Genomic DNA, 124,168 nt, shown 5'->3' on the forward strand with positions numbered 1-124,168 from the left:
TGTTGTTTTATCTAAATGTATACACAATTTTGAAATGGCCAGCTGATAATTTGAATGAAATTAAGCTCCACCCTGAGTCTAGGTATGGGTAATTTTAGGGGATTCTTTATTTTCTTTGAAGCAATCAACAATGATTTTGGAGTCAATTGTGAGTTTTCGAGCTTGATGAATGTAGAGCGCATCATGAAGAATAGAATTAGATTTCGTCTGAGGTTGACCTAGTCTAAAATTTTCAACTCACTACTCCGAAAGTTATCTTAAATTCTTTTATCACCGATTTACCCATAACCACCGTAAGGGTCTTTACATACTAGTTCCTTACCTTCCATACATATGATCTATGAGAGTTATACCACTCTAACAAACAAAGGCATAAGCTATGTAGGATCTATAAAACTTATTCTTTTCACAATGTAAGCGCAAACCCTTTTTTTAACACGAGCTTAATGAATATCTGATGCAAGCACACACATTTTTGGAACATTTTTCAGATAAATATGTCTTTGGTGAGAACACACAATATATACGCAATAATATAGGTAGAAGGAATCTCATGGACATGCGATTCACATTTTCTCATGCTTTAAGAAGTAATTCTTGAATTAATTTTCAGAAAGTTTGTGTGTTCTAGCATAAACATATGTGCTGCCTGTTATTCATGTAAGCAACATTTTGATATATTTCCGCTGTACATATAGTTTTTCAACAAAAAGTAGCATCCAAGTAAGTAGTTCTTAAGTGACACATGACATGAAATTAGTGAGCTATGAAGACCCATATCCTAAAAGCATATAAATTGTAACTCTCAAAACAGATACATTTCTGTCTTACAGGTAATTAATAACACATTATAAAAGTGATTAAACTTAGACTGCCAAATCACATAAACTTTGGAAAATATGTGTCACTTAAATAATGACCTACAAGGTCTGTGTCATATAAACAAGTAACTTATAAGGTCTAAAACTTGCGAACAAATAACCTACGACATACGGGTGTATAGTTTCTAAAAGGGATGTAATATATAAGCAAGTGATTTGTGAGCCATGTAGCATTCAAGACTTTTTTTTATAAAATACATAACACATAAACATGTCCTTTATAAACCATATAACCTATAAACATGGATTCCTTTGGCATGCAATCTATAAGCATGTGATCTAAAATAGTAGCATACAACAAATTAATTGGTGATGCACATAAGTACGTGGACTCCTTATATGGACATGAGCAATCCTCCCCTAATGAGCTAGCTTTTGAGGTTGAGTTAGGCCTAGGTGTCATATCTTTACATGGTACCAAAGTCAGGTCTATCCCCGTTTGGGCTCCCGGTCCACGCTCCAGTCGAGCCTGGGCGTCAAAGGGGGGGGGGGGTTAGAGCGGGTAAAAGTCCCACATTGGTTCGGAAATGATGTACTGACGGAATCCTTACATGGACTTGAACAATCCTCTCCTCATGAACTAGCTTTTGGGGTTGAGTTAGGCCTAGGTGTCATATCTTTACGAGTCCTACTCAATAATTGAGTAATAGTACTATATATGTTATCAACTTTGTGCCAATACACCAACAATCAAATTCTTAACAGATCAATAAATAAGCCTTAATATGAATATTCTAAGTTCTAACTAAGAGCCCGTTTGGATTGACTTATTGTTTTTTGCTTATTAGTCAAAGTTTATTAAGTTAGGATTTCTAACTTGTGTTTTTAACTTATTTTTGCTATTTTGATTTATAACCAAGTGCTTAAAGTATTTTTTTAATTTTATCCAAACACTGTAAAAGTGCTTAAAGTCCCTAAAATAAGCCAATCAAATAAGCTCTAAGACTGGGTGAAAACTGACTTAAAATACATTACTATTTTTCCAACCTTCGGTATAGCAAAGATCTTTGCTTTGGCAAAGGTCACTATAGTAAATAATTCATTTGTTAGGGTGACCCTAGGTTAGGCCAATGGGGAAACAAATGGGTTTTGAGTAGGCCAATGGGAAAACAAATGGGTCAGAAAATTACTTTTTGGTCACGACTTAAAACTTCTAGGTTAGGCCATTCTCAGGTGGAATGTGAGCAAGGCGAGGTCTAGGGAAATTTTGAAATGGGTTGGGTAATATGTGTCACACCCCTTTTTCTTATCACCCTACACTTACGGGTTTGAAAAAAAGTGTTTCCAATTAAAGTGATTATTTCCTCCTTAAACATTGCACTATGCTCTCAAATATTATTTTTTTCATTTTCACATTTGAACTTTGTTTGCTTGAAAGCTTCTCATTTATTTTCTTCTCTCTTTTTTTTTTTGTCCTTTTCACTCCTTTTTGTCGGAGGTTTTTTTCATATATATATATATATTTTTTTATTATTTTTTTAATTTTTATTATTATTATTATTATTATTATTTTTTTTTTTTTGAAGATTTTCTTTGTGTGTATTTCTTTTTGGGCATTCACATATTTCACCTTTTCACTTTGTCAACCAACTTAGATCTTTGACAGTGAGTAGATTTTGGATATTGCGTTCAAGAAGGTGGGACCAAGGGAAAGTGCATTTATGCACTCAAAAAGATATATGTGAAGATGTGATTGTTCAAATAAAAAGATTTTAGGCTCAAAACGAGAGTTCTATGGATAACATGATATTTGGTAGTCTTCAAAGGCAAAATCGGATCAAAGAAATCCTAAAAATCATTTTCCAAGTCAAGTGTTGCTCAAAATTTCAGCTCAACAAATTTTCCGACCAAGTTCTAGATCAGTAATGCAATGTCATTGAATTTTAGATGTAAAGTGCACCACACAATACACATGAAATAGGTTTGATTTATTTCTACCGTGACTTTAAGCAAAAGAATTTCTCAGTGTCACATAAGATAATTAAGAGGCATCATGAAAATTTATTTGTCACAACAAAGAAGGTTCCCTTTATAATGCCAAATAGTTTAACACATTTCTTTTTCTCATGCACACTCCTAAGTATGTTGGTACCAAGCAAATCAAGAAACACTTCTTTTTATTCTTTAGTAAGACAAAAAAGAAAATCCTTTTTATTAAGGAATACCATACCCATAGGGGATTGACTATGTATTTCATCGAGGTGATGAGAATCAAGTGTGCATAGTTCGCCAAGCTTGAAACATAAAGTAAAAAACTTATTTTAAAAAAAAAGAATAAAAACTTTTGTTTTCTTTTAATGAGAATGCACAAACTTTTTTCATTTTTTTTGGATCTTAAAATGAGGATGAAAAACTGTTTTTTTACAACTTAGATCGTCGAATCCGATGAGAAATGCCCACATATCTCATCAACGTGAGAATAAAGTGCACATAAATCGTGAAGATTTCAAACAAATTTCTACATTTTTCCATTTTTGATTTTCAATAAATAATAGAAAACTTCTTTTGATTGATTTTTTTTCTGAACAAGGGTCAACTTTTTTTTCGAACTTAGATCACCGAACCCGAGGTCACTGAATCCGAGGAAGGGTTGCCTACATATCTCGTCGATATGAGAATCAAATGTGTGTAGCTCTTGAAACTTGAAATATGAAGTGAATAACTTTTTTTTTGAATTTGGAAAATTTTGGTGAAGGAAAATAAAATTATTTTGATTTTTGAATAAAGATCACCAAATTCGAGGAGGGATGCCTACGTATCTCATCAAAGTGAGAATCAGGTGCGCGTAATTCGAAATGCTTAAAATATGATTGACCTATAAATGGAAAAATTGTTTCGTGTTGGAATATATTATTGCAAAACGATAAGAACCGTACTATTTGAGATTTATCTAAAATAGGTGTAATTAGTAAAAAAACATAGAAAGATTCTATGTATTTATTTAACATAATCTATCTTAAAGACAATCAGCATTCAAACCAAGCTTTCCAAACGATATAACAAATAGCACATAGTCATGAACATGTTGGTCTAAAAGACGATTTCTGTTTTAGATATCCCCGTCCCTTGTGTTGAGCAAGACTAAATTGAATGCACGTGATGCAAACAACGGGGAACCAACTAGGGATACATGTTTGCATTGTAGTTCTACGAGGATTAAACTTGATAGAGAAAGGTATCTAGACTTATTGTAAAACAAGCAAACAACTCGATTCAGGGAGTAACAACGTACCTATAGCAATGTTTTTCAGCTTTGTGTGTGGGAGCTCTCCATCCTAAACATGTGTGAATAATAATCATTTACCATTGATCAAAGACCCACTGGCTATATCTTGACAGAAGTGGGGGTGCACACAATTGCAATTCTGAGATTCTATTATTGAAAACTCAGATAGGTGCACGAGGGAAAACATTTATATCACAGTTCAATAATATTAAAACAATTAATGAGCAAACATGTAGCACATTAGGCCTATACATATAACATATTGAATAATATAATAAGAGTCTTGTACAAGTCAATATACCAAAACTCAAATTTCAGTGACGACTTTGTAAATAAATAATCTCTTATCAAAACATCACTTTAATTGAGTTTTTTTTAAAGCCGTGTAAGTGTGGTAAAAAAGGGGTGTGATAGATGACGACTTTGTAAATAAATAATCCCTTATCAAAACTTCATTTTAATTGGAAATACTTGTTTTAAATCGTGTAAGTGTGGTAAAAAAGGAGTATGACAATATTGCTAAGTTTGATTTATTTTTTCTAGTATCTAAGACATTAAGAAACTCATAGGGCTTTTCAGAATCGAATTAGGGTGAGTAAAACTCTCAGAATTGATCTTGACATGAAAGGGTTTGTGTGGGAAGTAAAGGGTCGAAGGTATATTGCGAAATGGGGGCATTTTGGGAGGTTTCCGAGCCTCTAATTTTGTGCAATCCGCTATAGCGGGCATCACAACGCTATAGCAAGATGTCTGTGCAGGCGCTATAGAGGTTGTACATGCACTATAGAGGGGGAAACTACTATGGTGATGTCATACGTTATAGTGGATCAGGCCGCTATAGCGGGGTAAGTGTAACACCTCACAACTCTATTCTTAGAATCTGAATAGTTTGTTGTAAGTATATGTGAACCAGGCGATGTCCTACTTGCTCATATGTTTTAAGGTCTTTTATCAAGTGTAGCAAGGGTATTAGAAGTTATTTAGGACCATAAGAGTCCTCTTACACCAAGTCAAGTTCAAAGCATTTCTATCAGCTAAGTTGTCGAATTAGTCCATATACGGGTCAACTTCAAATGACCATATCTCATATAATATGAAGAGTTAGGTGGCCCATAACCTATCAAATTAAAAATCCATGAGTCTTTTTTCCAACGCTGCCAAGTTTGCGTCAATCCAAGTTCGGGATAAAAAGTTATGAGTGATTTACTAGAAATACTTTAACCTGGTATAAGCTCTATGATGGCTCCGTGACACGAAGTGAATACGGACCTCACTGTCTACTAAAATAAAATTTCAACTTCCAACTCTTATAATTTATTTTCTTGAGGGTATTTTTATCATAAAAACCTTTGGAAAGTTATTTAAATGGCCTAAAATGTGTATTAATCAGTTTTTCATAATTAAATCCTTTCATTCACTGCTAAAATTCTACTCTCAACAACTTCAAGAAACACCAAGGCCAAGATTCATCTTTCAAGATTCTCCATCAATCTTCCTTACTAAGTGCGTCACAACCCGAGTCTACACCCTAATCGAGACACGGTACTCAGAACCATGTTTGACCCAAGTTAACCCTTTGTATAACATATCAAATCATATCATATGAAAACTGAAGCAGAAGCTATAAACTAAAAACATAACTAAATTAAAGTTTAAGAATAAGTCTATTACAACTAATACTAATGTTGTAACACCCCGTATTCAAAACAGACCAAAAATGCAGATTTTGAGAAATTGCAGGTGCAACTTACGGTCACCATCCACGGACCGTAGGTCAGACCACGGCCCGTGCTGGTGGTCCGTGGTTCACCACTGCAACCCCTCCCCAAACCAGATCAGAAATTTGGCTAAGTGTTGACCCACGGCCGGACTTACGGTCCGTAGGTCAGGTCACGGACCGTAGTTCGTGTCCGTGGATCGATGCCCCAAAAGCCCAGCTTCAGTCCCAAACTACGGTTGACCAGCACGGACCGTCGTTCGATCCACGGTCCGTAGGTCTAACCGTAGATCGAAGGATAGCAGCCAGTTAGCTGAAAATTCTGATGGGTCAACTTCAGATGGTCATAACTTTTAGCACAAAATGAATTATGTGTCCCATGACCTATGGTTAGATAGATAATTGAATTATCTTTCCAACGCCACCTAGTTTGCTAAATTCCGACCTCCGAGTAAAAAGTTATGCCCGTTTTAGTGAAGACCTGTCGGGCAGACTCGAACTACGGACCCAATCTACGGACCGTAGATTGACCTACGGACCGTAGGTCCAAACCGTCGATCACTCCGACAGCAGTTAATTCAGGGGTCTTTTGGTCTTTTCCTATTTCGTTTAACCCCTAAGATACGTCGTTTAAACCCTAAATCATGAGGTTTTAATTAGTTTAAGCCTAGAAACATAACTAGAACTTACCTAAGTCAAATTCATTAATCAAAACTTAGAAAATTAGAAGCAAGAGAGGAGAAAAAGGTCAAGAACCCTAGTTCAAGAACGCAGCGAGGTTTCTTCAGTTCCAGCCCCGAAATCGAAAGATTTCTCCGTGGAATTCGTCACCAGGTATGTGGGATTTCACTAGTGGGTTCCTTTCGCCCATTAGGTCCCTAGAATTCAGTCAGATTCTTGATTCCATGATTATGAACAGACCTAGGGTTTCTAGAATTTCAACAGATCATCATGAATTAGTTATTTAAATGTTCCAAATCAGATTATCATGTTATTGCTCAGTTTATCGCATGAATTTCAGAACCCTAGCTATGTATTTCTTTAGTTCTTGAATTACACATGCTAGGTCAGATATTTCAGTATTCAGTTATACATGCCTCAGTTTATGAATGCATCATTATCAGATTAATTGTTGCATTCTCAGTTTGCATGTTCAGTTTCGAGCTATCCAGTATTTACAGAAATTCAGTCATAACCAGTTAACCACTTAATTCATTGGGAGTAGCATAATACCGAGTTGGACTAGGGTTTCAGCGTACCCATATAGTCCCAGAACTACGAGCCACGTAGGTGTAAGTCCCCTCTGTGGGCAACATCAGTTTAGTGATCACGCCAGCATGCCTCTATACCTCTGGCAGGGTATATTGGGTCCTCTCGATGGGGCGTATACATCGGACTCCACATTTAGCTCATGTGGTTTTATGTCGGTTATTAGTAGCTCCCACAGCTCAGTCAGACTCTATTGCATTGACCATTTATCAGTATATTCAGTACTCAGTCTCAGCATGTTATAAATTGGTCATTGCATCAGTTAGCTCAGTATTCAGTATTTTCAGTATCTATATCTTGTTCAGATTATTTCATTGCTTTATTGCTTTGTTCAGTTATATGTTCTTTCAGCTTTACTCTATCCTGCATGCTCAGTACCTTCCAAGTACTGACGCATACGTGCGCTACATCTTCTCGTGATGTAGGTTCAGGTTCTCAGTATCCAGATCACGCTTAGATCGGTTCTCGATCTCCAGTTCAGCAGAAATCAGTGGTGAGTCCTCATTCTCCGAGGACAATAGTCATGAGTTTCTTTTCAGTATTTTAAGTCTTTAGTTTCAGTTTTTGCTAGATCTAGTTGGGGCATGTCCCAACATTTCTAGTCAGTTTAGAGGCTTATTTCAGACATAGCTAGATTCAGCTTAGTGTTTTGAGTTTGATATTTCTTTTGTATTAAACTCTCAGATTTCATATATTCAGTTACAGTATATGGGTATTCCCATCTTTTCCAATTTATTTATGATTTAGCTTCCGCATCAGTTTATTTTCGTTAGTATGCTCATGATCATGCCAGCAGGGTTAGCTTGGGATCACTTGTGGTCCTAGGTCCCGTGTCCGCGTCTCGGGGGTAGCTCGGGGCGTGACAAATGTTCGGGAGCCTCTAAACGAAATAAAATAATTTATCGGGACAAGACCCTGAATTGCCTGAAAGCTAACACAACTGAAGTGAATAAAATCTAGCATCTCATAACTAAAGTCCTTAGAATGCGAGGAGGACTCACCACAAAACTGAAAGTATAGGAACTTAGTGGAACGTCTACCCGCAAATCTAAATCTGAGTGCTGAAATCTACATCATAAAATAATGTTGCATAAATTAGTGTCAATACATGAAATGTATTGGTATGCAAGGTAAGGACTGGGATAAACAATTATACAAGCAAAAAGCACTATAAATCTGAGCATGAGTTATACACAAACAATAACAGAAGATCTGGGAGTCAAAATTGTGACATATGACATAATATTACAGAAATAATTTTTTTTTATCTGAGACCATATTTTTTGAAATCATATCTGAAGATCATGCAATCTGAAAGTCTTATACTGATATTATCAAGAAAATATAAAAAAAATGTAGTAAATCTTTTAAGTGGGAGTTTCTCATAACCAATATATATATATATATCGTGTGAGCTCATGATGCACCAACATACCATCCTCGTTAGGAGGGCTGCCCTATACCTTGCCAGGGTGTAGAACCTGCATGTCTAATGTGGATCCACTAATCTGAGTCTCGCAGGGTTAAATGATTAACTGTCAAAGCGGTGAAACATAATTCTACTATGGCACGTAGTTTTGAAACTCTGGCTATCTAGAACCCTCGTTCACTCGGTGCTAAATACTACTCCCAAAACATACTATTCATATGGCTCAAAACATATCTATTAAGCTTATCTAGAAGCTTATAATGAGTCTTACTAAAAAATCTTTTTCTAAAATATATACTGTTGTGAGTATGCTCAAATCCTTCTTTCTAAAATCATATGATGAAATCTCTTTCTAAAACATATCTTTCAACTCATGAGAAAGTTCTCTAGAACATGCATAACTTGTAGATTCTCAAAATAGCTTTCATAATAACATAAACGCTCTAAAATCATGCTTTGAAGATAAGATTAAGGAATCATAAATAAAATTCATTGCAAGAACTAATAAGGATGACCATGGAAAACCTTGTTAAACATAAAAAGGAAGTACAATAGTCAAAATTCATAATTATGAGTAAGTAAATTCAAGAAATCATGTAATTGGATCATAAAATTGGTGAATTTGAAAGTAGGCTTATAAACCCTAACCATAGAATTGAATTCATGAAAACTGAGAAATTTTAGACATGAGGATGAAAAGAATTCCTCATTAGAGTCCTACATACCTTGAATCACTCCAATTGAAACTCTAACTTTGAAGCAGAACCTCAACAGTCCCTTCTTAAACTTTAGGATGAGTCTTGGTTTTTCTAGATATGCGAGAAAGATTTGATGTTAGAATCTCATGAAGAATTTGTGATTAGAGAATGAGATTGCTTAGAAATACTATAGATACATGAGAGGAACACACCTTGATGTTGGAGATGGAGAAGAGGAGAGAATTTGAGAGAAAATAATCCCTAAGTTGTCCAAGAAGAATTTTCTAGTGAACCCTCAAGTTAAATTACTAAATAGAGCAGCTAAAAAATCGTGGACACTGAAAAATTGGTTTGGCACGATGCACCCATGCTACTGGCCGCACCGAGCCCATGGTCAATTTGGTAATACGGTGGCTACTGGAAAAAATGGCCTGGCGCGGTGCGCCCACGTTACCAGGTGCGCGGAGCGAATGACTAATTTGACGCCCCTCTAGTTCAATGGGAATAACATTTTACTCAATAGTCGGATTGACAAGTGGTCTGTGACGTTGGAAAGAATATTTGTAGACTTTTAATTTGATAGTTGATGGGTTACCTAACTCTTACTGTTTCAAGAGATATGGTCATTTGAAGTTGGCCCTTGTATTAACTCATGTGGAACCTTAGCCGATAGAAAAGCTTCGAACTTGACTAAGTGTTTGAGGTACCTCACGACCCTACACAACCTTCGACACACTTAGTAAACTTAGTAAAGGACCTTATAATATATGTAAAACATATAAATCATCAAGGTCGGGCCTATACAAATACTGAGGATAGTTCGATTCTTTTCTTAGAAGTTTCGGGACGTTACAATATGTAAGGCTTCAATGAGAGTATCCCTTCACTCTCATGCCTAAAGTATTTTTATTCTCCATAATTTCACAAGATTGTTAGAAGTAAAGCTAGGGTTTTTATGAAATTATGATCTTTCTTCAATAAGCTACATTTTCATTGTTTCACTTTGGTTTTAAAACCTTATAGTACCGATTTAGCATAATTTCTATGGTTCCTTAAATATTTATGACTTTTAAACATGAAAGAAAACATGATTTGATTTACAACCTAACTACATGTTGTTTTAAGGTATGACTTTTGATCATAGTGTGACATGTAATATGAATGATAAAAAGTTTATATACCCACTAGCATTATATGTATACTGTATACATGTTGTTTTGGGAGGACTATTTAGTATCAAGAGGACGCGATTTTAGAAACCCAAGTTCCATAACTACACGCCAACATAGTATTAAGTTTCACCGCTTTGATGGTTGACCTTTAGCCCTCTGAGGCTCATGTTAGTGGATCCACATAAGATAGAATAAGGTTCTATACCCCCGAAAAGTATAGGACAATCCATCCAACTGAGATTATAAGTTGGGCATTATGAGCTCAAATGACATATGTTGGTTATAAGAAACTTTTAATTTATGTGTCTTTTATGATATGTCCTTAACTCTATTTGAGGTATATTAATTATGCTAGTTTATGTTATGATTATGCAGGACTATTGCTTAGACTCAAAGATGTATATGAATTATGAAAGAAGGTCTTAAAACTGATATTTATGCATGCATTTCAAATGTTTCATTTTAGCCCCTCTATCGCGATTATGACTTTACATTTTAGAAACTTTATTCCATCGTTTCATCCATATGTAACTTTATATGAGTATGCTGGTGCTCTTACATGCGCAGTACATTCCACATATAGAAGCGTATCTTTTCTCTACATTGCATCCTTTAATGATGTAGATTTCAGCGTTCATTCTCAGACTTGTGGCTAGTAAGGTTGCAGTATTTCCAGTTAACACCTCTCCTCACTTGGGGACTCCATTAATTTAGGTCACTAGAATTTTTTTTCATGTTGTCTTTGGTTAGGTAGTTGGGAGATATGTCCCTGCAGACTTATATTTTCAATTTAACTAGTAGAGACTTATTCGAATAGTAGAAATATAGTTTCAATTTTTTTATTAATTATATTATTTAGTTATGTAATTCAACTTCCTCTTAGTTTCTTTATGTCATGCTTTGATATATACATCAAGGATTAACTTGAGATCACTCATGGTTCTAGGCACTGTCTCTTGGCTGGCGTATAGAATTGGGCCGTGACAGTAAGTCAAGGTTTTATGCAGAAAAGTCCCTAGAACTTCTTATTTTCTACAATATTGTTCTTGGGAGCAAGAAAGGCGATTTAGGGTAGTTTTCACCCATTTTTCCACCAAATTCTTTTATAAAGATAAGTTCATTACTCTCGTATCTTGTAATTTATTTCTTAAGCCTTAGAATCTAGGGTATTACTCTTGAAGGAGGGTTTTGACTAGATTTAATGTTGGTAAAAACATTGGTTTGGGTTGAATAATCATGAATTGGCCCGGTGTTTAAGATTTGGTTATAATCGAGGTATTGTTAAGCTAATATTGATTTATTATTGTGTTTCCATTATTGTTTAGTCGAAGAACAAGTCAAAGTACTTCAAAAAGGGAAAGCTCAAGTTCTTTAGAGTTTTCAAGTCTTGACTCAAGGTAGGTGATGGTTATTATTTTTCAAAGTATGTAATGTGTGCATATTAAATGCTTATTGGTATTATTATGCAATGCATATGGAGGAAAATGAAAGGTTAATGCAAAATGATCTTGTGTAGTAATATGATGCAACAAACCTATTTACTTACTTGTAGTTACAAACATGTTATTCATTGTGATTATGATTGTGATTACACATTTTGTTTATGATTGATGGTTGGCTCGGGTACCACGTCGATAAAGGAATACTATTAGTTGGGTCGAGTACCATGCCTGGCCATGAACACTAACATTGGTTAGCTCAGATACCACACTAGTACACTTATAGTTTGTGTGTGGGTTCCTTGGGAGAGCCGGAAATGTGCATTTGTCATCATATGGCCCATGTTTCATGCATTGACAATACAAGGATTGTAATTGGTAATTTGTAACATGTTGTGACTTTTGATATATATGCACGTGTTGGCCTATAGTACTATGTTGCAGTTACTTGTTTACATTCCTGTTTTGGAATTGGCCGTATTATCCTACCATTATACAATATTTGTGTATTGAAACTACACTTGCTCTTTCCTGGTTGAGTATATGACATATTCAGGCGGCTGCTTCAAGATGTTAGTTGAGAGACACTTGAATGTTCGAATCCAAGCGTAACCTATTCTTCCAGGCTACCATGGGTTCATCTCTGTTTCTTTGGCCATCTTTTCAGACACAAACACTTTAGACTATTATATTTATGCATTATAATTTTGGTACGATGACTTTCAGATTCTAAGGGATTTTTAATTCCAAAATGATTTTGACAAGACATTGAGTTTATGGAAACTTGATCCTTTATTTATATTAAACTCCTTCTTAGTTGTTTTACTTAATGATTTGGCTTCTTAAAATGGTTTGATGGGTTAGATATTAGTTCTTCCACTGGAGAATTTAGTGTGGGTGCCACTCACGACGATATGGGTCATGACCAGGGGCGGATCTATGAAGAGGTGTGGGGGTGCCACGCCACCCCCGAACTTCGACGGAAACTCTATATATACATAGGTAAATATATATAATATTTATATAAATATAAAGCGTGCCACCCACAAAACAAAACTGGCTTGTGGTGCCACGGTAGGAGAGCAACTTTAGAAGGCTGATATTGCGGGTTCAAATCCCATTTGTACCTATTTTTTTGAGAAATTTGCTGTTTATTTTTGTAATTGTTATTGACTTAAATTAAATTAATTGCATTATTACTCCTTTGACTTTTCTTTTATTTGATTAAATACTCAATAAAAGTGTAGTATCTTATTGTTTATATTTTATTGAATGATTTATGATATATATCGAAAAGACGAATAATTTAATCATAAAATTAATTTAATCGATAAGTCTATTTGGCACCCACGGACTCTAAATCCTGGATCCGCCACTGGTCATGACACTCTGTGACTCGAGACCCTTCGCCATGGCGAACCATTTGTTAGCTATGATAAACCTCGCAAACTTGGAATCCTTTGCAATAGCGAAGCCCTGTCAAGATTTCATAACTCTTTCTAATTTTAGATTTTCACCTACTCTTAATCCACGAAAACCTATATGAAGGTATATGGTCCTAAACACCCATAACAACAAGATAAGTTGTTACATGATTAAAAGGAATAATAAATAATTAAAACTAATGCATGTATACCATTTCATTTCTCAATGCATACGTCGTTTTTCAAGGTCTTAATTGACATCTATTCTTAAAATTAATTTACAAATCCTTTTAAGGAAATAGCACTAAGCTTGCTGATATTGATAGAAGGTTAGTGAATAACGTAGTGTTATGCTTGTTCTATGAGATAAGTAGGGGGCTATCCTCCTCCTCTCTTCTCCATTTACTGATATTAGTTAGTTATTGCATAGTTTCTCATCATTAATTATATGTGTATTACTATGATAAATTAATTATTAGTTTTGTATATTGCTATTTTAATTATTTATTTTCTTTAATCCTTCATTGAATACTCATATTTTAAGCAGAGATTTTTTTTTTGAAAATGGTCTTGTTACCCTATAAAGGTAAGGATAAAGCATGTGTACTTTCTACTCTCTCAAGATCACTAGTGGATTACACTTGCTATGTTATTGTTGTTGTAACCTCTAATGTGAATGCAATTTTAATTTTCATAACATAATACTACAATATTAATTATTTATCTTTGTTTATGACATTTATGATGTACAATTTATCTATTTCTCAATATTTTTAGGTAATAACAATTAGTTGTATAAAAATGAAAAAAATAAAGTAAGAATAATATAATGAAAGGGACATCAAGACAAAATCAAGGGGTAAAACTGGTAATCCAACGCATCTGGAGACATATATACATACTAAGCTGACAAGATTGGGAACTGAAAGTCGAAATAATCCAAATTAATATTTTCACAAAGCCTCTAGGAGAACTATACATCAAGCAGTCGGGACAAGGTCTCGTGCCGATACACTAACAGTTTGTGTGTGATTCCATGAGAGGACCGGATATGTGCATTTGTGATCATGTGGGACATGCATGTTTCATGCATTGGTAATTCAAGGATTGTAATTGGTAATCTGCAACATTTTGTGAATGTTGATATATATGCATGCATGTGTTGGCATACAGTACTACGTTGTAGTTACTTGTTCACATTTGTGTTTTGGAGTTGACTGTATGGTTCTACCGATACAGGATGTATATGTAACGAATTTGCACTTATTCTTTCCTTGTTGAGTACAAGACATATCAAGGCAGCTTGTTCGAGGCCTCAGTTGATAGACACTTGAATGTTCGAATTCAAGGGTGAGCTACTCTTGTGCGCTACCATGGATTCATCTTTGTTTGTCTGTCAAACTTTCCAGACACATACACTTTAGACTATTAGATTTATGCTTAATATTTTTTAGGGTTTCATCTCCATTAATGATTGTTTAAAGTTTTGGTACAATGACTTTCAGATTCTAGGGGGTTTTAATTCTGAAATATCTTTTGATAAGAGATTGAGTTTATGAGTACTCGATCCAATATTTATTTTAAACCGCTTCTTAGTTGTTTTACTTTATGATTTGTCTTCTTAAAATAGTATGGTGGGTTAAGTTGGGTTAATAATTGGTTCTCCAACCGGAGGGTAACTATGGGTGCCACTTATGATGATCTGGGTCATGACACTCTTTAACTTATGACCCTACGTCATAGCAAACCATTTGTTTGCTATGGTAAACCCCACAAACTCAGAATCCTTTGCTATAGTGAAGCCCTAACAAGATTTCAGAACTGTATTCCCAATTTTAGATTTTGACCAACTCTTAAACCACGATAACCTATATAAGGGTACTATGGTCCTAAACAACCATTACGACAAAATAGGTTGTTATAGGATTAAAGGGAGTAATAATTAATTAAAACTAACGAATGCATATCATTTCATTTCTCAATGCATACAACGGTTTTCAAGGTTTTAATTGAAATATATTCTAATAAATAATTTATAAATCCTTTTGAGGGAATAAAACTTGTCCACTAATTGACTAAAAAATTACCAATTAACCCTTTATGTGAATGAAGCTTGATGATATGGACAGAAGGTTAGTGAATAATATACTCTTATGCTCGTTCTATGAGAGAAGTAGGGGGCTAGCCTACTCCTCTCTTCTTCTCCATTTTGGTGATATTAGTTAGTTTATCATCACTATATGTGTATTACTATGATTAATTGTGTATTTTGCTATTTTATTGATTTATTTTCTTTAATCCTACATTGAATACCTATATTTTGAGCCGAGTTTTTTAGAAAATGACCTCTTTACCCCATAAAGGTAAAGATAAAGCATGAATACTTGACTACTTTTTACTCTCTCAAGATCTCACTTGTGAATTACACTTGGTATGTTACTGTTGTTGTAACCTCTAATGTGAATGCAATTTTAATTTTTATAAAACAATACTACAATATTAATTATTTATATTGCTTACAACACTTATGATATACAATTTATCTCTTTCTCAATATTTTTTAGGTACTAACAACTAGTTGTATAAAACTGGGAAAAAAAATAATTTTTTAAGATTGACAAATCATCAATTCATTTAAGTTGGATCTTCTAATCAGTTTAGGAAAAATATATATACATTTTTCATATTATTCTAACATATTATTTATAGAACATATATATGATTCTGAATTAGAATATAATAATTATGTTACCTTATAAGTTTTCAAAGATCTCATCCTAGTCAAACATTTGAACAATTATCCATAACTTTTCAACAAGGAAACAAATTATAAATGGACAAAAAATAAATGAGTTTGATTTTACTCTCCATTTTTATTTATCAAAATCTGGCAAAAACACACTATAAATAGTCTTTTTCACATTGCACCAAAGTATAACATTGAAATTAACTTGAGATTAATTTTGATTAAGAATGACCAAGTTTTTGAACTTTGCTGTTTGTTTCCTTCTCATTATTTCAGATTTGTCTTTTATATTCTTTAGTTTTTTTAAAAAAAAAATTGAGATTTAGCATGTTCATTTTTGTGACATATATGCTATTTAAACATCTGAGGTATATATTTTATATACTGATAATGTGAGGAATATTTCATGATATATATGTATAATTTCATCGGTTGTAATAGGTTGTTTCTTTGTTTTTCAAGTAACCATCTTTGAGTTTATATAGAGAGTTAATTACCTAATATTATAGGTTAACTTCACCTGAATATATAAAAATTCTATATGTTCACAAAAGGCACAATCAATAGGTTACTACTTTGACCGACTATGTATATGTCCCTCAGTTAATTTTCATGAAAGTGCACATATAGATAGTAGTGTCATAAACTTATGATGGAAAAAATCAATTCCCGTCTTTCTTTTTTTGCATGTATGTAGAGCCGTCAAAATGGGCTTGGCCCGCGAGGCCGGCCCAACCCAGCCCTTGAATTAAGTGGGGTTGGGCTTAATTTTTTGGCCCATTTAGGAACGAGGCTTTTTAGCCCAGCCTCGTTTGGCCCGTACCCTCGTAGGGCCAACCCGCAAGCCTAAGAGGCCAGCCCGTGGGCTATTAATTTTTTAAAATATTTTTTATATATATTTTTAGTAAAGATTTTATCAATAAATATTTTTAAAATATCAATATAAAATCAAGACTATATTTTTTTTATATATCTTTTACATTTTAGGGTCATTAGCCCACTAAATTTTCTTATTAACCCAAGTTCATTGCTCCATTATAACTATGAATCTTTGACCTCCTTTACTTTTGTTTTATGCCTAATTTTTCACTTCTCCTTTATTGTCTTGTTTATGAAAATAATGATCATGTAATGTTTTTTTTGTTCGGATGAATCTTATGAATGTTGTATCTTGGCTATTATGTATTTGTTTTGCAAATATTCACTGAAGTACGTGTAATTCATGAATGAATTTATGTATGTATTGATGTCGTGTCCATCGAACATCGACGTTTGTATCCTTTCTAAGAGGAAAATGTTGTCCGTTTTTTGGTTGAAGGGTCAACCCGTCCCAACCCGTAGCCCGCTTAGGGCTGGGTTGGGCTGCTATTTTACAGGCCCTTTAATTAAAAAGGCCAGCCCGTCCCAACCCATTTAACTCTCTAGCCCGTTAGGGTTGGGTTGGGTTGGGCCAACCCATTTTGACAGCTCTACATGTATGTAGTGAAATGTGTTTTTCATGAATTTGATTGCAGCTGCATTGGATATTAGTCAAGTGAATGCACAACACAGATGTACCAAAATTCTAAATCCAAAAGGCTGTGTTCTTTATGATTGCAAAAAAGAATGCTTTGAGAAATACAATGGAAATGGTCTTTGCTCAAGTGGTGGTACTATTGGACAATATGTTTGTACTTGTGTTTACAATTGTAACCTTGATGAATTAGATTCTCTAAAATAATTTTTATTTCAAACACATAAATTATTTACAAGTGGTCTATTTGAAGGTTATTCTTTATATAAGAGAATTATTTTTTTAATCCTTTTCTAACAATTATTTTCCTATGTTTTTATTTAACCATCTGAATATGAAACCTAATAATGCAACCAAACTGAATTCATACGATGTAGAATCATCAAAGGAGCAAATCATGTACTTTCCACATAAAGAATCTTCATTTCAAAGGGAGACCTAGTACATTAGTTGCGGATTTATTCGAACTTAAGTAACTTTGGTTCAAATTTTATAAGTGTGGTACTATGATGTATTGTCTAATCTATGGGGATCAAGTTTTTCTCCTTTCTTAAACCCTTATATTAATGTAGACCCTCGACTATTGTGAGACACATTTCCTTCAAACTTTGTGAATCTCCTCAGGATGTATCTGACTTTGAAAATACTATTAAATTCCAAGTTTTCATCTAAAGTCTCTGATGAGTGTGTATGAAAGTTCACTAAATTTCTATATAAAATTATTTTCGAAACCTAAAATTGGCTTGTAGTCTTTTTCACCAACCCATGCCTAAGAGAAATATCTAAATGTGTCCTTATTTAAAATAAAAATAAAAATATATTTTACATATATAAATTTATTTGGTATGTTTTGATATTTTTTATATTTATTTTTGTAAAATTTAAAATGTACCAAATAATTCGGTGTAGTTATAACTTGTCACTCACTAATCAAGGGGACCCGCAATTGACACTCGATATCTTATTCAACAGAGCTAGCCATTGAAACATAACTAAAAGGAAACAACGAGGGCCGACAAGGACATATAGGATAACAACTAAAATATTATGTTTGGAGCGACGAGGTCATAACCAAAGTAAAAATAATATAATGAAAGGGAGATCAAGACAAAATCAATTGGTAAAACTTGCAATCCAAAGCATCTAGAGACATATACACATACTAAGCTGACAAGAAATAATCCAAAATAATATTTCCACAAAGCCTCTAAGAGTACTATACATCAAGTAGTCGGGACAAGGTCCCGCACCGGTACGCTAACAGTTTGTGTGTGAGTTCCATGAGAGAACTGGGTATGTACATTTGTGATCAAGTGGGACATGTTTCATGCATTTGTAATTCAAGGATTGTAATTTGTAACTTGTAACATGTTGTGCTTGTTGATGTATATTATATATATGCATGTCTTGGCCTGTAGTACTATGTTGTAGTTACTTGTTTACATTCGCGTATTGAAATTGACCATATGCTTCTATTAGTACACGGTGTGTGTGTACTAATATTGCACTTGTTCTTTCCTTGTCCACTACAAGATATATTCAAGCCGCTTCTTCGAGATCTCAGTTGAGAAACACACTTGAATGTTTGAATCCAAGGAGGAGCTACTCTTCCGGGTAGCCATGGATTTATCTTTGTTTTTGTGTTCATCTTTTCGAATACAAACCCTTTAGACTAATGGATTTCTGCTTTCTAACTAATACCCATAACGACAGAATTGGTTGTTACAAGATTAAAATGAGTGATAATTAATTAAAACTAATGCATGCATACCATTTCATTTCTAAATGCATACGGCGTTTTTCAAGGTCTTAATTGACATCTATTCTAGTAAATAATTTATAAATCCTTTTCAGGGAATAAAACATATCCACTAATTGGCTCCAAAATTATCAATTAACCCTTTATGTGAATGAAGCTTGATGATTGGAAAAGGTTAGTGAATAATATAGAGGTATATGCTCGTTCTATGATAGAAGTTGGGGGATAGCCTCCTCCTCTCTTACTCGCCATTTAGTGATATTAGTAAGTTATTGCATAATTTATCATCATTATATGTATACTAATTCTGGGAACGTGTGTTGTGCCCCTACTATTATATAAAATTTATAAATCAAACTCATGTTGATAACACACTAGTACTTTTATCTTATTGTGTCCATCAAATTCATCTCTCGAGTTGGTATAGGTCAATCAACAATTGGACAATACAATAAGAATCTCCATCCACCATTACATGTTCTTTATATGTATTATTTTATCATAATTACAAACTAAAAACAAATTATGAAAAGAAAATGTATAGAATGAAAGTTAAAGAAAAAATATTTGCTATATCAAATCAATTAACATGAAAAGTAATAAAATTTACATGTCATCATATCATACAAAATGAAAAAAAGTTAAACCAATGAATATATTAATAAAATAAATAATAAATTAAAAAATTACATAAATATTATAAGATGATGAAATGCAAAAAAAAAAAAAATTACCAACAAGGAACCCAAATATACATTACACATACACAACACATCAAATGTTGTTCTAGAGAGGGAAAATAATGATTACAATTTCAATCCATTCTAATTTATTTGGAGAATCTTATAATATTTTTTAATTTTTAATATTATAAATCTATTAATAAACTTGTATTAAAAATAGTTTAGCAGAAAAACGACCATACCTATTTCATTTTCATTGTTCCTCTATTATATTTTTCAGTGATGATCATATTCTTGACGTATAAGTCCATTTATATAAGAAAATTATGGAGCATCATTAAATTAAATGTATCAGATAAGATAATTTATTGTCTATTTAATTTGATAATTTAATAAAAACCAAAAAAATTGCAAAGTCTACCGGAAGTGAAAAGGCATAAGAACTGTTTACTTCAACATTTATTTAGCATTTAATAAGAACTCCATTAAATTTGATACACTAGTCTATTGATATTCGCCATTCAATATCTATAATTCATCTGAAAGCAAATAGTCTAATTTTGCAACGTAGAATTTAATATGCCTTTCAAGTAACTCATCATTAGTACAACCATTTATTTGACATTTTAATAGAAATTCATTAACTCAATATCCACAACCATTAAAATGCTTTCCTAAGCACAAATTTTTTCTTAATCAATTCATCCGGAGAAAATATGTAGAAATTTTACTTTAAAATAAAGGATAGTTTTGTTGTTCAACTTTTCAAGGGTATTTTGTAGTAACAGTAAAGCTCATTGAGAAATGGAAAATGGTAAGTTGTAACATCTAATCATGTATTAAGTGTAGTTTAATTATATTTATTGATTTAATTTTAGAAGTTAGTAAAAGGCATTTTTTAATTAAAACTATTAGTGAAGGACATTTTCGTTATCAAACTTTAAACCTAAAATCTTCCCACCTTTAATATAATTTGATATGTTGATAATATGATATGATGATTACTATGATCAATTATTCATTTATTTTGTATCTTGCTATTTTAATTATTTATTTGCCTTAATCCTTCGTTGAATACTTTTTTTTAAGCTGAGTTTTCTTTTAAAATGACCTATTTACCCCATTAAGGTAAGAATAAAGAATGCGTACTTTCTAGTCTCTCAAGATCTCACTTGTGGATTACACTTGGTATGTTATTGTTGTTGTAACCTCTAATGTGAATGCAATTTTAATTTCAGAAAATAATACAACAGTATTAATTATTTATCTTTGTTTACAACACTTATGATATACTCCCTCCGTTTTAAAAAGAGTGGTTTAGTTTGACTTGACATGGAGTGTTAGAAAATAAAGAAGAATTTTAAATCTTGTGATCATAAATTAAATTTATGTCAAATGTACTAAATTACCCTTTAATCTTGTGGTCTTAAGCATGCCCCGTGGAAAGCTGAAATTAAAATGTTACCAAAAAAGGAAAGATGTCATTCTTTTTTAAACAAACTAAAAATGAAAGGAGATCATTCTTTTTTAAACGAAGGGAGTACACTTTATCTCTTTCTCAATAATTTTTATGTACTAACTACTAGTTGTATAAAAATGAAAAAATAATAATTTAAGATTGAAAAATCATTAATTCTTTTATGTTTGATTTTTTAATCAGTTTAGGAAAAATATATATACATTAACCATATTATTCTAACATATTATATATAAAACATATATATGATTCTGAATTAGAATATAATAATTATGTTACCTTATAAATTTTTAAAGATCTCATCCTAGTCAAACTTTTGAACAACTTTTCAACAAGGAAAACAGTTATAAATGGACAAAAAATAAATGAGTTTGATTTTACGCTCTATTTTAATTCATCAAAATCTGGCAAAAACACACTATAAATAGCCTTTTACACTTTACACCAAAGGATACCATTTGTCACGACCCAAAAATGGACGTGATGACACTCGTCTTAACCCACCAAGACAAGTCAGCCTAAAACTCAACCATTACAATAAAGTGCGGATTTTTTTTTATAATTATAAACTCAAATATACCCCAAAATCTGGTTGTCACGTGTACAAGCCTCTAAAGTATTACAATTGAATCAAAAGAAAAATACAAGTCTCATATGACATTGTTTCTAGAGTAGAACAAGATCATAAATAAGAGTAAGAGGGATCGCTGAGAAGACAAACAACTACCTCACAAATCTCCCAGAAGCCTTGGAAAAGAAGAGAATGACAAGTACCACAAAAATCCAGGCTCGTAACCTACAAAAATTTGTAGAAGCAAGGGGTGAGTGTCAAACCACACGGTACTCAGCAAGTAAACCTCTAAACACGAGCTAAGGGGATAGAATACAAGTACTCCTTACACCCCAACCGAACCTTCACAACTACAATCTGTATAAAACCAGCCCAACCTAACAGTTCACAATTTACAAGCACATATCTCAATAACAACATTCTAACAATCATATATTCTCAACAACAAACTCAATATTTATCAATTACCACATCCACAACTACAACCTGCTTAGTACCAGCCCAACATAACAGTTCACAGTTTACAAAGCACATAGCTCAACACAACACTCTAACAATTTCATATCCTCAACAACAACACTCTAACAATTGCATATCTTCAACAATAAGCCCAATATTCATCAGTCACAAGTTTCATAGAAAGGCACTCACAAGATCAGCAACATACAAAATCAAGTTCACCAATAATAAAGAAGTGCAATGCAATGAAATGCAATGTCAAGTATAATGATGCATGTCTGACCTAATGATACATACCCGTTGTCTCAGTTCGGGACCCATGGGGGACATATTTGTCCATGCATCCATCGTGGCGCACGATACGACCCTCGATAATAGTAACCATCGCGGCGCGCGATACGTCCCTCGAAATATAGTATCCATTGCGGCGCGCAACACGTCCTTCGAAATATAGTATCCATCGCGGCGCGCGATACATCCCTCGAAATGGTACATCCTCTTTATTTTCTTATTCTTTATCAATGCACATAACACTTGTCACAACCATGTCTCAGAACAATGCAAATCACATGTTCACAAAAATAATGAAGAGATGACCATTTTCATAACATTGCACAATTCACAACAACACAATCAGGATACAACATCAACAATGATTCAACAAGCCTTTCAAACAATTCTCAACACATCACACAAACAATTGATCACATTGCCTTTTATTATCCCTTTCTCATCATTAGAATTAATCAATGTGGACAGGTCAACCCATCACCAAGCCTCATTACCCTAAACACATATTACATGGAAGTACATGAATTCCATACACTTAACAAGGGTTTAGAAATCCACTTGCCTCAAATAATCGAACAATCACTCTGGAACTTGAGCCTTCCCTTTTCGTTGTACTTCCCACTCAAAGCAATCTATTCACATTAATAATCACGATAAGATTTCGAAAGTAACAATACCCATATTACTATAGGTCTAGCCTAGACCCAAAAACTCATCCGAATTTATAATCAATTTCCTAAATCTTGATGTCAACTGTCAATTAACATGTCAACTCTCATATTTTCCAAGTTTCAAGCTTAGAGTTAAGTTTCAATTTCTCCAATATCATAAATCTAATGATATTCATATAATACCATACATTTAATATTTAACTACCTATCTCAATATGTTAAAACTTGAATTATAACCTGATAATCTATAAGAAAATCATGAAACCCAACTAAACCCATAACTTATATTCTCACTTACGGGCCACTGACCATAACCTCAATTAATTTACTTAACAATTATTTTGCCATACCATTTGAAAACAGTAAACAATATGCTTGCTTTCTTTGTCGGTTAATTAATATACCTGCACCTTATACTTCCATATCTTGATTTGAGTAATTAATGGAATCTATTTTCTTTGAATATAATATGTAAATGTAAGGTATAAAAGCATAGATATATTTATATATTATATATACAGTGATCTATTCAACACATCTATTATGAAAATTAACATCATTTTTTACTAGAGTAGGAAGAGACAAGGAACATGGAGCCATTGCTAATTATTACCTGAACGTAAGGTAGTCGTTTCTACTCCGGCCGCCGCTTGCGCAGGTAAGTCCCAACTCTTTTTCTTTTCTTAATTATGATCCAAAAATTTTCAACCCTAATAATTTATTTTCCTGTATGATTAACTGGTATATGGTATTAAACAAATTATAAAGTTAATCCATTTAAGCATTAACTAAAATTAGTTATTTAATAATTAATCGTCAATTAATTAACTCTAGTTAAGTGAATTCAAAATTTCCAAAAATGACCTTCCGGATTATTACACCATTGAAATTAACTTGAGATTAATTTTGATTAAGAATAACCAAGTTCTTGAACTTTGCTCCTTGTTTTCTTCTCATTATTTCAGGTTTGTCTTTTATATTATTTAGTAATTTTTAATTTTGAGATTTAGCCTATTCATTTTTATGACATGTATGATATTTAAACTTTTGAGTTATAAATTTTATATATTGATACTGTGAGGAATGTTTTATGATATATATATGTAATTTCATTGGTTGTAATAGGTTGTTTCTTTGTTTTTTCAAGTAACCATCTTTGAGTTAATATAGAGAGTTAATTACTTAATATCATAGGTCAACTTCACCTGAATATATAAAAATTCTCTATGTAGAAGACACAATCAATAGGTTACTACTCTGACCGACTATGTATATGTCCCTCAGTTAATTTGCATGAAAATGCACATATAGATAGTAGTGTCATAAACTTATGATGGAAAAAACAATTCCAGTCTTTCTTATTTTGCATGTATGTAATGAAATGTTGTTTTTCATGAATTTGATTGCAGCTGCATTGGATATTAGTCAAGTGAATGCACAACATAGATGTACCAAAATTCTAAATCCAAAAGGATGTGTTCTTTATGATTGCAAAAAAGAATGCTTTGAGAAATACAATGAAAATGGTATTTGCTCAAGTGGTGGTACTATTGGAAAATATGTATGTACTTGTGTTTACAACTGTAACCTTGATGAATTAAATTCTCAAAATTAATTTTTATTTCAAACACATAAATGATTTACAAGTGGCCTATTTGAAGGTTGTTCTTTACATAAGAGAATTATTTTTTTAATCCTTTTCTAACAATTATTTTCTTATGTTTTTAGTTAACCATCTGAATATGAAACCTAATAATGCAACCAAACTAAATTCATACCATGTAGACTCATCAAAGGAGCAAAACATGTACTTTCCACATAAAGAATCTTCATTTCAAAGGGAGATCTAGTACATTAGTTGCAGATTTATTCGAACTTTAGTAACTTTGGCTCAAATTTTATAAGTGTGGTACTACGATGTATTGTCTAATCTATGAGGATCAAATTTTTCTCCTTTGTTAAACCCTTATACGAATGTAGACCCTCGACTATTGTGAGACACATTTCCTTCAAACTTTGTGAATCTCCTCAAGATGTATCCGACTTTGAAAATACTATCAAATTCCAAGTTTTCATTTAAAGTCTATGATGAGTGTGTATGCAAGTTCACTAAATTTCTATATAAAATTATTTTTGAAACCTAATATTGGCTTGTAATCTTTTTCATCAACCCATGCCTAAGAGAAATATCTAAATGTGTCCTTATTTAAAATAAAAATAAAAATATATTTTACATATATAAATTTATTTGGTATGTTTTGATATTTTTTATATTCATTTTTGTAAAATTTAAAGCGTACCAAATAATTCGGTGTAGTTATAACTTGTCACGCACTAATTGAGGGGACCCACAACTAACACTCGATACCTTATTCAATAGAGCTAGCCATTGAAACATAACTAAAAGGAAACAACGAGGACCGACAAAGTACATGAAGGAATTTAACCTTTTGTCTCTACGATGTGGAGTGAAGGAGGAGGACAAAAGGCAATATTCGAGCTGACAAGGACATATAGCATAATGACTAAAATACTATGTTTGGAGTGGCGAGATCATAACCAAAGTAAGAATAATATAATGAAAGGGACATTAAGACAAAATCAATTGGTAAAACTGGCAATCCAACATATCTAGAGACATATATACATACTAAGCTGACAAGGTTGGGAATTGAAAGTTAAAATAATCCAAACAATATTTTCACAAAGCATCTAGGTGTACTACACATAAAGTAGTCCGGACAAGGTCCCGCTCCGGTACACTAATAATTTGTGTGTGAGTTATATGAGAGAATTGGGTAAGTGTATTTGTGATCATATGGGACATGTTTAATGCATTTGTAATTCAATGATGGTAATTGTTAACCTGTAGGTTGTAACATGTTGTGCCTCTTGATATATATATATATATATGCATGTGTTGGCCTGTAGTACTATGTTGTAGTTACTTGTTTACATTCGCGTTTTGGAATTGACCGTATGATTCTATAGTACACGGTGTTTGTGTACAAATAATGCACTTGTTCTTTCCTTGTCCTTTAATCCAAGGAGGAGCTACTCTTCCGGACAGGCACGCATTTTTCTCTTTTTCTTTGTCCATCTTTTCGAACACAAACACTTTAGACTAATAGATTTCTGCTTTCTAGTTTTTAGGGTTGCATCCCATTCATGACTATTTAGAGTTATGGTACAATGACTTTCACATTCTAATAAGTTTTAATTTCAAAATGATTTTTGACAAGAGATTGAGTTTATGGGAACTCGATCCTTTTTTTATTTTAAAATCCTTAGTAGTTTTATTTATTATTTGCCTTCTTAAAATGGTTTGATCATTTATGTTAGGTTAGTAATTGATTTTCCCATCGAAGGGTTAGTGCGGGTGCCACTCATGATGAAATGTGTCGTGACATTCTGTGACTTGAGACCCTTTTCTATGGAGAACCAATTGTTTACTATGGTAAACATCATGATATAGGTTTTTGTGGGTTAAGAGTTGGTGAAAATCTAAAATTGGGAATGGAGTTGTGAAATCTAGTCATGGATTCGTTATAGCATGGGATTCCAAGTTTGTGAGGTTTACCATAGTAATCAAATGGCTCTCCATGTAGAAGGGTCTCAAGTATGGTCCTAAATACCCATAACGATGGAATAGGTTGTTACAAGATTAAAATGAGTGATAATTAATTAAAACTAATGCATGCATACCATATCATTTATCAATGCATATGGCGTTTTTTAAGGTCTTAATTGACATCAATTCTAGTAAATAATTTATAAATCCTTTTGAGGGAATAAAACCTATCCACTAATTGACTCCAAAATTACCAATTAACCCTTTATGTTAATGAAGCTTGATGATTGGGATAGAAGGTTAGTGAATAATATAGAGTTGTATGCTCGTTCTATGATAGAAGTTGGGGGCTAGCCTCCTCCTCTCTTCTTCTCTATTTAGTTATATTAGTTAGTTATTGCATAGTTTCTCATCATTATATGTATACTAGTTATGGAAACGTGCATTGCACGTTTTGCCCCTACTATTATATAAAATTTATAAATCAAACTCATGTTGATACTACGCTAGTACTTTTTTCTTATTGTGTCCATCAAATTGATCTGTCGAATTGGTATGGCCAATCAACAATTGGACAATACAATAAGAATCTCCATCCACCATTACATGCTATTTATATGTATTATTTTATCAGAATTACAAACTAAAAACAAATTATAAAAAGAAAATGTATAGAATGAAAGTTAAAGAAAAAATATTTGTTATATCAAATCAATTAACATGAAAAGTAATAAAATTTACATGTCATCATATGATACGAAATGAAAAAAAATTAAACAAATCAATATATTAATTTAAAAAAATGATAAATAAAACAAAATTACATAATTTTATAAGATGATGAAACGCAAAATAAAAACTTACCAATAAGGAACGTAACCCAGATATACATTACACATACACAACACATCAAAAGTTGTTCCAGAGAGGGAAACGAATGATTATAATTTCAATCCATTCTAATGTATTTGGAGATCTTATAATATATTTTAAATTTTTAATATTATAAATCTATTAATAAACTTGTATTAAAAATAGTTTAGCAGAAAAATGAACATGCCTTGTTCATTTTCATTGTTCCTCTATTATATTTTCTAGTGATGATCATATTTTTGGCGTATAAGTCCATTTATATAAGATAATTATGGTGCATCACTAAATTAAATGTATCAATTAAGATAATTTATTGTCTATTTAATTTTATAATTTAACAAAAACCAAAAAAATTGCATAGTCCACAGGAAGTAAAAAGGCATAATTGTTTACATCAACAATTATTTAGCATTTAATAAGAACTCCATTAAATTTGGTACACTATTGATATTCAATATGCAGTATCTATAATTCATCTGAAAGCAAATAGTCTAATTTTGCAACATAGAATTTTAAAAGCCTTTCAATTAACTCATCATTAGTACAACCATTTATTTGATATTTTAATAGAAATTCATCAACTCAATATATATCCACAACCATTGAAATATTTTCCTAAGAACAAATTTAAAGTGACCGTGGTAGTCTACACTAAGAAAAGATTCTTTCTTAATTCATCCAGGGAAAATATGTAGAAATTTTACTTTAAAATAAAGGACAATTTTGTTGTTCAACTTTTAAAGGGTTTTTTGGATTAACAATAAAGCTCATTGAGAAATGGAAAATGGTAAGTTGTAACATCTAATCATGTATTAAGTGTAGTTTAATTATATTTATTGATTTAATTTTAAAAGTTAGTAAAAGGCATTTTTGAATTAAAAATATTAGTGAAGGGAATTTTCCTTATCTAACTCTCTCACCTTTAATAAAATATGATATGCTGATTAATATGATCAATTGCTTATTTATTTTGTAGCTTGATATTTTAAATATTTATTTACCTTAATCCTTCATCAAATACTTTTATTTTAAGCTGAGGTGTCTAAAAAATGACCTTTTTACCCCATTAAGGTAAGAATAAAGAATGTGCACTGTATACTCTCTCAAGATCGCACTTGTGGATTACATTTGGTATGTTATTGTTGTTGTAACCTCTAATGTGAATGCAATTTAGATTTCAGAAAATAATACTACAATATTAATTATTTATCTTTGTTTACAATACTTATGATATACAATTTATCTATTTCTCAATATTTTTTTAGGTACTAACTACTAGTTGTATAAAAATGGAAAAATAATAATTTTAAGATTGAAAAATCATCAATTCTTTTGATCTTTTAATCAGTTTAGGAAAAATATATATACATTTACCTTATTATTCTAACATATTATATATAGAACATATATATGATTCTGAATTAGAATATAATAATTATGTTACCTTATAAATTTTCAAAGATCTCATCCTAGTCAAACTTTTGAATAACTTTTCAACAAGGAAACAAATTATAAATGGACAAAAAATAAATGAGTTTGACTTTACTCTCCATTTAATTTATCAAAATCTGGCAAAAACACACTATATATAGCCTCTTGCACTTTGCACCAAAGTATACCATTGAAATTAACTTGAGGCTAATTTTGATTAAGAATGACCAAGTTCTTGAACTTTGCTCTTTGTTTCCTTCTCATTATTTCAGGTTTGTCTTTTATATTCTTTAGTAATTTTTAGATTTGAGATTTAGCCTCTTCATTTTTTATGACATATATGATATTTAAATAACTTTTGATATAAATTTTATGTACTGATAATGTGAGGAATGTTTTATGATATATATGTGTAATTTTATTAGTTGTAATTAATTGGTTGTTTCTTTGTTTTCCAAGTAACCATCTTTGAGTTTATATAGAGAGGTAATTACCTAATATTATAGGTCAACTTCACTTGAATATATAAAAATTATCTATGTTGCTACTTTGACCGACTATGTATATGTCCCTCAGTTAATTTTGCATGAAAATGCACATATAGATAGCAGTGTCATAAACTTATGATGGAAAAAACAATTCCAATCTTTCTTATTTTGCATGTATGTAATGAAATGTTGTTTTTTATGAATTTGATTGCAGCTGCATTGGATATTAGTCAAGTGAATGCACAACACAGATGTACCAAAATTCTAAATCCAAAAGGATGTGTTCTTTATGATTGCAAAAAAGAATGCTTTGAGAAATACAATGAAAATGGTCTTTGCTCAAGTGGTGGTACTATTGGACAATATGTTTGTACTTGTGTTTACAATTGTAACCTAGATGAATTAAATTCTCAAAATTAATTTCTATTTCAAACACATAAATGATTTACAAGTGGTCTATTTGAAGGTTGTTCTTTATATAAGAGAATTATTTTTTTAATCCTTTTCTAACAATTATTTTCTTATGTTTTTATTTAACCATCTGAATATGAAACCTAATAATGCAACCAAACTGAATTCATACCATGTAGAATTATCAAAGGAGCAAAACATGTACTTTCCACATAAAGAATCTTCAAATCAAAGGCAAATCTAATACATTAGTTGTAGATTTATTCGAACTTAAGTAACTTTTGTTCAAATTGTGTAAGTGTTTTATGTCGAAGTGTTGTCTAATATATGAGGATCAAGTTTTTTCCTTTCCTAAATCATTATTCGAAAATAGAATCTTGACTATTGTGAGACACATTTCCATCAAACTTTGTGAGACTCCTCAAGATGTATCCTTCTTTGAAAAGACTATCGAACTCCAACTTTTCTTCTAAAGTTTGTGATGAGTGTATATGAAAGTTCACTAAATTGTTATATAAAATTAGTTTCGAAATCTAAAATTGGCTTGTTGTCTTTTTCACGAACCCAAGCCAAAGAGAAATATCTAAATGTATCTTTATTTAAACTTAATATTATACTACATAAATGTCACGACCCAGACCGTCGTGATTGGCACTCACACTAATCCTCCGGTGGGAGAACCACTACTACAACCCAAACCAAACAGCTAAACCAAAAACTAAAGCATTTAAGTTACGGAAGCAAGTTAAATAGCTAAAGACTAAATTTCCCATAAACTTCCAAAAGATCTAACAACTAAACAACGCGAAAAATACACCTAGAACCTGAAAGTCAATGTACCAAAACAGCTAAAGTTCAACCATAAGTCTAAACAAGAAGACTCACAAGCCCATACTAAACATAAGAAATCCTAATGCAATAGTCTAAGTATGAAATGGTGGACATAGACGAAAGAGAACTCATGGCAGCCTGGAAGAACTGGCTCACCCTTGAATTCGAAACGACGTTCACTGATCTTCTAAGCGAGGTCTGTCAATAGCCACTTGAAGATGCCTTGTACTCAACAAAGAAAGAGCAAGTGCAGTATCAATACACAACCACAATGTACATGTAGGATCACGCGGCTATCCCACTAAGTGTAACATGCATATATCAAACATATATAATATTATCAACATTTACGAACAACGAACAACTTCACATTTCTCAAGATACACAATTATATCAAATCATTGGTTCTTTCATGAAACCCAAACCCAAACAGTTAACATACCAAAATGGGGTACCCGATCAAATGTTTATGCCGGAACGTGGCAACCGATCCAATAACTATGCCGGAACATGGCAACCAATCCAAGTTAGTGTGTCGAAACGCAACACCCCATCCATTCAACAAGCCACAATCACAATCACAAGTACATTCTCATAATCATAGAATCAAGTCATGATTTCATGGCATTCATCAATCATATATCCTCATTTACAACAAGTGTGATCAATAACGTAACATCTTCATACATACATGTATCATAATGAAGCAAGACAAACATACATCACACAATCATAGAATCACAACCATCACCTACCTCGAAACAAGCTTGAAACCCTAAGAAACTTGATCCTTCCCTTTTGGAATTTGTTCTGCTTGTTCTTGGTCTACAAACAATCAATATAATCAATCAATATAATACAGGAATCAATAAACAATCACTAATTACCCGGATTACTAACATTTCTAACAACCTTAGATCATACCCATGATCCCAAGTGTCCAAATTAGGGATTTTTCCACCATAGTTTCTAGATCAAAACCTTTCCCAATCGATAATTACCCATTAAATTACGTTCTACGGATCGAAAAATGGATTCGGGGAGTTAAAACCTTACATTTAGCCTTAAGAATGGTGGAAACTGTCAAGAATCGCTTGGGGTTCGTTCCTTAGCTCTAAAAATAGAAAAGTACAGAATAAAGACATTTTAGGGTTTATTTACGACGTTAAGTCGCGTTTGACCCGCCACAACGGCACCACCCCGCTACAGCGGCCCCGCCATGACGAACAAAACCACCACCAAAGCAGCTTGCACGAAATAGTGAGCAAATCAAAGAATTCCAAAACCCTCATTTCACAACACGTCTTCAACCAATGACATTCAGAAACTACTCGTTCATGTTAAGATCAATTTCGTGAGTTCTACTCACCCGAATTCAGTTTCGTAAAGTCGTACGGATTCCTTAATGACTTATCTAACTACTCATGAAATCAAAATTATAATTAAATCAACCAATTGCTACTAGATTTCCTTAGACTTTAATGACTCTGATTTCTTCCAAATCTGGACTAGATTGAGAAATTCCAAGTTACTACGAAAAAGTTTTTCTGACCCAAAATTTTTTCCCGTTGGCTTTTCTATAATGACGGAACCCGGTCGTTACAATAGATACTAATTTACTTTCACTCGTCCCCGAGTGACAAACTTATGAGAAATAGGCTAAAGAAGGAATAATGTAGTACCTGAATCGACAAACAATTGAGGATATTTATCTTGCATGTCCCTCTCGGTCTCCCAAGTAGCTTCTTCAATTGGACGATGCTTCCATTAAACTTTCACGGACTTAATCTCTTTGGTCCTCAACTTACGCACATCACAATCATGAATTACAATCGGTTTCTCCTCATATTGGAGGTCTTTGTCTAACACAATTGAGTCTCACTTAATGATGTAATCCCCGTCACCATGATATCTATTCAACATGGACACATAAAATACCAGATGAACACCCGATATATTAGGAGGCAGAGCCAACCTATACTCTACCAGTCCTACATATTCAAGAACCTCAAAGGGACCAATGTAATGAGGACTAAGCTTGCCCTTCTTGCCAAATCTGATCACCTCTTTCATGGGTGATACCTTAAGAAGAACATTCTCATCGGTTTGAAACGCCATGTCCCTTACTTTATGATCCACATACTTCTTTTGTCTACTATGGGCTACTATAAGCTTAGCTTGAGTACTCCTCACCTTATCTTGAGCATCCTTCACCAAATCAACCCCCAATGGTTTCACAACTCCAGCCTCGAACCATCCTATGGGTGATCTACATCCCCTCCCATAGAGTGCCTCAAATGGTGTCATATCTATGCTGGAGTGATAACTATAATTATAAAATAATTCACACAAAGGTAAAAACTTATCCCAATTCCCTCCAAAATCAATCACACATGCCCTCAACATGTCTTCTAAAACTTGAATAGTCCTCTCTGACTGCCCGTCTATCTGTGGATGGAAGGTTGTACTAAAAGTGAGTTGCGTGCCCAATTCATCATGTAATTTCTTCCAAAACTTGGATGTGAATTACGTACCACGGTCTGAGATGACAGAAAGGGGCACCTCATGCAACCTCGCTATCTCTTTCACATAAATCTTAGTCAATTGTTCAGCATTATAATCTATTCTTATCAGAATAAAATGGGTTGAGTTAGTCAATCTATCAACCACTACCCAAATAAAATCAAACTTCCCCAAAGTCTTGGGAAGACCAACCACAAAATCAATGGCTATCATTTCCCACTTCCATTTCGGAATTAACATTCTTTGAAGCAAACCTCCAGACCTTTGATGTTCATACTTCACTTGTTGGTACTTTTAACACTTGGCCACAAACTCTGCTATATCCTTCTTCATGCCCGGCCACCAATAAATTCACTTCAAGTCTCGGTACATTTTCATCACACCCGCATGAATAGAATATCGTGAAAAATGAGATTCTGCCAACAATTTCTGAATCAAGTCATCAACTCGAGGAACATAAATTCTTCCTTTAAAACAGAGCACAACTTCCGCATCAAGAGTGGTCTCTTGTGCCTTACTAATCGCAGTCTTCTTTCTAAGCTCCTCCAAATTTTCATCTTTAAATTGTTTGGCCTTGATCTCCTCAATGAGCATTGCCCTCACTTCAATACTAGCTAACACACCACCTCTCTCTGAGATGCCCACATGCATGAACTTAGACTCTAAGGTCTGAATTTCCTTAGTCAAAGGTCGCTTGGTTACACTTAAGCAAGTTAAACTACCCATACTCACCGTTTTCCGACTCAAAGCATCTGCCACTACATTAGCCTTACCCGAATGGTATTGAATGGTCATATCATAATCCTTGAGTAATTCCATCCACCTTCGTTGTCTCAAATTCATATCCTTTTGAGTAAACACGTGCTGCAAACTACGATGGTCAGTAAATACCTCACACTTAACATCATAAAGGTAATGCTGCTAGATCTTAAGAGCAAACACTACCGCTGCCAACTCCAAATCATGTGTTGGATAATTCCCTCATACACCTTCAATTGACGCGAGGCATAAGCTATAACATTTTTATCATGTATCAACACAGCACCCAAGCCAGAATGTGAACCATCACAATAAACAATAAAATCTTTACCTTCAGCCAGTAACGCTAGAATAGGCGCGGTGGTCAAGAAAGTCTTGATCTTTTGGAATCTCTCCTCGCATTTTTTAGTCCATTCAAATGGTATCTCCTTTTTGGTCAAATTGGTCAAGTGAGTGGCAATAGAAGCAAAGTTCTTCACAAATCGACGATAATAACTAGTGAGCCCAACAAAACTCCTAACTTCCGTCACAGAGTTAGGCCGAACTCAATTCTTAACCGCCTCAATCTTTTGGGATCTACCATTACCCATTCTTTTGAAACTACATATCCCAAAAATGCAACAGAAGTCAACCAAAATTCACACTTAGAAAATTTAGCATACAACCTTTGTTTCCCAAAAACATCAAGAGCAATACGAAGATGGTCGACATGCTCTTCCTCACTTTTCGAATAGACAAAAATATCATCAATAAAGACTATGATGAAAGAATCAAAAAACGCCTTGAACACCCCATTCATCAAACTCATAAAAAATGCAAACGCAATAGTCAAACCCAAAAGACATAAATAGGAACTCATAGTGCCCATAGCGGGTTCTAAACGTCATCTTAGACACATTCTCAGGCCTAATTTTCAACTGATGGTAACCAGACCTTAAATCAATCTTAGAGAAAATTGATGCACCTTACAATTGGTCAAAAAGATCATTTATTCGAGGCAAAGGATACTTGTTTTGAATAGTGACCCTATTCAATTGCCGATAATCTATACACATTCTCATACTACTATACTTTTTCTTAACAAATAAAACTGGGGCACCCCATGGGGAAGCACTAGGACGAATAAATCCCTTATCAAAAAGCTCTTGGATTTGAGATTTAAGCTCTCTTAATTCTGTTGGAGCCATGTGATAGGAGGGATATAAACGAGACGCGTACTAGGTTCTAAATCAATAAAGAAGTCTATATCTCTATCCGGAGGCATACCAAACAAGTTATTTGGAAACACTTCTCTAAATTCTGACACCACAGAAATAAACTCAATAAATGGAGTCTCAACCTCAACATCCCTAATATGAGCCAAATAAGTCAAACAACCCCGCCCTACCAATTTACTAGCCCGAATAGAGGATATGATCTTAGCTTGCTTATGATTGTATACCCCTTCCCACTCTAATTTTTTCATTTCCAAAATTTCTAGAGTTACAGACTTAGTATTACAATTAAGCACATCATAATAGAGGGACAACCAAGTCATGCCTAAGATTATATCAAAATCAATCATATCTAAAATCACCAAATCAACCCAAGTCTGAAAATCGATAAACAAAATAGGACAAGCACGATAGACATGGGTGACTATGACTGACTTTCCAACTGGGGTAGAAACATGGATAGGGGCTTCAAGTATATCACAAATCATAGCAAATTATGAGGCAAATCACACAGATACATATGAATAAGTAGAACCCGGATTAAATAGAACATTAGTCATTCGATCACAAACAAGAATAGTATATGTGATCATTGCGCCTGCCTCATTATTTCCCGAAAAGACATAACACTGAGCCTTATCATTTTGACGAACCATTTCTCTGCCTGGTTGCACGTTACCCCTGCTTGCATTGCCATTTCCTCTACCTCCACCGCCTCAATGATTACCTCATCGCCCACCTTATGGACGCCCTCGACCATAATTACTATTTCCCGCAGATACCACTGCTCTAGTCTGCTGCTGCGTGGAATCCAACACACGTGGGTGGGGAAAATCTCTCCTCATATGCCCAGGTTTTCCACAGTTGTAACATGCACGATCAAAAGACGGCCTGCTACCCGCTGAAGGCGCGACTCCTTGGCTATTCTGAATCAAATTATGAGGTGGAGTTCCCAAGTAATTACCTGTAGAGGTAGGCATAGCGGACTGAATTGGCTTGGCTGCAAGCGTTGGCCTTCCGGACCCCCTAGAATAAGAACCTTGAAAGTTACCTGAGTTCTTGGCCCTTTTTGCCAATGCCTTAGCCTAACCGTCTCGCCTCACCCCCTTCACTTTCTTTACAAAGTCTGTTACCTCATTAAAGCTTCTCTTTGCAAAGGTCATATGAACAAATAATACCTGCAACTCAGAGTTTAATCCCCTAATAATTAAACAGATCCTCTCATCCTCAGTAGTCACCAATTGAGTAGCATATCTAGACAAAGTATGGAACTTGGCCTCATAAGCAGCCACAGACATACCACCTTTCTCCAAAGTCATGAACTCATTCGCTGCAGATTTCTCAGTTAGAGCATTGACGGGAGCTACGGGCATGACGCCGTTGAATCTAGTATTAACCATCTACGGACAAAAGAGTGAAAGAGGTTAGATAACAATTTGAATCACCAGATATCAATTGGAATAAAGTTATAGCACGAAAAGAGACAAGAGAAAATAGAGAGATTTCCTAAAGTCCTACAGTCTCTCGTAAAAATTAAAGGCGTCCCCATACCAATCCGCAAAACTCTACTAGACTCGTTTGGTACATCGAGATCAACAAACCTAGGCTATGATACCAATTTTGTCACGACCCAAACCGTCGTGATTGGCACCCACACTAACCCTCCGGTGGGAGAACCACTACTAAAACCCAAACCAAGCAACTAAACCAAAAACTAAAGTATTTAAGTTACGGAATCAAGTTAAATAGCTAAAGACTGAATTTCCTATAAACTTCCAAAATATCTAACAACTAAACATTGCGAAAAATACACCTAGAACATGAAAATCAATGTACCAAAACAGCTAAAGTTCAACCATAAGTCTAAACAAGAAGACTCGCAAGCCCATACTAAACATAAGAAATCCTAATGCAATAGTCTAAGTCTGAAATAGTGGACATAGATGAAAGAGAACTCATGGCAGCCTGGAAGAACTGACTCACCCTTAAATTCGAAACAACAATCACTGATCTTCTAAGTAAGGTCTGTTAATAGTCGCTTGAAGATGCCCGGTACTCAACAAAGAAAGAGCAAGTGCAGTATCAGTACACAACCACAGTGTACTGGTAGGATCACGCGGTTATCCCACTAAGTGTAACATACATAAGTCAATACAACAATATAATCACATACATATATCGAACATAAACAATATTATCAATATTTATGAACAACGAATGTTTTACTCGAAAAAATAAAAGAAAAATGACTTGTTTCGAAAAATCGACCAAACTCATTATTGGAAGAGAAATCGATTTCCCAAAAGAAACAGAGTCACCACTTAATTTTTTTTAAAGAAATTAAGAAAACTTACTTAAGGTTTTCAAAAGACTTTAACAGATAAAATCAATTGAAATAAAAAGGGTTCGAATTCAATGTACATTCCGAAAAGGTGTTAGACCCTCGAAATGTCCGCTAACTTACGGTTGATTGGCGATTTGACTAAAATGACTTTTCAACTAACTTTCCAAATTTTAACTAAGTAAAAAAAAAAGATTCATTTTTTATTATTATTATTAAAAGGGGAAAAACTAAAGGGAACTTCCTCAGGAAAATAAATCAAATGCTGCAAGACAAGTTAGTAAGATAAGAGTAAGTAAAAATTAAATGTTTAATTTGAATATAAAGAGAAATGACTATCTTTGGGAATTAATTAAGCAAAAACCAATTCACATAAAGGGTTAGTCAATACAATAACAAATAATATAAAAGGGAAGAAAATATCAAATTTGAGCCCTTGGCCCAAATTCCAAACCTTGATAACCTATCCTAAGTCTAAAATTGCCAAAATAATGGGTTTTGGCCCACTTGTCTCCTTAAATTTCCTGATTTGTCTCATTGGGTTTTGGCCCATTTTCCTGCCACTTAAGCCTGCTGGAAAAATTGTTTAAGGTTTTGTGCCTATTTTTCAAATTTAAGCAAACTATATACATTAAGTGTATATCAGTGTATACAAAATGATTTTCAATCCGAATCTCTACATTTATTCATGTATATTCATCTTTAGACCTATACGCATGTATTTTGTTTGCATATTCTAGCCTGCAATTACGATTTTACACCTGTATATCACTGTATACAACAAATATATCAGCTCCTTTTCCAATTTTTCAGAACATAAAAACTCGATTTCCAGCCCATATTTACACTCCGGGAACCTGTATTTCAATTTCTTGTCGGCTGACTCGATGAAGAGAGGATATTGGGCCTTTATGGCCCAATCAACGGGATGCAAGGAGAAAGAATCTTCAAAGACTCGGGAAAAGCCGGTTTATACGTAGAAAATAACAAAACAAAGATATAAATTAGAAATAGAGCGCGCCTTAAATCTATATAATACAACTAAGACACAAAAAAATGAAATAAGGCAAATTATGCATGCGATTAGTTCACTGCCCATGTTAATGCAAGATGACAAAGAAATGCATACAGTACTTAATGAACTTTCACTTAACATTAAACTAATTCCCATATGCTGAATTAAGACACCAAATAGCAGTGGTAGCTAAACTATTAAACTAGCAGTGATCAAGCGGAATTGATTTAAGCATAATCACTTAGGCAAAGATGAGGACAAGGAAAACAATTATCAATAACAAATGGGGCAGACCATTGAAGTTGATGTCATTAAAAATGCAATATGAAACTTAGCAAAGGGAATAATAAATCCATATATGGAATAAACTTAAGCATGTTTAATAGGAGCAAAACAGTAGACAAAATCAATAAAAGATGCTATTGTTTTTTATGAAATTTTAGGCATGAATAAGAAAGGGATTTTTACACTTACAACTTCACTAGAGGGAGGAAGGGAAAGATAAACATGCTTCATTTAACAAACAAGATCAAATGTTTAATACATAATTATCAAAACTATGACCAGCTTGACATCAAATTGAAAGAAGGCAAAGAATGATAATATGCAAGTAATCGAGAGCTAAGACAAACGAAACGATATTTGTTACTAAGAGGGGCAGAGAGATAACGAACAGTGTTTAACATATTCCCATCTTGAAGATTCTGAGCGAAGAGGAAAAACAAGATTAAATGGTCAGACATGAGCTTTGAAACAAGAAGCACAAGTGAAAAACAAGCACGAAATCATTGAATCAAAACTAGATGGCTACTACACCCAACAAACTTTAGCCGATACAACATATAATCCATATTAGCTAATTTTCCTGAGATGCTGCCTTCATTTAGGAAGAAGGTCAGACCTTAAAAAAAAAAAAAAACTGAATATAATGAGATATTAACAAACAAAGGAAATAAAGACATACATGTTCAATGACATTCAAGCAAATAGACTCAGGAAGGGATATAACAGAACAGAACTCCAATGAAGAAACATAGAAACGTCAATACTGAATACAAACCTACAAAGCATTGGCTCCATACTATGACCAACTCATGAAAACAAACAAAAATATAAACCTCATGTTAAAACAACATCAACGCATTGGTAACTCAAAAACAAACAGCCATGAGATAAAGGTTTCCTAACATCGAAAATATCACTTTGAAATAGAAGAAGAGACGAAAAGGATATTATAAGGAGGAGGACGTTACCTTTCAAAGTGCAACAAATAGGGACAACAATCTAACAGCTACGATCCTTCCACCACGAAAGCGAAACAAAGAACCAGAATCTGAGCAGAATTTCAAACTCAAACGAACGGCTACCCTTCTCGAAAAAATGGGAATCGAAGAACCTTTTTGTTTTCTTTGAATGGATTTTGTAGGTATGTTATAGCCATTTTTTTGTAAGTTGTTCTATATCTTATCGCTAGAAATTTTTCAACCCCCAAACAATGAAGAAGGAAGGGATATTTATAGGAGGAGATTAGGGTTCCAAGCTTTGGGGTTGGGGGAGGGGCGAAATGGATGAAATTCGGATAGGAATTGGGCCCATTCGAAATTCAAACTCGAAAAATCTTTCACCATTAAAGGGAAACACCTTTTTCCTGCAATTTCAACCCATTCCGGAAGAGGAAAGGGGAGACGGATGCCTCGGATTAGTTCACTCATCCTTGGGTGCAACGTGGATCGATCTCACAGCCCCAAGGACGATCATGCGCTGCTACAATAAATACTTTTGCTGAAAATCACGGCTAGAACAGTACTATCAGAGAGGGACGAAGAGAACGATGTGAGCGTGAACTTTACGCGTAGACTTCGTGTTGCTTTCTGTGTATCGCGATTTGGAATCACTATTGAGGACGTCGTTTGCTCGTTGTTTAGATTGTCATTTCGAGTGAATCAAGAAAATGATGCTTTTGAGTTTAACGTTTGAGAACGTTGGCGTTGAAAGAGACGTCTGCACCGTTATTTGTTAATGTTGAGAAGCTGGGTTTCTTTTATTGATGGGAATCGGGCCGGGTCGGGTGTATTAAAAGTGGGTTGGAATTAGAGTGGGAAATTGGTGGGCTGAAATGTGTCATTGCCAGGGGTTATTGAAAATGTTTTTAGGTTGAGTTTTCTAATTGTAGAAATGGTGGGCCGTTCGAAATTCGAAGAGAAGAGGCCCAACTCGGATCTTTGGATATAACTAAGTGAATTACTAATTTAGCCAAATTGAATTGTAATTGGCCAATTGAGATTACAAACTTAACCAAATTGAATTTTATTTGCAAATTCGGTTAAAATCTAAATAAGAAGAATTAATATAATTAATTTAGGAGCTTCTCAATCTTAACAAAATAAAATAATTAATTCAACTATAAACTAATTAATTTTTTAAACATTAACCATAATTTAAACCAAACTAAATTAATAAATTATTCAATTAAAAATGTAAAATCTTTTGAGGTGATTTTCGAATATTCACAAATATACTAACTATATACAAAACTATATAAAACATATTTATCATTTAAAATTTATAAAATGACTAAAATTACATTAAAATAAACTTGAAAAGTATTTGGATTTTTATAAAATTAGTTATTCTAAATCATTTGAGAATTGAGAAGCTCGAAAATTAATTATTATCGGAGAGAGTCAAAATTGGGTGTCAACAACGAACAACTTCTAATTTCTCAAGATACACAATTATGTCAAATCATTGGTTCTCTCATGGAACCCAAACCGAAACAGTTAGCATACCGGAACGTGGTATCCAATCCAATGTTTATGTCGAAACGTGGCAATCGATCCCATAATTATGTCGGAACGTGGAAACCGATCCAAGTTAATGTGTCGAAACGCAACACCCGATCCATTCAACAAGTCACAATCACAATCACAAGTACATTCTCATAATCATACAATCAAGTCATGATTTCATGGCATTCATCAATTATATATCCTCATTTACAACAAGTGTATCAATAATGCAACATCTGCATACATACATGTATCATAATGAAGAATGACAAACATACATCACACAATCATAGAATCACAACCATCACCTACCTCGAAACAAGCTTGAAACCCTAAGAAACTTGATCATTCCCTTTCCGAATTCGTTCCGCTTGTTCTTGGGCTACAAACAATCAATATAATACGAGAATCACGGATACTTGGGCTTATTCCACCATAGTTTCTAGATCAAAACCTTTCCCCATCGATAATTACCCATTAGTTACGTTCTACGAATCGAAAAACGGATTCTAGGAGTTAAAACCTTCCCTTTAGCCTTAAGAATAGTGGAAAACTGTCAAGAATCGTCTAGGGTTCGTTCCTTAGCTCTAAAAACCAAAAAGTGCAGAATAAAGATGTTTTGGGGTTTATTTACGACTTTAAGTCACGTCTGGCCCGCCACAGCGGCACCACCCTGCTACAGCGGCCCCGCCTTAGCGACCAAACCCACCGCCAAAGCAGCTTGCATGAAACAGTGAGCAAATTAAAGAATTCCAAAACACCCATTTCAAAACACGTCTTCAACCAACGACATTCAGAAACTACCCGTTCTCGCTAAGATCAATTTTGAGAGTTCTACTCACCCGAATTCAATTTCGTAAAGTCGTACGGATTCCTTAACGACTTATCTAACTACTCATGAAATCAAAACCATAATTAGATCACCCAATTGCTACCAGATTTTCCTAGACTTTAATGACTTCAATTTCGTCCAAATCTGGACTAGGTTGAGAAATTCCAAGTTACTACGAAAAAGTTTTTCCGACCCAAAAAAATTTTCCGTTGGCGTTTCTATAATGAAGGAACCCAGTCATTACAATAAATAAATTTCTTTGGTATGGGGTGATTATCTTTATTCATTTTTGTAAAACTTAAAACTTACGAAATAATTCGGTGTAGTTATAAACTTGTCACGTCCCAATCTAGGGGATGCACAATTGGCACTCGATAACCTATTCAACAGAGCTAGTCGTAGAAACATAAGTAAAATGAGACAATGAGGGCCGACCTCTAGGCCATGTAGCATAATGATTAAAATACTATGTTTGGAACAGCGAGGTCACAACCAAAGTAGGAACTATATAATGAAAGGGACAATAAGAAAAATCAATTGGTAAAACTGGCAATCCAACGCATCTAGAGAAATATATACATACTAAGCTGACAAAGTTGGAAGTTAAAAATCGAAAATAATCTAAAATAATATTTCTGTAAAGCCTCCAGGAGCTAGTACTATACACTAAGTAAGAAAAATCATTGGTTTATAGTCTTTTTAACGAATCCAGGCCTAAGAGAAATATCTAAATGTGTCATCATTTAAACTTAATATTAAAATATATTTTCTATATATAAATTTCTTTGGTATGGTTTGATTTTTTTTTTTATTCATTTTTGTAAAATTTAAAACCTACCAAATAATTCGGTGTAGTTATAAACTTGTCACGTTCCAATCTATGGGATGTGCAATTGGCACTTAATAACTTATTCAACAGAGCTAGCTATCCATTGAAACATAACTAAAAGGAGACAACGAGGACCAATAAGGCCATATAACTTAACGACTAAAATACTATGTTCGGAATGGCAATGTCACAACCAAAGTAAGAATAATACAATGAAAGGGCTAGCAAGACAAAAATCAATTGGTAAAACTGGCAATCCAACGCATTAGGAGACACATATACATACTAAGCTGACAAGGTTTGAAACCAGAAGTCATAAAATAATCCAAAATAATATTTCCACAAAGCCTCTATGAGTACTATACATCAAGTAGTTGGGACAAGGCCCCAACAAAACCAAAAAAAATTGTACAAATAGAACTCAAGTATCGAACATATAGACGACCAATAGCTCAGAAACAGTGGAGCTTATCAACCCTTAGCTAAACAACAAACCTGGCATAAAGGTGTATCCATACCCATGTGTGAACCTTCACACACGAAATGCAGTGTCCCTAATTGACGGTATGTCAATACGAATAAAATGTATTGATATGTAATGCAGAAAGTAAAAGTATTCGTAGTTACGGTAAAATGGATAATAGAGATACTATCTTAAACTAAAATCCTGCTAGCCACAACGGGCAAACAACTAAACTCAAAACACTCAACGTTGTATAGGTGCATATGCATAAATGCTAATCCAACCAACTGCTAGCAATAGTATATGTATATATTTCCAGATAGGACTCATTCATTTTGATTATAGCTCCAAGTGGATGCAAATAATATGTCATTATATGAACTTTGGATGCATATAGTATACGATAGTAAAAACTTTGCTTAAAATCTCCTCGTGAATTCATTTTAACTTTCATGTGATCATTTAGGCCTATAAAACTCTTAATAGAGTCGATGTTTTTCACTCGACTTCAACTTAGCAAATTAATTAGTTAGAAACTCAAAAGGAGAGTGTGACATGCTTAACTTGATTTATTCTAATTGATTCTGAGTTGGTAATAGTATGATCCTTAAGTCGATCTAGAAATCATTGACACCTCTACATATTGGTTTTAAGGATATCGAATTAAAGATTGGTGAACATATTAAAATTTTATAGTTAGTAGTCTATCGGTGTGGGGACAAATTACTTAATTTTCTAAAATGAAAAAATTAACACAAAACATTTATTGTAAACCCTAAGGATAAATCTCCATTCAATACTCTTAGAAAAACTACTAATCACATCGAAGCGCAATCACTTTCTAAAATTTGTCGAAGAAAAACAAATCTCTCTCTAATTGATATATGAGAAGAATTACAACTTATTATATTTTTCTATAATTTTTCATTAACTAAATTACAATTTTAAAATATTAAATTAATGGCATGACCCAACCTACCGGGTCGTGCGGGCACCTACTCTAACACATATATAGCTGGAGAACCCTTATCACCCAAATTTAAAACGGATAATACGGAAATTAAATAATGCATAGGAAAAACTCTTTAATGTTTTAAAATCACCATGAAACTCGATCATCTTTTACAAACGACTGAAAAACCCTCCTAAGAAACTAGTATAAAACAAATACAAGAGCAACTAAGGAGATACAAGCTACTAAAGAAAATATGTCGTAGCTCCACAATAAGGAAAGATGAGTAGAAGCTTTCGGAGATCATCATTGCCTTCACCTATGAAACATCATTGAATCCTGCAACCAAACTATGCCAAGTGACATAGCAAGAGTAGTATCTATACAAACAACATGTACTGGTAGGCATCATCAGTCAACCCGTACCATATAATATCATATAGAATAATCAAAGAAACATGCAATTTGAGGGTTAGATTAAGACCCCTTATACTCTAGCCCAAGTCACATCGCCTCTTTTTGTTGCCTATTGTAAGATTCAAACATTCAACCCTCTTGTCACTCTCATACTAATCATAGTCTAGCCCTTCTATCACATAAAGATTTCCCCCAAATACAAGACTACTAACCCTTGCCACTCCTTGCCTTACACACCTCCATTATATACGACATGTAAACAAGTAGCCCCAAACTTCCAGAAAATTCCAATCACCACCCACAACATTTAGCATGTCTTCCTGGTCCATACAAGAAGCCACCCCGGCCTTTAAACATACCAACGTGGTCCTTTAGAGACTAACACACACAACTACACTTGTAACGACATGGTACCCGATTCAATAAATTATATAACTTTGTGTAGGCGTGCAAGCTCGCCATCATGGAATCTGATCCAATAATAATATATATATCATGTGCTGGTGTGGCACATAATCCCCTAATACTACATACACAAGGCAACACAACTACAAAGAATCGTAATCACACATGTACATTCATGAAACACACACATTGCATGTAGATTGACAATATCTTATCCGTAGTGGTATGAATTTTCAACTTCTTTAATCATGTATCACGCATGCATTATCAACGAAGCAGTTAACAAACATATATATCATACATGGTAAAAACCACATTTGTCACCTACCCGAGAGACTTCCTCCCCCAAATCTTGATCACATACTGATTACCCTCAAGTATCCTCCCATAATGACACCTAGAAATATCATAAGCCAACCATAATTAATTAGTTACAGCATCAACCTAACCACAACTAAACATAAGAATCATCCAAACTTTGTGTCCTAAGACGTATGCATGAAATCACCCGACAACCTACAAGACAGTACATGGATAAATACGAGTCTAACTATTCAGTTCAGAAATTCTAGCCTACTTGGGCACCAAGCAGCTGCTTAAGAATTCTAAATGTGAGTTTTCGGCTCCTTGGGGTGAATCCTGACAAGTGTTAGTCGGGAATCAGCGAGACTTACTCTTGCTCACATGAAAATCCCTCCCTCCATTAACTTCAAGCTTAAAGTAGCTTGGAGGGATTTTTAGAGTAACCCTAGCCTATTTTGTCCCATAAAAGTGGGAAGAAAATCAAAAGACTTCATTTTATCTTGGGTCTATATTCGTCAGCCTCGTTATAGCGGCTCTGCGGTGCTATAGCGGTGTCACCATAGCGCGAGACATCCCGTTATAATAGACTGACGTCAGCTCGGATCAGTTCAAATTTAAGTAATTCCATTGTGTGCCCAAAATTTCAATTGGGCACCAAAATTTGAAAATCTTTGAGACTCCGCACGAATGCATTTAAATGATGACAGGTTATTACAATTTATCTTTTCAAAAATCTCATAAAGCAAAATATGACAATTAATATAAAACGGAGGAAGTAATAATTTCCTTTTGAGGGAATAAAATGTAACACCTCAAAAAAAAGGAGATTGCATAGTTGACTACAGGTCCAAGTCTACGTATCTTATTTACGGATCGTAGAAGGTTATACAGTCCATAGAAGGGAGTCGTAGAAATTGGCCTTAAGGATTTCTTGATTTTTGGGTCTCTGAAGTTTTCCTACGAACCACTAGGACGGTCCGTTGGAAGTGACCGTAGAAGAGGTTCCAAACTTAGTTGGAAATTTTGACTTTTGGGCCTAAAGAGGTTTTGACGGGCTATGAAAATGTTGACAGGTCGTATAGTGGTCCGTGGAAGTGGTCTCAGACTTGGAGAGGATTTTTGGTTCGTGGGTTCTACAGTTGCGTCTATGGTCTGTAGAATGTTAGACGAACCGTAAAGTTCTCTCGTGGAAATCGATTCAGAAATTTGATCCCCAGTAACCAGTTCTACGGATGACCAGTATGGTCCATACAAGTTTATACGGACAGTAGGACCCCTGCGGCAGTTATTTTTAAAGGGTATTTGGGTCTTTTCCTATACATTTAATACATATACTACGTCGTTTTGACCCAAATTCTAAGCCCTATAACCACCGTATACCCTTGGAAAATTCTCCAACTCCCTCATTCAATAAAATTCCTAAATTTTCTCCAAGGTATGCATATATCCTATTTGTTCCAAATCTAATTTCTTTGTAAGACTACACTGAATATGTTATAGTTATTGCTGACCATGTATTACTGCTTGGTAATACTTAATACCATATTTATTTCAGTTAGAATGTTTCAAGTCATGTTTAAAGTTAATTGTAATAATGAAACTAAAGCATTGTATTCTAAGCTTATTGCAACAATAAAGTGAATTACTATTAAGCAATAATTGAGACTTATTAATTAGTCGTAAAGGGGTCTCACATATGTAACTTCAAACATTATATAGTTATAACAAGTTGATACTAATCAGATTTTTTCTCTTACTTACAAGTGCATCAGAAAAACAACTTATTATGACAACAAAAATAAGGAAAATGTTAAAGGAGATGAGCAAGCGAGGGTAAAGTAGGTGTGTTTGGTATGAAGGAAAATGTGTTTTACTATAACAAGTTAATTTCTTAGTTATTTTCAGAGTGATAAATAAGTAAAACAAAACATTATTGTAACAGTATTTATATATAATTGAGCAAAATTCTGTATGGGTGGGATGGGGTGGAGTGTAGGGGAATTTGGGAGTGGCGGTTGTGGAATGTTTAAAAGCACTTATAATACTTGTTTATTCTAATTTTATCATGAAAGTTATTTTCCTCCAAACTTATTTTCTATAAAGATAATTTACAAAATATTTGATCAATCAAACATGAAAAAATTGAAAAATTCATAATAAAGGCACCCTAAATTTAGTATGGAGTTAAAGGGGAAGAGTAGAATTAGCAGCCCTAAATATAGACATTTTCAAATTATGTAACTTTGACATGGAATAATTAACCCAGCCAACCCTACTTCTTCTAGCCTACTACCTTAGATAATAACTTTAATTTGAAAATATCTATAACTAGGCTGCTAAATCATCAAGTCCTCATCTTTGAATATGTATTTAGAGGCAGATCCATGTATATTAGTGTGGGTACGGGGTGTGACACTCAGACACTTGGTTAAAGTACACTAGACATAGATAAAAGAATGACATTTGATAAGAGTGACAAAATTAGCCTATAAAATAATGATATATTTGAATCGTTTAAAATTGACTGAGTTAATGATCCATTTATATAGTTTTATATTATATTTATCAAATATAGTGAGAGTTCAAAACAAATACTAAGTATAGTCAGAGTTTCTAAAATTTGTCACGTACAATTTGTTTTGATATAACAACTTGCTTTGTATCTGTTGATGTAATATTGATATAGAGTGAATTGGTGAATTCACAATACAAAGCGAATTTAAAAAATTATTGTATCACTAGTACATAGCGAATTCAGAATATATTGTTATATTTGGTAATTATTCAAATTATTACTGTATTTCCTAATTAGTCCTCAAATTATCGATATTTTTGAAAAGTTTCCTTTATTTTATTAAAATTCATTCCTTTTTAACTCGCTTAATTCAATTCATTTAACAATTGACATGATATGTAGCTCATATTGACCCATGAGAAATTGTGTAAATATTTTTAAAAAGAGATTTTTTTTTTAATTTGATATCTTATATATAGCTAACAAAGTTAAGCTAGTGTCAGTTGTTGATTGACTTGTTGTGTGGGTACTTTTGAATCGACTTTAAGTACTTTTACGGATCGTATAGTAGAGTATATAAGAATAATGCTATATAGAATGTATTAGTAATGCTTGCATTAATAATACATAGATTATTTTTTATACATTTGGTTTGGAGTATTAAAAATAGTATGTATTGGATAAAAATCTTTATTTACAAACCTTTCACAACTGTAGTGAAAAATATGTAAAAGAGAATTTAATGGGAAATGGGGTGTTTGACCATGCTAATGCATACATTAAAATTCCTTACAAGTCATGTTTAAAGTTAATTGCAATAATGAAACTAAAGCATTGTATTCTAAGCTTATTGCAACAATAAAGTGAATTACTATTAAGCAATAATGTTGTTGATTGACTTGTTGTGTGGGTACTTTTGAATCGACTTTAAGTACTTTTACGAATCGTATAGTAGAGTATATAAGAATAATGCTATATAAAATGTATTAGTAATGCTTGCATTAATAATACATAGATTATTTTTTATACATTTGATTTGGCGTATTAAAAATAGTATGTATTGGATAAAAATCTTTATTTACAAACCCTTCACAATTATAGTGAAAAATATGTAAAAGAGAATTTAATGGGAAATGGGGTGTTTGACCATGCTAATGCATACATTAAAATTCCTTACAAGTCATGTTTAAAGTTAATTGAAATAATGAAACTAAAGCATTGTATTCTAAGCTTATTGCAACAATAAAGTGAATTACTATTAAGCAATAATTGAGACTTATTAATTAGTCGTAAAGGGGTCTCACATATGTAACTTCAAACATTATATAGTTATAACAAGTTGATACTAATCAGATTTTTTCTCTTACTTACAAGTGCATCAGAAAAACAACTTATTATGACAACAAAAATAAGGAAAATGTTAAAGGAGATGAGCAAGCGAGGGTAAAGTAGGTGTGTTTGGTATGAAGGAAAATGTGTTTTACTATAACAAGTTAATTTCTTAGTTATTTTCAGAGTGATAAATAAGTAAAACAAAACATTATTGTAACAGTATTTATATATAATTGAGCAAAATTCTGTATGGGTGGGATGGGGTGGAGTGTAGGGGAATTTGGGAGTGGCGGTTGTGGAATGTTTAAAAGCACTTATAATACTTGTTTATTCTAATTTTATCATGAAAGTTATTTTCCTCCAAACTTATTTTCTATAAAGATAATTTACAAAATATTTGATCAATCAAACATGAAAAAATTGAAAAATTCATAATAAAGGCACCCTAAATTTAGTATGGAGTTAAAGGGGAAGAGTAGAATTAGCAGCCCTAAGTATAGACATTTTCAAATTATATAACTTTGACATGGAATAATTAACCCAGCCAACCCTATTTCTTCTAGACTACTACCTTAGATAATAACTTTAATTTGAAAATATCTAAATCATCAAGTCCTCATCTTTGAATATGTATATAGAGGTAGATCCATGTATATTAGTGTGGGTACGTGGTGTGACACTCGGACACTTGGTTAAAAGTACACTAGACATAGATAAAAAAAAATGACATTTGATAAGGGTGACAAAATCAGCCTATAAAATAATGATATGTTTGAATCGTTTAAAATTGGCTTGAGTTAATGATCTATTTATATTATAAATGATTGTCTAATCATGTAGGTTTTTACATTATATTTATCAAATATAGCGAGAGTTTAAAAAAATTACTAAGTATAGTGAGAGTTTCTGAAATTCATCTGTATCTATGATCTATTAGTAATATAACAATTCGCCCTGATATAACAACTTGCTTTGTAACTGTTGATGTATTACTGATATTGAGTGAATTGATTAATCTGTAATACAAAACAAATTTCAAAAATTGTTGTATCACTAGTACATAGCGAATTTATAATATATTGTTATATTTGGTAATTATTCAAACTATCATTGTATTTCCTAATTAGGCTCAAATGATCAATATTTTTGAAAAGTTTTCTTTATTTTATTAAATTCATCCTTTTTAACTCGCTTAATTCAACTCATTTACCTAATATGCGACTCATATTGATTCATGAGAAATTGTGTGAATATTTTTAAAAGATATTTTTTTATTTGATATCTTATGTATAGTCATGGTTAACAAAGTTTAGCTATCTCAGTTGTTGATTGACTTGTTTTGTGGGTACTTTTGCATCGACTTTGAGTACTTTTACGGATCGTATAGTAGAGTATGTAAGAATAATGTTATATAGAATGTATTAGTAATGCTTGCATTAATAATAAATAGATTATTTCTTATACATTTGGTTTGGAGTATTAAAAATAGTATGTATTGGATCAAAATCATTATTACAAACCCTTCACAATTATAGTACTGAAGTTATGTAAAAGAGAATTTAATGGGCAATGGGGTGTTTGACCATGCTAATGCATACATTAAAATTCCTTACACCTTAATAACTAGAATGATATTAATAATATACACCTTAATACACAATAAAATGTATAATTAATATTTGCATTGGTTATAGATAACATAAAAAAAAATGTATCAAATAAAATATAATTAATATACAGAGTTAATAGATGCATTATTTTTACTGATACACTCTATCAAATGACCCCATTGTGAACTTGTGGTGCGACAATGGGTAAATGATTTGGCTTTCAGCGACTTTACAAAAAAAATAAAAAAAGTTAAAAAATGGATAAACAGTTATTTGACCACCCATTAAAATTAAGGACAAGTTGTTGAAAGCGAAACGATTTATCCATTTTGATTAAATGAAAAAATAAGTGGCTTTTTATGTATTTTAATTTTAAAAAGTGATATTTTTTACGCTGCATTCTAGAAAATGTTACATATCATGAGGAAATAAAAACTATATCATATCTACAAGTCTATAGCATATCCTATGTAGTAAAAGTTATCTAAATTAAGTGCATCGTTGCTAATTGATACCATTTCATGGAGATAGATATAATAAGAGAAAAAATTCCAGCAACTATAGTCTCTGGTCTAAAATATTAAGTAAATACAATATGGAGAAAAGTCTAGAATAACGTTCAAAGCTGCCCCATCTATGCAAGGACTAGTGAGGAAAAATTCATGTTACGTATGAGTTTAATATTTGTTAATATATATAGAGAGATGTTAATTAAATAATTTTAAAGTTTTTATTTAAAATAAATTATATATATTTATGTGATAGTAAATCACTAAATCATCTCATTAAGGATGATATGAATATCTAATAAATATTATCAAATGTTAAATAGCGTTAATTAAATAATTTTAAAACTTATATTTTATAATAAGTTATATATATATATATATATATATATATGCTAAGATCATTTTCGGGAGTTCTATTCGCCTAAATTTAATTCCGTAAAGTCGTACGGGTTCCTTAACGTCTTAGCTATCTATTCATGTAATCAAAATCATAATTAAATCATCCAGTTGTTACCAGATTTCCCTAGACTTTACTGACTCCGATTTCGTCCAAATTTGAACTAGGTTAGGAAATTCCAAGTTACTACCAAAAGTTTTCTGACCTCAATTCTTTCTCCATTGGCTTTTCCCTAACGACAGAATCAGGTTGTTATACACAGTGGGTAAATGATTTGGCTTTCAGCGACTGACTTTGCAAAAAAAAAAAGTTAAAAAATGGATAAACAATTATTTGACCACCCATTAAAATTAAGGATACAAGTTGTTGAAAGCCAAACGATTTATCCATTTTGATTAAATGAAAAAATAAGTGGCTTTTTATGTATTTTAATTTTAAAAAGTCATATTTTTTACTCTGCATTCTAGAAAATGTTACATATCATGAGGAAATAAAAACTATATCATATCTACAAGTCTATAGCATATCCTATATAGTAAAAATTATCTAAATTAAGTGTATCGTTGCTAATTGATACCATTTCATGGTTTCATGGAGAATTGGAGATAGATAATAAGAGAAAAACACCCAGCAACTATAGTCTATAGTCTCTGGTCTAAATTATTAAGTAAATACAATGTCGAGAAAAGTCTAGAATAACGTTCAAAGCTGCCACATCAAAATCAAGTTATGCTTTTTAAAGTTAACTTAACTAATTTTTAAAGTTAAATTAGATTACATTAATTCGATATTTTAAATAAAAAATTTAGATATTCAAAAACTATAAGAAAAGTACTATAAATTGCAATTTTTTCCATATCAATATGATGAAAAATATATCGTAAAATGTTAGTCAAAGTTCTTATAGTTTGACTCTAAATAGATAAATCATGACAATTAAAAATAGACGGCGAGGGGGGAGTATAGCTTAAATGAGTCCCATAATTTTACACTAACTAAATTAAAATAAAAATTTAATATTCTTTTACAAAAATACCCAATTGCTCAATTCTCTCTTATACCGTAAGAGAAAATCTATTTTTAATGTGTTCTACAAATAACAATATCTTCTTCTTTTTTAATAACAAGGGAAATTCTTTGGGTGCGCACAGGGTAAAACCCCCGCTCCTATGCAATAGCTCGCAAACCATATAGGAGAGGTAATCCGCACTAGACAAGCCCAGTGCGACGAGCTCGACCCAGAAGACAAACTTCTTGCTTTCGCTGGTAAGAGATTTCAAACTTGAAACCTTCAACGTGAAAATTCAAAGTCCAAACCACTGGCCCACTCGAAGGGTACAAATAACAATATCTTTTATGACCAATATCGCCTCTGTTCTATTTCATTGTCATTTTAATATTTTCATGACTATTAAGAAAAATAATATACAATAATTTAAAATAGAGTTTATTAAGTTAAACTCAATTTAATAAAAGTATATTTATTTTCCTTTTTCCCTTTTATATCGTGCCACTAAGGATATGGTGGAAAATAATTATCAACTAAATTATTTTAAGATGACTTTAATAAGCTTAAGAGATCAATACTCTATCTGTCCCAATTTATGTGACACGTTTCATTTTTCGAGAGTCAAATAATTTAATCTTAATTGAATATTTACGCATGAAATGTTCAATGTTTTTTGAAATAAAATTTATATATTTGTAAACTACGTAAAATGCTCTATAAGTCACAATAATTGATAATCCAAAATATTTAAAAAATATATGAAAAATTTACGGTCAAAGAAGACTTGTTTGAACCACGAAATTTAAAATGTGTCATATAAATTAAAACGAAGAGAGAAGTTAATTTAGGAGGAAAAGAGTAACAATTCAATTTTAATTTTTTAAATATTATTTTTAATAAAATAAATTTATAACCAAAGTAAGAGCTGCCGTTTACCGTTCAACGTACTCTACTGAATTAAATTCTGGATAAGACAGAGAACTGTATTTTTTGTTTTTGTAACACAACAAAGTTAATGATCCCTCACAACCACTAATAGAGAATTCAGTGCCTATAAATACCTTCCACTTCAATATTTGTTTCCCATCACATTTTACTACTACTACATTCAAAATGGGGCCTTCTAAATTCACTACTTTTTCTTTACTATTTTCTCTCCTTTTGCTGAGCGCTGCCTCAGCGCAGAATTGTGGTTCACAGGGCGGAGGCGCACGTTGTGCCTCGGGACTCTGTTGCAGCAAATTCGGCTGGTGTGGTAACACTAATGATCATTGTGGTTCTGGCAATTGTCAAAGTCAGTGTCCTGGTGGCGGCCCTGGTTCTGGTCCTGTTACTGGTGGGGACCTTGGAAGCGTCATCTCAAATTCCATGTTTGATGAGATGCTTAAGCATCGCAACGAAAATTCTTGTCAAGGAAAGAATAATTTCTACAGTTACAATGCCTTTATCACTGCTGCTAGGTCTTTTCCTGGCTTTGGTACAACTGGTGATATCAATGCCCGTAAAAGGGAAATTGCTGCTTTCTTTGCCCAAACCTCCCATGAAACTACTGGTATGTCGATTGATAAATTCAATATTTAGATCGAACAATTATAATTTCATTGTGAATCAAAATTTAAGTAATAATAATTGATTATGTACATGTTTTTATATCTATAGGAGGATGGCCTTCGGCACCTGATGGACCATTCGCATGGGGTTATTGTTTCCTTAGAGAACAAGGTAACCCGGGTGACTACTGTTCACCAAGTAGTCAATGGCCTTGTGCACCTGGAAGGAAATATTTCGGACGAGGCCCAATCCAAATTTCACAGTAAGCTCCTATATATTAACAATCATTTTTATTATATTGTCATAGAACTAGATTTATCCTACAATTAACTTGTAGAGTCTAATTATGTGTATTTTGACATTAATAAACACAGCAACTACAACTACGGGCCATGTGGAAGAGCAATTGGAGCGGACCTTTTAAATAATCCCGATTTAGTAGCCACAGATTCAGTCATCTCATTCAAGACAGCTATCTGGTTCTGGATGACCACTCAATTACCAAAGCCTTCTTGCCACGATGTCATCATTGGAAGATGGAACCCATCTGCCGGTGACCGAGCAGCCAATCGTCTTCCTGGATTTGGTGTCATCACAAACATCATCAATGGTGGCTTAGAATGTGGTCGTGGTAATGACAATAGGGTACAAGATCGAATTGGATTTTACAGGAGGTATTGCGGAATTCTTGGAGTTAGTCCTGGTGACAATCTTGATTGCGGCAACCAGAGGCCTTTTGGCAGCTGATTCTTAGTCGAGTAACAACTTCATCATAAATTTTGTTGTATTCTCTGGTAACGCAAGGATCAACTAAGAAATGAAGTTTTAATAATATGATTGTAGTATTATTAGGACCACGACTATAGTCGTGTTCAATAATAAATAAAGACTTTTGTCGAAGATACATATATCTCAATGAAAAAGTAGCCATCACGCTCGGATTGTTCAGCATGCATTACTCTTTATCTTCAAAAACCAAACCAATGTGCACATAATTATAACGCATTTGGTAGCCTAACCTGTGATGGTGGGGGTTGGCACGACACTACATGTATATATCATAACCCAAAAGAAACTTTAGCCTCCAAGAAGGCTCCTCTCTAATGTTAAATGTGGAGGTAACCAACCAATTTGAATCAAACATAGATCAACATTGACAAAATTAAATAGATAATGTTGTGTATGGAAAATATTGAAATGCTCAAATCTTTTGTTACATCTTTTCTTCTAAATTTCCAAACATATAATTAATAAAAGGAATTAGGGGTTGAGCTCAAAATAAGTTGAATTGGGTACAATCTCAATTTGTTCTAGTCTTAACCTATTTTAAAAGGATCTTCAATTGACCCCAATTCAATCTCCAATTTCAACCTGTTAAGACTCTTTATTGAGATTAAGTAGATCAAAGAGTTAATAACTTTGATGGTCACTCAACTATCAACTACTTTCACTCAAAGTCACTTAATTTTCATTTTCAACTTAAAAGTCATTCAACTATGACTTCTTTGCACATAAAGTCATTCAACTTATTTAAACAAAAATTTAACTAAAATTTGCTGACATGAAATTTTTATTTTAGTCAAAATTTTAAGAACCAAATATATATCTATTTAAATCATTTAATGACCCGCTTCATTCAATCCGACCCGCTAAAAATATAATATAAAACTTTTTATTTTACCATTAACTATCGAACCAAAAAAACAAAATATCAAGCATAACTCTATAGTTGTTAATTTACTACTGATACATGAGTTTGTGACATTAAATTAAGTTGCACAAATTTAAAATAATGTAATGTGTTGCCTGTTAGGTAAGATTGTTCCAGTTGTATTGATTGATTAACTTTTTTTTAAAAAAAAAAGATAATAATAATAATTTAGGGAATTAATGGTAAAATAAAAAATTCAATATATTATATTTTTAGCGGGTCGGGTTGAATGGGGCGGGTCATTAAATGGTTTAAATGAATATATATTTGGTTCTTCAAATTTGGTTAAAATAAAAATTTCATGTCAACAAATTTTAATGAAAAAACTAATTAAATAGGTTGAGTGATTTTATGTCCAAAGAGGTCATAGTTGAGTGACTTTTAAGTTGAAAATGAAAGTTGAGTGACTTTCTATGAAAAAAATTGATAGTTGAGTGACCATCAAAATTATTAACTCGTAGATCAAATTAGGCAGGTCATGACCCAACCCATTTTTAGCCCATTTGATCCCTACTTATTTGAGCTCAAACTAAACTTGCACGGATCATGACTCAACCTGATTTTTATTTCAATTCATTTTAATATCTCCATTTTCAACCCTGCCGATTAGGTATGGTCATTCACCATTTTATAAGTATGTCTCTGACTGAATAAACCTGCATATATACTGAGATAGTAAGCAAAATAGTTCTAATGTTCTCTCATATCACCCTCATAAAAAAGTGTTCAATGGCTTTATGAGAAAGTTGATATACAGCATTCACATTTTCAAATGTGAAAGAACTATTTTACCCAAAAACGCAATAAACAGCGGAATTTGTAAGACATAAATTTATCGTGGAAAACTCTTTGCTCAATTGAGTAAAAAATCACGGCCTATAGTGTATAAGCTTTCGACCACCAATCTCCAATAACTTCTCATGAGCAACGTTTTTACAAGTCAGTGATCTAAAAGACTAACTCTAGTACTTCAACTCAATCGTTCACTCAAACTGTTCTAATTACGCTCTCCAAAAAGTCAAACTCGCTTCTTGTTACAAACCTCACCCATACAACTACTTTCTTCAATCTAGAAATTATTACAACTCAGTAATAACTCTAGAACATCATCAACTACAATCTCAATAATGAATAGAAGCTATTACAACTCAGTAAATACTCCTATTACATGAACTAACTTTGACACCATACTATCAACGCGTAATACCTTGAGTTTGCGATATTTGATCTTCGCCTTCTTGCCTAGCGTTGTTGTAAGGAAACCTTATCAAATTAAGTACGGAGTTAAAGGGGAAGAATAGAATTAGCTGCCCTAAGTATAGACATTTTCAAATTATGTAACTTTGACCCAGCCGGCCCTATTTCTTCTAGCCCTACTACCTTAGATAATTACTTTAATTTGAAAATGTCATCAATATTATTCAAAGTATTTATCTTTGAATATGTTCACAGGGTCAGATATATGTATATTAGTGTGGGTGGTGTGACACTCGGACACTTGGTAGAAAGTACATATATTTATAGGTATTTTCTTCTTAAGTTAGGCATATATAAAAGAATGACATTTGATAGGAGCATTGACCAAAATAAGCTATTTTAAAAACCAATTCACCAAACTAATACGCTTTTTAAATTTTTTACAAAAGTAGTATAAACGTACTTCATGGTAACGTTTTAGGTTATTTTTATTTTAAAAATTCAACAGATAAAAATTGACGGAGCTGACGACGTTAAATGAATAAACGTTACTGTGAGTAACGTTTTACACCTAAAACGTTACTCACAATAACGTTTATTGAGAATCCAATCACGTCAATTCTGAATCAAGTCCTGCAAATTTAAAACATTACTCACAGTAATGTTTTAAGTGTAAAACGTTACTCACAGTAACATTTTAGGTGTAAAACGTTACTATTTTACTAAGAATCCAATCACGGATCTTCGACTCCTGCAAATTTAGAATAAATCCTGCAAATTTAGCTATAAAATGTTATTCATATTATGTTGAGTTCTTACTATAGCTTTAAAATTATTTTTCTAATTTATTAATATTATTTTAAAAAATCTCTTAATAATATGATAAACTTGACTTATTTAATTCATACCTGATGAAGTTTTGTGAATATTATTTTAACAATGGGCAACACAAGTAAAAGTTTTGTTGAATATTGTTGGAATATGCAAAACATTCCTTACAACAACATTTATTTTATAATCACGTGTGGTCAGTTTAAAAAATGGAGGAATATGACTTTAACAGAGTGTTGTAACTGACAGTCACGTTTTTGAGGTAAAACGTTACTATGAGTAACGTTTTATAGCTAAATTTGCAGGAGTCGAAGACCCGTGATTGGATTCTTAGTAAAATAGTAATGTTTTACTCCTAAAACGTTACTCACAACGTTACTATGAGCAACATTTTAGGTGTAAAACGTTACTATGAGTAACGTTTTAAATTTGCAGGATTTGATTCTGCATTTGCAGGGTTGACGTGATTGGATTCTCAATAAATGTTATTGTGAGTAATGTTTTACACCTAAAACGTTACTCACATTAACGTTTATTCATTTAACGTCGTCAGCTCCGTCAGTTTTTGTCCGTTGAATTTTTAAAATAAAAATAACCTAAAACGTTACCATGAAGTACGTTTATACTACTTTTGTAAAAAATTTAAAAAGCGTATTAGTTTGGTGAATTGGTTTTTAAAATAGCTTATTTTGGTCAAAACTTCCATTTGATAGGTGTCACAATACAAAAATGGACGTGATGACACTAGTTTATTTTCACCAATACAAGTCAGTCTTAATCCAACGAAACGAAAGAAATACGGAAAGTAAAGCAAGAATAATAATATGAGAGCGGAAAACATATTCATTCTATTATAACTCCAAAACTTGGTTGTCACGTGTACAAGTCACTGTTACATAAAGTGCGAAAATAAAAGATAATTACAAGTCTCGATGTCTTTGTTTCTCAAATAAAACAAAGCATAAATATAAAGAAAAAAAAGGATCTGTCGGGACGACAAGCAGCTACCTCTCAAAGTCCTTCAACAAGCCTCGGGTATAGAAGAAGAAGAGCAATCACACGGAATCAGACTCAGACTCGGAACCTACGCAAGTGTAGAAGCAAGGAGTGAGTACCAGACAACACGGTACTCAACAAGCAACTAAAGAAACAAAGCAAAACTAACTAGAAAACGAGTACTCCTTCCAACCCAACCGAACTAACTACAACCTATATAGAAACCAGTCCAACCTAACTTTTTCACAATACACAACTCACAAGGCTTAATAGTCACGGTTCAACAACCAACATGTATCAAGTATGACAATCACAGCTGTCAACTAGATCAATCACAACTATCAAGTTCATCAAAGCACATTAATCAAGTACACTGAATATAAAATTTCAAGATTTATCATGCACAATATCAATCAGAACTCATGGGAACCACCCATAATTCATGAACTACCCGATAATGACCTCAGCATCAATATCAATCGCCGGTAATGACCTCAGCATCCATAACACTCGCTGGAAATGACCTCGACATCAATATCACTTGTCGGAATGACTTCGGCATCAATGTTATTGTCAGAAACTACCTCTGCATCGATAACCATCACATGTTTTTTCACGGTGCTCAGAAAATCAATGCAAATAAGCAATTTCGTACCACAAGGAACATATAATAACTCAAGCAAATCAATTACAATTAATGTCATCAAAGCATTTCATCAATCATCACATTATGGTTCACAATAAGGTAAATTCACAAAGTATTGTGATCAAAATGTTGTCTTTTGATTAATCCCTTTTTTATTCACTAATATCAATCAAGTGAAATAATTGAACTCATCACCCATAAAAGAATGAAATTGAAATGTAACTTTTAATACTTATTTATCCTCATTTCATTATGAATTATTTTTCTCATAATTTATTTTCTACAAAAATATTTTAAGATCAAACATGAGAAAATCGAAAAATTCATAATAAATGCACCCTAATTCAGTACGGAGTCAAAGTGGGAAGCAGAATTAGCAGCCCTAAATATACATAGAGGCAGATCTCTGCATGTTAGTGCGGGTGGCGTGACACTTGGTCACTTGGTAAAAGTACATGTGTATAGATATTTTCTTCTTGAAGTTGGACATTTATTAAAGAATGACATTCGATAGGCATGATAAAATTAATCTATAAAATAATGATATTTTAAATTCATTAAAATTGAATGAGTTAATAATTTATTTATTTTAGGAATAACTATTAATCAGTTAAGTTTTTACATTATATTTATCAAATATAATGAGAATTCAAAAAAATTACATAGTAATTAAGAATTCTTAAATTTATCATGTATATGTGATACAATAATTTACTTGTATATGTTGATGTATCACTGATACAAAATGAATTGTTGATTCCATAATACAAAGCGAATTTCGAAAATTATTATATTACTAGTATAAAGCGAATTTTAGAAACTGTTGTTACGTATAGTAATATCTAAACTATCATTGTATTTAATAATTAGGCTCAAACTATTGATATACAACTCTTATTAACTCATGAGAGACTTTGTCTACATATTTTTTATTTTTTATATTTGATAGATTATATAATCAAAATATATATTGAAAAATTATTAGGTACTAAAAAAAACATATAAGAAAAACCTACAACAAATTTAAAACTTGGTAAGAATTGGATGGATTGGCTTATGACTCGATCTTTTAAGTCATTGCATCCCAATCAGTTTCAGGCCAAGTAACTTTTAATTTGATCAATAATTTGCTTATTTATTAACACAACTTATTTTGACATGTCCAGTTTCAATCAGTCCCCCAATTCGACACCCCATAGACCATCGAGCGTCGATAAAGAACATAAGATATGGCCGACATGACTTTAATTTCTAAAAAAATTATGTTCTACTAGGCATAAATTTAACTGTTTAAGGGCAAAAATTAAATATCAACCCATTTAAAGGATAAAAATTAAAGATCAATCAATTTGAAAGGATATAAAATTTGGTAATATTTGGTTTTTATGTTAAATATGAAATTTATACTAAATCAGTAAAACGCATGATCTGTAAATTTTACGTCCACCACAAATTTTATTCATTTCGTCACAAATTTTGGTAGTATTTGGAATTCTGACAACCAAGAAAATGCATATTAAAATGCTTTCGTTCAAATATGCTTACAGATTTATTTTTAATCACAAGAATTTTGTTCACGTTCTTTTTTTTTCCCTTTTAATTTCTATTCAACGAGTTACATAGTTTTCCACTACAAATTTAATTTACTCTAACTATGAAAATTACAATTTGTAGTACAGTTTTTATTGAATAGGCAAGTTTAATATTTAAAAAATCAAAATCCAGTTTTTATGATCATCAATTCATCATACTCAAATTCCGCTATCTTTTCTGTATTATATGTATTTTTTGCTAATGATAGTCTCCAGTCTAAATTATGTAGAGAAAAGTCTGGAATAACGTCCAAAGCCGCCCTGGCTCTTTTAGGGCCCGTTTGGCCATAGATTTCCCAAATAATATTTGGGAAAAAATTTGGTAAATAGTGTTTGTTCATACAAATTGTCATTATTTGGCAAATATCCCAAATTCTCAAATACTAGTTTTTTCTAGTATTTGGGCCAAATCTCATTGATTGGGATCTTTTGAAAATTAAAATTTTACACCAAACTTTTATCTTTTACAAAAACAGCCTCCATAGTAATGTTTACGTTGTATTACATATTTTTTACGTGAACACCAAAGTAGTGATAAAATATTCAGTGAATATGACAGTGATGATATGGTTATTGATGAAAATGATGAACAATCGGGTCATGGTAACAAAGTCATGTGCTTTGTCTACTTCACGATGTATGAAATGATGCTTGTTGCACTCACTCCAAACTATCACATTGCTCTATTGTCATGGACACTACTTGTTATTTGTTACAACAGATCCAATTGACTTGTAATACAAATTTATGGTTAATTTTAATAGTTTTTAAAACTTATGGGTATAAATCATATTTTTCTAAAAAAGTGAAATATATTTTATAACACAACAAAGTCAGTGATGCCTCATAACCACAAATAGAGAATTCAGTCATCTTCCTCCTTGCCTATAAATACGTTTCACTTTACCACTTTGTTTCCCATCACATTTTACTACTACATTCATAATGAGGCCTTCTAAATTCACTACTTTTTCTTTACTATTTTCTCTCCTTTTGCTGACTGCTGCCTCGGCACAGAATTGTGGTTCACAGGCAGGAGGCACACTTTGTGCCTCGGGACTCTGTTGCAGCAAATTCGGCTGGTGTGGTAACACTAATGACCATTGTGGTTCTGGCAATTGTCAAAGTCAGTGTCCTGGTGGCGGCCCTGGTCCTGGTCCTGTTACTGGTGGGGACCTTGGAAGCGTCATCTCAAATTCCATGTTTGATGAGATGCTTAAGCTTCGCAACGAAAATTCTTGTCAAGGAAAGAATAATGTCTACAGTTACAATGCCTTTATCATTGCTGCTAGGTCTTTCCTGGCTTTGGTACAACTGGTGATTCAAATACCCGCAAAAGGGAAATTGCTGCTTTCTTTGCCCAAACCTCCCAAAACCCTACTGGTATGTTAATATTTAGATCGAACAATTATAATTTCATTGTGAGTCAAAATTTTAGTAATAATAATTGATTATGTACCCGTTTTTATATATATAGGAGGATCTGATGGACCATTCGCATGGGGTTACTGTTTCCTTAGAAAACAAGTAACCCGGGTGACTACTATTCAGCAAGTGGTCAATGGCCTTCATGTCCACCTGGAAGGAAATATTCCGGACGAGGCCCATTCCCAATTACACAGTAAGCTCCTATATATTATTTCCTCTGTTCCAATTTATGTGACACATTTCGCTTTTCGAGAGTTAAACAATTTAAGTTTGACCAAGAATTTGCTCATGGAATCTTCAATTTTTTAAAAATGAAATTTATATATTTGTAAATTACATAAAAAGTACTCTAAATCTCAACAATTGATAATTCAAAATATTTAGAAGATATATGAAGAATTTACTGTCAAAGATAAACTTGTTTGAATCTCGAAATCTGAAATGTGTCACATAAATAGGGATAGAGGGAGTAACAATTATTTTCATTATATTGTCATGGAGCTAGATAAATTTATTTATGCTACGATTAAATTTGATGAATTTGTAGTGTCTAATTACGTGTATTTTGACATTAATAAACACAGTTATGGGCCATGTGCAAGAGCCATCGGAGCGGACCTTTTAAACAATCTAGATTTAGTAGCCACAGACCCAATCATCTCATTCAAGACATCTCTCTTATTCTGGATGACCACTCAATCACCAAAACCTTCTTGCCACGATGTCATCATTGGAAGATGGAACCCATCCGCTGGTGACCGAGCAGCCAATCGTCTTCCTGGATTTGGTGTCATCGCAAACATCATCAATGGTGGCTTAGAATGTGGTCGTGGTAATGACAACAGGGTACAAGATCGAATTGGGTTTTACAAGAGGTATTGCGAAATTCTTGGAGTTAGTCCTGGTAACAATCTTGATTGCGGCAACCAGAGGCCTTTTGGCAGCTGATTCTATGTAACAACTTCATTATATGTTTTGTTGTATTCTCGCACAATGCAAGTATCAACTATAAAATAAAGTTTTAATAATATGATTGTAGTCTGATTAGTACCACGACTATATATAATCGTGTTCAATAATAAATAAAGACTTTTATCCAAGATACATATATCTCAATGAAGTCGCCATCAACCTCGGATTTTTCCACAAGCATTACTCTTTCCCTTCAAAATTCAAATCAATGTGCACGTAGTTATAATTCATATGGTAACGGCCTTATAATTACTTGTACAACTTCAAAAACCAAATCAATGCTAGCTATACTAACTTGTGATGGTGGGGGTTTTGCACGACCCCTTCATGTATACTACATCATAACAGAAAAGATGATATAAACCTTAGCCTCCAAGAAAGCTCCTCTTTAATGTTAGCTAGTTTATCAGTGACAAAGCTAGCTTCTCTATAGCAGTGATTAACATGAATATGTCCTTGCCTCATTAAAAGTCTAATATGGAGAATAAGCTTTTTGTGGTAGGCGTGAATATTATTACTACACTCTAATACTCCCTCTATTCTAGATTAACTGAATTTTTGAGACTTTTTTTGTCACGACTCAAAAATGGATGTGATGGCACTCGTCTTATCCCACCAAGACAATTCAGCCTAAACCTCAACTATTACAATAAAATACAGAAACTTTATAATCAACTCAAAAATACCCCAAAATCTGGTTGTCACGTGTACAAGCCTCTAAAGTATTACAATTGATTCAAAAGAAAAACACAAGTCTCAAATGACCTTGTTTCTATAATAGAACAAGATCATAAATAGGAATAAGAAAGTCCGCCGAAATGACAAGCAGCTACCTCACAAACCTCCACAAGAAGCCTCAGACAAGAAGAAGAGAAAATATCACAAAGGTCCGGGCTAGTAACCTACAAAAATTGTAGAAGCAAGGGGTGAGTACCAAACCACACGGTACTCAACAAGTAAACCTCTAAACACAAGCTAAGGGGATAGAATACGGGTACTCCTTACACCCCAACCGAACCTCCACAACTACAACCTGCATAAAAATCAGCTCAACCTACAATTCACAATTTACAAAGCACACAACTCAACAACAACACTCTAACAATTACATTTCCTCAACAACAAGCTTATTATTCATCAATCTCAACTTCCACAAAAAGGCACTCACAATATCAGCAACACACAAGATCAAGTTCATCAATGATAAAAATGTGCAATGCAATGAAATGCAATGAAATGCAATGTCAAGTATAGTGATGCATGTCTGACCTAATGATACACACTCGCTGTCTCTCAGTCCAGGACCCATGGGGGACATATTTGTTCATGCATCCATCGCGGCGAGCAATACGACCCTCGATAATGGTAACCATCGCGGCGCGCGATATGTCCTTCGAAATATAGTATCCATCGCGATGCGCGATACGTTCCTCAAAATGGTGCATCCTCTTTAATTTCTTATTTTTTTCTCAATTCACATAACACTTGTCACATCCATGTCTCAGAACAATGCAAATGACATGTTCACACAAATAATTAAGAGATGACCATTTTCATAACATTGCACAATTCACAGCAACACAATCATGATACAACATCAACAATGATTCAACAAGCCTTTCAAACCATTCTCAACACATCACACACAAACAATTAATCACATTGCCCTTTATTACCCCTTTTTCATCATTAAGATTAATCAATGTGGACAAGGCAACCCATCACCAAGTCTCGTTACCCCCAAACACATATCACAAAGAAATACACGAATTCCATACACTTAACAAGGGTTTAGAAATCCACTTGCCTCAAATGGTCGAACAATCACTCCCAGACTTGAGTCTTTCCTTTTGTTGAACTTCCAAATCAATATAATCTATTCCAAATAAATAATCACAATAAGATTTCAAAATAACAACACTCATATTACTATTGTGTCTAGTCTAGACCAAAAAACTCACCCAAGTTTACAGTCAATTTCCTAAACTTCCAGCCTAGGATTCAATCTTAATTTCCTCCAATATCATAATTTAATGGTGTTCATAGGTATATAATACACCTAATATTGATAATCATATTAAGAAAAATCCCTAATTAGAATCAATACCCTATCTGTAACTTTCACATGGAAAGAACAGAGAAACCGAGAGTGACAACACAACAAAATTCCACCCCACAGTGCTTCGATTTCCAATTACCATCAATTTTCTTACTTGTTTTGGTCAATGGTTAATCCTAATTATACTCCAATGATTGGCTGCATGCAATTATCTAATGACTATCCTAATTGGGCAACGACAACCCACTAGCAAGCTTGATCAACATCTGCCAAACACAAGAACAATAATTTCTCTAAAGATTTAAAGTTGCTATTGCCTTAAAATTGGAATCATTGGTCATTAAGAAAATTCATAACAATTATTAAAAAAAAACTCACGTTGAATCAGCAAAAATTGTTCAACCCAATTTCTTTCTGCTCTATCTAGCATTAATGATATCAATGAATTCCCCCTAATCTTCTAACATTTATAATTTATTATATTTGATAGGAAAGCTTTGTACCTATTGGCGGTCGTTGGACGCTGCTCCAAATATTTCCGTCGACTTTTCCTTTCCTCTCATGTACGTCTGCTTAGGTTAGTTTCTGACTCCTTTTCTTTTCTTAAATTATGACCCAAAAATTCTCAACCCTAATAATTTATTTTCATATATGGGTCAAGTGGTATATGGTATTAATTAAATTATAAACTTGACCCATTAAGCATTAACTAAAATTAGTTATTTAATAAATAACCGTCAATAAATTAACTATGGTTATACGAATATTCAAAATTTTCAAAAATGACCTTCTGGGTCATCACATTTTGGAAAAATTACTTAAATACACAACACTTCTTTACCTATTCTCAATATTTCCCTACTCTTTTACTAAAATACAAAAATCCCTTATTTTTCCCCAATTCAACTTAACCGATACTTTATTAGTTTAAGTATCCGCCCGTTATTAATTAAAGTATTTGCGCTGCTATATTATGCATCCGCCTATTAATTAAGTATTCATGTTGCTAACAACTTAATAATTTAAGTATCCGTCCATTATTAATTAAAGTATTCGCATTGCTATATTATGCATCCGCCCGTTAATTTAGAATCCGTGTTGCTAACAACTTAATAATTTAAGTATCCGTCTGTTATTAATTAAAGTATTCGCGCTGCTATATTAAGTATCCACACTGCTATATTATGTATCCGAAAAATACTAAAAAAAGGGATTTTTGGTAATTAATGAAAGAGTAGGGAAATGAAGTAATTTCTTTCTTATACTATGTCATTTGCCTAATTTTTACTTACATTTTTCATAGTTCAAAATAATTGAATTGTTCAAAGTTCAAGAAGGATGTTTGAAACTTTTTTCATATTAATTATTTTGAAGAAAATCAAAGGACGTTTTCTTCTCTGTCTGACAGCTTATGTTTGTGGGGAAAGGAAAGGAGTTAGTGATAGAGGACAAACTCAAAAGAACTTGAAGCTCAAACTTATAGCTCCAACTGGAACAACTCACAATTTCACAATATATATATATATATCTGTGTGTTGTATCAATTGTATTTGTGATATAATGAATACAACATGTATTCATCCTCTTTCCTCCTAATATGTAGCTAAATACAATAATTTTTTATACAATTATATTAATCATTTTGATACAAATCAGTTGTATCAATTGTATTCATGATACAACGAATACAACAAGTATTCAACCTCTCCTGCCTAGTCTCGCTCACCTCTCTCCTCCCCAAACATGTAGCTATAATTTATAATTAAGCAAACTATAGCTACAGATCTCGAATTAAGTCTAAACTATAGTCATTTTTGAAAGTTCTTTATATTTTTAATAAAATGATTTATGGCTGTGAAAATATTAAAAACATAAAAGCCGCCACTAAATATTGATTTACCTTTCAGCGTGCTCTACGGGCTTAAATTATGGACAAGACAGAGGACCATCGTTTTTGTCACTATAAGTCACTGATCCCTCAGAACCACTCATAGAGAATTCAGCCATCTCACTTCTTGCCTATAAATTCCTTTAACTTTGCCACTTTCTTTCCTATCACATTTTACTACATTAAAATGAGACTTCCTATATTCACTACTCTTTCTTTACTATTTTCTCTCCTTTTGCTGATTGCCTCGGCGGAGCAATGTGGTTCACAGGCCGGAGGCGCAATTTGTGCCTCAGGACTCTGTTGCAGCAAATTTGGCTGGTGTGGTAACACTGATACCTATTGTGGTCCTGGCAATTGCCAGAGCCAGTGTCCTTCTGGCCCCTCTCCAAAACTACCTACCACTGATCCTGGTCCTCTTGGGGACCAGCTCGGCAGTATCATCTCAAATTCCATGTTTGATCAGATGCTTAAGCATCGCAACGATAATATCTGCAAAGGAAAGAATAATTTCTACAGTTACAATGCCTTTATCACTGCCGCCAGGTCTTATCCTGGCTTTGGCACCACAGGTGATATCACTACCCGTAAAAGGGAAATTGCTGCTTTCTTTGCCCAAACTTCCCATGAAACTACTGGTATGTACATCAATTTAAATTTAAATTTGATGAATTCAACTTTTAGTTATGTGAATCTAAAAAGATACAATTGATTATGTACCCGTTGATGGATAGGAGGATGGCCTACGGCACCAGATGGACCATACGCATGGGGTTACTGCTTCCTGAGAGAACAAGGTAGCCCGGGCGATTACTGTACACAAAGTAGTGAATGGCCTTGTGCTCCTGGCAAGAAATATTTCGGACGAGGTCCCATCCAACTTACAAGGTAATCTTCTGGTTTTATCGGTTAACGATTAATCATACGGAGGTATCCTAATTTTTAACTAATCAAACAAAAAGAGAATTATAATTCGTACGTTTTAATATGTAGGGTGTATTTGGTACAAAGAAAAGTGTTTTCCTAGAAAATGTTTTCCTGGAAAACAAATAGATTTTTTACTTATTTAATCATGTTTGATTGGTGAGTAGAAAATATTTTTCAGAAAAGATTTTTAGTGTTTGATTTATGAATAAAAATGTGTTTGAGAAATACCTTTTATTTTTACTAGAGTAGAAAATATTTTTTAAAAACAAACTTAAATTTTTTTTAGGGGTGGGTGGGTGGGTGGGGGTCGAGGATAGGGATGAAAAAATGAAATTTTGAAGTTGAAAATAATTTTTAAAAACAAACTTAAAATTTCTTTTTGGAGGTGGGGTCGAGGGTAGGGGTGAAAAAATAAAATTTTGAAGTTGAAAATATTTTGTAAAAATAAACTCAAGTTTTTTNGAATGAAAAATATTTTTGGGAAAATATCTTTTAATTTTACTAGAGAGTAGAAAATGATTTTTGAATTGAAATTGAAAATATTTTTTTAAAAATAAACTTAATTTTTTTTGGGGGGAGGTGGGGATGAGATGGGGTAAAAAAATAAAAAAANTGAAATAGAAAATATTTTTTAAAAACAAACTTAATTTAATTTTATTTTTTGAAGGGAGTGGCGGCTGGTAGGGGGCTGTTTGGGGGGGGGGAGGGTAGGGGTGGGGGATAAAAAAAATAAAAAAATAAAATTAGAAAATCTTTTTAAAATAATTTTTAATATTTTTTTTGGGGTGGTGGTAGGTGGCTGGGGTAGGGGTGAGGGTGGGGTAAAAAAATTTAAGTTAAAAATATTTTTTAAAAACAAGCTTTAAATTTTTTTGGAGAGGGGTGGTTTGAGAGTAGGGACAAAATAAATTGATTTTTTCAAAAAAAATAAATAAATTGTAATTTGAAGTTGGATGAGAGATTTGGAAAATGTTTTCCTTAAGTTTTGAAGGGAAGTCATTTCCCTTAAATTTGAAGAAAATGAGTTGATTTGGAAAACATTTAACCCAACTAAACATGAGAAAATTGAAAAAACATTTTTCGAAAAATGTTTTCCTTCATACCAAACACACCCATAGTGTCTAATTATGTGTATTTTGACATTAACAAACACAGCAACCTCAACTATGGACCATTTGGACGTGCCATCAATGAGGACCTGTTGAACAATCCATATTTAGTGGCCACGGACCCAGTGATCTCATTCAAATCAGCTATCTGGTTCTGGATGACCCCTCAATACCCAAAGCCTTCTTGCCACAATGTCATCATCGGAAGTTGGCAACCATCTAGCGCTGACCAAGCAGCCAATCGCATCCCTGGATTCGGTGTCATCACGAACATCATCAATGGTGGTGTGGAATGTGGTCATGGTAATGATGATAAGGTCCAGGATCGAATTGGGTTTTACATGAGGTATTGTGGAATGCTTGGAGTTAGCCCAAGTGACAATCTTGATTGCGGCAACCAGATGCATTTCTGACTCTTAGCCGATTCTATGTAACCATACCTCATCTGTTTTGTTGTCTGATTAATTAAGACCTCGTTTAATAGTAAATAAGGACTTTTGTCTTGGATACGTATATCGTAATGAAGTCTCCTTCATATATCGACCTCGGATATTTCCACAAGTATTATGTATGAAAAGTGATTTTGGCACTTTAATCAAATAAAATTTTGCAATAAATTTATCAATTATTGATGAACAAATAGCAAGAAAAAAAAAATTAAAAGTGTGATGGAAATAATTTGATAACTAATAAAATTGGAGAATGAGACAGGCTTGACTATTTTTCGAAATAATTTTTTTTCTTAAAATAAAAGTGTTTTGAAAAGAGTCTGAATGAGAATAAGACTATCATAAATTTGGTTCATTCAGATCTTTTCAGACTCGTTAAGAGATTCTTAAATTAAAAAAAAAAGAAGCATTTCATTGCCTAATGAGTAATGTCTAGATCATATGACCCAAACATCCATTAAGTGCAAGCAAATGAGGCTTTAGGTACACTCTAATTTACAATATTACGAATCTTATCACATTTAGGTGCATCTAGATATACGTTTCGATACATCTAGATACATGAGATAAAAATTATGTGTAATTTGTTCTAGATAGATAGGAGACTGGAGCCTAAAGGGCAAAAAAAATTGTCAAAAATTTCAAAAAGATACATCAATTTTTTTTTAACTAAAAGGGAAAAAGCGCTCCTAACGTAGCGATTTTCTTCTGACACCGTTACTCCGTTAGGTCAGCGATTTTGTCCAAAAAAAAATTTCCTTTTTTTTAAGAATATCGCTGCCTGAGCAGCATTTTTCGTGAATTTTTTTTAAAAAAAATTAAGTCGCTGCTATGGCAGGGTTGTTATAAAAAAAAAATTAATATTAAAATTCGCAGCGATTTTCTATCAGAAACTAAAAAAAATAAAATTGAAAATCGCTTCACATGTAGCGATTTTAGTTTTTAATTTTTTTTTTTAATAAAGGCAGCGATTTCAGTAAAAAAAATAATTAAAAAATCATGTGAATGTTTGAACAATTAAAAAGAAATTGGAAGGGAATTTCGCTGCCAAGGTGTCACGACCCGATTTATCAAGTCATGATGGCACCTACTATACAATTTGTCACGACCCGATTTATCAAGTCATGATGGCACCTACTATAACCCACCNCGATCTTCCGAAGCTAACCTAGCTGTCAGAATTTTCATCTGAGCACGTCTTCCAAGAAGGTTGACCAAAGTCAACTTTTCAAGTTATAAAAATCTCCAAAACAGGAGAACGGGCCTAAAACCCAAACGAACGACCAGGCGACCGAACAGTCAGTGCCAGCAAGTCATAAATGACTTGGGGTCGCTACAGGAACGCTCTAAACGATGAAATGAATTCTTTAATTTAAAAATGACCTGGAGGGTCATTACACAAGGCCATGATTATTAAAAAAAAGTTTTTTAGTAGTCATTCTAAAATGGGCAAATTACAGAAATCGCATATTTTTAAGGCAAAATTATAATTTATCCCTTAAAAGTTTATAATTACAGAAATTCCTCAAAACGGATACAATAATATAAGCGTTGATACATTAATCTGATTCACGAGATACATTAATCGTTAAGTAAGATACATTACATTTTATACATGATACACTAATCTGATGTACATTTTATACATGATACACTATCTGATGCGCGAGATACACTAATTTGATGTTCATTTTATGCATGATACACTATCTGATGCACGAGATACACTAATCTGATGCGCGAGATACACTAATTTGATGCACGAGATACACTAATTGATGTGCAAAAATAAGGAATTTTGGAGATTTGTAAAACTTATGGGAGATAATGGTCGTAAGTAAACTAAAAGATGGGATTTCTGCAATTTTTCCTAAAGTCCATAACGCATAGGGATATCACAAAATCATTGAACCAAAAATAAAATATAAATATATGAATGAAAGAATAATACTAAAAACTATATACATTAGCAAACTTAAATATGTCATTCATACATTAATTTTTTTTTTACTGAAATCGCTGCCAGGCAGCGATTATTAATTTTTTTTTTTAACTAAAATTGCTAAAGGTGGAGCGATATCTAATTATTTTATTTTAATTTTTGATAGAAAATCGTTGCTAATTTTAATATTAAAAATATTTTTTTATAACAACGCTACTATAGCATCGACTTTATTTTTTAAAAAAAAAAATTGCGAAAAACGCTGCTTTGGCAGTGATGTTCTTAAAAAAAAGGAAAATTTTTTTGGACAAAATCGCTGGTAGGTCAGTGGTTTTGATTCTAACGGAGTAACGGCGTCAGAAGAAAATCACTACGTGAGGAGCGTTTTTGCCCTTTGGTTAAAAAAAATTGATGTACGTACTCCTTTGGAATTTTTGGCAATTTTTTTTGCCCTTTAGGCTCCAGACTCAGATATATTGTATCCAAGTGGATTCACATGTATCTAGATACATAACAAAGCTCGTTCGCTTCCCTCTCATCTCGTTTGTCACTCTCCTATATCTCAAGTATCCCATATGTTGAGAAAATAATTAATTAATATTCTCTCTAACAGTTGAGATGGTTACACACTTCAACACCATATGCATGGAAATCACACTATATACACGGTGTCTATTAGATGAGACGATCACACACTTCAACATTAGATACATGTGAATCACACTAGATACATGTTTGTTGCATGTATCTGGGATACATAACAAATTTTGTTCGCCTCGTTTCCATCTCGCTTGCCTCTCTCCCTATTTTATTGTATTTGGTAGCAAAAATACATGTACTTGGGTATATCTTCCTCAATATATGATAGAAAATTTTTAATCAGTGGTAAGATACATAATGTTTTAATAATAGTATATATGATGGTGAAATATATTTAATTAGGTAATTTCTCCCCTTTTCAATAGGTAAAACTTTATTTGAAAAATCAAAGTCCAAATTTTATGTTATCCTCAAGGCTTGTCAAAGTAGTGATGTTAGCAGATAACCAAACAAACACAAAACGTCTAAAATATATATTTAAAATTTAAGTAATGTTTGACGTTAAGAGCCGCCTCTTATTTTATAAAAAAATAATTCCAGACCTGCCCCACCCCCCACCCCCCACCCCCACCCCAAACCCCACCCCCTTTTGAAAATATTATGCTCTACGTTTTAATTTATGCGTCTTAATTTTGTTCAACATGAGATTTAAGAAAATCTTTCAAAAATAATTTGTGATTTTAAAACAAAATGTTTTTAAAATTGTGTCATCTTAAAAATATCATTTACGATACTGTGTTTAAGGAATTTATCAAATAAAAAGTGATCTGTTTTTCTGAAGGAGTATATATAAAAGTAAGACAAATATATTAAAATCATCCTTATATATTAATTTATGTAACTTTTGTATTGGTAAATCTCCTTAGAAAAATATACTTATTTAATACTCCTACTAGTAATTTTAGTTTATAAATTTTTTATTCTATTTTCAGAGCCTGTTTCGATTAGTTTATTTTAAGTGTTGAAAACAATTGATTTTAAATTAAAATTATAAAAATAAGTCAAAAGTCATAAATTAATAACTTATGACTCATAAATCAAAAACCAATCTAAATAGGCTCTTAACTACATAAATATTTATAACTTATTTTAGATAATATATTTTATTTTTAAAAAAAATATTCTAAAATTTCATACTAATAAAATATCATCACCAGTTGAGAATTGAGATAATAATTAATGAAAATAAATAAAATAAACTTAAAGAAGATAAGAGCCGCCACCAAAATATACGTTTCCGGTCATGGTGCTCAACATTTGATTTTTGTCACAAATTAAAGTCCCCCTCATACGTCACAACCACTAACGATTCAGTCATGTCTGCTCCGTTAAAATTGAGTGATTTTTTGAGAAAAAAAAAATAGGAATGACGATCTGAGATATTCTGGCTATAAATACCTTTAACTTTACCACTTGTTCCCCATCATGACCTTTTCCTACAACACTAAAATGAGGCATTTTGAATTCATAATTTTTTCTTTACTATTTTCTCTACTTTTGCTGACTGCCTCGGCAGAGCAATGTGGTGTGCAGGCAGGAGGTGCGCTTTGTGCCGCGGGACTCTGTTGCAGCAAATTTGGCTGGTGTGGTTACACTGATGCCCATTGTGCTCCCGGCTATTGTCAGAGCCAGTGTCGTGACAGCCCCGGTCCTATTGGGGACCTTGGCGGTGTCATCTCAAATTCCATGTTTGATCAGATGCTTAATCATCGCAACGATAATGCTTGTCAAGGAAAGAATAATTTCTATAGTTACAATGCCTTTATCACTGCTGCGAAGTCTTTTCCTGGCTTTGGCACCACTGGTGATACTACTGCCCGTAAAAGGGAAATTGCTGCTTTCTTTGCCCAAACCTCCCATGAAACTACTGGTACGCCAATTTGAATTTGATAAATTCAATATTTAGATCGAATAATTATAATTTTATTGTGAGTCAAATTTTTCAGTAATAATAATTGATTATTTACCCGTTTATATATATATATATATATATATATATATATAGGAGGGTGGCCTACGGCACCAGATGGACCATATGCATGGGGTTACTGCTTTCTTAGAGAACAAGGTAGCCCGGGCGACTACTGTACACCAAGTAGTCAATGGCCTTGTGCTCCTGGAAGGAAATATTTTGGACGAGGCCCAATTCAAATTTCACAGTAAGCTAGATTAATCTATTTGTCCTGTGGTAAAATTTGATGAACTTGTAATGTCTAATTATATGTATTTTGACATTAATAATCATAGCAACTACAACTATGGGCCATGTGGAAGAGCCATTGGAGTGGATCTTTTAAACAATCCTGATTTAGTAGCCACGGACTCAGTCATCTCATTCAAATCAGCCATCTGGTTCTGGATGACCCCTCAATCACCAAAGCCTTCTTGTCATGATGTCATCACTGGAAAATGGCAACCATCCAATGCTGACCAAGCAGCTAATCGCCTCCCTGGATTCGGTGTCATCACTAACATCATCAATGGTGGCATGGAATGTGGTCATGGGAATGATAATAGGGTCCAAGATCGAATTGGATTTTACAGGAGATATTGTGAAATTCTTGGAGTTAGTCCTGGTAACAATCTCGATTGTGGCAATCAGCGGTCCTTTGGAAACGGACTCTTAGTCGATACTATGTAACAACTTCATCGCCTGTTTTGTTGTATTCTCTTGCAACATATAATGTCTCAGCTATAATTGCTTGTAATAATAAACAAAGACACTTACCTCCAAAAGTTCAATCTTCGAAATCAAATCAATGTGTATATGCTTACAACCCATTTAATAATTGATTATTGTAGGAATCGTTGTTTTGTAATAACAGTTAGATTTGTAAATAGAGTTAAATGATGAAATAAGAACAAATTGAAGAATGCAAACTACTTCAAAAAAAAAAAAAGAGATGTTGTTCAACGAAAGTGGTGTCGTAGTTCAACAAATGTATAAGAGAGGCACGCCTGCTTTTAGCTCGCTCTTGCTTTTTTAGTTTATTTATTTATTTATTTTGATTGAGTCAATTATTTATCGAAAATAATATTTCTATCTTTCAAATATGTCTTACTTTTTTTATGTGTTTGGTATATAAGCAAAATTTATTATTTCAAAAATATTTATAAACTTATTCTTTTACTCTCACTAACAAAATTGTTTTTCACATACTTAAAACTTTTCTTAGATAAAAAAAAAAAATCAATAAGTTTGACTAACAAACAAAATTTAAAAAAATGTTTGACTTGATTTTTCCAAAAACAGAGACGTGAAACACTTTCTTTTCAACTACTCATATCAATTATTTAAGCATCTTTGGAAAGTGTAAACTCTGCAAAATAATAAAAGTTGGTCAGAAGTGGAAGTTTGGCTTAATGATCCTTTTCTTTAAAAGGAAGAGTGCGTTTCTATTATCGGATTAATTAAAAGAAAAATTACGTGGATAGATAAGTATATACTAATTAATTACTTAATATAATTATAGTTTGTATTGATTATAATTTGTGATTAACCGTTAACCATATATTTACAATTATCTGATACATATATAAATACAATTCGTCTCTCTCCACTCTCTGTCCTCTCTTGCTCACCTCTCTCCTCCCTTTCTCAGTCTCACTCGCCTCTCTTCTCTCTCTAATATATTGCTACGAATTGTAATTACCAAACTACATATAAAGAGCATAATTAAATTTATTTTAGTGGCTATTTGCAAATCTTCCTCTCAATTGAACGGAAGAAGTCAAATATATGTAGGTATTAGTTATGTAGGGTTTAATTATGCATGGTTTAGTTATGCAAGTATTAGTTATGCAAGGTTTAGTTATGCAGGTATTAGTTATGCGGTGTTTAGTTATGTAGGTATTAGTTATGCGAGTATTATTTAGTTATGTAGAGATTACATTACATGAATTATTAACTATTGAATATTGATTTTAATATAAATTAATATATATTATTTACAAATAAAATAAGTAAGCAAATAGTATAAACTCTCCCTTAAAAAAATAAAGAAAGGAATTTTCTCTATACTTAACTAGGAATTCTGTGTTTTTTCTCTCTTTGTTTTTTTAATGTTTAAAGCTTATAAAAACAAAATATTATTAATATATTTCAAATACATATACTATCCTATTTTATATAATGTAAATGTCTATCAATATGATGCATGCGTTATTTGTACATTTTTAATATACCAAATATATAAATTATATATAAATTCACACTCTAAATAAAAAATTAATACATGATAATTAAATATGTGGATATATTTAGTAATATATAATGCGAATATATAATAAGCATATGCGCTATCAAAATTATACATTCCTATTCATAATATTAATAAATATTTATATTTTAATTTTAAATGAAAACAAATAAAAAGTCATGTGTATACGAAAAGAAATATGAAACAAAAATAGTTGGGAAAATAGAATAGTTATGTAAAGTTTTTAATAAAAAAAGATTTAAAAATAAATTAATAGGGATAAATGTGTAATTTATCTTTTTAATACATATATAACTAATACCCACATAACTTATTCCACTTTCTATCCTGTATAACTTATACTTAGATTCCCTCATAAGTTATGTAGGTATTAATTATGTAGGATTACAAAAAATGCAACCAAACACCGTATAAAATTAGTACATGAATAACTTTTATATAATATTTAGAAGTTATCAACCAAACATAGTACAAATCATGTTGACTTTTCAACCTAACAAACAACTTTTACCAAACATTGTAAAACTAATACAATGCTTTATACATGAATAATATGTCCTCTTATACCGCAACCAAACGACCCTTTATTGTACTCTAATTTTATTTTATTTGACATTAAATTTAAGCTTCCCTATTTAAAAGAACTCGATACTCTCTCCATTCTATTTTATATCATATAATTTTATTTAACACACAGTCTAAGGATTTTTTTTTGTGGTAATTTATGGTCTAAATAAGAGATAAATGTTGACAATGAATAATATTATAAATGATAAAACGAGTTTTTAATATTAATAAATTATTATTAAATAGGTAAATATATATATATATATTTTTTATGTATGATTAAAATAAAAATGAATCGTATAAATTAGAGGAGAGAGAGTATAAAATATAAGAAAAAATTATTTGAAAAGTCAGTCCAAATTCCGCCGTCGTTAAAGGACAACAGGACACGTTACATCTGAGGGAATACAATATCACACCGTCCATAGTCTTTATATTTCTCTATTTTGATTTTATTTTTAGTTCGTTTATAAAAAATAATTTTATTTTAATAATTATTTTGTTTCAACTTTTACATAGCATAGGATATTTAAAATCATAAAACTAGAACATATTTTAATATATTTATATAATTTTTATTTGAAGTTAGTAATATTTAAAGGATCTTTTTTTACTTTATTAAATATTATATCCGATCAAACACAAATAAATACATTAAAACAAACGAGGTATATTGTCATTTGTCAAAAATATCTGAACAATTTAAAAATGACAATTGATACCTTAACATGGGGAGTAAGATAATTTTAAAAACACCTGCCGTTAACATTACTTTGTCTAAAAAATCCAGCAACTAGGTCTTAAATATATCATATTATATACTAGTGAAATAACGTCAAGAAAAAATCTGGAATAATTATAAGAGCCGCCACTTTCTTTTTTATTTGACCCCCTTAAAATATTCTATTTTCTTAATTTTAATTTATGTATTTCAATTTAATTCCACACAAAGCTTAAAAAGATTTTAAATAAAATTTAAACTAAAATAGATATATTATTTAGAATATTTAATTGAAAGAATTACTTTCAAAAAGTGGTATTCATTTTTGCAACATACTAGAGAAAAAGTAAGACAAATTGAGATGATCCTTCTATATTAATTAACGTAATATTTTTCTAGTAAATATTTTTTATATTTAATTTTTATTATTTTATATTCAATTAGATGATTTATAATGACATAGATATCTATCTTAATTTAGATCATATATTTTATAATCTTTATTCTTAAATTTCATACTCAATAATTGCATACATCAGAGGGAAGAGAGTAATTAATGAAAATAAAATATTTTCTCCGTTTTTTTTTAGTTGTCATAGTTTTGAGAATCAAACAATATGAATTTTGATTAATATTTTTTTTAAAATATTAAAATGAAAAGAATTAGTACAATTTATTGTACTTTTTATATATATTTTGAATATATAAAATTTTATTTTTAAAATATTAAATAAATATGATTTAACTTTACTTTAAATAATAGTCAAATTAATTTTCAAAAATATAACACAATTAAAAACGAACGGGGGATTGAGGGAGTAAAATAAGAGGCTAAAAGCCGCCAGTATATTTACATGTTACCTGTCAGCGTACTCCACTGAATTTAATTCTGGATAAGACAGAGGACTATGAGATTTGTGCCTAGTTTATTCAACATTTTTTTCACAAATCAAAGTCACAGCTATCGATATTAGAAGTGTTTCATTCTTAATTAGAGATTTCAGATTCAAAATTAGAGATTTCAGATTCAAGTTTTGAATATGAAAAAAAATCTTGTTGGGAACACTAGTTTTGAATGGGCCCTGTAAAGCGTAATTCAAATTTAGTCGAAAGTCCAATGTGAACTCTGAATATTAAATTAGAAAACAAAAAAAAGTGACAGCTACTAATAGACAATTCGCCTTAGGTCTCCATCACGGCATCTTCCTTCTTCTTACCTATAAATAGCTTCCATTTTACAAATTGTTTCCCATCAACTAATTTTACTAGTTATTACTACATCAAAATGAGGCTTTCTGAATTCACTACTCTTTTCTTACTATTTTCTGTGCTTTTGCTGTCTGCCTCGGCAGAGCAATGTGGTTCACAGGCTGGAGGCGCACTTTGTGCCTCGGGACTCTGTTGCAGCAAATTCGGCTGGTGTGGTAACACTAATGATTATTGTGGTCCTGGTAATTGTCAGAGTCAGTGTCCTGGCGGCCCCGGTCCTTCAGGGGACCTTGGCGGTGTCATCTCAAATTCCATGTTTGATCAGATGCTTAATCATCGCAATGATAATGCTTGTCAAGGAAAGGGTAATTTCTATAGTTACAATGCCTTCATCAGTGCTGCTGGGTCTTTTCCTGGATTTGGTACTACTGGTGATATCACTGCCCGTAAAAGGGAAATTGCTGCTTTCTTTGCCCAAACTTCCCATGAAACTACTGGTACGTCGATTTGAATTTGATAAATTCAATATTTAGATCGAACAATTATAATTTCCTTGTGATTGATTATGTACCTGTTTATATATATAGGAGGATGGCCTACGGCACCAGATGGACCATACGCATGGGGTTACTGTTTCCTTAGAGAACAAGGTAGCCCGGGTGATTACTGTACACCAAGTAGTCAATGGCCTTGTGCTCCTGGAAGGAAATATTTCGGACGAGGACCGATCCAAATTTCACAGTAAGCTTATATATATAATACTCAATCATTTTCATTGACTATAGACCTAGACAAAAAAGTCTTTTTATCCGTTACAACAAGTTAAAATTTATTAATGTGATGAGGTCTAATTACGTGTATTTTGACATATACAAACAGCAACTACAACTATGGGCCATGTGGAAGAGCCATCGGAGTGGACCTTTTAAACAATCCTGATTTAGTAGCCACAGACTCAGTCATCTCATTCAAATCAGCTATATGGTTCTGGATGACCCCTCAATCGCCAAAGCCTTCTTGCCATGATGTCATCACCGGAAGATGGCAACCATCTGGTGCTGACCAAGCAGCTAATCGCGTCCCTGGATTCGGTGTCATCACAAACATCATCAATGGTGGCTTAGAATGTGGTCATGGCAGTGACAGCAGGGTCCAAGACCGAATTGGATTTTACAGGAGGTATTGCGGAATTCTTGGAGTTAGCCCAGGTGACAATCTTGATTGTGGCAATCAGAGGTCTTTTGGAAACGGACTCTTAGTCGATACTATGTAACGATCGACTTCATCATATAAGGCCCCAACTATAAATAAATTTATGTATGTACGAAATTGTATAAATTGTGATTGTAGTATGATGGGACCACGACTTATAATTGTTTGTTTTTATAATAAACAAATACTATTGTTCTTCTTCTAATGTTCTGACGGGTCATGTTAATTAGCATTGTGGAAACAGGTTAACAATCGAGCCATTTCATTACACTAGTGTACTTGTCCGTGCTTTGCGCGTTTCTAAAAAAATATAATATATGAATTAGTATTAATTAATATTATGATTTTATAAAAAGACAATAATTATAATGAAACGCCTCTTCATGATTTTGCTATATTTTTAGATAATAGATATATATCTTTTATTGAATAAATATATGTGAAACATTAACACCGTATATGAAATTATTTATTCAAATTAATGTATAATATTAAGTTAAATAACGTATCAGGAAAAAAGTGATGAAGAAATTTGGTAATGTATATATCTAAGAAACAATCTAAGAGCATGTTTGGCATGACTGTTGGGAGAAAAACACTTTTTAAAAAATAAATATCAGTGTTTGACAAATTCTTTAAATTGCTTTAAATGGAAGCAGTAGCAGTTTTTCTGCTATTGGGAAAAAACAAAAAAAGTTCTACTTCTTACAAAAAACAAAAGCAGAAGTAGAAAATTATTTTCTTGAACACTAAAATATCCCTCTCATATATACATATTACTATATTATAGAAGAGTCTAGGAATGACTACCAATGTTCCAATAATATCACTATTAATGTCCAATATATTTATAAAATATATAAGTGGGCCCCACCACCTTCCACTTAAATACTACATATTATATATTATTAATTACTATACTATAAATCACTACTAATATCCAATATATTTATCAAACTATATAAGTGGGCCCCACCACCTCCACTTAAATACTACATATTATATAGTAATTACTATACTATAAATGACTTAAATACTCCATATTATCTATTACAATAATTAACAATTATTTGACACTTTAAATTCTATCAATGCCATATAAATTAGGATAAAACACCTAACATATAATATTTAAATATATTTAAAAATAATATAAGTAATACTATACATTACATAATTAACAACTTAATTATTTAAAACTTATATAAAAAATTTAATTGACTCTCTAAATTCTATTGGTACCACATAAAATGGATTATATAATAAACATATATTGTTTGAAATTGACGAAAAAGAAACAATAAATTACAATAATTAATAAAAAAATAGTCCACTCCAAAAAATCTATTAATTAACAACATATATTGTTTGAAATTGACGAAAAAGAAACTATAAATTACAATAATTAACAAAATAAATCTCTCGACTCCAACAAATCTATCAATTAATGCCACATAAATTGGGACATGGCAAATAACATATATTATTAAAAAATTAGGTTCAAAATGTACTAAAAAATACAATAATTAACAACTTAATATATTAAAGAGACATATAAAAAAGGGTTAATATTTGAAATTCTGCATCTGCCACATAAATTAGAACAAAGAGAGTAATAAATATTATTTTCAAAATTATGTTAAAAAAAAGTACTACAAATCACAATAGCTAACAATTTAAAATATTTTTAAAATCATATAAAAATTTCAATAACTTCTCAAATTCCATAATATGACATAAATTAAAAAAAAAGTGTTATAAATCATAATAAATAGTACAATATTTAAACTACTTTAAAAGCATTATAAATTGTAATAAATAATACAACAATTTAAATTACTTAAAATTTAACGACTTAAATTTTTTTTTAAAATGTATTAAAATTTTGGTTAATTGTCAAAACTTTACATGTGCCACATAAATTGGGACATGGACAGTCACACATATTTTTTTAAAAAAATTACATTAAAAGTATTCTATCAATTAACAACATATATTGTTTGAAATTGACAAAAAAGAAACTATAAATTACAATAATTAACAAAATAAATCTCTTGACTCCAACAAATCTATCAATTAATGCCACATAAATTGGGACATGGCAAATAACATATATTATTAAAAAATTAGGTTCAAAATGTACTATAAACTACAATAATTAACAACTTAATATATTAAAGAGGCATATAAAAAATGGTTAATATTTGAAATTCTGCGTGTGCCACATAAATTAGAACAAAGAGAGTAATAAATATTATTTTCAAAATTATGTAAAAAAAATGTACTACAAATCACAATAGCTAACAATTTAAAATATTTTTAAAATCATATAAAAATTTCAATAACTTCTCAAATTCCATAATATGACATAAATTAAAAAAAAAAGTGTTATAAATCATAATAAATAGTACAATATTTCAACTACTTTAAAAGTATTATAAATTGTAATAAATAATACAATAATTTAAATTACTTAAAATTTAACGACTTAAAAATATTTTTTTAAATGTATTAAAATTTTAGTTAATTGTCAAAACTTTACATGTGCCACATAAATTGGGACATGGATAGTCACACATATTTTTTTAAAAAAATTACATTAAAAGTATTCTATCAATTAACAACATATATTGTTTGAAATTGACGAAAAAAAACTATAAATTACAATAATTAATAAAATAAATCTCTCGACTCCAACAAATCTATCAATTAATGCCACATAAATTGGGACATGGCAAATAACATATATTATTAAAAAATTAGATCCAAAATGTACTATAAAATACAATAATTAACAACTTAATATATTAAAGACACATATAAAAAATGGTTAATATTTGAAATTCTGCGTGTGCCACATAAATTAGAACAAAGAGAGTAATAAATATTATTTTCAAAATTATGTAAAAAAAAAGTACTACAAATCACAATAGCTAAAAATTTAAAATATTTTTAAAATCATATAAAAATTTCAATAACTTCTCAAATTCCATAATATGACATAAATTAAAATAAAAAAATAATATATATTGGGCCCCGTGCTGGCACGGGGTCCTATATCTAGTTTACAAATATATCCCTTATTAATTAATTAACATATCTCATAAGTTTGGTTAAGTTTCATTCAAAAAAAATAATTTTTATTTTATTTATGTTTATCAATTATTATTACTTTACATTTTATATATTATTTTATGTTTTATTTTACAGAATCAGAATTAAATGTAACAACACATTTTTGTAGGAATAAAAATATGAAGGACTTTATTTTATTTTTGTGGTGAATTTATCATATATAGTGGTTTAATTTGTGAAATGGTTTTTAAATTTATTTCTCTTGAAATTTTGAATTATATTTAAGTCATCATGTTAATATTTAATTAATTTATTTATGTATAATATTGATTGAAAATATGTATATTTTAATTTAATTAAGAAAAAATTTAATTAAAATTTTTTAATAAATATTTAAAATAGTTTCTCTCTATAAAATAATTTTAATATTAAAAGTATATTGATACTTGCCATTTTTCGTAATTTGACTCTCAAAGGAACTTTTTAAAAAGGATTAGTCAAACATGATTTGCTTATCAAAACCACTTTTCAAATGAATTGGTCAAGCACAATTTTTTTTTCAAAAGCACTTTTTAAAAAGTCATTTTAAAAAAGTGCTTTTAGAATTAAGCAGTTTTTAGCAATAATACCAAATAGGCTCTAACTTTATTTAACCTTTTATAAACAATTTAATATGATTTTAAGATGTAAAAAAAAAGAAATTAGAATATTGAAAATGTAAATATATCCTAATTACCCGTTAACATGTGGAATGGGAAGTTACCATATTAATTAAATTATGAAATACTTAATGAATTTAGATATTATTATTTTTTTGAACTTTTGATTAAGAACTTTTAGGAGTACTAAGTAAGGATAAAGTTAAAACAACTAAAATCTCATAATTTGTATTTATAGCTATTAATGACTATCATACAAATAAAAACATTCCAATTAAATTTTAAGTCGCATATAATATTAAGAAGTGGTTTATGAATTAAAGAAAATTGTCTTTCAAGCGAAAATCAATCTTCTAAAATGTAAAAGTAATAAAAATAAATGATATTTTCAATTAATTTTGTAGACATTTTGTTTCGACGTTTCTGTTATTGCATATAGTTCATAACATCTCTAATAACACCTATCTAAACAAAATAAATAATTATTTAGGGGAAAGATAGAATATCAAGAGGCAGAGGCAGAAATTATTAGTGATTAATTATTTTTTAAAAAATTGATGCACATTAAAAATCTTCCTTGGATTGATGCTAAGGAACAACTTTTCACTTCTTCTTTAGGAGTTGTTGCGCAGAGATGAGCAAACTTATGGAAAGGAATTTTCTTGTGGATTGACTCTTGTCAAAGAAATATTTAATTTATTAAACTAATTAGTTGATTTTTTTTATATAATTAAAGTAATTTGATGTGAATTATATATTATTAATTAATTAAGAATAAAAGCTACGGAGAATGAAGATGAATTTTTAAAACAAAATAATTAAAAATAATAATAAACAAAGGATCAATAAATGTTTTAGGCAAATAAAAAGGTGTTACATCACTTTTCTTTTATATATATATTATTTGCAGATGAAAGAAATACCCACAGTTTATGAGGATGTGATTTGTTTTGGGAACATGTACAAAATCAACCAAAATTCAATATGAAATTAATATAATTATTCTTGAAATTACAATAGAAAATTTAACCCATAAAAGATAATATTACTACATTTAAATCTACATTTATAATTATGTACAAACTTGTAACAAATAATAAGTGTAACAAAATTTGATATATTGTTGATAATGACTATTTTTTCAAGCTTGAATTTGGACAAATACTTTTCACCAATAAAGCCATATGCCAATTCTTCATTATTTCCTAATAACAAAAAATTGCATCAGAATAGTACGAAAAATCAATAATTGTGCCAAAATCAAAACAAAGGACAAACTTTTTTTTTTCTTTCTGAAAAAAGAGTTTCAAATGAAAAAAGAGCAAATTAACAATAATGAAAGCTATGGAAATGAAAGTAAGAATGTTATACACTTGAGATAATTTTCTTTAGTATTTATAGTAATAAAAAAAAATAGTAATATAACGTAAGAGAAGTCCAACGAATTTGAGCATAATTATAAGTAAATGAATATTAAGTACATTAATAGTGCCTAATTACATTTGTACAGTAAAGGGGTTTAAATTGGTATTAAAGTGCCTCAACGTGGGCTGCATTCATTTGGACATTTTCTAGAATCCCATATTTATAATTGGGTGTTATGAAGTTTTTATTAATAGTCCTTTAATTAATTAATAGAAGAAATCAACCAAAAATGTAATTAAAAATCAGAAAAATGGCAAAAAAATGATAATAAATATAAATCCAAAAGCTGGCCATAGAGAGGTGCCACGTCACTGTTTCTATATCTAGCTTTATATTAATATATAGATATAGATTATTTAGGAAAGCACTTAAGTTATAATTTGACCTTATTTTAATAGGTTAGTTAACATTATTTTCTAAAAGATTATCAATCACCATTTTATTATTATTGAATAGAGTTATCTGACATTATCTGTTAAATAATCTAATTGTATAAATATTTTATACATCGTTAATTCACACACCTAGCTCCTCTTTAGTTTTCTAATAATGTTTATAAATTGTTAAGTAAAGAACTATTGAGTTGAATATTGGTGGTATGTTGATACTATAAATTGGATAGATTTAGATGTGACAAGTTCAATTACTGACAATTGAGTAGGTGAATTAATTCCTACATGTCAACATTGTGTGAATTTCACATGTGAATGAATAATAATTGAGTAAAAGATATCCCAAGAATATGCCAAATCAAGTGAGCATTATATTATGGGGCTAGTCCATATACTAGTTTTCATTTACTCAAGTGTCTTTCCATTTTTCCTTTTTACACTTGAGTCATTTAATCAACACAGATACAATGTATTTCAATGAAGTCTCCATCAATGAACCTCAAATTTTTCTACAAGCATTACTTTTTCCCTTAAGAAGTTACAACTTCGAAAGTCAAATCAATGTGTATGTGGTTACAACACATTTGGTAACATAAAATTTGTGCAAATGATTTTGTGTTTTAATTCCTTGAATCATCATCTCCATGTACACTCCACAACACCTAAGTAGCTGTGACAAAAAAGTTTGTTTTCTCAGTAGTACCCGGGCTTTTTGTTCTATTGATAACTTGAACCCAACTATACTGGGACTGAGATACGACCAAGACTCCTATGGGAGACAGTAGTGGGGAATTTTCCACAAAAAGTAAATAATATTTATTATTTGAGCAACTCCCGTTGTTAAGAATAGTAATTATTGGAACCTCAATATTTTTGGGTCCAAAGAATATTATTAAGTTCATGTCGTTTGGCAATCAAGGAAATCATTTCATTGAAAGAGTTTTGAGGTTAGAAGTTGAGTTAATGTGTAACTATGAAAACCAATAATCATTAGACTCTTGTTGGTTCAAATGACACCAAAGGCATTGATAAGCATCAACAAGTGAAAAAGCACTTTTAGACGTTGATGTTAATTTTATAAATAGTTATGTGTTTGGATAAAAATATAAAAAACTAATACGAATAAGGAACTGGATTTGTTTTGATAAAAGAATTATAATAAACACTTTTTCTATTAAAATGAGTCACAGAGATGGTTATGTCTGATTTTGGTTTAATTTATGCACTTTAAATATTATCAAGCACGTAAATAAATCAAAAAATATTGATACACTATTTAAACTAGCTTATAATAATAAGATTAGTCAAACACCTTAGAGGATGAGACATGATTTGAAGTCTATGAATTTTAAACTTGTCACTAAACTCATAGCTCGTTTACCTAACTAAAATTGTAATTAAATATTATATATATATATATAATATGTTTTCTAATATAATTACAAAATCTTATTAAAAGTTACTGAATTTGTCAGAAGAATATATTAGCACTAGCTTTAAAAACCCTCTTAATACATAGAAAGCTAGCTAGATGCTCAAATGCATCATTAATAAAGTATTTAGAAGTTAGATCGCAAAGCAAAAGAGACCCTGGCTAATTTGGATACCTAAGTTGTAATACACTTTAATGAACAAATTACAATAGTATCGAGGCGGAGTTAAAATTATGAATTGAGAGTTTTAAATCAATTTTATTTGGAGGTTTACAAGTTAACATATATATATATATATTTATTTAATTTTTTAATACAAATATACGATCGTACAAAAAAGTTAGCAAACATATGAACCCACCTAGCTCCACGAATAGTACTAGCAACTGAGGATATTATATGATTGACTTGATTTTTTTTAATACAAGAGACGTGAAGGGCCTCTATAGAATTGATCAAATTTATATATTATATTAATATAATATATATGAGAGAGAATTGATCAAACCAATTATTTAAGCATCTTAGGAAAGTCATAAACTCTATATAATAGTCTGTTCCATGTTTATGACATTTTTTTAGTTTTTTCCGAGAAAATCAAATAACGTGTATTTTGATTAATATTTTGAAATATATTTTTTGTCATATTAACATAAAAATAATTGTAACTTCTAATATTTTTTATATAATTTTTTAAATAAATAAGTTTTAATTTTAAAATATTAAACTAATATAATTCAACGTTTAATAATTAACTCACGCAATAATCCTTCTTTATAATTTGTTGCGAATGAAATAGTGCCTTTTTAATATTGGATTAAATTAAAAACATATGATATTGTTGTTGCTTTCTCTAGAGACAAGCTACTTAAAAACTTTTTAATATTGGATTAAATTAATATTTTTTTAAACCATGTATATAGCTTTTGTAATTCTTTTAATAAATGGGCATCATTTTCCCTCCTTTTTAAATTAAAAAAAAATTAAATTATTTTTCTCGATTAGATCTGCTTATGCAGTGTAAAATTTATTAAAAGGAAAGCATTTGAAAAGTCTGGAAAGTTAAGAGCCGCCACTATTTTTTAATTTAATTTCCTTTCCGCCTTTCCCCTTAAAAATATATACTCTAAAAAAAATGAAACACGAATAGTAATAAAAAATAAAATAAGAAGCTAATAGCCGCCACTTATTAATTTATTCATTTTTATTTATCAAACTATTTTTCAAATAGTTTTTCACTTTTAATCAATTAAGAAAAGACAAAAATATTTCTTTATGTTATTTAATACTAGTAAACATCAATTAATAGAAATAAAATATTAAAGTAATCATGTCAATAGTTATATTTTTATGATGAATGTGTTAAGTTTAAATATGACAAATAAAAATAAATAGAACCTATATTTATTTGATCCTGATAATAGCCGCCGGTTAGTATACGTGGTGATCCGGATAAAACAGAGAACAATGAGAAATTGAGAATTGTGTCTTGTTTAGTCAACATCGGCTTTGTCACCCTCGTCCCTCTTTACCTATAAATACCTTCTACTTCACCACTTCCTTCCCATCACTCTTTACTACTTCCATTAAAATGAGACTTTCTGAATTCACAGCTCTTTCTTTGCTGTTTTCTCTCTTATTGCTAACTGCCTCGGCAGAACAATGTGGTAGGCAGGCAGGAGGTGCTCGTTGCGCCGCGGGACTCTGTTGCAGCAATTTCGGCTGGTGTGGTAACACTAATGACTATTGTGGTCCTGGCAAATGTCAAAGCCAGTGTCCTTCTGGTCCTCCGAAACCACCTATACCTGGCCCTGGTCCTTCGGGTGGAGACATAGGCGGCGTCATCTCAAATTCCATGTTTGATCAGATGCTTAAGCATCGCAACGATAATGCTTGTCAAGGAAAGAATAATTTCTATAGTTACAATGCCTTTATTAGTGCCGCAAAGTCTTTTTCTGGCTTTGGCACCACTGGAGATACTACTGCCCGTAAAAGGGAAATTGCTGCTTTCTTTGCCCAAACCTCCCATGAAACTACTGGTACGTCGATTTGAATTTGATGGATTCAACTTTTCAATTGAGATCTAATATAATTGATTATGTATATATAGGAGGATGGCCTACGGCACCAGATGGACCATACGCATGGGGTTATTGCTTCCTTAGAGAACAAGGTAGCCCGGGTGATTACTGTACACCGAGTGGCCAATGGCCTTGTGCTCCTGGAAGGAAATATTTCGGACGAGGCCCCATCCAAATTTCATAGTAAGTTACCATAATTTAATTATTTGTTATGAATTTTGTTGGGTCTAATTATGTGAATTTTGACATGTACAGCAACTACAACTATGGGCCATGTGGAAGAGCCATCGGAGCGGACCTTTTAAACAATCCTGATTTAGTAGCCACAAATTCAGTCATCTCATTCAAATCAGCTATCTGGTTCTGGATGACCCCACAATCACCAAAGCCTTCTTGCCACGATGTCATCACTGGAAGATGGAAACCATCTGGCGCTGACAGAGCAGCCAATCGCCTCCCTGGATTTGGTGTCATCACAAACATCATCAATGGTGGCCTAGAATGTGGTCATGGCAGTGACAGCAGGGTCCAGGATCGAATTGGGTTCTACAGGAGGTATTGCGGAATTCTCGGAGTTAGTCCTGGTGACAATCTTGATTGTGGCAACCAAAGGTCTTTTGGAAACGGACTCTTAGTCGATACTATGTAATGACTTCATCATCTGTTTGTTGTATTCTCTTGTTACAATGCAGGGCCTAGATATGAATAAATTTACTTATGTAATTGTGTTGTAATATGATGGAACAACGACTTATAATCGTTTTTCATTTCAATAAACAGAGACTTTGTCCACGATAGTGGATGGTTCTACTTCTACAGTTGTGACTTATGACAGGTAGTTGGTTCAATTTAAATCCAGATAAATACTGACCAGTCAATCGAGCAATCTCATTATTTAGAAAAAGGATTTAAGTTACTATGGGTTCACCTACCCACTCGACTTTTAATTACAAATAATCAAGATTTGCTATCATTGACAAAGTTCATCACATACAAATAGGGCAATTTGGTTGAATACCAAACAAATCTGACTAATCCAAATTCGTATCGAAAGAAAAATGGATTACGACACATTTTGACCTTAACAGACCTCCTACAGCTTTTAATTGCACGTATTACATGTTAATCTCAGTCATTTGATGAGACAACTTCTCTTCTAAGTTTTATGAGATTTAAGTGAATGAAAACCTTTCTAGATGATACATATTCTTTTAAAAGGAAAATTACGCGTACAAAGCAAATATATACAAGTTAATTACTTAACATAGCTATAATTTGTCTTAATTACAATTGACAACCTACTTTTAGTTATAATTACGCGGCTCAACTTTTTAGTTTTGTATAATTTGGAATTTGTATAACTTTTGTATAATTCGGAATTTGTATAATATAATTTGTATAACTTTCGTATAATTCGGAATTTGTATAATACAATTTGTATAACTGTTTACACTTCTGATGTTTGTAATTGTATAAATTTGTTATTTTGAGTTTATATAAAATTAACTAAATTATACAAATGTACCCGCGAATTATACAAACCTGCGAATTATATGAATCCGCGAATCATACAAACGAGACAGCTTAAACTATAGCTACAACCCATAAATATGCATACTATAGCTATGGAACATAATTAAATTTATTAGAGTAACTATTTGCGAAAGTTCCTCTTTTTTTAAATGAGTGGAAAGAAAGAACTTTGAACCTCAAAAATTAGGCATCCAAGGTACAGCCACCGTCTCTAATTTTGAGTATTGCATTTTTGGGACCAAACTGTATCATCATACTTGGGGATTAAAGCTATCAACTGCAAAAGATATACATGGAAAATCACTGTTAAGGTGGTGCAATTGCTTATACATCTTGTGAATCATAAGAAGACACGGAATTTGCTATTATTTACAAGTAATGCTTGAGTCATACTAGACATCCTAAGAAACTATTTCAGCAACGTGAAATATAGTTAATTAATGTGCATTTTGGCATTGATAGAAATAAGGTAACTCTTTATTTGTCTACCTATCAAAAATTCTTTAGTATAGTGCTTACCCAAGCAAGGCCGACGCAGAACAAGTTGAATCCAGGATAATTGAATGGAGCCTTCTCAGATAAAAATAGATTTACATACGAGGAAAGAAAATACAGTTAATTTGACATTCAGATCCTACAAAGCCAGTGTGCTATTGCCAGCAAATCCAGGATAATAGAAAATACTGATCCAACACATAAGTAAATTAAAATTAAGGTAGAAGATCAGCAACATCTAAATTGTTCACCTGTTCATTTGGCCCAACTAGTTTTGAAACAATGCTTTGTAACTACATTTTACAACACATGATTAGATCAAATAATCAACAGAACCAAAAAAAAGTGTTTAATCTTCCACAGCAGGTCTTGTAAGGAAGGCAATGATAGGTGTTATAGAATATAATAGGTGTAAATATTATATCTTCCATATGGCTAACTTAATTATAGGAGCAGATTCTTAGTTGATATCCTTGATTTACTTTGATTAGTTTCCTTTCATAGAAGCATATGTATTTGTATAAGTATCTTGTCTTGATGAATAAAGAGAAACAAGTCATTCTCCATATAATATAAGTTACATGGTATTAGAGCAGTTGTCTAAGCTGGGATTTTGGCTTTGCTAGAAGTCACTGTGACTTCGCTGGAAGCTATTGTGGCTTCGGGGAAGTAGTTGAGAGCTCTATCTTTCACCTTTGAATCTGGACACCATTTCTGTGTTAGAGAAATTGATTGTCTAAGTGTACTGAATCCATTTTGTAGCACCTGGGTTCGGATTGAAACTCTGAAATCTGTTGCTCGATTATCTGCCTTTCTCGAGTGAAGCTGGTGCTTCAAAATTCTGGAAATTCAAGAAGGGTGCTAAGAATCTTTGTTGGAGATCTGTTTGTGAACTCAAATCTGAAGTTTGAGTCATTCTGGAGCTGTTTCGATAAGGTTATTTTGTCGGAACTCAAAACCTTCAAACGCAGTATCAAAGAAGACGACCTGTCACCATCCTTCTATTTTTTGGGTTGTTGTCCAGAAAATATGTTGGCTTCTCAGACATTATTGCCTTTCCGGTCAACATCCCTTTCGTTTCTATTTTTTGGCCAGATTGGTCTTGGAGCGGTCAGATCTGGTTAGTCATTTTATTTTGGTGATTGTATTGTCTCTTATTTTTGGGATTATAGTCTGTTTGGGACTTGTTGGTTTCTCCACCAATTCATTTTGGTACCATGAGCGTTTTGTTGGCAATATGACTGACTGTAATCAGGGAACTCAAAGGTCTGATAAAATGATTTTGATTTCCGCAAAGGAGTTTTCTGAATTCTCTCGATATCAGAAATTATTGAAGGAATCCACTTTAGTTAATGCCTTTATTGAATCAGATAAAACATGTCTTATCACCTCTTCAAATAAATGGGTGATTGATTTAGGTGCCTCAAATCACATGACCGGTAATCCTAGCATTTTTACTAGTTTTCAGTCACACAAAGCTCCCTTTCCGGTTACTGTAGCTGATGGATCAACTTGTAACAGTGTTGGATATGGGACTGTTAAACCAACCTCCACTATTACCTTGTCATCAGTATTATAAGTCTACCAAAGTTAGCCTTCAATTTGATTTCTGTTAGCAAAGTTACCAGAGACCTTAATTGTTATATTTCGTTCTTTTCGGATCATTGTTTGTTTCGAGATCTTAAGACGAATCAGATTATTGGTAAAGGACATGTATATGACGATCTCTATATTTTGGATGAATGAGGGCCTCAGTTTGTTGCCTGCTCTAGTGTTGTGTCTCCATTTGAAGCACATTGTCGATTGGGACATCCTTCTCTACCCTTGCTAAAGAAGATTTGTCCGCAATTCCAGAATATTTCTTCATTAGAATGTGAGTCATGTCGATTTGCAAAACATCATCGCAGCTCATTAAATCCAAGGTTTAATAAGCGGGCAGAATCAGTTTTTGAGTTGGTTCATTCTAATGTTTGGGGACCATGCCTAGCCATTTCCAAAATCGGGCATAAGTATTTTATGACTTTTGTGGATGATTTTTCTCGTATGACTTGAATTTATTTCATGAAGAGTCGCTCAGAAGTGTTTACTCACTTTTGTGCCTTCTATGCTGAAGTTAAAACACAATTCAATGCTTCGGTACGTATTCTAAGGAGTGACAATGCTAAAGAATATATGTCAGAATCATTTCAATCATACATGAGACAACATGGCATTCTCCACCAGTCTTCATATGTTGATACACCCTCTTAAAATAGAGTTACTTAGAGGAAGAATAGGCATATACTTGAGATAACTCCAGCATTTTTGTTCCAAATGAGGGTTCCTAAACAGTTTTGGGCAGAAGCAGTCTCTACGACTTGTTTTCTAATTAATCATGTCATCCAGTGTTCTTGCTGGTAATGGGCCTTACAGTGTTCTTTCTGTTTCCAAACAAGTCACTATTTCCAGTAGAACCTAAGGTGTTTGGAATCACTTGTTATGTTCGAAATGTTCGACCATCTGTCACTAAGTTGGATCCAAAGGCATTGAAGTACATTTTTTTGGGCTATTCTTTTCTTTAGAAGGGGTATCGATGTTATTCTGCTGAACTTGGCAAATATTTGGTATTAACTGATGTGGTATTTTCAGAGACTACATCTTTCTTTTATGCACCTCTCATTTCTACAAGTCAGGGGAAGGAAGATGAGTGGTTAGTCTATGAGGTCGCCCGTGTTTTGACAGAAGAATCAAATATTGTCCCTCCACTGCTCATATCATCTATTGAGGATCAATCGAGTACTATACCGTCAGCTCTTGCACCATCTACGGTAGTAAGACCTCCGGTTGTACAAGTTTACTCGAGGAGGTGAGAGGCCAATGATACATGTCCTGCACCAGTCCCTTTGCCATCAGATCCTCATTCGTTTGATCTGAAGATCTTGATCTCCCTATTGCTATTCGCATAGGTACACATAGTTGCAAATCTGCCTGCTCCTTTGCTAATTTTGTTTCCTATGGTCATTTATCCTGTATTAGATCTTTGATTGTTTCTCTAGACTCTATCGTTGTTCCTAAGACAATTAAGGAAGCCTTGAGTCACACTAGATGGTATAATGCAATGCTTGAGGAGATACATGCACTAGATGAGAATCACACTTGAGACTTGGTGGATTTACCAAAAGGAAAGAAGGCAGTGGGATGCAAATAGGTATTTGCGGTCAAAGTTATTCCAGATGGCTCTGTGGCTAGACTTAAGGCTCGACTAGTGGCTAAATGATATGCTCAGACTTATTGGGTGGATTATTCAGACACATTTTCTCCAGTGGCTAAACTCACTTTTGTTCGCTTATTTATTTCCTTAGCTGCATCTAAGAATTGGTCGTTGCACCAACTAGATATCAAGAATGCATTTCTTCATGGTGATCTCCAAGAAGAAGTGTATATGGAGCAACCACCTGGATTTGTTGCTCAGGGGGAGTATGGGAAAGTTTGTCACCTTAAGAAATCCTTGTATGGTTTGGAACAAAGCCCTCGTGCTTGGTTTGGCAAATTCAGTGAAGTAGTTTAGGAATTTGGGCTGAAAATGAGCATGTGCGATCACTCAGTCTTTTATAAACAATCAACACTTGGCATTCTTCTTCTTGTGGTATATGTTGATGACATTGTTATTACAGGAAGTGATTATTCGGGGATCTCTTCACTCAAGTCATTCTTGCATACTAAATTCCACACAAAAGATTTGGGACAACTAAAATATTTTTTGGGAGTAGAAGTAACTAGAAGCAAGAAGGGAATCTTTCTATCTCAGAGAAAGTATATCCTTGACCTACTTGTGGAAACTGGAAAGTTCGCAGCCAAACCTTGTAGTACTCCAATGGTCCCTAATGTGCATTTGACCCGAGATGATGACAACCCCTTTGATGATCCAGAGAGATATAGGAGGTTAGTAGGGAAACTAAACTATCTCATTGTAACTCGTCCAGATATTGCTTTTGTAGCGAGTGTTGTTAGCCAATTCATGTCTGCACCTACAGTCAAACATTGGGATGCCTTGGAACAGATCTTATACTACTTGAAAAGATCCCATCCCCTGGACTTGGCATTTTAAATGGTAACCACACACATACTCGCATTGAGTGCTTTGTTGATGTTGATTGGGCTGGATGTAAAACCAATAGACGATATACTACTGGTTATTGTGTCTTTGTTGGTGGTAATTTGGTGTCGTGGAGAAGTAAGAAACAAAGTGTTGTATTCCGATCCAGTGCAGAATATAAGTATAGAGCTATGGCGTAGTCCACATGTGAGATCATGTGGATACATCACATATTGACAGAAATTGGAATGAGACATTCTACACCAGCAAAACTCTGGTGTGATAATCACGCTGCTCTTCATATTGCCTCAAATCATGTGTATCACGAAAGAACAAAGCATATCGAGGTAGATTGTCATTTTATTCGTGAGAAGATCCAAGATAACTTGATTTACACCGTTTATGTAAAGACAGGAGAACAACTAGCTGATTTGTTCACAAAGGAGTTAAATGGAGCTCATGTTAATTATCTTTGTGACAAGCTGGGCATGATCAACATCTATGCTCCAGCTTGAGGGAAAGTGTTATAGAATATAATCGGTGTAAATATTATACCTTCCATATATAGCTAACTTAATTATAGGAGCAGATTCTTAGTTGATATCCTTGATTTACTTTGATTAGTTTCCTTTCATAGAAGCATATGTATTTGTATAAGACTATAAGTATCTTGTCTTGATGAATAAAGAGAAACAAGTCATTCTCCATATAATATAAGTTACAATAGGCAACAAATTAGCAACATAAGGAACCTGAGACGACGAACATGAAATGTATTTGGGAAATAAAAACATCAAATATCTTGAAATTTGACATATACTAATGAAAAATCAGACATTGTGTTCAAGTGTTTGAAAGATTAAACTTACCCATACTGCCCATGCAATGCTAACAATCAGCATCTGTAGAATAATAAGAACTTACTCAGTAAGTTATTACAAGTGCATACAGAAAATAGAAAAATAGAGAAGTTTGAAGAAGCACATACACTTATAAATCCAGCGATGCAGGATAAGGAGAGAATTGCCTCCTCTCCAGTAATAGGAGCCAATCGAGGCATCAAGAATAACTGCACCAAAATTTGACAAGAGGTATCACTTGGAGCAGTACTAAACGATAACAACATATCCAGTGTGATTTCACAAGTACTGAGGTAAGGGAAAGGAGGGGTGTACGTAGAGGTTATCACTATCTTGTGTGAGATAGAGAGGTTGTTTCCAATAGACCCTCAGCTCAAGAAAAAATGTATTCAAAACCATGTTTGACAGTAAAAACAGACTACATGATAATCATCAACAAGATATGGTTTCTGCTCAACAACACCATTTGTCAATAATCGATCACTTGATATATATATATATATATAAGTTAGACTATTATTTGGTATTGATATTTATATATTTGGATGATACAACAGTAGCTCATTTATTGGATTAAAATATCATGGTTTAGCTTACTTTGCATTTGCTTATGGTTTGATAATACTAGTTCATAACCAATTTGTTTTCTTTCCATCATAGATGTAAAATCCTGGTTGGAACTACCTTTAAAACTGATCAGACTTGGAGAAAAGCTCTCAACACCTCTTTTCATTTTCTTATAATTTTTTATTATTTTGAATGATTTGATTCCCCAGTCATGTTCATATACCTTTAACTGGTCAACACTTGATATATATATATAAGTTAGACTATTATTTGGTATTGATATTTATGTATTTGGTTGCATTTTGTTGTGCAAACAACAGAATTTAAGGCCTAAACTATGTTGGCAGGTAAAAATTGGCTGAAGCCCATAAATGCAGGGAAGCTAAAGGGCAGAGAGTGAATTTTGGGGACTCAAAAGTCCAAATGCAGCAGAATAAGAAATGAGCTGAGATCCAACTACTTTTAAAATAGATTTTCACTTTTAATCTTTAAGAAAAGACTAAAAAAAACAAAAAATTCTTCATGTTATTTTATACTAGTAAACACCAATTAATAGAAATAAACTATTTCCATGATAGATGTGTCAAAATTCAAATATAACAAGTAAAAGTGAACGAACGGGGTATTTCTTTAATCTAGATAACAGCCGCTGCTTAGCAGAGGTGGCCCCAATAAAACAGATATTAATGAGAAATTGAGAATTGTCTTGTTTAGTCAACATCTGCTTTGTCACCCTCCTTACCTATAATTACCTTCTACTTCACCACTCTCTTCCCATCACTTGTTACTACTTCTATTATAATGAGGCTTTCTGAATTCATGGCTTCTTCTTTAATCTTTTTACTCTTATTGTTAACTGTCTCGGCTGAACAATGTGGTAGGCAGGCAGGAGGTGGAGGTGCGCGTTGTGCTGCGGGACTCTGTTGCAGTAATTTTGGCTGGTGTGGTTACACTGATGCCCATTGTGCTCCCAGCAATTGCCAGAGCCAGTGTCCTTCTCCGAAACCACCTACACCTGGCCCCGGTCCTCCTGTTGGAGACATAGGCGCCGTCATCTCACATTCCATGTTTGATCAGATGCTTAAGCATCGCAACGAAAATTCTTGCCAAGGAAAGAATAATTTCTATAGTTACAATGCATTCATCAATGCTGCCAGGTCTTTTCGTGGCTTTGACACTACTGGTTATACCACCACCCGAAAAAGGGAAATCGCTGCTTTCTTTGCCCAAACCTCCCATGAAACTACTGGTACATCGATTTGAAGTTGATGGATTCAACATTTAAGATTGAAGAATTATAATTTCATAATTATGAATCTAAAAATAATATTTGTTGAAATTTTAGTACTAATAATTGATTATGTACCAATTGATAGGAGGATGGCCTTCAGCACCAGATGGACCATACGCATGGGGTTACTGTTTCCTTAGAGAACTAGGTAGCCGGGCACCTACTGTAGACCAAGTGGTCAATGGCCTTGTGCTCGTGGAAGGAAATATTTCGGACGAGGCCCCATCCAAATTTCATAGTAAGTTACCATAATTTAATTATTTGTTATGAATTTTGTTGGGTCTACTTACATGAATTTTGACATTAATTAACACAGCAACTACAACTATGGGCCATGTGGAAGAGCCATTGGAGTGGACCTTTTAAACAACCCTGATTTAGTAGCCACAGATCCAGTTATCTCATTCAAATCAGCTATCTGGTTCTGGATGACCCCTCAATCACCAAAGCCTTCTTGCCACAATGTCATCACCGGAAGATGGCAACCATCTGGTGCTGACAGAGCAGCCAATCGCCTCCCTGGATTCGGTGTCATCACAAACATCATCAATGGTGGCCTAGAATGTGGTCGTGGCAGTGACAGCAGGGTCCAGAATCGAATTGGGTTCTACAGGAGATATTGCAAAATTCTTGGAGTTAGCCCAGGCTACAATCTTGATTGTGGCAACCAAAGGTCTTTTGGAAATGGACTCTTAGTCGATTCTATGTAACAACTTTACCATCTGTTTGTTGTAGTCTCTTGCATCAACGCAGGACCCAGCTATGAATAAATTTACTTATGTAATTGTGTTGTAATCGTTTTTCATTTTAATAAACAAAGACTTTGTCCACGACAGTGGATAGTTCTACTTCTACAGCTGTGACTTGTGACAGGTAGCTGGTTCAATTCGAAACCAGATAAATATTGACTAGTCAATCGAGCCATCTCATTATTTAGAAAAGGATTTAAGTTATTATGGGTTCACTTACCCACTCGGATTTTAATTACAAATAATCAAGATTTGCTATCATTGATGAAGTTCATCACATACAAATCGGGCAAGTTGGTTGAATACCAAAACAAACATGCCCAAGGCCCGACTAATCCAAATTCGTCTTGAAAGAAAAATGCATTATGACATGTTTTGTCTTTAACAAACCTCCTACAGCTTGTAATTGCACGTATTACTCGTTAATCTCAGTCATTTGATGAGACAACTTCTCTTCTAAGTTTTATGAGATTTAAGTGAATGAAAACCTTCCTAGATGATACATATTTTTTTAAAATTAGTTGAAAGAACGAAGAACTTAGAACCTCAAAAATTAGGCATCCGAGCCACAGCCACCGTCTCTGATTTTGAGTACTGAATTTTTGGGACCAAACTGTATCATCATACTAGGGATTAAAGCTATCAACTGCAAAAGATATACATGGAAAATCACTGTTAAGGTGGTGCAATTGCTTCATCATATACTAAAGTACATCTTGTGAATCATAAGAAAACACGGAATTTGGGTATTATTTGAGTCATACTAGACATCCTAAGAAACTATTTTAGCAATGTGAAATATAGTTAATTAATGTGTATTTTGGCATTGATAGAAATAAGGTAACTCTTCATTTGTCTATCTATCAAAAATCTTTAGTATAGTGCTTACCCAAGCAAGGCCGACGCAGAACAAGTTGAATCCAGGATAATTGAATGGAGCCTTCTCAGATAAAAATAGATCTGCATACAAGGAAATACAATATATTTAATTTGACATTCAGATCCTACAAAGCCAGTGTACTATTGCCGACAAATCCAGGATTTTCACTAAGAGGGTTCGAGAAATAAAAAAAATGTACTATTTGAGATTTGAATTTGGAACCTCAAAGTAAATTTTGAATCCCGTCAACCGCTAAGCCAACACCTAATCTTATGTTCAAGATGTTTAAAATCTATATATTTGTACAGAATGTTTTTTAAAAATACCTTACATATACCGTGTAATTATTTTTGCCGAGCCACACAACTTTGACCATGAAAAATATTTGAAGGTTCAACTTACCTGTTAGAGGAGTATATATTAATGGAGAAAGAATATTGCCAAATGAGCTTATGCCTGCAATGCACCCTTGAGCAATTCCCTATCACATTAAAGAGAATTAATGTAATAGAAAATACTGATCCAACACATAAGTAAATCAAAATTAAGGTAGAAGATCAGCAACATCTAAATTGTTCACCTGTTCATTTGGCCCAACTTGTTTTGAAACAATGCTTTGTAACTACATTTTATAAACACTATCAGATCAAATAATCAACAGAACTAAAAAAAAAGTGTTAATTCTTCCTAGAAGTATATAACAAAGAAAACTCACAGCAGGTCTTGTAAGGAAGGCAATGATAGGCAACAAATTAGCAACATAAGGAACCTGAGACGATGAACATGAAATGTATTTGGGAAATAAAAACATCAAATATCTTGAAATTTGAAATATACTATTGAAAAAACAGACAATGTGTTTAGCTGTTTGAAAGATTAAACTTACCCATACTGCCCATGCAATGCTAACAATTAGCATCTGTAGAATAATAAGAACTTTCTCAATAAGTTATTATAAGTGCATACAGAAAATAGAAAAATAGAGAAGTTTGAAGAAGCATATACATACACTTATAAATCCAGCGATGCAGGATAAGGAGAGAATTGCCTCCTCTCCTGTAATAGGAGCCAACCGAGGCATCAAGAATAACTGCACCAAAATTTAACAAGAGGTATCACTTGGAACAGTACTAAACGATAACAACATACCCAATGTAGATAGAGAGGTTGTTTCTGATTGACCCTCAGCTCAAAGAAAAAATGTATTCGAAACCATGTTTGACAACCAGAGTAAAAACAGACTACATAGTAATTATGAGCTGAGATCTAATCTGAGATCTAACAGACTGAGAATGTGCCCACTTAATCCAGCTATACTCTGTAAAGAGAAGTTAGACTTGAAAACAAACCTGGCCAATTGCTGCTCCAGTGTAGCCAATAAGCATTAAAACAGCAAAGTTATCTTTGTTGTATTGAAGTCGAGCTTTTAAGAAGTACTACAAAATATATAGTGAAACAATAAAATTTTAGAAGCTATGAGATAATCATGACTTATACTTGCAATTGACACTTGAAGGGAGCTATAGAGTTGTGTACCAAATATGGAGTTTGTTGTCCACCTTCTCCTAGACCATTCAAGAAAGCAACCACTGTTGCTAGCGAAAGCGTCACGCTGCACCAAAAAAAGAAAAAAAAAGGACGATATGATTGGAACTTGTACTTTAGTATGTTCTAATTTAAAGACATAGTTTGAATTTCGAAAGTCAAACAGTTTAATTTTGATCGTAAACTTGATGTTTTGGAGCTTCAACCCAACACTATTTTAGTGTGTGAACAGTGTCACATCAAACCCAACACCATTTTAGTGTTTGAATAAATTTCGTGTGGTATTATTCATCAACACTAAATCATTTTTTTAACGGAAAAGGGTCAAAATTGCCCTTGAACTATGCAAAATAGATCACTTATACCCTTCGTTACATTTTGGGATAAAAAATTCCTCCGCCGTTATCTCAAGAGACCACAAATACCCTCAAGAGTTAACACTCCAAATTTTTAGTGACGAGGCAATTCAAGTGGGACTAATCCCTGTTGACCATATCATATGTGATTCCAAACGATATCACATCTAATATGCTTTGGAATCACATCTGATATGGTCAACAATCCCTCCACCTAAGGGTTGCCAACTAGGATTCACTACAAAAGAACTAGACCTTAAGCATCGACACAAGTCGCCACAAAAGCCCAGAATATCGTCACTAAAGGTTTTAACTGATTTTTAAATTTTAACATTAAATTCTAATTTTGTGTTTTTTTCTTCATTGTTTTTAAAAAATCACAAATGATATCAATCAAGGAGGAGTTTGAAGACACTATATGTTTTATTTTTATGTCATATGTAAATGCATAAAATGTACAATGATGCATTATGTAGTAGGAGATTTGAATCGAGAAGTAATTTTGATGATTTTCGTAATAATATTGGATGTTTTTAATATTGATAGTGCATGTTATTTATTTTAGAAAATTAGGTTGCTACTGAAAATTAATTATCATATTTTTTTGTTGAAAAAATATGTTATACTAGGGAATGGTTGTTGCAGCCTTAGCTGCCACTAAAAATCACTCATAACTTTTAGTGGCAATATTTTGGGATGTTGTGGCGACTTGTATCGCCGCTAAAGGTTTAGTTCTTTTGTAGTGAATCAAGATGACAATGCTTAGGTGAAGGGATTAGTCCCATGTGGCTTGCCACGTCACTAAAAATTTGGATAGTTAACTCTTGAGGGTATTTGTGGTCTCTTGGGATAACGGCGAGGGTATTTTTTATCCCAAAATATAATAGAGGGTATAAGTGGTCTATTTCACATAGTTTAGGGGTATTTTAAAATGTTATTATTATTTTCACTATATAAATTTTTAATATGTTATTATTATTTTCACCATATAAATTTTTAATTTAACATTTTATAAATTGCATATTTTAATTAAATTCTTGATATACTTAATTATTTTTTGTGTAATATTTTTATAATACATTTTAAATATAAAATTCTAGTTAATTTTACTATAAACTATAAGTGTATAAAATACAATTATAACCTACACAAAAATAAAAAAAATACAAATATAAGGACAAAGATGCTCATTTTTTTTAACTTCGTAATGCATTAATAGAGTATTTTTGGAAGCAACATACTAATCTTGAACGTTGAATATTTATATAGAAATTAAAGCAAACGTTACAATTATGTAATGTTTATTTAATTGTATTTCTTTGATTTCACTTTTATTTGTATTATTCATTATTATGTATAATATTTGCTAGCAATTTATATTATTTAAAAAGTTGTGGTTTAAAATATTTTTATATTAAATGATTACATTGGAAAAGAATATGAATTATAAGGTGAATATGAGGGAAAAAAAAGAATTTGTTCTATGAAATAAGATAATATAAATGAAAATAATAATAATATAATATTAAAAAAAGAATAATATAAAGAGAATATTCTTTTTAGTATAAAATTTGGTGTAGTGAATTGGAGTTGGTTTTACACTTTACATTAAAATAATATCAACTATATTTTAGCTAAAATTTGATGTTATGGATGGGATACTTTTTCATATAATTTCAACGGACATACTGGTCCCATAAGAAAATGGAAAATAGTAATCAATCGTTAGCAATAATTATTGTCAATCAACAATCTTTTATGAGAAATTGAAATCTTACCTACTCTTCAGCAAGCAGAAAATATCCTTGAGTGGTAACACTTCCTTAAAGCTCTGTGACACACTTTTTGATTGAGAACATTCTTCACCATTATCGACCAATATAGGTTGATTTAGTGGTTCACTGTCAATACGGCCGCTCGTCTCCTTTACAAATATTCTCATGTAAATTGTTGCAACCATTGAAGAAATGGCAGCTATCTTCGTTACACAATGAAAACAACGAACACAGCTAAGCAAAATGAATTGTAACAAGTAAAAATGAAAATGATTGCGAGGAAGTAAATTAGAGAGAAAAAGGGAACCAGAAAGATCTGTGCAGTGCAGAGGAAGCGCGCAGCCATGGTACCCAAAAGAGATGCAGCAGAGCCTATGCCGGCAACAAATCCAATTGCAGAAACACGTTTTTCTTCTGATATATTAGCTGCCTAGAAAAGTATGCATTAGAAAAAACAAAAAGGAAATTGTATTATGAATTTGAATTAGGCTCAATAGTTACCGCATAAGCAATGGAGAGGCACTCAATTCCACTGTCACTGACCATACCAGTGAAGGTTTTTACAGCATAATACACGTAGAAGTAGTTTGTTGATCTGCCGATTGCCAATATTACTGCAAAACTTTTTGTTACTTGCGGTCCGATTTGGGCGTTTTCGATTTAGTGACTAGAAAACAATTTTTACCTGACGGAATAATGGAGGCAGCTACCGGAACTGTAAGCAAAGCTTTTCTTCCGTATATATCAGATAGATGTCCAAGCAATGGCAACATCATCATTGATCCCAGCCCTAAGATCTGAAATTAGCAGACGCAAACTGGAAATCAGATAATGCATATCTACTGTTTGTCAAAATGATTCACAAGTTAGATCTGGATTACACACTGCTTGCTGAAAACCAGAGAGATAAATGGCAAGTGAGCATTCGTCTTGAGAAGGGCAGAGTGCGCCAACTGTGATATCAGTTATGGCAGGAGGAATCACATTCAACGCAAAATTTGCAAGAAATACAGTAACAAATAGGTGCTTCAAGTCGCTCAATTTATCCATCTTCATTGTTCCTGCTTTCCTTTGAAAAACCAAATACAATGGTTTCAAAATCAATCAGTCTTTTGAATTTACACTGCGCAATGATTTCCAAAGAAAGCAGACCATAGTTCCTGTTTTAAAATCAGTTGTATTTCAAATCAGGTTGGCCGCAGCCCCGCAGGGAGGAAGGGTGAGTGTGCTTACTAGTTCAGCTGAAATAAATAATTTTGAGTGAAAACTCTATTTTTGTCTTAAAAGAATCTATAAAACTTAAAGGATTATTGTTATAGAATTTAGTAATTTAAAAAATTAAAATATAAAATGCATAAACTTTAAATTTTGATTCCGCTCGAATCAGAGCACTCACGTGAAAAAAAATGTTAAGTGCCAGTGTGCCACTAGAGTCAGCGCATGCATACAAAACGTCTAAATTATTTTATATTATTTCTGAATTTTAATTAAACATGATTTTGAAAATAGAAAACTATGTCCTGAAAAGTGATTTTTTTGGCTTGTACTGGTAACCAGCGGCACAAGGGCAATCTAGATTCCTTGTATGTGCATTGTTAATTAAATTTTAATTTTCATCGTTTCTCAAAATCAATATAAATATATATACATAATTTTTTTTCAAAATTAACGTGTGCACGTGCAACCCTATATATATGATCTGCCTCTACCTATAAAAAGTTTCTTTGTTTTCAGACTCAAATCTAAAATTTCTAATTAAATCATTCCATCTTTGTTTATTTTAATAATTGTTTTCTTGCTACAAATATTCTCACACTTGTATATAGTGAGTAGACAATTTTTTATTGCATTTTTTTAGTGTATTTCTGGTGCTAGTGTATCATGCACTCGTAGGGGAGCCCACGTTGTCCCAAGGAAAATTTTGGTTCACCCATCCACTTGGCTCAAGATATTGTTATATACTAATAGAAAGAAAATAAAATATAATATATATATATATATATATATATATATAAATTAAAATTGAGAAAAAAAGATACAAGTAGACAATTTGAGGAATGAAATAACTCTTCTATAATGTAGTTTATCCTTTCTAAAACATAGCAATAACATCTTTACAAAGTATAATAATTAAGGTAAAACTACAAAAAATTAAGAAGAAATGTGTAATTAATAGTCTTGATATTGTTTTCTTAATTAAGGAATGAACCCGGCTTGTAATAAGGTTAAACTAAAAAGACTCTCTTTTGGAGAAATTGTTTTGTTTTATTGTCCTTTTCTTTAAACGGAACGATATTGCTCTGATGTCACATTGTCACTATAGTCGCACTAAGGGTGTATTTGGTTAGACGAATTAATTATAGAGTATTTTGAAAAATCAAAATTATCAAATTGAAGTTCAATATCGTATCATACCATACCATGATTACCCTAGTTTATCTAACCATTGAAAATTATTAAAATTAGTATCAGAAGGTTGTATATCAAATTTGAAGTTTATTTGGACAAAGTTTGAAGCAAAGCAAGTGTTGGAGATATTTCTATAAACATGTTAAAGTGACTCGTCACTCGTCAGGATTTTTTGCTCAATTCTAAGTTAGAACTCACAGTCATAATTCAGGCGATCCGTCAAGAGACCACAAATTCTGGTGATCCATCTAGAGACCACAAATTCTGTTGTCATTGATAAATACAAGGGCTGAGCTATATCATGTACAGTACTTCAACTGAACTCAGTAGCATTTGTTTAATTATTATATTTATGTTACAAAATTTATTAAATATGTATAAATATTAAGTTTATAAACCAAGTTAATTAACACTTGAAGTAGCTATTTTAAAATTCAAAACTTATAAAATTGAAATTATGGCTCCGCCTCTATTAAAATACGTACACTTCTTCTTCTTCCCATTTCTTTGCAATAACACTTGGGCAAAATTACTAATTTATTCCAATTAAATAAGAGTTTACCATTTGAAAATTTACATTAATGCTCCATGTTTCTGTTACAAATCCAGACTTATGTCCAACATTAGTCAATGCTCATAATTTATAAACCAAGACATGAAACCACTAAAAGGAAAACACTAAGACAGTTGCTATATATTACTTATGGATCCATTAAGGATACTATGAACAAACACCCCAAGTGGTCAGCAGGTTAGGTTGTAGCAGTGAACATATCACTACTATGATTCTTGAAAAAAAATCCAAGGAAATTGGGATAAATGGTTTAACGATTCGAATTTATAGCCTAAAAGTTATGCACAAATGCGGAAGGTGTCAAGATAAAATTATCAAGCCAAGGGCTACGCAATTGCATCCAGACAGGGTCCTGACTAAAGTCCATGCTGAATTTGGGTACTTGTAGTTCAGCCAGGTTATCTTGTCCATTCAGTAATTTTGGCCTAAAGCAATTACTCTCGTCTTTGGTTTCTGCTGAAACTTCAAACGGGTTGTGCTCAGTAATTGATAAGATATCGTCTTCTACTTCATCCTTATTGATTGACATAAAGAAATTGGGGCTCTGATCAGTTGGTTCATGATGTTCGTTACAAAATGACATGGCGTCCATTGGCTGCAGGGTTGTCGAACAAGGAGAGCTGTGAACATGCTTTGTACCGTTCATTTCTTCTTCAATTGCAGCCCTTTGTTCCAACACTTTCAATGATGTCGCTTTTCTGTATATTTTGCACAACACTATGTCCTGCATTTTACAATTTTGAATTCAGTATCTTCGATAGGGTAACTTGGACAATTTATGAGTGCAATAGTTGTTAACTCTATATTCCATCTTATGCTATCGATAATAGAATCAGGATTTTCACTAAGAGATTCAAAATATAAAGAAGTAAACATACAAAGAAGCCAAGGAGGCTCATATCAATTTTTTGACGAGGGGTTCATATGAACTCCTTCCGGTACCCTAGCTCCACCCTTGTATACGAGTTCCTTTCTTTAGTCGGGTCAAAACAAAATAACATCTTTTTATATATCTAAGAACTCTTTACTTCAAACTTTTCACTTTATTATCAATAACATGTTTTTATAAACCATACTAATGTTATGTAATGTTCAAAATTACAAGATTCAAGAGAAAAATTAACCAAAGGTGGATATAAAATTTGAATTTTTTGGGTTCGAACTCAAAAATTCTACCATATCCCATCCAATTAACTAAGTTCAAAATCTACCGTTTGTACTTATTTAGTGATTTTTAAACACATATATTATCTAACTCTAATCCCAAAGCTACTGAGTTCAAATTGATACATGTCAAAGATTATCTTTTAACAAGAGTATCATATAAAATGAAACGAACAGAGTCTACTGAAGTATGAAATACCTGAGGCGAAGAGACGGTATCCGGTAATCGAAATTCATTCATGACCCAATCTGTCTTAGTGCCTCGAGGTGCTCTTCCAGTATAGAAAACCAAAGTCTTCTTAAGACCAATTATATTTTTAGGATTTGATAAACCAATAATTTTTTTATCAGAACCAGTTGCCTTCCAAAATCCCTTTTGTGTAGTCCTATTAGGCCTCCCTCCACTTCCATGTTTTCTATCTCTTGGCACAAAAAAATACCATTCTCTTTCTCCAATTGTTGCCAGCCCTGCTCAATTCACATAAAACAGAGTTATATTACATTCACTACAACGAAAAATTAGACGTACCACGATATTATATATAAATGTTATCGAAATATACCTGGCAGGTCCCAAGGATCATGACGATAAATGTTGAGTAGACCAATTACATCGCATCGCGATTTTTTGCCAAGGACCTTATTTTTTAGGTAAAATTCGAGAAGTTCTTCTTCCGTTGGGTGAAATCGGAAGCCTGGTAGATCTTCCATTATTCGAATGTATCGATCACCTTTCGCTATAAAATATTTTGTTTATGTCAAAGTTTGGTGATGAGTAAAGTATATTGATAACATATAACACGAAGGGATATATTTATAACATAAAGAATGGTACTAAATTTTGTTATTAAAAAGACTTATGAGTAAAAGTTTACTAGTCTTCGAGTCTTTTCCCTAGACTTAGAATGACGCGTTTATGGGTAGTGCTGTCATGCCTGTGGGGCATACTCACAACACTGACATATTTTGGTTTAATTATCCTAAGGATACCAACATGGCTTGTGGTGCACATGTGGGAGTGTTTCACCCTTAATCAGAAATTTTGGGTTCAAACCTTGGATATGAAAAAAACCTGTTGTTGTATTTCTACCACGGGTCGTCAGGTGTACAAATTATCTCATACTTACACAAGGTACGAAAAAGAATTATACTCTGTGAGTATGAATATTGTATTATATAGACTGTTTATCCTAATACAAATATCAGTGATTGTTTCTACGATTTGAATCTATGACGTATAAATTACACAAAAATAATTTTATCGTTACTCCGTGGCGCTGTACCTGATTTATATATGAAAATAAGAATCTTTGATCCTTCATTAGCAGCCGTCAAGGTCAAGGTTTTCAATCAGCTGTGACCCTATACTTCTTTAGGTTGAATCGGTCATACTACTAACTTGAGGACAAATTAAATCTAAAAATTACATCAAATTGAAAAATCAAATCTATAAAAGCATCGCTTTGAATTAATTTTGTACTAAGAAAAAATCGAACCAAATCCACAAATAAAATATATAATTTTTTAAGACTTTACATAAGATTTTCGTTAAAAATATATGTGGCGAATTATTTGTGATTCTCTCATTGGATGTTGAATAGAAGTATATATGGTTATCTCCTGTATTCAGATTAACAAACAAGAAATAATAAAAGATGAAAAGAAAAAAAATAAAAGAACTATCCGAGTCCACAGAATTCATTGTGTGTCCTTAAAAAATTTAATCCCCTCAAGTATCCGAGTTTGTAGATTAATTCCTCCCAAGATAAAACGAATTAACCATTAAAGAGGTAGTGGTACCTCAAACTTCAATAATTTCAACGAACTCAAAATGACAGTAATGGTACCTCAAACTTCAATAATTTCAACGAACTCAAAACGACAGTAAGAAATGTATGCAAGAGAAGGGAAGAATTCGATGCAGAAAAATGAGAGGAAACCTCTCTATTTATAGCCAACAAAGGGTAAAGGTCACAACCCTTTTGGAAAGAAAACAACCTTTCAGAAAGAAGACAATCTTTCAGAAAGGTCACAATACTTTGGAAAAGGCACAACCTTTCAAACGGTCACAACCCTTTAGAAAAGACACAACTTTTCATAAAGGTCAAACCTTTTGGCATAGTCACAACTCTTCAGGAGAGTCACAACCCTTCATTTCCTGTTCACACCTTTAAAACCCAACAATCCTCCACATGAATAGGGAATGACTATTGTTAAAACATATGCATGAAAAACCGTGTGATTCGTAATTAAGGATTGATTGCCTCTGGATAAGTGGATTTTCCTTTGAACTTTCCATAGTGAACATATATCGGATATACTCGGTCAATAGGTAGATTTGATATTTTTGAACTGTCGAGCTTTGGTGTATACCTAGACAACATAAGTCACACAATCAACCCTAGAACTGTTTTTGGTTCGCATTGTTTTGTTCGTTTAAGCCATGAACGCGTCTTGGTTTATAAGTGCGTAGAGAACTGACATTACCGGATTCTCCTTGAAGCGGGTTACACTTCACACTTACATAGGTGATTTCTAAATGTGTTATCCCGTAGATACACCATTTGATATACCCTGTATCAAACTTAGAAATCATTAAAAAGTCCTAATGCCTTTATCCTTGTTACTGAACATTGTCTTATCATGAGAATGGACCATAAAAATATTTTGACAATATTGAATCGTCATCAATGACTTTGTTTGATCTCCTTGAACCTAGATCTTGGGATCTCCAGTCTTTTAGGTAGAGTTACCGCCACAATGACTTGTTCTCTGCCATAGTTCCATTCCCTTTGATAATCTATCAACTCCCTCTCTAGTTAGGCCTTTTATAAGTGAATCCGACACATTATCATTTGACTTTACATAGTCAATTATGATAATTTCACTAGAGAGTAGTTCTCTAACGATATTATGTCTAGGTCATATATGACGAGACTTTTCGTTATACATCATGCTCTATGCCCTACCTATTGCAAATTAACTCTCACAATGTATGCATACTGGAGCTAAAAGGTTTGGGCCAAAAATCTTTCAAGAAATTTTGGAGTCATTCAACTTCTTTACTAGCCTTATCTAGAATGATAAACTCAGATTTCATAGTAGAGTGAGCGATACATCTCTGTTTGGAAGATTTCCAAGAGANTAGAGTGATAAACTCAGATTTCATAGTAGAGCGAGCGATACATCTCTGTTTGGAAGATTTCCAAGAGACTGCTTCTCCACCAAGAGTAAATACATATCTAGGTGATTCAATTTGCATCACTATATTCTTCCAATACTGTTGAATATTAGTTATAATGCAAAGCAATAGTTTTTAAGTATGTTTTAAATAATACTCCAAAGCTCTTTTCATTATCATCCAATGAGTTTGATTAAGACTACTTGTGAACCAACTTGGTTTATTAATAGCACATGCTATATCTGATCGCGTACACTTCATGATATATATCATACTTCTCAATACTTTAGCACAATTCAATTGTGAGTCACTTTTGTCTTCATTCTTTTGAAGTACAAATCTCACATTTATTGGAGTTTTGACAATATTGAAATCCAAATGCTTAAATTTGTCAAGTACATTTTCAATCACATCAATAACTTCAATGTCTTTCATATCGAAGTTACTTTCTAGCATATGCTTAGTAGCATTTATGTCAGAAATATCTCTTTTGATGATCAACATGCCATCAACATAAAAACAAACAAAGACCTTGTGATTTGGAGTGTCTTTAATGTAAAAACATTTATCACATTCTTTAATCTTGAATTCATTTGCCAACATAGTTTGGTCAAATTTCGCATGTCATTATTTGGGCGCTTGCTTTTAGTCCACAGAGTGACGTAACAAGTTTACAGACTTTCTTTTCTTTACCAGAACCACAAAGCCCTTGAGTTGTTTCATGTAAATTTCTTCCTCCAATTTTCCATTCAAAAAATATGTTTTCATATCCATTTTGACGAATTTGAAGGCCATATTTCGCAACTGGCGCAATTAACATCTGAAATGATGTAATCCTAGTTAGTGCTATTATCTGTCAAACAAGGCTTTCTTATTGTCTAAAGCTTATGACAACAAGTCTATCTTTGTATTTGTCAATAGTTTCATCAACTTTCTTTTTCTTTTGTAGATCCACTTTGAACCCAAAAATTTATTTCCTGGAGGAAGATCAACCAACTCTCAAGTATGGTTGCTCAAGATTGAATCTATCTTACTATTGACAGTCTTTTCTCAAAGAGAATGAGTCCACAAAGGACATAACTTTTAGAATATATGAGACTCATTTTCAAGAAGAAATGTTACAAAATCAAACTCATAGGAAGTAATTTGTCCATTGACATTTACTACGCCTCTGAATCTCTTTATTAAGTACATTCTCCTTTGGTTCTTTCCAAGGCCGTTTAGACCCTTCACTTGACTATCCGATAGTTCAGACTTATGAACCATAAATCGACATACTTTACTATTTGTAGCATATCCAATAAACATTCAATCCACAGTCTTAGGTCCTATTTTGACCCTTTTGGGAATAGTTCCCTCATTTTCATTTCTCATATGGAATAAACTGTATTGGAAATTGTTAGATCACTATCTTTAATTTCAAGAGTTATTGCTTGTATATACTTTAAGGGAGGACAATCAATTTTCTATCGGATACAACAAAGCCTGAACAAACACAACTTTTTGTTGCTCCCTTTCTTAACAAACAAAAGTTTTTTTTTAAATTTGTTACTCCCTTTACTAACAAACAAAACTTTTTGTTTCTCTCTTTCTGAACAGACAAACTTTTTGTTGTTCTCTTTTGCTATAATGATAGCACCCCCACAAATTTAGTGGTAAACCTGAACTTATAAATAGGACATTCAACATTTCCTTCAAAGTTTGGTTTTTTCCTGTGAACAATTTCATTAGATTGAGGTGAGTATGTGCAGTAATTGGATGGATGATTCCATTTTTCAAATATATTTGTACAAAAGAAGATTCATATTCTCCACATCTACCACTTCTAATCATGACAATTTTTATTTTATCCAATTGATTTTCAACTTCAGTCTTATATTGCCTATATGTTTCTATTGCTTCACCCTTACCATTCAGCAAATAAACATAACAATATCTAGTGCAATTGTCAATAAAATTTATGAAACACTTTTTTCCACCACGAGATGGTGTTGACTTCATATCACAAATGTCAGTGTAAATCAATTCTAAGTTATTAAAATTCCTTTCAACAACACATACTTGACATTTTGATTTATTGCACTAGAAGTTAGGCAAAACTTCTAAGTTGATCAGCTTTTGCAAGGTTTTGTAATCGACATGTCCCAAGCATTTATGTCACAAACAATTTGATTCAAGCAAGTAAGAACAAACAGAAATACTACGTTTGAAAAGACCTTCTGTGAGGTAACTTTTTCCCACAAATATTTTGTTCTTTACTTTTTATAACTTTCTCAAATACAAACATTGTTTTAGAGTCAACACCTTGCCATATGTCCTTTCAGAAGGACCTTTCCATAACATTCAATTTGTTATAGAATTACCTATGACCATAGTCTCATCGGTCCAATAAGCGCAATATGACCCAAATGTTTGTTTTACAACACAAACATAACAGATCATTTTTCACCAATGTTCATGTCTATAGAATTTTTTTTTTTAATAGGCATATCTTTTCATGAAAAATCACAATATTTAAATTGAAACCTTTTCATCAAAGAATACAATTATTTTCAATGAGTAATATAATTTTGTGGTTTCATACTAGCCATATCATATACTAGTAAAGAGAGACTCAACGACCAATATCAAATATACTCCAAGAATTTTGTGGGTCTAACATAATACATGATTGCCATTAAATTTCATATCTTGTACTTTCAAATTTAAATTAGATAGTAAGTCTAATTTTATCTTTATCACAAGTAAAGAACCCCCCACATTTTAAATATGTTCTCAAAAATATTTTTCAAGTATTTGAAATTATTTTCCACATATTTTTTCTCATGCTTACACATTTGCAACACGAAGTCTTCTTTTAGAAATTTAATCCATATAAACACCCATTGCAGACACAAAAACCACTAATTTTATGTCACTAGTGTTTTTTTTTTCCTTTTTGACACAACTAGACAAACCACTTAGTATTTAGAATACTAATAATAAAGATTCAATCTTTATACAACTTGTTTCTAGTTTAACGATGAAGTTTTTATATTCTTCTAATTGTTAACCGAATGAACTTTGAATTCTGATGAAGTTTTAATATTCTTCTAATTAGTTTCACATTTAGACAGAGTTGTAAACCAAAAAGATTTTAATCTCCAGAAACCTCAAATACAATACTGTTTCGAGCTAACGATGAAGATTTTATCTTTTTCAGTCATTTAGCCTTAATATTCCTGACGAAGATTTTGTACTCTTCAAGTCAGAATTTTCATTCAAATAAAGTATTTAAAAAATTGGTGAAGTTTCTATATTCTTCAAACCAATGCACAATCTGATTTGTTCGTGAAGTTCTTATATTCTTTAAACCAAAGGAGTAAAAAAAAAATCTCCAAAAGTCAAACACAATTAAATTTCCCATGAAGAAGAAAACTACAAAAGATTTTTTTTCTACTCTAAACAGAATACATATTAATAATAATAAAGAAATATTCTGAGATCATCACATAATGACTCTATCCTAACATTTATGAAATAAATTTCATAACTTATAAAGGATAGAAAAAGAAAATAATAATCAAGGAAAATAAAGATAGAACCTGATTTTTACTCTCATTGAATCATATTCTATCTGTCAACAATAATTCCATGCAACTCACTTTTCTTGCTAATTTTTTTTCTCCTTTTCTCAGTTTCCATCATATTCCTATTTTCCTCAAAAAGACATTTAATTTCAACAAGAAACTAAACTCATGTTCAAATATTGTTAGGAGACAACATTTGTTCATTTACTTCTTCTCATAGTTATATAAAACCAAGAATATAGGAAAAAAATTAAAGTGCTCATCTTAGCCTTAATGCACAAAATAACTTTTCTCATTGAAAAGAAAACTGAAGGGGTGCAGTGCATCGTTAATCCTTCATGAAAGATTTTTGGGTAGGGGAAACCAAATCTTGGAAATTTCAAGAGAAAACAATAGAGTTCAAAAACCCTAGCCGCCAACCACATCATTGATCTTTCTGCGCTTTTTCGGTGGCCATGGCCACCAACTCACCAGGATTAGAGGGTGAGACCTCACGCGCCCAAGAGGGCAGGNGATTATTTAATGATAAGATTTAGTATCAAAAGAAAACTATAAGTTTGTTTTAATTTGCTAAAATAAAAAAATACTACACCCGTCCACTTTTATTTGTCATGTTACGTTTTTCAAAAGTCAATTTCACCAATTTTTAAAGTTAAATTAGATTACATTAATTTGATATTTTAAACAAAAAAAATAGATATTCAAAAACTATATTAAAAGTACTATAAATTGCATTAACTTGCATATCAATATGATGAAAAAATACATCATTAAATATTTATCAAAATTCTTATATTAAAGTTCTTATAGTTTGACTCTAAAAAAGGAAATTATGACAATTAAAAATGGACGAATAGAGTAATTTTTAGTATGAGAATCAAGTACTATAATAAATGGAGAGAGTACAATGTTTAAGGAATGAACTTCTTTTTGAACAGGATTAAAGAAAAAAAAATAAAACAAATGAATTGAAATAGAAAGTTTACTTTTCCAATGACTTATAATTAATAGGATAATATGTATAAAATTATTATTCTATTTCTTATTTTTGAAAAATATAGCAAATAAATATGAATAAATTAAAATGAATGGTGAAAATATATCCCATTGACACCCACTTTGTCCCCGGGAAGAAAGGCCTTCAAAATTGGACCCTCTATTTTATCCGAGATGCAAAGCATAATGATAATGAAATTGTCACTACTCACTAGTCAATTTTTTTTTTTTTGTTGATTCGGGGAAACGTGATAGTACTCAAGTGTAATCTAAGATAGGCTATTAATATGATCTACACTGATTTTTTTGATTAGAGGGTGAGACCTCACGCGCCCAAGAGGGCAGGAGTTATGCGGACGTTCTTCGTCCACCAACAGAGCCCGCAAAGTTGATTCCGATGAAATCGATTACGTATTTACATGGAGAACCCATAATTATTTGGGAGGAAGAGGAGGTAGAGCAGATGATAATCAAGGAAAACCTAGCATTCGCTGTAATAGGGAAATTTTCATATGGGTGCCCGACGATACAAAATCTAAGGAAGATTATCCCCAAACAATGCGATTTCAAGGGAGAATGCAACATTGGACTGCTTAGCAATAGACATGTTTTAATTCGTGCTTCATGCCTAGAGGATTATGTTAACTTACTGTCCAAACCTGCTTTTTATCTAATGATAAGTGGATGGTCCTATACTATGCGCACGTTGAAGTGGGAACCTATGTTTAATCCGGAAGAGGAGACATCGACTGCAATCGCATGGATCTCTTTTCCAGCGTTGCCCTCGAATTTTTTTGTGAAGGAAGCCGTGTTTTCACTGGCTGCAATAGTTGGCAAGCCGTTGCAGGTGGATTTGGCGACAAAGAACCAAACGAGGCCCAGTTGTGCACGAGTGAAGGTAGAAGTGGACTTACTTCGGGAATTCCCACACAAAATTACAGTTGGAGTTCGGAAACGGACAGGAGAAGTTATGGAGAAAAATATTCGAATCAAATATGATTATCTTCCAAAGTACTGCAAAGAATTGTAAAATTCAGGGTCACGATGAGGAACAGTGTTTTGTTTTGCATCCTGAATTATACCTGAAGAATGAGAAGGAAGAAGATAAAGGGAGTGATGAAAAGGCAACAGAAAAGGAGAACCAGCAGCCGCCTCAACAGAATATTCAAAACAAAGGGGAAGATAAAAATACTAACAATGAAGGGGAGAATGGAAAAGGAGTGGACCAGATTCAAGCTAAGGGGACAATGCTAAAAGGGTTATCCAGAATCACGGTAAAAGGGACAATGGGACAAGAGGAGAACATAATCAATCCAAACAAATTTGGATAACTACGGGCAATCGATTTGATGTCCTGGACAAGGGTGAAGAAGGGGAGAATAAACAACCAGAAGGGGAGAAAGAAAAGATTGGTACGAAAAAATGGGTAGAGAATAAATTTCTTCAAAATAAAGTAGGGGATACGGCTAAGTCGGTGGAGAATGGGACTCAGATAGAAAATCAATCTGTGGGGGAAGGGAATAATGGTCAATCGGGGCAGGATATACAAGGGAAGACTGGGTCTCATCAGTCCGATAAGGGGACGCAGGAAAAGGAGAAGGGTAAAGTGGAGGAGGATAGAAATAGTAAGATTGGAAATTCCTTTAACAATGACTTAGAGGAGCACGATTCTTCAAACAGTGGGGGGAGGGGGGGGCTCAGATGAGGTACTTGAGCTTACAGAAAGGGAGAAGCAGCTTAGAAGGGACAGGGATGAAGATGAAGCAATTGACCAGAACATTGAGAAAGTGGCAACAGATGGGGATTTGTCGCCGAGACAATTATCGAGCCTGAAAAGTGCATCCAAAAAGAACCAACCAGTCTTACCACTTCAGGTGAGAACAAGGAGCAGTAAAGATTCTTCCAAAGATGTTTCTCAATGATTGGAAAGGTAATTTTTTGGAATATAAGATCAGTCAAATCTCAAAAGGCCTTTGATAGATTAGTTGATCTAAATAGAAGGCATCATTATCAATACATTGCTTTAATGGAGCCTTTTCAGGATCCACAGGAGATAGGGCAGTATAAAGAACGATTAGGGCTCCGGAATGCGTTCGTGAATCGCTCCTCAAAGATATGGATTTTTTGGGATGACAGTTGGAGTGGAGAAGTTATTAAAGATGAGGTACAACAGGCTACTCTTAAATTGGTAATGGGTAGCACAGAAATTTTAATCACGACAGTTTACGCGCGATGTAATAGTTTGTAAAGGTTGGAGTTATGGGATTCTTTGGAATCATTATCTAACACTTCATGTCCGTGGTTAATTGGAGGAGACTTTAATGTCATTTCTAATGATGAGGAGAAAGTGGGGGGGGGGTTGGAATTTGATCCTATGGAGGCAGTAGATTTCAATCAATGTATAAGCAATTGTGCTTTGATAGAGGCTCGATGTATGGGCAGCCAATTTACTTGGTGGAATGGTCGTATTGAGGATAAGTGTATTTTTTAAAAGTTGGATAGAGTTTTATATAATCAAGAGTTTGGGGTATTAGTCTTGAATTGTTTGGTGACGCATTTAATTAGACAAAGCTCCGATCATGCGCCGTTGTATTTGGTCTGTAATTCGGAATTGGAGACAGTGATAAAACCTTTTAAATTTCTTAATTTCTGGACAAGACATCCAGATTTTATGAATATGATAAAGGAGAACTGGATAGTGAATTTTAAAGGTGCCCGTTCGTAGAGATGCAAGCAAAAATGAAGAGGATTAAGTAAGCCATGAGAAGATGGAGTAAAGATGCCTTTGGGGATATTTTTGATCAAATTAAAAAGCTAGAAGATAAAGTCCAATTATTGGAGACTCAATTTGAGATTAACCCCACAGAAACTAACAGGGAGGAGTTGAGTCATGTTGAAGCAGAAATAAAGAGGTATAGAAGTTGGGAGGAAGAATTTTGGAAACAGAAGGCGGGGATGAAGTGGTTTAATGATGGGGACAGGAACACCCGGTTCTTCCATAACTATGTCAAAGGGAGGCGGAAACGACTTGCAATTCATAAAATTACTACAGCTTAGGGCGATGTAATAAACAAAACAATAAATATTGGGGCGGAGGTAGTTTGTTTTTATGAAAAACAATTTACTGAAACAGGCCAGGCAGAACATGAAGACATAATTGATTTAATTCCAAAGGTCATCACATCAGAGCAAAACCACGAAATGGGGAGAATGCCGACGTTGGAGGAGGTAAAGACAATGATTTTTGAGCTGAGTAGTGAGAGTTCTTCGGGGCCGGATGGATTTACAGGGCTGTTTTTTCAAATTTGCTGGGACATAGTGGGTGAGGATATATGGAATATGACCAAAGCCTTTTTTTGTGGGAGTGAACTGCCAAGATACATCACACACACAAATGTGGTGTTACTTCCAAAAAAGGAAAGGGTTAAAGATTTCTCAGATTTACGGCCAATCAGCTTGAGCAATTTCACAAATAAGATTTTGTCCCGATTGTTACATAATAGAATTGCGGGGGTGTTGCCAGAGATTATTTCTATCAACCAGTCGGGCTTTATAAACGGGCGGTGCATTACAGAGAATGTATTACTGGCGCAGGAAATCATTACAGATATGAATAGGAGGAATAAATTTCACAATGTTGTGGTTAAACTTGACATGGTGAAGGCATATGATAGGGTCTCTTGGGTATTTCTCATTAGAATATTAAGGAGGTTTGGTTTTTCGGAGCTACTCATTGATCTGATTTGGAGGCTTATTTCTAATAATTGGTACACTATTCTAGTGAATGGGCAACCATTTGGTTTTTTTAAATCTTCGAGAGGTGTGAAGCAGGGAGATCCTCTATCGCCAACATTATTTATCATTGCAGCAGAGGTATTATCTAGGGGTCTAAATCAGTTACATGAAGATAGTACGTTCAGAGGGTTTGGCCTTCCTAAATGGAGCCCCAAGATTAATCATTTTGCCTACGCAGACGATACAATCTTGTTCAGTTCGGGGGATCGGGTCATTAAAATGATGACTGTATTGCGAAATTATGAGAAGTGCTCGGGACAGATGATAAATTTAGGAAAAAGTTTCTTCTATCTTCATGATAATACACCGTTGATAGTGGCTATAAGATTAAGGAGGATCACTAGAATAAAACAAGGAACATTCCCGTTCACTTATTTGGGATGTCTTGTGTTTTACGAAAGAATGAGAATTTGCTACTTTCATGAATTGGTAAGAAGATTCAGAACAGAGTCTTTCCATGGCAAAACAAGTGGCTATCATTTGGAGGTAAGTATATTTTGATCCTAAATGTGTTGCAATCAATTCCTATTTACTTGCTTTCAGCAATGAACCCTCCTAAGAAGGTGATAGAGAGAATACATCAAGTATTTGCCCAATTTTTCTGGGGAAGAGTGGGTGGAGAGAAAGGAAAACATTGGGTAGCATGGGAGGATATGTGTTACCCTCAAGAAGAGGGGGGTTGGGCTTTAGATCTTTATTTGATGTGTCTAGATCCTTGCATGCTAAGCTATGGTGGAGGTTCAGGACTACTACAACGTTGTGGAGCAATTTCATATGGACAAAGTATTGCAAAAAGATTCATCCTGTACTTGCAGATTCAAAGGGTGCATCTCATGCGTGGAAGAAAATGCTAACAGTGAAGGAAGATGTTGAGCTAAACATGTGGTGGCAGTTGAAGGAAGGGTCGATGAATTTTTGGTTTGATAACTGGATCAAACAAGGAGCATTATATTTCCTAGAAGAAAACTATGTGGTGGATGAGGACATAGAGGTTAGACAATGTATACTGAATAAAGAATGGGAATTGCCTCGGTTGAGATCCATTATTAATGAGGATATGGTGCAGTACATTAAGGAAGATATTAATCCTAGCATAGTGGAAGGATGTGTGGATACACCTAGGTGGATGGAGACTGATAGTGGGGATTTCATTATAAAATCAGTATTCCAATTGATAAGGAGGAAAAAAAGGGTGCAGGAGTGGAGAAAGTTGATATGGGTAAAAGATGTGCCATTCAAAATCAACTTTCTAATGTGGAGGTGCTTGAAGGGCAAAATTGCAGCGGATGACAATCTAAAGAGGATTAAAATGCAAATCGCCTCAAGATGTCATTATTGTGAGAATTTTGAAGAGGAGACAATGCAACACCTTTTTCTAACAGCCCCGATAGCTAAAATGCTATGGGGACAGTTTGTTACTTGTGCAGGTATCCCGATGAAGGAGGAGCTGAAACAAATGATTTGGAGTTGTTGGGAAGCAGAAGCACCGGTAAAATTAAAAAATATTTTGACAGCTATTCTAGCGGTGGTGATGTGGGAACTATGGAAGCGACGGAATGCACGAAGGCATGGGAAAGAAGTCACCCTATATAAGATGAGGATGAATTGTATAGAGTTGCTACATAGGATGGTTAAGAGAAAATATCCCTGGATAGAGGTTCCTAAGGAATGGAGTGGTTTAGTGCAAACACTTGGGGAGTACAGGCCTAGATTACACTTTCTAGTGGTGAAGTGGGAAAAACCAGTACAAGGGAAATTGAAATGCAACACGGACGGGTTAAGTAAAGGAAATCCAGGAAGCAGTGCCTACAGTTTTTGCCTAAGGGATGACATAGGTAGATTGATACATGCACAGTCCGAACCAATGGGCATCACAACAAGTATTCAGGCAGAAATTAGGGCAATCACAAAAGCAGTGAAATATTGCAGAGCATACACTACAAAAGAAGTTATAATAGAAACAGATTCCCTAGTAGCTATGAAAATGATCAAAACAGAATGGAAAATACCATGGCATTTAGAGGAGGAAATACAAAATATTCAGCGCATAATGCAGGAAAGAAACATTGGTATACGACATGTATTTAGAGAAACAAATCAGCTAGCAGATGCTTTGGCTAAAGAAGCATATGAACAACAACAGAAAATCAGCATACAGTCAGAAGGATTATTACCAAGAGCATGCAAGGGGATAGCAAGGTTAGATAGGATACAATTACCTAGTATAAGGATTAAGACAAGGAAAATATGCACCCAAGGATAGCAAGCAACACAAATACAGAGCAAAAATAATTACAACATTGGGAAATAAAGGGGCATACAAAGAGGGAGATAGGCTTACACATAGCCTATTATTAAATTACAGATCTCAAATTCAAAATACAGCTAACCAAGCGTCGCTCCTGCCAGATCTGGGATGGAACTTGGAGAATCTAGTCACACAGCAGCTGCATTCATCACTGCTAATGGACAAAATTAGTTGGAGGAAACCACAAATACAGAGGGCTAGTCAAGGAACAAAGAAGAAGAGCGCAACAACAGGAAGAACAGGAAGAAGAGCACACTTACCAGCAAGTGAACACGAGCTCAACCAACCGTACAAGAGAGGGAATGTCACTGAGGCTACACCCAACATCAACGAGGAACAACCACTGGAGGAACATCACGAAATGAAAAGTAGGGGGGAAATGGGAGTACAATGGCAAGGAGATTGGCATCAAAGACTTCGGCAAGTGAAGAAAGACAACAGTTGGGGAAGACAACTACAGAGATATGCGGCGAAAGTTCTGGATTCTTCATTTAGGAAAGCTGTTGGTTTATATTTATACTTAGGTCTAGGAAAAAAGATGGGCGGGGTAAAGTTGTTTATTGTTTGGGCCAAAGACATTGCTATTATTTTATGTGTTAAGAAATAAAATGAGGAGGTCAGCTCCAAAAAAGAAAAAAGAAAAAAAAAGAAGGGGTGCAGTGCTTGAATGCACTTGGGAAGAAAATAAAAATAATCTTACCCATCCAAGAAAAACTTACTACAAAAAATATACTCGAACATATTAAAGTAGTACTAATTCATCCCAAATCTCTTTTATCATATGATAAAATAATTCTCTTTGTCTTCTTTTTCTTTCCTCAATAAAAAGAACACAGAAAATAGAAGTAATTTTCTTACTATAGAAAATACCAACATTAAATTTCTTAAGCTTGTTATCTCTTGTATTCAGGTTAACAAACAAGAAATAATAAAAGATGAAAAGAAAAAAAACAAAAGAACTATCTGAGTCCACAGAACCGACTGTGTGTCCTTAAGAAATTTAATCCCCTCAAGTACCCGAGGTTGTAGATTAATTCCTCCCAAGATAAAACGGATTAAACATTAAAGAAGTAGTGGTACCTCAAACTTCAATAATTTCAACGAACTCAAAATGACAGCAACGAGTCACACACAGACACGATCGATCGATTTTGTTTTGTAAGAAATGTATGCAAGAGAAGGAAAGAATTCGATGCAGAAAAATGAGAGAAAATCTCTCTATTTATAGCCAACCAGGGGCGGAGCCACGTAAGCTCCAAGGGTGTCCAATTGGACACCCTTCGTTGAAAAATTATACCATGTATACACGTAAAATTTTGACTTTATATTGGTATATATAGAATTTGGACCCCCTGAAATAACAAAGTGATGTATAGTGGAGTTGGCAATAGCCTGTGCAATCCTACTCTTTGTCCCGGTTCGATTCCTAGCAGGGTTGTTTTCTTTTTCTGTAATTATTTTGACTTCTTGAATTCCATTAAGTAAATAAACATGCATAATTTTAACATAAAAGTTCAGTAGCTTGGTGGCTAATAGTATCATGAAGGTTCCAAGACCCAAGTTCAAATCCCTCCTCTACTAACTATTTTTTTTTTTAATTAAAATTGAATTATTTCCTTAAATTTTAATACATTTTCCTTGTAGAATAATATTTTCTTAAATTTAATACTTTTTCTTGTGGATTTCTTTCAATTAAAATTGAATTATTTCCTTAAATTTCAATACCTTTTCCTTATGGAATAAGATTTCCTAAATTTTAATACTTTTGCCTTATGGAATAAGGTTTTCTTTCTCTATAAATAGGAGACTCATTTACCCAAATTATATCACAATATTATTAAAAATAGAATCTCAATAATTCTCTCTGTGTTTTATCTTCTCGCACTACAAAAAAATGCTCAATTTATGGG

The 124,168-nt window shown here is 32.7% G+C and overlaps 5 protein-coding genes and 1 pseudogene across 11 annotated transcripts; 4 read left to right on the top strand and 2 right to left on the bottom strand.

Annotated features, from left to right (window-relative positions):
• The first annotated feature begins 54,335 nt into the window (after positions 1-54,335).
• Positions 54,336-81,276, top strand: LOC125866141 (endochitinase 1). Of its 4 annotated transcripts, none has more exons than XM_049546444.1 (4): positions 54,336-54,796; positions 54,904-55,057; positions 55,170-55,498; positions 81,068-81,276. In XM_049546444.1, exons 1-4 carry the CDS (start codon positions 54,358-54,360, stop codon positions 81,130-81,132), a joined length of 987 nt encoding a protein of 328 aa, XP_049402401.1. In that variant the 5' UTR covers positions 54,336-54,357; the 3' UTR covers positions 81,133-81,276. The 4 variants fall into 4 exon arrangements, with proteins under 4 accessions (XP_049402401.1, XP_049402403.1, XP_049402400.1 ...); XM_049546446.1 differs by lacking the exon at positions 81,068-81,276 and adding an exon at positions 64,129-64,227 and having other exon boundaries at positions 55,170-55,526; XM_049546443.1 differs by lacking the exons at positions 54,336-54,796; positions 54,904-55,057; positions 55,170-55,498 and adding exons at positions 74,508-75,012; positions 75,148-75,301; positions 75,390-75,718.
• LOC125866142 (endochitinase 4-like) lies at positions 68,226-70,776 on the top strand. The gene is made up of 3 exons (XM_049546447.1): positions 68,226-68,753; positions 68,850-69,003; positions 70,198-70,776. Exons 1-3 carry the CDS (start codon positions 68,303-68,305, stop codon positions 70,562-70,564), a joined length of 972 nt encoding a protein of 323 aa, XP_049402404.1. The 5' UTR covers positions 68,226-68,302; the 3' UTR covers positions 70,565-70,776.
• Positions 81,277-89,521: 8,245 nt separating the features above from the next.
• LOC125866139 (endochitinase 4) lies at positions 89,522-90,913 on the top strand. Its single transcript, XM_049546442.1, has 3 exons — positions 89,522-90,094; positions 90,166-90,319; positions 90,392-90,913. Exons 1-3 carry the CDS (start codon positions 89,647-89,649, stop codon positions 90,783-90,785), a joined length of 996 nt encoding a protein of 331 aa, XP_049402399.1. The 5' UTR covers positions 89,522-89,646; the 3' UTR covers positions 90,786-90,913.
• A 910-nt stretch (positions 90,914-91,823) lies between these two features.
• On the bottom strand, positions 91,824-105,525 carry LOC125866138 (uncharacterized). 3 transcript variants are annotated; one of them, XR_007446463.1, is made up of 15 exons: positions 105,148-105,524; positions 104,948-105,059; positions 104,764-104,876; positions 104,570-104,692; positions 104,266-104,465; positions 102,123-102,198; positions 101,936-102,022; positions 101,596-101,676; positions 101,473-101,505; positions 101,302-101,355; positions 101,167-101,208; positions 100,989-101,067; positions 100,596-100,666; positions 100,097-100,352; positions 99,747-99,882 (listed from the first exon to the last, which is right to left on the bottom strand). XR_007446463.1 is itself a non-coding variant. In XM_049546441.1 (14 exons), the coding sequence occupies exons 1-14, from the start codon at positions 105,316-105,318 to the stop codon at positions 91,881-91,883; spliced, it is 1,308 nt and encodes a 435-aa protein (XP_049402398.1). In that variant the 5' UTR covers positions 105,319-105,525; the 3' UTR covers positions 91,824-91,880. The 3 variants fall into 3 exon arrangements, 2 of the variants coding, with proteins under 2 accessions (XP_049402398.1, XP_049402396.1); XM_049546441.1 differs by lacking the exons at positions 99,747-99,882; positions 100,097-100,352 and adding an exon at positions 91,824-91,946 and having other exon boundaries at positions 105,148-105,525; XM_049546439.1 differs by lacking the exon at positions 99,747-99,882 and having other exon boundaries at positions 99,911-100,352.
• LOC125866140 (endochitinase 4-like) lies at positions 98,468-99,790 on the top strand (annotated as a pseudogene). Its single transcript, XR_007446464.1, has 3 exons — positions 98,468-98,915; positions 99,043-99,195; positions 99,274-99,790. The product of XR_007446464.1 is annotated as an endochitinase 4-like (transcript).
• Positions 105,526-107,336: 1,811 nt separating the features above from the next.
• Positions 107,337-109,204, bottom strand: LOC125865107 (NAC domain-containing protein 6). The gene is made up of 3 exons (XM_049545276.1): positions 108,973-109,204; positions 108,609-108,877; positions 107,337-107,969 (listed from the first exon to the last, which is right to left on the bottom strand). The coding sequence occupies exons 1-3, from the start codon at positions 109,118-109,120 to the stop codon at positions 107,517-107,519; spliced, it is 870 nt and encodes a 289-aa protein (XP_049401233.1). The 5' UTR covers positions 109,121-109,204; the 3' UTR covers positions 107,337-107,516.
• Between the last annotated feature and the right edge of the window lie 14,964 nt (positions 109,205-124,168).

This window comes from Solanum stenotomum, chromosome 5 (genome assembly GCF_019186545.1).
Source record: "Solanum stenotomum isolate F172 chromosome 5, ASM1918654v1, whole genome shotgun sequence".
In the NCBI taxonomy this organism is placed as follows: Eukaryota; Viridiplantae; Streptophyta; class Magnoliopsida; order Solanales; family Solanaceae; genus Solanum; species Solanum stenotomum.

Coding starts and splice junctions, on each gene's coding strand:
- LOC125866142 (XM_049546447.1), top strand. CDS start 68,303: ATGAGACTTCCTATATTCACTACTCTTTCTTTACTATTTTCTCTCCTT. Junction 68,754..68,849: donor AACTTCCCATGAAACTACTG/GTATGTACATCA, acceptor GTTGATGGATAG/GAGGATGGCCTACGGCACCA. Junction 69,004..70,197: donor GGTCCCATCCAACTTACAAG/GTAATCTTCTGG, acceptor TAACAAACACAG/CAACCTCAACTATGGACCAT.
- LOC125866141 (XM_049546443.1), top strand. CDS start 74,568: ATGACCTTTTCCTACAACACTAAAATGAGGCATTTTGAATTCATAATT. Junction 75,302..75,389: donor GGCCCAATTCAAATTTCACA/GTAAGCTAGATT, acceptor TAATAATCATAG/CAACTACAACTATGGGCCAT. Junction 75,719..81,067: donor AATTCTTGGAGTTAGTCCTG/GTAACAATCTCG, acceptor GAGTTAGCCCAG/GTGACAATCTTGATTGTGGC.
- LOC125866139 (XM_049546442.1), top strand. CDS start 89,647: ATGAGACTTTCTGAATTCACAGCTCTTTCTTTGCTGTTTTCTCTCTTA. Junction 90,095..90,165: donor AACCTCCCATGAAACTACTG/GTACGTCGATTT, acceptor ATGTATATATAG/GAGGATGGCCTACGGCACCA. Junction 90,320..90,391: donor GGCCCCATCCAAATTTCATA/GTAAGTTACCAT, acceptor TGACATGTACAG/CAACTACAACTATGGGCCAT.
- LOC125866138 (XM_049546439.1), bottom strand. CDS start 105,318: ATGAAGATGGATAAATTGAGCGACTTGAAGCACCTATTTGTTACTGTA. Junction 102,023..102,122: donor GACAACAAACTCCATATTTG/GTACACAACTCT, acceptor TATATTTTGTAG/TACTTCTTAAAAGCTCGACT. Junction 100,667..100,988: donor AATATATACTCCTCTAACAG/GTAAGTTGAACC, acceptor CCTTGTATGCAG/ATCTATTTTTATCTGAGAAG.
- LOC125865107 (XM_049545276.1), bottom strand. CDS start 109,120: ATGGAAGATCTACCAGGCTTCCGATTTCACCCAACGGAAGAAGAACTT. Junction 108,878..108,972: donor TGATCCTTGGGACCTGCCAG/GTATATTTCGAT, acceptor TGAATTGAGCAG/GGCTGGCAACAATTGGAGAA. Junction 107,970..108,608: donor ATACCGTCTCTTCGCCTCAG/GTATTTCATACT, acceptor TGTAAAATGCAG/GACATAGTGTTGTGCAAAAT.